Source organism: Chionomys nivalis, chromosome 22 (assembly GCF_950005125.1).
Source record: "Chionomys nivalis chromosome 22, mChiNiv1.1, whole genome shotgun sequence".
NCBI classification, from domain to species: Eukaryota; Metazoa; Chordata; class Mammalia; order Rodentia; family Cricetidae; genus Chionomys; species Chionomys nivalis.
In genome coordinates, this window is record NC_080107.1 from 13153549 (window position 1) to 13270730 (window position 117182).

The following is a 117182-nucleotide window of genomic DNA, read 5'->3' on the forward strand; positions in this document are numbered from 1 at the left end:
CATCACACGCCACTTTAAGATCTGTCAAGAAACGGCAGAAAGCACTGTCTGCAAAAACAATACTGTTGCACACTGTGTACACATGTGCAGTACTGCATTGACTACTGTAACTACACACATGTGCAGTACTGCAATGACTACTGTACACTGTCCACATGTGCAATACTGCAGTGACTACTGTACACTACACACGTGTGCAGTGACTACTGTACACTATACACGTGTACAGTACTGCAGTGACTACTGTAACTACACACGTGTGCAGTACTGCAATGACTACTGTACACTACACATGTGTGCAGTACTGCAGTGACTACTGCACACTATACACGTGTGCAGTACTGCAGTGACTACTGCACACTACACACGTGTGCAGTACTGCAGTGACTACTGTACACTATACACGTGTGCAGTACTGCAGTGACTACTGTACACTACACACATGTGCAGTACTGCAGTGACTACTGCACACTATACGTGTATGCAGTGACTTCAATGACTCTACTGTACTATACACATGTGCAGTATTGCACACTCTACACAGTGACTGGCCATTGAGAGTACTGAAAACAAGACTAGAGGCCGCTCTTAGGCCCCGCAGGAGACTCACTGTCACAAAGGCATCTTGTGTAGAGAAGTAAGGAATTCCCAGTGGATCCAGATGAGCTGGCAAAGGCAGGAAAGTGACTGATTTGTCCTCAGCAAAGCAAACTGTAAAACGCTACTGGGCAATGCATTATTTTTCCAGTGTTAACTGTTAATGTCCTTGAGGAAACAGTAAAATAGCCTACAATTAAAATGACAGATTTTAATGTTCTGTAATTTATTACATTGATTCAGACTGCTTCAACCCAGTTGGCTCAAACTTAAACAGTCTTCACCACAAATACAGTGACTTATTTATCTTTATTGAAAATACAAAGAAAAAAATTCAATAAATTTCAAACCAGTCCGCATCTCCTCACACCTTGAGTTTATTGAGCATGTTACCTTTTGCATGCATAAAGGCTTTACAGTGGCAATCCTCATGCGAATCCCAGTTTGCACTGTGCTTCTCTGAGCACAGACACATCACACTTCTACAGTCTTCCACGTAGTGATTCTCATGGCTCTACACGCCATCATTGCATTAGCACACTTTCTTTAACATAGGTTTCTTCACATTGTTGCTACTCGTTATAATGCAGACATAAACATTCTCATGCATTTATATTTTCATCATTCTCTAGTTCAAAAATAATGGGAGCTCACAGGGCAGAGAACACTCACTTCCATTGTGTGTGTGTGTGTGTGTGTACGTGCATACATGTGGCACACACAGCACGCATGTGCAAGGCAGAGGACAGCTTTCGGGAGTCCATGCTCTCCTTCCACAGTGGGTTCTGAGAATTAGATGCAGGTCTCGGGCCTGCGGAGTGAGCACTCTGACCCACCGAGTCATCTCACTAGCCCCGTATGGTCACTTTTGTGACTCTTTATTAAAAAAAAAAAGTACCATATAGCAACTCCAAACGGTTGTATCTATTTAAAATGCTATCTGACATAAGTATTAAATAGTCTTCTTAAAAGTTTTTTTTTTAAATCAGAAGTAGTTTTATTTAAAGTAAAAAATAAGTATTATCTCTTAAAGAAAAAAACAATAAACCCAACATGCCGTGGGGCAGATGATCCCACAGCTCACTCAGGTTTGGGTGAAGTAGTGCTCCTCTCCCCTTAAGTTATGGCACATGTGGAGGTGCCGATAGGCACACAGAGGAAGCTGGAAAGGGGGATATCTGGTCCAGAGGTCACCCAGGGCTCATCTGGCTTCAAAGGTTGAGGGGCTCTTGATCTAGACAGATCTGTGTCTCAAGGTGCCAGTGTATACGGGCCAGGAAGCTCTAGTCACAGACGGGTTCAGAGAGTAAAGTCACAAAATCTGGTCAGGACAATGATGGCTAATGAAGGCAAACTTCTCGTCAGTGCATTTTCTACTGCATCCCCACTGTTCTACATGCTTTCTGGCTGTGGGACCCAACTTTATAAGCAGACATTTAACTATAAAGAGGATTTTCCAGCATGCTTAAGCCAGACGCCTAAACTAGCAATTTACACCTAAGCTAAAAACTAAATACGGCCGTTAGCATCAGCAAATATTTGACTATTTTCTCTCAGTTTACAACTCTTTTAAATTGCGTTGTAAACTCTTTGAACAATCTTTTGTACAGTGTTTAGTAAAGCTCCGATAGTAAATAGAATACTAGCAATAAGTTATATACACCGCAAAGGGAAAAGACGGTAAGTAAATCCACATTCTGAGGAATTCTAAAGGGAAACATTTTAAAGTGTTGGTTTTGTAGAGGTAGAGAAGGTTCCCTCTTTACATTCCAAATTCCTGCCAGCTGGAGACCTGTACTATACACAGGTACCTCATAGGCTTTTAAAGACATGTTCTTACTGTACAAGCTGATCTCGAACTTGCCTCGTCAGACCAGGCTGGCCCTGATATCCTCAGGGATCCGCCTGTCCCTGCTTCCCAAGTGCTGGGACTAAAGGCTTGCACCACCACACCAGCTATATGGTAGGTTCTTAACAGACATTCCTAACACGGCATGGATGATTCTGACTTATACCCAGTGTTGATGCTACCAGGAAGAGAAGATTCATTACAAAGGTGTCCCACCTTTACCGAGTGTCAGATACCCCAGAGATTCTAGGAGGGGTTAGCTCTCTTAATTGAACTGTATACACACATACATAACATTTATCTTACGTTATTCCCATACATCACTGGGTCTGGGAATCGTGCAGGGTTAGAATTAAAAATTTCCAATGCCCTAGCATGTGCCAAACCGTAGTAACAAGGCACCCCAAACTCTGCACTCCTTTTACTGTGCCCCAAGTGATGACCTGGTCAGGCCCACGGACTCAATCAGACATTATACACACAAACACACCCATGAGACCGCATAGCACTGGGGAGATTGCCCACTATTTCCCACTTATTAAGATCTGGGTCATATTTCTCAATGCTCTGGAGATACGTCCCCTTCGAGTAGGAGTACCCGCCGGTGACATAGATGCATCCGTTCATGATGACGGCCCCGCACTCCATCCTCCTCTCCATCATGGGCGCCGTCTCTCGCCACTCGTTTTGTTCTGGGTCATAGCACTCTGTAATGGTGGTCTGCCCACCAACTAAATAGAGCTTGTTTTCAAACGGAACTGAGCACAATCCGTATTCTTTTTGAAAGAAAAAAAAAAAAGAAGAAAAGAGCAAAATTTTAATTCTGATAACAAAAGGGCTATCATACTTTGGGTATAATAACTCTGCAATTTAGAACACAAGAATAGGGACATGATGACATTTTGATTCTGTCACCCTCTGTTGTACACTGAGGCTTAAAATTCAACCCCTGACAACTGACTCAGATGCTTGTTCCCACTGCTGGGCCATTAGCCTCCGGGGAATAATCACCACTGATGCTGATTCCTAAGATGGCTCTGCATGATGACAAGAAGCCTACCCCCCACACCACCGTCTTTCTGGGAACTGTCCAGCATATGGGACTCTTCGTTGACATCCATCATCACTCTTGACAGCTGTCAGCTTTCTAGATGACAGCAGCAGAGTCCCCCTGACAGGACACAATACTAGGTAACTGGTGTACGTTTCCCAAGATTTCTGCAATGCTGCGACCAAGGACAGACCTCCTGAAGAGTCAGCTGCCCCTTGCTTCAGAGGATGGCCAGGCTAGCTTCCCTCACACTGCAGTCTAGCCAGAGGCACAGGTGAGAAAAGCAGACGTCCAAGCACTGGGGTTCATGACTATCATACTCGGCCATCACGAAAGACGGCCCCCAGCAGAAGGTTGCTGTGGGGATCTGGGCCTTGTGGGACCTACCTCACCTAGACCACCACAGAGTTTTCATTTCTTTTCTCTCCTTCTGCTGGCTCTTCTAAGTACCATAACATGAGGCAGGCCAGGGGCAGGAAAAACAACACACAAGTGCTTCAATCTGGGATGTGAGCAGAATTGGAAGCACCATGGTGAGGTGGAAGGCATAAGCCTCAGCTAACCAAGGCAGCTACTCCCTGGCTTTCATCGCTGCTGCCAGGAGGGAATAACTGTCACGCTGCCAGAACTTACCACTTTTTTTTTAAAAGGCCCCGAACCACGATTTTTGTTTGGAATCTTCTGAATTTTAAATTTTGGTAACAAGCCAATCAAAAGTAGCTTAAGCACTGTGGCAGCCAAAAACATCATACTGTGCAAGGTGCTAATTAGTATCTTTAAAAATTATCTCATCAGGAAAAGTTTAATATAAATGAAAACTTTGCAACTACAACTGTACATTTCTATTGACTTATACTATATTGGGGGGCTGAATTTCAATTTCATGTGCCTTCTAACACTAGGCTTAAGTAATATTGCCTTTTAGACTCTTTTTCAAGTATCTACTAAACCCTATGCAACTCACTGACTTTATGGGACACTTATTCTTTTATTTTTTTTTATTTTTTATTTTTTTTTTGGTTTTTCGAGACAGGGTTTCTCTGTGGCTGTGGAGCCTGTCCTAGAACTAGCTCTGTAGACCAGGCTGGTCTCGAACTCACAGAGATCCGCCTGCCTCTGCCTCCCAAGTGCTGGGATTAAAGGCGTGCGCCACCACCGCCCGGCCTTATTCTTTTATTTTTTTAAATTAATTTTTACTTTGTGTCTATGTGTGCTTGCATATATATGTACATATGTGGACCTTGTGCATGGCTGGAGCCCATGGTCCTCTGCAAGGGCAGCAAGCACTCTTAGCCCCTGAGCCAGCTCTCCAGCCCTAGGACACTTATTTTTAAAGTGATCCCTGTTTGGTTGGAAGCATCACCCCAGCTCCCTAACACCCCTTTACACAAAAAGTCTGGATTGTTTGCCTGCGGGCTTCACCCCAACTCCATTTCAAGCCCCACTCCCCTGGGAGTTGCCTTAATCCAAACCCCACCTCCGAGAAAGCCCAGCAAACGGTAACCCCTCCCCAGGGAAGGTCAAGACCCCTCCCACAGGCTACTTAAACTGCCCCCAGAGAATGACCACATGGTCTCCCCCCCTCTTTCCTTCCCTCTTCATGTTTTCCCGGGGCCACCTGGGAGCATTGCATTCAACATGGGCATCTTTTATTTGGTTTAATTTGGTATAATTGGAATTATTTGTGTCAGTGGAGAGGCTTATCTTAAGAAAAACTTTACAATCCCCATTTCATGCACATTAAATATATTAATGTAAACAACTGTTTTCTAATTGTTTTGTTGTTGTTCAGTCTAGTTTTTTCTAAATTGGTGGGGGTTCGTTTTATTTTGTTATTTTCAAGACAGGGTTTCTTTTTGTAGCTCTTGACTGTTTCTGAACTCTCTCTTGACCAGGCTAGGCTGGAACTCAGAGATTCACCAACTTTAGCCTCCTGAGTGCTGGGATTAAAGGTTTGCACCAACGCTGCCTTTTTTTCTAAATTGTAAATCTGATTTTTCAAATATTGAGTTTCGGAAGGATAAGTGTGACCACAAAATAAACAGATTAATATGGGACTCCGGATTTAACATGGTGTTTAAAACGGGGCAACGATGGAGAACATGGGCCCTAGGCAGGCTACGTGGGCTAAACCTTATTTCTAACAAACATTAGATGGCTGACTTTGAGTAATGTATCTAACGTCACCACTTCAAACACCTGTTAAACCAGTTAGCAACAGTACCACCCTAACTTACAGGATTCCTATAAGGTTTAAATATGGCAGTGTGCTGGGAAGATGGCTCAGGGGGTGAAATGCTGGCCATGTGTGGTGGTCTGAAAGAAAATGGCCCCCAAAGGGAGTGGCACTATTAGGAGGAAGTGTGTCACCGTGGGGATGGGCTTTGATGTGTCTTTTGCTCAAGCTTCCCTCTGTGGGACTGACAGTTGACTTCCTGTTGCCTGCAAGATGTAGGACTCTCAGCTTCAGCACCACATCTGCCTGCACATCACCATGCTCCCTGCTATGGTAATGGCCTGACCCTCTGAAACTGTAAGTGAGCCACCCTAATTAAATGTTTTCCTTATAAGACTTGCTGTGGTCATGGTGTCTCTTCACAGCAATAAAAACCCTAACTAAGACACCATGTATGAGGACCAGAGTTCAGAACTCTAGAATCCCAAATACAATCCCTAAACCTTAACCCTGCAGGGGGCAGAGAGAAGGGGATCCCCAGCATAAGCTAGACTAAGCTAAATCGTGAGCTCTGGGTTCACTGGGAGACCCTACCTCGACATATAGTGGAGAGCAGCCACAGAGACAATATCCATCTTAGGCCTTCACACGCAAGTTCAGTGTGCTTGTGCAAAGTGTGGACACACATACCCCACACACGAGCATGTACACTACACACAGTGTGGACACACATACCCCACATACAACCATGTACACCACACACAGTGTGGACACACATACCCCACACATGACCATGTACACCACACACAGTGTGGACACACATGCCCCACATGTGAGCATGTACTCCACACACATACCCCACACACGACCATGTACACCACACACAGTGTGGACACACATACCCCACACATGAGCATGTACACTACACACAGTGTGGACACACATACCCCACACATGAGCATGTACTCCACACATATACCCCACACACGAGCATGTACACCACACCACACCCAGCAAATAAATAAATATATAGTGCTATGGTTTGAATATAGGCAGTGTCCCCCAAAGGACTATACATAAAGACAGTCCCTAGGACATTGATATTGGGAGGTGCTACGGATTATAAAAAGTGGGGCTTTATGGGGGTTCCTGAAGAGTACTGTTTGACTCTGGCTACCCCTCTCTCTGAGGTAACTACCTACTTTAACACGCTCTCATCAGAGACCAGACCAAAGTGGCACCCAGTCTTGGAAAAGAACCTCACACTGTGAACTAAACAAACCTTTTCTAACTAAGTTAGTTGCCCCAGGCATTTCATTGCAATACTGTAAAGTTGACAAATATAAACAGATTAATACACGGGAAATTATTGAAATAGCGTGCCTAGTCAATCCGAGTAAACATTAGCCATTGCTCAGAATGCCCTACTATTATTACTTTCCATTATGACTTCGTTATTCACAACAGAAAGTGATGGAGTATTATCTAGACTAGACAATATGTCTGGACTACTAAGACCAATGTCAGAGCCAGGGCAGCCTGCAGCTGAAGTCTCCTGTTGTGTGAAGATGTCAGCATCCACAGAAGCAGCACCAGACGCACGAGAGGTACGGAGCAGCTACGTGGGTTGACAGCAGGAAAAGCTGCTCCACTAAGCTGAAGCTGGTTACTCAGTGATCACATCACAGATGATGGAATTGAGACTGGCTGAGTGCGGATCCTGGGCCACCGTTTTCAAAATGTGATTGTGGAAAAGTTTTCTAAGTTACCCATTTCCAAATATGAGAATCAATGATAAGCAATACCTATGCACACAGTTTCAGTGAGAATGGAAGATAGTGATGCATATGAAGGGTTTAGACACTCCCTAACCTACATAGTGTGCACTCAGTGGTGTTAGCTACTGCTGTTAGTCACAGGTATCTCAAGCGTGCAGATTTTAATTTCCCTCTACAGTGACTCCTGGAGAGCCTGATGCTCTGCAGAAAAAAGTGGTTCAAAATAGTAAGGTGACGTGATATGAGTTCCTCCAAATGCAAACTCTTAAACACATGGCATAACTGTGACAGTCTGAAATACTCTCTTTTCCACAGTGGGGGTGAGCCAGGGCCTAACCCATGCTAACCGCAAGCTCTTATCCCTGGACTCTACTCCTGAAATAGGTTAAGAATAAAGACAGCAAAAAGGAGCCAAGGACCTAGCTCGGTGGATAAAGCGCTTGACATCCAAGTGTGAGGCCCTGAGTTCAGACCTCCAGTGCTCATGTCAAATGCTGGGCTTAATGAGGTGTGCCTAAAATCCCAGCAAGGGAACGTGGAGACAGGACAACCGTAGGGACTTGCTAGACAGCCAGTCCAGCCAAGCAGGTAAGCTCCAGGTTCAGAGAGCAACCCTGTCTCAAAAGATAAGGTGGTGAGACAACCAACCAATACACCTGAGGCCTTCTTCTAGCCTACACGCAGACACACACATACACACACACGCACACTCACACACACACATACTCACATCACAGAAGCAAGGCATCTCCTTTGATAGACAATACTTTCCTATATGACTGTTAAGGAAGCACACAGACAGGGCTCTGCATACCTAGGAGCATGTGTTTGATAGTCTCGGAATGCAGAACGAGCATGCTTCTAAAAGAGAAGAAACACTTGCCCAACTTTAACCTCTATGCACTGTCCCGGCAATCCTAAAGACCAGAGTTATATACTTGAAAAAGGATTCTTATTACCTGGGTGTGGGCTAGCGGTAATGAGGCTCCATTCATTGATGTCTGAATTGTAGCTCTGCACCTTGTCATAGGTGCAGCTTCCTCGGTAGCCACAGTGGCCGCCAATGACATAGATAACTTCATGCAGGACACAGGCAGTAGCATTTCCCACACCTGTATGTCAATTAAAACCACATCTTAGATTGTTCATGCTTTTCTGAAATGAATACCAACCTTTTGTTATTGTCCTTGTTATTAGGGAAGATAAATGCAAAAGCACCGTGTTAGGTGCGAGGGGTAAAAGTGAAAAAGGAAGGCTTCTTGGGCTCTCTCGGGAGTACAAACAATTAGAACATAGTGAGAGCAGGGGGAAACACCGTAAAGAGAGAGATGCTAGCATTATTTGTCAAATCAAAGAGACATTGCTTTGGACTGGAGAAATCACAGCACGGGGGATGTGATTTGCCCTGGGCCTGGTGGTTAGGACTCCGGCCAGCAGAGGAAGGCGAAGCTGCTGTGCGCAGAGCAAAGCCCCACAAAGGCATATCAGGCAATGCCCAGTAGGCGGGCACAACAGGAGTCAGCACACAAGAATTTAGGATAAAACGTAAGTTGACGCTACGTCTGGGCTACATTCGGCAGGGCATTTCAGGTTTATAAACAGAGGCAGGAAGAGACTGAAAAGGAAGGACTCAGAAAGATGCAGGTACCAGCTCACATAAGGACTAGCAGGTGCTTTGGGTGTGAAGGGAAGGGCAGGGGTGAGAGATGGGTCAAGCGGATAGGCTTCAATGACAAGACAAACCAGGCTGATTCTGAGTCCTGAACTGGGAAAACTGGGAGACTCTGAAGCCACAGAAAAATGAGAAGGCGAAACAGGTTGGGCCAGGCAAGAAGGGAGGCTCATTTTCCTTGACAACATGCAGCATGCAGTTTTAAGTCTTTCAACCAACTTTGATTAACACTGTTAATGTTGATCTCTACTTCAGAGGAACAGTGGGTTTACAAGCAAGGTAGTTATGAAAAAGAAAGACCCGGGGGTCCCAAAGAAGCCAATTTCTGCTCTGTATATCCCTAAATGCCCCCCCAAAGGAAATGAAACCGAAATTTGACTCTACTCAAATCCAGTTTACCTAACCAGAAAAGGTGTTACTTAACTTCAGAATGCAAGTAAAACCAACTGAGAAAACATAATATTATTATTCTTTCTTTTTTTTTTTTTTTTTTTTTTTTTTTTTTTTTTTTTTTCGAGACAGGGTTTCTCTGTGGTTTTGGAGCCTGTCCTGGAACTAGCTCTTGTAGACCAGGCTGGTCTCGAACTCACAGAGATCCGCCTGCCTCTGCCTCCCGAGTGCTGGGATTAAAGGCATGCGCCACCGTCGCCCGGCTAATATTATTCTTTCTACTGGAAAATGGGAAAGTAAATTTTTGGCAATAGCCCACCCATCAGAATAGGTCAAACAAAGTTGTAGGAGCTGAAGCTGAGTGCTACCTTTCCCTGGGTCACCTAGGCAGAAACCAAGTTTTCAAATGGAAGTCAGTACACCTCTGCTCCTGTCTGTGGCTCACACTCGTAATCCCGGCAGCTGCGAGGCGGAGGCCAGAAAACGGTGGATTTGAGGACAGCCTGGGCTACATAGCAAGACACTGTATCAGAAAATAAAAGAACGAATCTCTTGAATCTCTATGATTTCAAAAGTCAGCTGGCATTTGGAGAAGGATGGCGGAGTATGGAGATTTCCCACACCAATAAGGGTAAAAGCATGGGGCTTTCCTTCCCAACAGCTACACAGGGCTAGTACCCCACCCCACCTTCAGCAAGCAGTTTCAAATATAATAACACTTCAGATTTTCAACAGAGTAACAAATTTCCATCCTCAAAGATATATTATCTACAAAACCTGTGATTTGCTCCCATTGAGAAATAAAAACAGTAATACCTGCAGGTTTACAACTGCTGCTATGGACTTGAACCTGGCTTGTTTCTTCTGTGGCAGAGGAGTCTGAATGACCAGGATCAGCCTCTCAATCAGTAAACCCTAGGTACATTCAGGTAAAGCCAAAACCTAGATAGGGGCAGGCTCTCTGCTATTTTCTCCCCCCGGCCCCCACACACATGCGGCTGCCTGTGAAAAGCAGGGCCAGTACCAAGGCTTCCCGAGTGCAGCCCTCCGCTCCCAGTGGGCTGTATGTACACGGACCTTCAGCGTTCTCAAGAACCCCAGCTAGCTGATGCTGCTCTCCCTGTCAGACAGATGGCAAACCTGGGCAGAGGGGCCGAATCACTTGCCCAAGTTTGGCAGAGAAAGTCAGAGCTGGGACCCAGGCAGTTTGACTTCAGAGGCAGTGTGTGATCACAAGGCCATCTGCCTCCAAGCTTCCGGCTTGTCATCCAAGAATCACATCAGTTCAATTTCTGGTTCGGGTCACATTCCCACACCCTCACCAGTGTTAAAAAAGCAACAGAAAGGCCTGGGAAGAAACATTCGGGACAAAATGACACCAGCTAGTTAAGAATCTACCAGCTGATTTTTTTTGTTTGTTTTGTTTCTTTTTAAGACCTTTCCCCCAGCCCTGGAGGGAAGAGGAGCTAGGCTAACTAATCTCAAAAATACAGTGTTTATCAGGCAGACCCTGGGATTCAGTGTGCTTGGCTCTGTGGCCACAGGAAGTAAGAGAACTTCGTCTCTGTCCTTTATTTGGAAAGAAGCCTGCATCCCAAAAGCAGGTCGTGTGTCTCTGGTTCTCAGGAGAACGTACAATGTTACATTCTGAAGGGATTAGCCTTACAAAGTTTTAGTAAGAGACCTCATAGATCAGTATATTCTAAGAGAGAAAAGCTGGCTATTGAAAAGTGGGTGGATGCCAGATGTGGCGGTGCACACCTTTAATCCCAGCACTTGGGATTAAATTCAGAGGCAGGATCTATGAATCTGAGGCCAGCCTGGTGTATATAGCAAGTTCCAGGCCAGCCATGGCTACATAGTGAGACCTTGTCTCAAAGAATAAGATAAAATAAAAACAAAGCAGAATTGAAAAACCATGAATTAACAAAACTAGTCAGGTCAGTCTGAACTGGATATAAATTAGGACTGGGGTAAAATCTAGAAGGATGATGCAAGGTGGAGTGTGAATTATACTATTTCCTTACTCACACTAAAACGCTTTACGCCATTTCATTAAAAAAATTTTAAAGACGGTGTCTTACATAGGCCAGGCTGGCCTTGAACTCAGTACCTCGGACTTTCGATTGTCTTGTCTCTGTTTCCTGAGTGCTGGGACCACCAGGCCAGTTTAAGTGGTACTGGGGATGAAACCCAGACTCAGCGCGTGGAAGGCAGGCACTCTACTGACAGTTTTTGGTGCAGTTTTCCTTAAGTCCAGACAAGCTGGGGACTGTTTTTACCCAGACAATGCTGGGCCGAATTGCTTGTGTAATCTCCTGCTGTAGATTGCTGCGTTCTTCCTAAGATTGCTTCCCAAGGAGAGCAGATGGCGGCCTGACCTTGAGCGTGTAAAACCCCAGGACCGGTGAAAGCTACGCTTACCTTTAATCATGTTTGCGATAGGAAGCCACTTCTCTTTCAGCGGATCATAGAACTCGGCTTCTTCTGCGGGAGCCCCTTTTCTGTAACCACCTAGAGCATAGACGCAGCCCCCCAGGGTGACTGCGCAGTGATAATACCTGGCATTGAGCATGGGCAAGCCTTCGGTCCACTCGTCACCCTCGCTGTTATAGATCCACACTGTGTCAAGAGCGTCTATGTTGTCTGTCCTGTACCCTCCAGTTACATAAATGTTGGGTCCTAAGCATGTGACACCGTAACTCTCCCTGGTATAATCTGGTATTTCTGCTCCCTGAATCCAAACATTTGTCAGAGGATCCCATATGTGAACCTCTGATAACGGATGCCAGTAATAGCCTCCAATGATATACATGGTGGCTGTGGACCTCTGGGAAATCTCTCTATGCATGGGGTTCAAGGCATTGTAGATGAGGGAGCGTATCTTATTTTCAGTTAGCAGGCAGCTTCTCTGAAGGCCTAAAGCTGTCTTTAGGTACACTGGGTCTACATCTATGTTGATGTAGCTTAGCAGATTGCACAGGCATTCGATTCGATTCTCTACGTCATGAGCGGTCCACTTAATGACCGGCTCTATGACAGCTTCTTCCTTCCAGACGTTGAGATTCTTTCTGGACAAGATAAAGAGAAACTTTTCAAGGCTGATTTCCAGAAATTCTTCTTGATGCCACACTTCCTTAAACCGCGAGCACAGGATTCTTCGGGATTCCTTCTCTAGTTCCGAACACACGTGAAATTCTGCAAAGGAGTGCATCCCGATACAGTTATCAATATCCAGGTGCCTAACCAAGAACTGCTCGCAAGCCTTCTTGACCGACAGGAACTGCAGCAGATCGGCTGCTTCGAGAAGGCTTTGTACATTTCTTTTCGTTATTTCAATTTGGGAAGTATAGGCATAATTTACAAGGCCTTCCAAGATGTCATGGTGGATGCCAAACAGTTTGATCTTACTTTTAAATTTTTCTTTCATGTCAGCTGTGAACATGGCCTTAAAATAATTGCTGCAGGCAGCTAAAACGACTCGGTGACAGTGGAAGATTATGCCGGAAGCGCACTGAAGGGTGATATCAGTAAATAATCCATCCAAATAAAATGTTCTGAATGCGTCCAGAAAATCGACCGGATGCGCTGAATCCTTGAAAAGATAAATGTAATCTTCTTGTCCTTTCAGAGCCATGGCTGCAATAGATATAAAAAAAAAAAAACGTTTTCAGTCTTGTGTGATACGGCTAATAGTTAAATATTCCAATCATCAGACATTGATGACATCAGGCGTATTCCAAAACCAGACTGAATCCAGTCACCCAAACACCATATGCAAAATGTGCTGAACTATTTATACGATGGTCTATTTCAATTCAAGATAGCTCGGAGCCCTAAATGAGGCCCCTGGATTTTTCAGTTGTCCATTTGCTAAGAGAGCCTTACTGCCCCCGGTCGCCTAATATCTGCAATCTGTCCCAGTCTGGCAGTTCCTCAGAGTTCACACTCCGCAGGCCAAGTGTCCGAGGGGGTCACCCCGCCGCAGCTCGGCCCCAACCCAGCGCTTCTCTCTCCGTTTCAAAGCACACCGAGATGCCATCAAGATGGAGAGGCTCCCAGAAAAGGGATCCCTGCGCCCCGCCGCTGGCTGACAGCAGAAGAGCCGCTCGGCCCCGAGCCCGGCTCTTCAGCCCGCGCTAGCCTGGGCCCGGGCCGCGTTCCCGCCGGGAGAGCACCCTGCCCCGGGGCCCCGCGCGAAGGTTCGACTCCGAGGCGTCGCGCGTCACCGTTGGCCGCTCCCCGCGGCCTCGTCCAGGCCGGGAGCGCAGGTGTGGACGACCTCCCCATCCCCGGGACCCACGCGCCCGCCCTCCCACCCGGCCTCGCACGGCCATTGTCTGCGCTCCGCTGCGCGCGGGCTCGGGGGCGGCCTGGTCTCCCGCGCGGCCCGCTCGTCCCTCCGTCCGGCCCCTCCCGGGCTGCTCGGCTCCGACCTACCTCGCCGGCGGCAGGGGAGAAGCGGACCTGGGCTAGCGGCCGGCGGGGGTGGGGGCGCCTCCCGACCCACTGACCATCTTTGGAAACGCGCGGCGGGGCGCGGCGGAGGCCGCCTGCTAGTGCAGCTCCAGCCCACAAGGTGCTCCCGCTTCGGTGGCCCGCGGCTCCCCGCCTCCGCCCGCAGCCCCCCGCAGCCCCCCGCAGCTCCCGCGCCGGCTCGCGCAGCAGGTGGGCCGCGTCCACGGGTCAGCCCCGCTCGGCTCGCGCGCTCACGCCCATTGCACCGCCCGCTCCAGGATAAACCCCGAGTCCCCAGTTGACGCCGGAGGGGAGTGGGCACGGGTACCTTCTCTTTCCCCGGAGACCTCCTGCCAGCCCAGGCCCGAGGGGGAGAGAGCGCCCAGAGAAGGCGGCAAAACTAAGGTCTGGGATTAGGGCTGCCTTCAAATGCCACAAGTAGTCGCTTTCGCACAAACTCCATGCTGCCTCCAACAGAGAGCGCAGGAAGGAGCCTTGGGGCTGCTTAGCACACCAGGAGTTAACCTGGAAGCTTCCAGGAAAAGTGGGGGTAGCCTGGGTCAAGGCTTGAGTCCAGGCACTAAGATTCAAGCGGCTGTAAGGGGCAACCGCCAGCCTTCTGGTGATGTCCATTGTGCTACACTCGAAAGTCCACTTTCTTATAGCAACAAAAGCTAAGAATCACATGCTTTTTTTTTTATCAGCAAGATTTTGAAGAATTTAGCAGCACCTCATAAAGCTGGGAACTGGTAATCGGGTTTGAAAGATGGCCCACGGCTGTCACCCTGGAAGGTCAGGGTGAACTAAGAGAACTGAGAGAACGCGAGAACTAAGGTGGTTCTTAGAGTATTGCAAGAGTCTACAGACACATAATGGCCATACCTTACATGATGGGAGAACTCTGAACACATAAGCGCAGAAAACCGAGCCACAGCCTCTGCTGAAATTGCACAGAACAGCCAGGAAGCCAACTTCTGTTTCTACCCCCACTTCCACTTCTGGACCAACCCGGGAAATATAAATATGTCAAAACGGATCACAGGCATTTGTAGCCCACCCCCGGCTTTCCCAGCCAACTCCCTCCAATCAGATTTCTAGGGTGGCAGAGGTGGAGGCAGCTCTTGCCCCGCCTCCTTGCTTCTTCCTCTCCTTTTTCTTCTATTTTTATACACCCTTCTCATGTCCCTGCCTGCTTTGAGCCTCTGGGAGGGACAAGTGATGATTATTGACCCCCTTGCCAAGCAAGCTCTGGACAAATGCATGCTTGTTCTCCTTTGAGTGCTTTTAGTTTAATTCCACATCCTAGTGTTGATGGCGGGTACTGGCTGTGTAGGACCTCACAACCTCCACTCCAGATTTCGGAAATCTTCATTCTGTTGAAGAGCACCACGTGATGTTTAGAAAAAATAAATTGGCCAGAGTCAGGCCAACGATTTAATACCACAGTAAGAAAGCAAAGGAGGCTTTGATTGGGGGCCTAAAGTTCACTGTCACTTACCTAACACAGCCTCGAGCAAGCACGTGCACACACTTGAAGGGGTGGGGCATATAATTTTTTTTTTTTTAATCTACTTACCTTTGCAGTGATCTCTCTGGTTTTTGTCTGTGGTTTTGCCCTGTTGGGAAATGAACCCGTAGTCTCTTCGATAAAGCACCAAGTGAAGAGTAACTACTCTTGTAATATGCCCCAGGGTCTATGTTTCTCTATGCAACAGACAGCCTTGGCTGTCCTGGAACTCGCTCTGTAGACCAGGCTAGCCTCTAATTCACAGAGATCCACCTGCCTCTGCCTCCCAAGTGCTGGGACCAAAGGCGTGCACCACCACCACCTGGCTGAGAAATAATTAAAATTTTTTTTGTGTTTGTGTGTGTGTGTGTACATCACGTGTGTGCAGAACCTACAGAAACCAGGAGACATTGTTGGATCCCCTATCACCAGAGTTACAGGGACCATGAGCTGTCATGAGAATACTGAGAACCAAACCCTGATCCTCTGCAATTGCAACCAGTTCACTAACCCATGAACCATCTCTCCAGCATCCCACAGAAATAAATCATAAGAAAATGCGCATTAATAGATTCTAAACCTAACTGGTAGAATCATAACAGTATATGATAGATAACTTTTGAGTAGAGAGGGTCACTATTTATGCAAATTTTTGCAGATTGTTAAAGTAGAATTTTTGCCTCCAAGCTATCGGCGATGCCACACGCCTCTCATCCGAGCAGAGTAGGCTAATGCGAGAGGATCCTGAGTTTGAGGCCACCCTACAGAAAACAAAAAGACCCTGCCTCAAAACAAAACAAAACTTTTGCCTATTGTGTCTAATGCTCCCTAGTCCTGAATTATTGCTTTAAAATATGTTGCCTGAGACTAGGGATAAAGCCCAATGGCTAAAGTGTTTGCTGCACAAACATGAACACTCAAGTTCAACCCTCACAACCCCCTTAAACAGCTGGGCACAGAGGCCTGTGCTTGTAATTCCAGCACTCAGAATGCAGAGATAGATGGACTCCTAGGGCTCATGGACAAGGCAGTGCAACCTAAGCCAGGAGCTTCAGGCCCCAGTGGGAGACATAGTCTCAAAAATCAAGGTATAGAGTTCCTAAGTAACGATGCCAGGGGTTGACCTCTGGCATCTACACACACACATCACGTGTTAATCAGCCTCACCTTGCCAAGAGAAGCACACAGACCCTGGGGCATATTGCAAGAGCAGTTATTCTTCATCTGATGCTTTATCAAAGAGACTACAGGTTCATTTCCCAGCAGGGAAAGACCACACCAAACAAAAACCAAAGAGACCCCTGCAAAGGTGAGCAGATCTGAAACATTCCAGAACTGTGAGTAGCTTCCATAAAGAAAACAATGTCAGGAAACAGACCACCCAGGATTCCAAGTCCTAATGAAATATGGGCCCAATCAGAGATGAGACTAAAGGATTCTCAGCAGATATAGAACTTGGCGTGTAGTTGACAATGAGCCCACATCATATTTCACCTTTCAAAGAGCTCCTGGCTTCTAAACATCATTATTTTTACTTCATTAAAACATCACTAAGTAAAGTCCTTCCATTAAATGCTAGATATACTAATTGTGGTATCCTTATCAGCATGAGTAGGTGGTAGGCAAAGAGAAATTTTTATAGACTTCATTTACATATCAGTCGTTACTGATAAAAAGGGTAGGTTTAATTTTATAAGGCTGATGCATACATGTATATTTATTGTACACTAGTTCCAGCTCAAACTACCCAAGGAAAGTTCAAAGTGCACGCTTTATACAGTCCGCAGAGGTGTGTCTATCTGGCTGTCCCCGGGAGCTGACATGTCTCGGCAAGTTCTCTGGAAGTTGTAGTGATATTTCATTTGTGTTTTAATAACTAAAGCTTGCCTGAAGGTCAGTGCAAAGCAGCAACACTAGTCAGCCACACAGGCCAGGCAGCGGGTGCACACACATTTAATCCCAGAGCCACACTAGTTAGCCTTAGAGGCAGGACGGTGGTGATGCACGCCTTTAATCCCAGCACTAGAGAGGAATATAAGGCGGGATGAGAGTCTTTCAGTCTGAAGATTTCAAAGAGGTAAGAGCTATTTAGTGCCTTGGCTGCTTTGCTTTTCTGACCTTCAGGTTGAACCCCAATGTCTGTCTCTGGGTTTTTATTATTCGTGCTACAGGAATTCTTCCTATAAAATAAGGACGTGATCCAGGCAGTGGTGGCACACTTCTTTAATCCCAGCATTTGGGAGGCAGAGTGAATCTCTTGATCAGAGGTCAGCCTGGTCTACAGTGAGTTGTAGAACAACCAAGGCTACACAGAGAAATCCTGTCTTGAGAAACCAAAATAAACTAAAAGGTGAACATTATGGGGTTGAAAAGATGGCCCCAGTACAATGTTTGTGGCACAAGCATCATGCCCTGAGTTCAGATTCTCAGCATGAAGAACCAGGCACAGCCAAGCACGGTGGCACACACCTTTAATGCCAGCAGTGAGCAAAGGTGGGAGATGGCAGGAGGATCTCAGTGAGTTCAAGACCACCTGATCTTCATAGCATGTTCAAGAAGAGCAGGGCTCTGTAGAGAGACCCTGTCTCATAAAAATAAAACAAACAAAAACAAAATAATGGGCACAAGGCCAGCACTGGAGAGGCAAAGATAGCCTAGCCAAATTGGGGAACTCTAGGTCCACGGAGACCTGGTTTCAAAAATAGGGCGGAGAGCAATTACAGACACCTGATATCAGCCGTCAGTCTCCACACACGGGCCAGTCAGGTGCACATTCCTACATACCTGCAATGACCCCCACCGCCAAAGACATTCTAATGACAAATATTTTTGCAAGTCAGAAGGTGTGGTGTTTTATCTTTGGTTGTTAACTCTCCAAAGCCTAGAATCAGATGGGAAGGGAGGTTTTTTGTTTTGTTTTGTTTTGTTTTGTTTTTCGAGACAGGGTTTCTCTGTGGTTTTGGAGCCTGTCCTGGAACTCCCTTTGTAGACCAGGCTAGCCTTGAACTCACAGAGATCCACCTGCCTCTGCCTCCCGAGTGCTGGGATTAAAGGCGTGGGCCACCACCGCCCGGCTGAGGTTTTTTGTTTTTGTCTTGTTTGCTTTTGAATGTTTGAGGTAGGGTCTCACTAGATCAGGTTGGCCTGGAACTCACAGAGATCCGCCTGCCTCAGCCTCCTGAGTGCTGGGATTAAAGGCGTGCGTCACTATGCCTAGTTCCGTGTAATTATTTTTATTTCAATGAATAATATGATGAAACACTACTTAGTATTATACAGTACCCATATGTATGTCAGTCCTCTTTAGTCAAACTTAAAATTCTCTATAGGGAGCTGGAAAGATGACTCAGCAGCACTGGCTGCTCTTCCAAAAGACTTGGGTTCAGTTCCCAACACCCATATGGTGACTTACAATCATTCATAACTCCATTTCCAGGGAATATGATGCCCATTTCTGAACTCTCTGGGTACCAGTGTACACACAGTACACTTACATACATGTAGGCAAAAACACTCATACACAAAAGAACTAAAATAAATCTTTTTTAAAAAAAATCCTCTGCAAGGCCTTCATCTTCATGAGATATCTGACACTCAGACTCTGGTATTGTTTGGTAGGTATCCCAGAAGTATTTGGTAAATGACACCCAAAACTGTGCAATAGAATATTATCTGGATTTAAACATGCAAGGAACCATCAATAATTTTCTCGGGGAATAGACTTTTGTATTGATTTGCTTGTAATCCCAACACTGAGGGCAAGAAAATCTTGAGTTCCAGGTTAGCCTGGATGACAAATTAAGAACCTGTTTCAAAATTTTTAAACATGTGTAGGGTTGGGGAGATGGCTCAGTAGATAAGTCATCTTACCTACTGCAAGCAGACAGAGTGCCTGAGTTCAAATCCCCAGCACCCACGTAAAGCTAGGCAAGGCTGCAGGCTCCTATAATGCCAACATAGGGTTGGGAAGGCAGGCACATCCCAATAGCTCATTGGCCAGCCAGCCTAGCTCAAACAGCAAGCTTTCAGTTCATTGAGGGACTGTCTCAAGGCAACAAGGCAGACTATGGTGAAGCAGAAGACTCATACCATGTTCTGACTTCTGCATGGGTTCATGTGTGCCCCATATATTCATGTGCATGCACCACACATACAAGAAACCCCCCATACACACTCACACAGTGTATGTTCATATTGAATTTAGGATAAAATGTTGTTTGAAACTGGTTAAAAAGAATGTGACTTTCATACTGTGACAAAATCCAGAATATGAGCTATCAAGATGCCTCAGCCATCAGAGGCCCTTGCCACCATTCCTGATGGCCAGTTAAAGCCCCAAGACTCACAGTGCGGAAAGAGACAACCAACTCCTCAAGCCATTCTCTGACCCCCCTCCCCCCCACACTGTGACATGAACACACACAAATATATAAATAATTATGAATGTTTAAAAATGCCGGACTATGGCTGTAGGGTATTAGAAAAAGGTAAACGAAAGCCAGGTGATGAAAGCCAGGTGGCAGCGGCAGCACGTGCCTTTAATCCCAGCACTCGGGAGGCAGAGGCAGGGGATCTCTGTGAGTTTGAGCAGCTTGATCTACATAGCAGGTTCCAGGACAACCAGGGCTACACAGAAAAAACCTTTAAAAAAAAAAAAAAAAAAAGAAAAGAAAAGAAAAAGAAAAAAGAAAGAAAAGAGAAGAAAGGAAGGAAGAAAAGAAAGTGAACAAGCAAGGTTTTTTTCTGCATTGGTTATAAAACCCTATGTAGCAACCAGTATTCAGTTTTATAAATATTTTTGATAGCTGCTTACATATACAGTTGAAAACCTGTCACTTAAAAGTAAAAGAGAAACTAACGTTTTTTTTTTTCTTCTTCTAAGTAACATTTTCCATAAACAATGAGAGTCTCCAAGAATTTCTGTTAGGAAAACATGATTTGTTTCCATATGAACCATCATCACACAGACATCACTCTGCATAACATAAACAAGAATAGATTTAGCTCTTGGCTCCGAATAAATTATCCCATAAACCCTCACAAAGCACATCTGAAAATGTCCACAGCGGAGCTAGCACAGCCGCGAGGGCGGATTAAATATGGGTAGGAGAGTTTGCTCGGTTCATCCCTCTGCGGCTGCATGTCCTCTCGTTTTATTAGTACATGAAGGACTCCTTCTCCCATGCTCCGAAAGACAGTCTGTCCCGTGCTGAGTAGGGAAGTCACTCTCGACTCCAGACCTGCTCACACCATCAACAGAAAATGCTGGACCCATCCAATGGCTCCCTGCAGGTAGCTTACTGCTCTCACTCTTACCTTGAAACAGTGTATGAGATGTTAGAGGGAAACCTCTAGCTATCCGCTAGAGCTGCTTTCAACAGGGAGATAAAAATTTACATACTGTAAAAATAATGAATATGTGGGTGGAACAGAAATAGTATTGGGAAAAGTACACCAGAGGTATAATTATAGCTCGCAATACAAATGGCCTTTAAAGGTATAGTTTTGATTTTATTTATTTATTAATTAATTTATTTATTTATTATTATTAAATTGGGTTAAGGGGCTGGAGAGATGGCTCAGCAGTTAAGGGTGCTAGTTTCTCTTCCAGAACATTCAGGTTGAATCCCCAATATCTACATGATGGTTCACAACTGCATGTAAATCCAGTTCCAATGTATCGGATATCTCACCTGGCCTCTGAGGGCACTAGACATGCGCAAAGAGAAATCACACATAAGTACTAAAAAATAATAATAAAAAACCCTGGGTATAGGGATGCATGCCTGTAATCTTAGCACTCAGGAGGCAGAAGCAGGTGGATCAGAAGTTCAAGATCATTTTCTGTCATAGCCAGGTGGTGGTGGCACATGCCTTTAGTCCCAGCCCTTGGGAGGCAGAGGCAGAAAGATTTTTGTGAAGCCAGTCTTGTCTACAGATTGAGTTCCAAGACAGCCAGGGATACACAGAGAAACCCTATCTCAAAACAAATAAACAAACAAAAATACCTCTGTCATAAGAAGTAGGTGACTAAACTACGTGGTGATTGCCTCATCACTACAATGTGGTAGGATATTATTTTAAGGTGTGCTACTTTTGTTTATGCTGTGAAACATTTGTTTATTTTTTTTATTTATTTTTTTTATTTTATTTTTTTATTTTTATTTTTTTAAAATATTTATTTATTTATTATGTATACAATATTCTGTCTGTGTGTATGCCTGCAGGCCAGAAGAGGACACCAGACCTCATTACAGATGGTTGTGAGCCACCATGTGGTTGCTGGGAATTGAACTCGGGACCTTTGGAAGAGCAGACAATGCTCTTAACCGCTGAGCCATCTCTCCAGCCCGAAACATTTGTTTAATGAGGTAAAGATGTATCACCTTTATTTATGCTGCATTTGTTTGACTCTGTGAACCTATGATTCTTTACCTGTCTAAAACACCTGATGGTCTAATAAATATAATAATGTCTAATAAAGAGCTGAACGGCCAGCAGCAAGGCAGGAGAAAGGCTAGGTGGGGCTGGCAGGCAGAGAGTAAATATAGAAGGAGAACTCTGGAGGAATGGGGAGGAGTAAGAACACAGAAAGGAGGATGGCAGGGGCCAACCACTCAGTCACCCAGCCAGCCATGGAGAAAGAGGGAAAGTAAGATATACAGAAGAGAAGGAAAAGGCCCAGAGGCAAAATGTAGATGGGAGAAGTTAAGAAAAGCTGGTGAGAAACAAGCCAAGCTAAGGCCAGGCATTTATAAGTAATAGTTAAGCCTCTGTGTGTGATTTATTTGGGAACTGGGTGGTGCCCCCCCCAAGGAGTAAAAAAAAAAATAAGCCAAAAGACCAAAGACCTAAGAGTAAAAAAAAGTAAAACAATCGCCGGGCGGTGGTGGCGCACGCCTTTAATCCCAGCACTCGGGAGGCAGAGGCAGGTGGATCTCTGGGAGTTCGAGGCCAACCTGGTCTACAAGAGCTAGTTCCAGGACAGGCTCCAAAGCTACAGAGAAACCCTGTCTCGAAAAACCAAAAAAAAAAAAAAAAAAAAAAAAAAAAAAAAAGGAAAACAATCAACATCAGAACTATGTCTCAATTTATTTATTTTTAAATTTTTACTTTGTATATATAGGTTTGTCTTTGTATTCAGCTTCTCTTGGAAAATGAAAGGATTTAGGTCTGTGGAAGAAGAGGCTGTAGTTGAGATACCCAGTGTGGGTACCAGGAACCCAACTCATGTTATATTCAAGAGTATCAAGCCTTCTCTCCAACCCCCAAATATTAAATACTCACGTGAAGACTGCCATATTATGGCAAAGATATAGACAGTGTGATAAGGAATTTTGTTGTTATTGTTTTTTGAGACAGGGTTTCCTTGTGTAGCCTTGGCTATCCTGGAACTCATTCTGTAGACCAGGCTGGCCTCGAACTCACAGAGATCCACATGCCTCTGCCTCCCAAGTGCTGGAATTAAAGACCTGTGCCACCACTGCCCAGCTAAAATTTTTCTTAATGTATAAATATTATTTCAAAATTTGTAAGATTAATATGTAAATGTATTCAAACTTCTTGTGATATTAATGGTCATATAGAGTACTAACTGATTCTAGGTTTCATCTAGCTTCCTGTGCATGATTTCAGGTTTGAGTCTGAATCAGGTAACTAGGAATTAAATTTGTGTACCCTGGATGTATTTAATAGATTGTGGTTCTTTAATCTCTCTGAGATCTACTGCTTATGATATTTAAAATGTTTAAGTTTTCTCAAGTGAACTGTGACCATTACTAACAGCAACCTTTGGCGTCTCCGAAAGGATGATGAAGCCCCACAACGATTTCACTTGGATTGTGGTAAAGCCTTTATGTCGACAAACACCACCCAGAGATCAACTTTGGACTACAAACTGCTCAGGACATTTTCAAGATGGTTAACTGAGATGTCCAGCCTCACAGACCACTCCAACCAGGACTTCAGGTAAGACCTGCACTTTCCCATCACACCGAGACTGGACAACAGCCAGCTCTTCCAGGCTTGACCATTATCTCAATTTTCTACAGATCAGTGCAAAATGAAACAGATAATGAACTGGAGTGCTGGGATTAAAGGCGTGCGCCACCATCGCCCGGCTGATAATGAATTGGAGAATAAAAGTACAATAGCCACAAAAAAGCAATGAAACCAACAACTGGTTCCCTGGAAAGATAAACAAGGCAACAAACCCTTAACTAAACTAACCATAAGACAGAGAAGGCCTATATCAATAAAATTAGAGATGACAAGACTGGAAAAATGGCTCAGCTATTTAGGATGCATCCCGCTCTTCCAAAGGCCCAAGGTTCAGCTCCAGGGGACCTGGCGCCCTCTTTGGCTTCTTTGGCATCTGTACTCACATTGCACACATTCACACAAACAACACATTCACAAGATAAATCCTCAAAGGAATTCAAAATTAGAGTTGAAAAGGGAGACCTTTCAACAGAGATCAATGAAATCTAGAGGCTTCTTCAAAAACATTTTTACATCTTTTTATTCTTCTAGAGGCTTTTTCAAAAACACTTTTACATCTTTTTATTCTAATTGAAAATATATAAAAGAAATATATAAATTTCTAGACACTTATGTCTGATCAAACTTAAATTAAGAGGATATAAACTAAATAGACCTATAATGAAAAATGAGCCTGAGGCAATAATACAGTATCTCCCAACCAAGGATTCCTGTGCGACCCTTAAAGAACCAACAGTGTCTCTCAAACTATTCCATAAAATAAAAAGGGAAGGTGTGCTACCAACTCAGTCTAAAAATCCAGTATTAGCCTCGTAATAACTGTTCAATTCCCTGCAACCACATAGTTGTTCACACTATCTGATGGGATCTGATGCCCTCTTCTGACATAAAGTCCAAAGAACACTCATATACATAAATCTTTTTTTAAAAATTACATAATGGGCTGGTTAGATGGCTCAGCAGTTAAGGACACTTGTCACCAATGGTGATGGCCTGAGTTCAATCCCTGGGACCCACAGGGTGGAACAAGAACCAACTCCCATAGGCTGTCTTCTGACCTCCAAAACATGCACCATGGCATACCTCAACCCACACAAATAAATAAAACCTAAAGTACTGCACCCCTATTTTAAAAATAGATTTTAGAGGATATTATATACATTTGAAAACCTTTTATTCTTTTTTAAAAGATTTATTTATTATGTATACAGTGTTCTGCCTGCTTGTATGCCTGCAGGCCAGAGGAAGGTACCAGATCTCATTACAGATGGTTGTGAGCCACCATGTGGTTGTTGAAAATTAAACTCAGGACCTTCGGAAGAGCAGTCAGTGCTCTTAACCTCTGAGCCATCTCTCCAGCCCCCAAAAGCCTTTTATTCTTATGTGAATAAAGTATCCATCTTTTCTTGCCAGGGGTGGGGGGTGAGGAGAAAATAAGCTGGTATTTCTTGCATTTCAAGGACTCTTCAATGGCATCTTTAACACACGACAGTTTATGTGGTTTCCTCTCTTGCTTTCACAGACGCCTAAAAATGCTCCTAGTTTGTCATCAATCCTAATTAGGTGATCTTTATGCTCAGCACAAAGCTCCTCCACCGACTGGACACACATTGGCTCGTCACAACTGCATTCAAGCATGCACATGCCTAAGGCCTTGGCAGCTCTGTGTAATTCCCATGCTGAGCCACCTTGGATGGGGGGTGAGGACATGAGTCAAAGAATCTCAAGCTAAGTCCAAAAGATTTTAATTATATTTTTTTATTATAAGGGGCAAACTCACGGAACAGGAACGAGAAATCCAACCTCTGGTGTGTAATGCGGGAATGAGAGCGCGAGCGAGTGAGCGAGCGAGCAGTGGGTTATGGGTGAACACACACGTCTCTATGACCTGCTCAGCAGAGCATGAGTGCATCAGGCTGTGTTCAACATTTCTAACTACTGGGTATATTTTTTAAATAAATGAGCAAAATAAGGCCACCTTTTCCAGGAATAAGTTAAAAAAATACAATTCACTAACCACCCTTAGACTAGACCATGAGTCCCATCTACCTCAGTTATGACTTCTTCCACCTTTTCCTGGGCACACGCCACCTGGAATGAATGCTGTATTTGTAGTTAGGGAAGGCACTGACTCATTTTTGGCTAATGGTATTTGAAACAGAACTGCTTGGTACAACTGGAAACTATCCTTAAACAAAGGGTTACAACCCCAGTGCCCTGGTTCTCGCTGGCCAGAATGTTTGCTGTTAGGGCACTGACTGGAGCCAAAAGCTGAGGTTGGTCAAGCAACAAAGCCCTTAAATATCACCAGAATTCCTTAAAGAGGAGACCCTCTCATTCCTACAGGTACTAATATTAGGGGGTTAGCTTTATGTTAGTCAGCCCAATCTTAACTAATACACGTTTCAATGGTTGGCACATTACTCCTTTATTAGAAACTGTAAATGAGAAATTATTTCAACACCTGAAGACCAAACTACAACAGAAGATTCCATAGGCTCAAGATTTTGAGACATTCTGGCAAGAGTCCTATGTAGAGTATACCCTTTCCGTGGCATGGCAACATCATTTTTCCTTAAAAAGGTCACTGGACAGACATCATTTCCACCATCTCCTATATAAATGATCCGTGCATATCTCACTCCCTTCTCTAACTGTTTATCTATAAATTCTACCAAAACTGCATTTTTGCAAAGGTTCTTTGGACACCGATTGCAAGAATGAGCATGGCAATTCTTCACTGTGAGACGACCACTGTTATCAAAAGCTGCTGGATTAGTAAACACGTTATCAAAGACATCATGAAAGTCAGCAGCTTCTAAAACCCAATCTATAAAGACTGAGTTTGAATCTGAAATAATGATGCAATCAAATTTATCCTTATTCATCCTTAGAAAGCTGAAAAGCTCCACCATCCCTGAAGTGAAAGGCATGGATATCACTGTTCTTCTCATTTCATCCTCTTTCACCCCTTCATCTCCGAGATACTTAAAGACTCTGCCCATAAATTCTGTCCAGAACCCCTTCTGGTAAGAATCTTGCAGTTCCACGGGAAGCTTTTTGTCTGGAGCACACTGTACAATCCGGGTGTCACTATTGTCATCTATGATTGTATTGTCGAAGTCAAACACCAGCAAAACTTTCATGGTTCCAGTAACAGATTTGGGTTACCCTGCAGAAGAAGAAATATTATCCCTAACCATACTGTGTTTACGTATCCATTACACTTATTTAGGATCAGAAGTTAACCTGCTAAGAGCTAGGTGTGGTAGTACATGCTGTCATCTCAGCACTTTGGAGGCTGTTTTAGGACTACCATTTATTTTCCTAAGGTAAGTGCCACACTCACTTTATTAGCTTATAATATTTGTAATAATCCTCATATCAAGTAACAGGCCATAATATGTTATGAATATTCTATATACTAACAAAAATTCTGAACAAATTTAAGTCCATGTAACTTTATAAAGTATAAAATAATTTTTAAATGGCTTTCAGATTGAACTCAGTGTCAGAGTTTGACTAAATGATTGGTTAATGCTACACCTGAAATTCTAAAGCAGTTATCTGAAATATGGAAGTCAACTCAATTCTCCAAAATTAGTTTGACTTCTGTTAAAGGTTTTGATACATTTATTTGCATTTTCTTTAAATCATTTAGTCTTGAGGTACCAAATGTTAACTTGAGTAAACACACCACATATGACAGGACAGATGTTTTTGTTTTCATTAGAATGGAAATGATTAACTTATAAATCTCCAAAAGAAATGGAAATACTAAGTTTCATAATAACAGTTATTATGGGTGAAAACAATCACACTAAACAAATAGTAATCATAGAGAATTCCAAGAAAAAGATAAAATTGGTACATGTAAACAAACAAAAAAGAGACGAAATATTTTTGAAAGGTCACTCAAACATCTCATCTAGTTTTAATACCCTACTATGTACAATTGCTGTCACTCTCATCTTAAACATCTATAAAGCAATTATTAAAGAGGTGGAATTGTGGGCTCTGGTCAGCGTGGCTCCAGTTTTATGTTTTTGAGTACAGTATTCTAGCTCTGGTTGGTGGCAATGCCTTTAGCCTTGGCAGACAGAGGCAGGATTGTCTTTATAAGCCTGGTTCACATAGCCAGTTTCAGGACCCCAAAAACAAAATCAAACACAATTAATTAAATACAACAGTTTAATGCATAAGAAATAAGATAGTAAAGCTATTTATTAATTTATTTCTTTGAGACAGGATCTCACCATGTAGCCTTGACTTGCCAAGAATTCTCTATGTAGAAGTCTGCTTGGAACTAATAGCGATTCACCTGCCTCTTAAGTACTGGGATTAAGCATGTGCCACCATATCTATTCATTGCTTTAAAATAAACACCAAGTAGGTAATTTGTGTTTGTTTTGTGTGTCCCTGGCTGTCTTGGTAGAGGAGGTTGGCCTTGAACTCCACCGGCCTCTGCTCTCTTAACTCTTAGAAGAGCATGAGTGAAACACACATTCAAGGTTGATATAAGAGTACTTTTTCTCAATTTTAGAATTTCCCATCTTTTAAATATATTTTTTATTAAAATGACTTACCTAAGATGGCACTTGCAGTCCAATTAATCTTATTTCAGCACAGAGCTTAGGTCATTAAAATCTTTAATTTGCCAGCTGTGTTTATGCATTACTCCACTTCTATGTGCAGATAAATTGCTCTGATGTACAGTGAAGGAATGGAGACTTCTTAACTCCTAAAATTAATAAAGTATTTTAAAAGCTTAAATTTCACACTTCCTAATTGACTCCCTTTTCCTCATATCAGAAAAACATGTACTGGCAATGAAGAAACAAAATTTGATCATACACATAAATTTGAAATAAATACAAAAAAGAGACTATCATAAGGAAATATTTGTTAATAAAATCACAAGTGTTAAGTCAATTGAATTTCATCATTTCAGGTTTTCTTGTTAAAAGGGAAACACATACTTTATTATCAATAAATATAGAGATACTAGTAACATACTGAAAATAAAAATCTACAAAAATTAGGGAGGTGCACAGACTGACTTTTAACAATGTGAATTTACGTGGAAACTCTTTTATTAATATCTGAAACACAGACCAGGCACAGTTGCTCATACCAGTAATCCCCGTGTTCAGGAGCTGGAGCAGGCATTAAGTCGCATGCTGGAGCCCAGTTTAAGTGACAATGTGAAGAGGCCAGCGAGATGACGCAGGTGGTCAAACACTTGCTGACAAGCCTGACAAGCCAAGTGTGACCCCTGCAAGCCACTCTTGAAGGAGACAAACCCACAGTGGGCAGAGAGGATTCCTAACGGCTGTCCTCTGACCACAGTACTGCTGTGTTCCCTTGGCACACGCACATAAAGTTTTGTTAAAAAAAAAAAAACCCACCAAAACTGGGCAGTGTGATGCACACCTTTAATCCCCGCACTCAGGAGGCAGAGACAGGCGAATCTCTGTGAGTTCAAGGCCAGCCTGGTCTACAAAACAAGTTCCAGGATAGCCAGGGTTGCTATACAAAGAAACCCTGTTTCAAAAAAAAAAACAAAACCAAACCAAACAAACCAACCACCCTACTCTCGGTACTGGACATATCACTGGTTAGAGTGTATACTGCTCTGGCAGAGGACCTAAATTCAGCTCTCAGGCCCCCTGTCTGGTGGTGCAACTTCAGTTCTAGGGACTTTAACGCCTCACAACTGCACGGTATCCACACACACTAAATAAACAGGCAAACAAATAAAAAATAGCTGGAGAGGAGGCTCAGCTGTGAAGGCCCAAATCTGAGTGGCTAACCATCACCTGCAACTCCAGCTCCAGAGAGGTCTCACAGCTCTGGCCTCTTCAGGCTCCCTCACTCGTGTGCACACACCCTCCCACATACACATGTCCAAACACACACATGATTAACTATAATAAACACAGCTTATGTGAGAACGGCAGGGTCTTAACAAGTGGTTCAATGGTTAGTTTTCCTTGTGACCTTGTGTTAAAAATGTCTACATATTAATTTAAATTCTGCTTCCAATTAGGATGCAAATGCTACCTTCTTTCAATTTACCACAACAAAACTCAGGGCAATGAGGCGGAAACCAAGTAACCAACTCTAGATCAGCTTGTATGTAAAGACTGTAGGCTGGAGGAGCAACTAGGAGTTTAAAGTCAAATATCAGACCTTTTCAAATTATAAAATGACTGACATTTTATGAAGTCCAGCAATTGCAACTAATTTAGTTAAAGTACTGAGGGTTGGACAGACGTGGCCTACACTGCTTCTGTCTTCTCTGTAATGTACTCCATGCCCCACAGCTTCAAGGATGCCCTGACAGGGAACAACATTCAAAGGCATGCATGCTGTCACTCATCCTGTCCTATAACGCAACACACATCACATTCACGTGACTTCTTGCCAACTCTGCATCACCCTGTGGGGACAGGGGCTCAGAAAAATTGAGGCACAATCTGCTGAGGATGCAGCTCCCGCTGTAATTCATTGATCCCTCACTAGGCGTCGCGGGTCTCATGCACAACTATGCAAGCTGCTGCTTGCCTGTAATAAAGCCCCGACCTTTGGAATTCTCGTCACGCTTTAAGCTATGCTTCCAAATCACTCGTATGCACACGAAGTTCTAGTACTCTTTCCGTACTTACCAGCATTATTACAGTGGAATATCTGACAGAAAACCTGAAGCGAGACAGCACAACTGTGTGTTAGAACTTTCATTATTGAAAATCTTGTTTTCATTGTGAGGGGCAGCAAATGTTGCTTAATTGATAGTCCAACTACTTAGGAATGAAATCATTTGTACATCGGTGGGTCAGAAAAGCCTCTTTAGAGATCCATTGCCAGCCTACTTTAACTTATTTTGGTGTCATGAGAGACTGGTTCCCAGGCACACTAATTATAATTTACCAAGCAGTTTAATAGCTATTAAAGGTCTTAACGTGAATGTCCTGGGGACAACATTCACGCTTTAATAGTCCTACGTAATAGCAATAGAGAGGGTCTCATCTAGTCCTGGTCAGGCCGAACAAACCAAATAATTTAAAAATGGTTTTTATGTCCCTTAATCCTCGGGGGTTCTGTGGTCAAGCGGGTTCTGTTCTTCACCTCAGCCCGCGAGGAGCAGTGCGGGAGCTTGCACCGAGCCTTGGCCTCGACTCGCACACCGGCCGTCTCCCCACTAGTACAGCGGTGCGGAAGGGGACACCGGCCTGGCGGAACCGAGGGCTCCTCACTGACCCAGGCCCGGGTCGCAGCCGGCAGCCAACATCCGTTCCAGCATCCGCCGGTTGGTCCTCGAGCCAGACGGAAACGCGGGATCACGGGCGCCTATCCAACCCCGCGGCTCTGCACCGCGCAGGCGCCGCGCCTTACCCGCCGCTCTGCACCGCGCAGGCGCACTTCCCGCGCTTCGATTTCCCCCGCACCGCCACTGACTGGGCGCCTTCCTGGTTCCGTGATGGCAACAACGTCACTTCCGGCGTGGTTGCTAAACAACCAAACGGTTTGGCAACAGTTCCTCTGCTGAAGTTGGCGTGGCGACAGTCTCCTCACGGAGCTCAGCTAGTTAAGAGATGCAGGTGCGCTTTGGGCGGCGCTCCGGACGGACGAAGGGGAGCACAGGTGAGCTGCCGTGGCCCCTTCCGGAGCTGGGATTGTTTCTCGAACCCCGATCTAGGGTGACAAGTGAGGGCTTCGGTTGCCTTTTGAAATGGGCTTTGCCAAGTCGAAAGCATTCCCAGCAAGTATCCTTGGAAGTTAGTCAGTTATGGCCTTCGGATGAATGAGTGGAATGAGGACTGAAACGTGCGTAGTAGAAAATTCACAGGAATGGGGGTAGAAAAAGCAGAAAGTTAGACGCCCTCCCAACCCCCAAACTGCCCGGCACGTCCGATACAAGAGTCTGGGGGTTCTTAAGCTTTGTTATTCGTTGAGTAAATTTTGGAATGCCGTTTGGAAATGTTATTGGCTTATTAAAGTCTCCATTCTGTTGCAGACCTGCAGAGTAGCTCAAGAAACTACCTCTTTCCACTCTAAAGTTAAAACCCACCCCAAGTCAAATGCTTTGGTAGTGTAAAAAGTATGGTACGTAAAGTAAGGTGACATAAGATTTGATTTTGTCATACATGTGGGCAAGTAGGATTCTTTAGAAAAAAATCTTTTATCAAGTCCAACCACAAGGGAGGCAGAGGCAGGCGGATCTCTGTGAGTTCGAGACCAGCCAGGACAGGCTCCAAAACCACAGAGAAACCCTGTCTCGAAAATCAAAAAAAAAAAAAAAAAAAAAAAGTCCAACCACAAAAGTTTAATTGTTGTCATGGTAACTGTTATGGTAGATTCTTGGAAATTGGAACCTTCTTCACGTTTTGCCTGAGCTCAGTAGCAGTGGCGCCGCCCCCACTCCAGAGGACCTGAGTGACTACCTGTTCAGTGAGAACATTACATATCTTACCCAAGTTTACACATGAAGGAAACCACCAAAGATTCCATCAATTTCCTCTGATTTTATAAAGCCTTGTGTTTTTCCCCTTAGCCATTCTTAAGACACACGTGTGAGGCAGTTTCCAGACACCACTCCACTACAGACATAGCTGAGAAAAAAAGCACGTGAACTCTTCCTGGACAAACGTTTAACCTACTGTTTAATGTGACAGGAATGAAGAACTCTGAAAAAGAAGAAATTCCCTATCCACCTCTCCTGCCTAGCAAGGTAGATCTCCAGCAGGTCACCATAATCCCACATGCCGAGTGGGAAAGGATTCGGGATAGCCTCGGCAGGCTGACGAGAGAAGCGGCGGCCCTTCGTGCGGAAAGAACAGCAAAGAAGAAGATGCATGTCCAGTCCCAGGAACTGGTAAAACACTGGACCAATACATACGCAGTAAGTATCAGCCCCCTAGAAGACGCATGCTTTGAACACTACCTGTGGCTTCTTAGTAGTGTCTTGTGCCTTTTTTGAATCATTTGATGTTCAAACTTCATAAATACAATGGCACATGGTTTCAAGATTTTTAAGTAACATACTGTAAATGACACAATTAAGGTAAATGTTTTGTTAAAATTTGGTACATTTATGCCTCTAAAACCATCATTACAGTTAGCATAATGAACATATTCATTGCCTAAATTCATTTCCACATCCTGTTTAAATCCTTGCCACTCCTCATAAATTATAGGTCACCACTCATCTACTATTTATTATTAGAGATTTTACTCCACAGAATCTAAGACTTCGTTATGCTGTTAAATATACTCTTTGTATTGCTGAGTAGTAGTATAGTGTTTGATATAGCAAGTTTATTTATCTGGTCACTTGCTGGCATGGAACCAACCAAATGCTGACATCTGGGTGTCTCCATCTTTTGACTGTTATAGTTGCTGTGAACATTCATACAAGTCTATTTATGGACATATGCTCCAACTTCTCTTGAGTAAATATCTTGATATAGATATCTATATGAGAATTCATATGATCACTGTATATGTAACTTTGTAGCTTTCTTTTGTTTTGCTTTGGTTTTTCAAGACCTGTAGCTCTGGCTATTATGGAACTTGCTTTATAGACCAGGCTGGCCTTGAACTCACAGAGATCCACCTGCCTCTGCCTTCCAAGGGCTGGGATTAAAGGCGTGCACCACCACCGCCCAGCTTTGTGTGTGTAATTTTGTGAGGGGGAAACAGGGTGCCTGGAGAGATGGCTCAGCAGTAAAGAGTGCGTACAGCTCTTCCAGGGGACTTGTGTTCAGTTTTCAGGACTAACCTTGAGCCGCTCACAATCACCTGTAACATGAACTCCAGGGGATCTTTGACTATGCAGTGAGCTTAAAGCTAGCCTGAACTCCGTGATACCATCTCAAAGAATATATATTTGAAAATATTTCCTTTCAGTATATATGTTGAATTGTCATTTACTTACCTTGTCTTTTAAAAGACAGAATATTCTTTTGCTTTTTGAGGTTTTTTTTTTATATACTGTCCAGGTTGACCTCAAATATTCTTCTGCCTGGCTTCTGTCTCCAGACTAGTCAGAGTTATAAGCATGCACCACCATGATTGGCTAATAGAAAAGTTTTTAATCTTAGTGAAGTCTTAGGATTGGAGAGATTCATTATAGATCCCATTAATGGTTTTGGATTTCAAATCATGTAAATGGCTGTCCACCTAAAAAATTAAATTAAAAATTAATTCAGGGGTGGAGAGATGGCTAAATAGCGGTTTGAGTCCCCGCGCACACAGTGGTTCACAGTGTTCTGTAACTATAGTCCCAGAGCATCTAGCCATCTCTTCTGACCTCCTCGGGTACTAGGCAAGCATGTGATGCACAGACGTACATTCAGATAAAACACCCATGTACACAAAACAAAGAAATAAATTCAAAGTGTAAGCTCATGTTACTAATGAATTATGCCAACACAAAAATTCATAATGAAATTCAAGTGATCTTATATCGATAGTAACTTTTTGGTCAATCAAATTGATACATAAAAGCAAAATACTGTTTTTGGTTTAGAGTAACCACAAAGCCTGAGTTTGATCTCCAACACTATTTAAAAAAAGAGAGAGAGAGCCAGGCCATGGTGGGGCATACCTTTAATCCCAGCACTTGGGAGGCAGAAGCAGGCGGATCTCTGTGAGTTAGAGGCCAGCCTGGTCCCAGGACAGGTACCAAAAGCTACAGAGAGACCCTGTCTTGAAAAAACAAAAACAAAACGAGAGAGAGAAAGAGAGAGAGAGACTGATTGATTATTTTGTCTTTTCACAGGGAATGAAAGAACAGAAACTTAAAGCCAAGCAAAAACGTGACGAAGAGATTGAGGCTGAAAGACAAATTCTTGATTTGGAGGAAGAAATATACAAACAAGGAGAACGGAAGAAGGCCATTGAAAACGCAAAGCAGTATCAATTTTACCAGACAGAAAGAGTGAAAAGCTTTCATGTACTGTCCAGCTTCTCTCCTATTTATAAATATGTATATTTAGCATGCATAGTTAACAGTTTTCTCTAATTACTAAATACATTTTTTTTAAAATAGTGCAATTTTTTTGTAGTCAGGACTTCTTCTCAGTAGAGTTATGAAGGAGCGCGATGCCCAAATTCAGTTTAAAAAGAATTCAGTCAAATCTGACAAGAAATGGGAAGAACAGGTGAGACTCAACGTGGAAAAAGCTATTAAAGAAGAGCAAGAGAAAGAAGAAAAACAGCGCAGAGAAAGATATGCCCTTGCTGAAGACCATCTGAAGCAGTATGTATACGTGAGCTTTTACGTGTCTTTCTCATAATGGGTATAGCTTTTCCCCTGGTTTTGAAATTAATGTGTGCTGAAATACATGGTAGAAAAAAATACAAAGAAAAAGATTAAAACTAACGACTAGAGTCAAGTATGGTGATAAATCCTGTAACCATAGCAGTTAGGAGGCTGCAGCAGGAGAATCAAGAATTGGAAGCCAGTCTGGTTTATGTAACGAAGACCATTGAGATGCCCAGTGGGTAAAAGCATCTGCCACACAAGCCTGACATGTGAGTTCAGTCCTGGGAAGAAAAGAACTAACTCCACAAAGTTTTCTGACATTCACAAGTATACAGCTCCACACACATCATGCAGGCACACACTCTTATTTACATGTACCCACTACATTTCTCTTAAAAAGACAAAATGAGAGACTGGATAGATGACTCAGTGGTCAAGAGCACTAACCACTCTTCCAGAGGTCCTGGGTTTGAGTTCCAGCACCCAAATGTTGGCACACAACCATCCAATTCCAGGCGATTTGACACCCTTTTCTGGCCTTTTCAAACACTACATAGATGTAGTGCACAGACATACATGAAGACAAAATACCCATACATACAAATCAAATTAAATTTTAAAAAAAGACAGAAAAACAAGGCAGTGGTGGCATACACCTTTGATCCCAGCACAGATAGGCAGAGATAAACGGATCTCAGTGAGTTCAAGCTCAGCCTGGTCTACAGAGTGATTTCCAGGACAGGCAGAACTGTTACACAGAAACCCTGTATCAAAAAAGACAGAAAATAAAGAGAGCTCAGTGGTAGAGTGCTTGCCCAGCATGCAAGAGATCCTAGGTTCAATTCTCAGCACTGTAAATAAAGAAAAAACAAGACCTTAACTAATTCTGACATTCCTAACATATTAATTAGTTTATTTTAAAAATATGATGCTCATTTGCTAGTCATTATTCTAATCATGAAATATAAGGTACATTATTTTTTCTTTAGAAGTTCCTAATCTGGGAGAGTAAGGTACAGAATGTAAACAAATTAGGGTATGATAAATACTTTGGAAAATGTATGTAGAAAGGTGTCTGTAAACACAATAGACACCTGATTTAGTCTAGAGTAGGTTGGCAGGAGAGGTGGCTTCCACTTTAACCCTGGACATTGAGCAGAGTAAGCCATGAAGAGTGAGGTAGACTTCGAACAGATGAGACAGGATGGGAAACAGCCCATAAGTGAGGAGAACCGGGTGGTTTGGGGAGCTTGTGTAGGTACAATGGCTATAGTACAGAGGACTAAGGGAACATTGCAAAGATAAAGTTATAGCCGGGCGGTGGTGGCGCACACCTTTATTCCCAGCATTTGGGAGGCAGAGGCAGGTGGATCTCTGTGAGTTTGAGGCCAGCCTGGTCTACAAGAGCTAGTTCCAGGACAGCCAGAGCTACACAGAGAAACCCTTTCTTGAAAAAACAAACAAACAAAAAGCGATAATAAAAATAAGCAAAAATGAAAAACCCTTCTGACCCCATGCCTAGAAAAGTAAGACATAGAGCAGCATTGTAAGCAGTGTCTGGGCACCAGACCTGGGCAGGCTAATCTGTGGCGCTGCGGCCAGCTTGAGAGTGTATCTTGTACTAGCATGTTTAATTTCTTGGTTAAAATCTCTATTTGGGGATTTGTGTCGCCACTATCTGCACTGGAGCCCATGAACTTTCCCAAATTTCTTACTCAGCTACCTGTCCTGTCTAAAGACAAGGAGCACTTGCTTCTGCTGTCTGGCTTCTTTTCTTCCCAACAGTCGGGTTTGGAGCCAGACAGTACGGGCAGTCCTGGGTTGCTCAGATTGTCTTTGCCACTGCCATTTCGTGTTCTTTTCCAGAAGAGAATTCAATGTCCTCTCACCCCCAGCTTCGAACCTGATTCTTCTCTCTGAAATGTGACCTACTTGTCTGTCTGCTCTTACTTACATTTACGTTTTTTTGCTTTAGAATAAAGCAACATGAAGAGGAAGAAGAAAAAAGGAAAAAAAATGAAGAAAAAGATGCTGAGGAGATAAAGCGGCAGAATTTGCTTTATGAAATAGAAATGAAAAAGAAACTAAGCAAGAAACAGGAAGAGATCAATGAAAGCAGGAAACTGTTCTTTGTAAGTTGAAGATACCATAATGGATCAGTTATACAGTCAGATGCCTGACTTAGGAACAAGTCTCCAGTGAGCTGTGTTCCTGAGCGACCCCATGCTAAGAGTGATCATGTTCAGTACAGTTCTGTGCGGATGTGATTTCATGCAGGAAAGAAAATAAGACGTATTTGAAATGAGTTTCCTTAAAACAAAAGCTGTGAGGAACGAATGGGGGTGATGTATGTTTGATTTCTGTTGTAATTCTTATGGATGTAATTTATTTGATTTCATGTTTTTATACTTTAGCATTTTAAAAAAGTTTTATGTGTGTGGGTGTATGTCTGTGCACCACATGTGTGTTGTGCCTGCAGAGGTAAGAAGAGGGAGTTGGGCCCACTTCTCCATGTGGGTGCTGGACCCACCAGGGTCCTCTGCAAGAGCAGCTACTGCTTTTAACCATCTCGCCAGCCCCAATGTTTTTTTAATTTTTAAGTAATACATATACAAAGTCAACACATTAAACTCTTAGAGGCAAACGTTATTAGATTTAACTTTTTTGTTTGTTGCTCAAAGGTATTATGTATTATTTTATTTTGTCATTATTTGTATTACATTGACTTATATGTGTGTATTTGCCTGTGTGTGTGTTAATGGTGCATGGGTACAGCACAGGGGTGACTTTTGGGAGTCAGTTCTCTCCTACCATATGAGTCCTCAGGACTCAGACTGTAAGGCTCAGGTGCCCTGCCTTCTTGAGCCATCTTGCCAGTCCCTATATTTAGTTTTTATATTAGGTCTGATTTGTTAGTGTCAGCCATTCTCTGCCCCTTGTCCTGGCCGTGGAGCATTTGGCTCTCGTCCTTTGTAATGCATTTCCATCTCCTGCTCAGTAGTTAATCACACTTACGTCATTATCAGGATTGTGTAATTATTTGCCTCTGCAGATCCAAGCTATATACCACAATGGCTCTAGTTCTCTCATTACATGAATTTTCATTTTGTTTTAAGACAGAGTCCCCTATGCAACCCTGTTTGGCCTCAAATTTATGATTCTCCTGCCTTAGTCCTCTCCCTCTATCACACAGATTACAGGTATGCATCACCATGCTTACTTTTACAAATGCTTACTTTAATGCCTTGATTTGTTTAGTGACTATATTTTTAAATATTTTAAAATTTTATTTTAATTACTTTTTTTCTATGTAACCAATAAATTTGCCAAATGTTTACTGATGCTAATTTTCAATATTTGACTAAAGAGTAAACAGTCACCTGTGTTGTTTTTCTTAGAACTTATCCACAGAGACCCCCCATCTCCTCTCCTTCAGGGCCTGCCTGCTGCCTGGCTGTCCTGGGCTTTCCTGGCCACTCTGTGGGCACGGCTTTTACTCCCGACTCTGATGTCTTCTGTTTCCTGTTTACTCTCTCTTGCTGAAGACTATCCTCAAGCATCTTCCTAAAGAAGGGTGCTGGGGAAGCCAGTGACCTTTTAATTATTTAGCTAAGTTCTAAAGTTTCACATCACTGAGATTACAATTTACTTAACCATTTCTGCATTATTGACTACTTATAGATTGTTTCCAATACTTTTGTGTTATTTTATTGTAAATAAACTTGATATAAAGTGTGTGGACATAAACATCTATTCAAGCTTCTGGTTATGGGGATAAATTTTCAGGAGAGGAATGACTGGGTGAGAAGCCGTGACCATTTGACAGGCTCTCGGTGGATGTGTTGGAAGGCGCGCTGTGACAAGCCACGTTGTTTCTTTCCTTCAGGATCATATGCATGACAAAAACATCATCCGAGCTGTAGAGCAGCAGCAGCAGGAGGAGGAGGAGGAGAAGATCAGAAAGTTTATCAAAGCCAAGAAACGCCTCATACAGATGAGGCAGGACAAGGAAGCTGAAACCAACAGGTAGGATTTAAAAACACTTTTTTGGATTTCTTTACCTTATGAATATGAATGTTTTGCCTGCACACTACATCCATGTGTGTGCCTGTTGCGTTCCTTGGAACTGAGGTTGTGGATTGTGGTGAGCCATCACATGGGTGCTAGGAATCTAACCCTCCTCAGGAGCAATACGTGTTCTTAACTGAGCTGTCTGCCCAGCCCCATAGGTAGGATTTTAACATAACATGATTACTAAAGTGCTATCTGAGATTGGTTTTCTTTGGGAATTGAAGTCTCATAGATGACTAGGGTGTTTAGTGACATGATAGTTTCAGTTTGGGGCATGAGAGTTAATCTGTACCCATGGAATGTTCCAGAACTCTTTGAGGTAGACTATTGAAAACACTGATATCCTCTAGAAGAAATGCTGAGCTGGAGGAGGCTCTAGGAGATGTTGGGCTATACATTTCCTTTTCTCATTGCTGTAGCTGAACACCCGACAAAAGACAGCCGCATGGAGGAAGAGTTCATGCTGACTCACAGTTTAGGATATAAATAGCCTATTATGGCAGAAAGTCATGGTGGCCAGATCTGCTCATGGCTGTGGAGGCAGAAGGATGAGGCTGTTTGTTCACATCCACATGGCCCAGAAAGCAGAGAGAGCTGATTGCTGGTGCAGGGCTCAGTTCATTTTCTCTCTTCCTCTTCATCTAGTCCAGTACCCCAGCCCATGAGGGCTTTCCTCTCTCAATCCCATCTGGAAATGACACACAGATGAGCCCAAATATGTGCCTCACCAGTGTCCTGTCTGTCTGTCTGTCTGTCTTCCTTTCTTCTTCCTTCCCTCCCTCCCTTCCTCCCTGTCCTTCCTTTTCTTGTTTTTTTTTTTTTAATTTTTTAAAATTTTTTTGAGACAAGATCTTTCTACATAGCCCCAACTGTCCTGGATTCTACTTTGTAGATCAGGCTGGCCGCCAACTCACAGAGATCTTCCTGCCTCTGCCTACCAAGTGCTGAGATTAAAGGTGTGCGCCACCATAGCCCAGAACTCTTAGATCTTTAGTAAGTATCACATTTCCATTGAGAATTTTCAAGATCACCTCAGTTAAAAATTGTATCTTCTAGAATAAAACCCAAAAATACAAAGTGGAAATAAAGAAAAACTGTACACTTTGTTAGTCAGCTTTCCAGTATTGTAGACACTCCTGCAGCATCAGCCCAAAGAGAGGAAAGTTTTATTTGGATCCCAGAGTTGGAGGCTTCTGTTCATAGGCAGTTAGCCTTATTGCTTTTGAAACTACAGCCGAGCAGTACACCAGGAAGGCAGTGCATCCCGGGGCCAGCTGAACACCTCCCGTCAGTCAGTGTAGTAGGGGCTGCGGGCCTCTTCCCACAGCCCGGCTCATGGTTGCCTGGCTAGCTTATGCCCCAAAATAACGACACACAAACTCTATTCTTTTAAACACTGCTTGGCCCATTTCTGTTCATGTATGTAGCACCCCAGGTGCGCTTACCGGGAAGATTCTAGCCTACGTCCATCCTGGGTTGGAGTTTCATCGCATCTGCTCTGGAGAGGAGAGCATGGCGTCTGTCTCTGAGAGGAGCTGCCTTGCATCTGAGCTCACTTCCTCTTCCTCCCAGCATTCTATTCTGTCTACTCCACCCACCTAAGGGGGTAGCCTATCAAATGGGCCAAGGCAGTTTGTTTATTGACAAATGACCTTCCTCCATCATTTCCCTTTTTTCTGTTTAAACAAAAAAAAAAAAGGAAGGCTTTAACTTTAACATAGCAAAATTACATATAACAAAACAGTTATTAAGTAAAAATTACAATATTTACATCTATTTTATCTTTATCATAACTAAGGAAAACTATAACTATAACTATCTATCTATTATTCAACTCCATCAAAGACTCCAGAAGAATACAATATTACCTAAGCAAACAAAAAGTAAGCAACTTCTAAACTCTAGAAATGACAGAGACATCTCACTGCCTGGACAGTCACCCAAAGTTCCTCTGTACCATTGGGGCATCCATTTTCGGCCTAAAGGTCCATAGTATCCAGAGACGTTTCCATGAAGCAGGAAATTTAAAGGCAGTTCAGTCACTATCTGCTGTGTCCTGCAGAATGTCTCACAGACTCTTTCATGAATCAGGAACCCCGAAAGATCATCTCACCTTTAGGCAAGTTCAGCAGTCCTCTCTCTGCGGGTTCTTTGTGTCCAGTTTATAAAATAGTCCAGGCAAGAGCAGTTTCTTGCCCAAATGGCTATCAAACTCCATTAGGATCCTCTTCGATGCCCATCTTCTTCTTGAAGTAGATTGGTGCTGCCAGGAGCAGAGTGTCTCATTGTCATGAAAAACCCTAAGTTATTAAAACATTTAAAATACCATATTCTCTAGCCTTTGAAAGATATGATGAATGCCTATCTGAAATATATGCATGCACATCTAGAAAATCTAACTAACATGACTACAAACTTGACTATTATTGATAATTATCCATTAACAACCTATAGACATTACATTTTTAAGTGAACTACACAATCACAATACCTTAATCAATATCAGAAATATACATATAATAAAATTGACCTTAAATTAATATCAGTAAACCAAGATTCATACCAATGCAAATTATTCACATCTATATCATCTCCCCCTTTAAATGTAAAAGAACATTTATAAACAATATATGGGAACATGGGCGCAGTTTTTTCTCTCCAAACTGCTTTCTGCTGAATGGGGGCGCTGTTATTCGGGTCTTTTATGGGATAACCTGTCTGCTAGGTTCATCTCAGTTGGCAGTTGAGCGAAGCAATTTTTTAAGGGTGTTCACAGCAACCCTTCAGGAGGGTGTGGTCTATCATACCATATTGGAATAGAAAAAATCGACAGGGTCTCATCCTCTGTGAAAACAAAAGAAGAAACTCCTTTCCAAAGCATCATGTCCTTAGATTCAAATTTTAAAGTCAAGGTATTTTGAAAATATCTATTTTGGATTAGTTTAGCAGCATTTATAAACAAAAATCTTTTAGCAGATGTTGCTCTTTCCTCAGCATTCAAACAATTCAAAGAGAGCATAATAGCATATAGTATCAAGATTTTCTGTGTACTTTCCATCTTTGTGCGGCTTTATTTTAACTCTATTTTGTTTATTTTTACTTTTGTTTTATATTTTCTGTATATCTTTGTCCTGGAATAACTCTTTAGACCAGGCTGTCCTTGAACTCTCAGAGATCTGTCCGTCTCTGCCTCCCAGGCATTGGGATTAAAGGCGTGTGCTACCACACCTTGAAGTCACAGAGGTCAATCTCCCTCTGTCTCCTAAGTGTTGGGATTAAAGGTGTGTACTACCACACCCAACTACTCTCTTTTTTCCTTATTTTACTTTTAAGAACTTTATCGTTTAGCCTGCATATATTTTAAACACACTGTAAATCATTTAAAGTTTTATTTGTCTTTGAATCTCTCTTTACTGTATATCTCTCTTTTTCTAACCAAATGAGTCTTTAATTTACCAAGCAATATCAGTAGGATGAAAGCCGTGGCTTTGACGGCTGGATTTAGCCATTTCTTAGCTTTTCAGCCTCATGGCTGAGGTACCGGCTGTAGCCATGTTTATCACAATTCTGTGGCATTTCAAGGTCCTTGTCAGCAAACAAACTACAACACTCAAATGCTCTCTCTGTAGCTGACCTCCTGCCTCAAAGAGTCAGAGTTTGCCCTGGCAGGATGGCCCACAAAGCCGGCATTTTAAAACAGCACAACTTTTTTCCTGCTACGGCTGAAAACCGAAAAGTATGCCTTCAGCTTTTCACCAACACCGTTTTAAGTATTTCGTGGCAGGACCTCTTAAATGAGCTGTAAGGTTTCACAGCTGAAGCTGAGTCAGGAAGCCTCTCTTAGATGAGAGCACTTGCTTGCCTCTAGCAAGCAGAGCAGACCCGAGAAATTGCTGCTACCAAGAAAACACGCTTTACTCTATTCTTTCCCAAGCTTTCTCAGGCTTTTTGTGGATGCAGTTATCCACGTGGGCGCCATCTGTAGTAGGGGCTGCGGGCCTCTTCCCACAGCCCGGCTCATGGTTTCCTGGCTAGCTTATGCCCCAAAATAACGACACACAAACTCTATTCTTTTAAACACTGCTTGGCCCATTTCTGTTCATGTATGTAGCACCCCAGGTGCGCTTACCGGGAAGATTCTAGCCTACGTCCATCCTGGGTTGGAGTTTCATCGCATCTGCTCTGGAGAGGAGAGCATGGCGTCTGTCTCTGAGAGGAGCTGCCTTGCATCTGAGCTCACTTCCTCTTCCTCCCAGCATTCTATTCTGTCTACTCCACCCACCTAAGGGGGTAGCCTATCAAATGGGCCAAGGCAGTTTGTTTATTGACAAATGACCTTCCTCCATCAAGTCAGGAAACTGGTGCTGTCATTGAGATGAGCTGACAAAGGTGGAGTATAATGGAAAAACGTGTGTTCCTAGAGATGTGCCCCTGGGGCTAAAGCTTTTGCTAACCCCTCCTTTTTCTGTTTTTTAATTCTTAAAATGAGGTTATTCATTTATTTTACGTGTGAGTGCTTTGCCTGCATGTCTGCCTACGTACCACATATGTACTTGGTTCCTGCAGAGGTCAGAAGCCAGGGATGGTTGTGAGCCACATGTGGGACCTCTGCAAGAGCAAGAAGCACTCGGCTACTGAGCCGTCTTTTCACGCGCCCCTGCTCTTTCTTTATGCTTCTTCCCGGCTGCCATTCTAGTCCCTCCATGAGCTGGCACCTCTGAAAAGACGGGCTGAAGTCAACGATTCGTCCTTTCAAGTTCCTCCATCAGGCATACTGTTATAGCAGCGAGAAGACTCCTTCTCAGGGCCTGGGCTGCCACCTTCCACGTGTGTTTACACGCGTGTCTCTTTTCCACTTCAGACTCTACTTTCTTTCACCCATTCACAGTATCGTCTTCATAATTCCTCATACAAAGCTTCACAGCCTCTCAATAAATTAGTGAACTTGTCATAACTAATTAAAATATTTCTGTTTAAGTCTCCTTCCCTCAGTCCTCTAATAAAATGCACTTACCGTATATGATGTACCAGACACATACTTGGCCCTGGACTAGAAAGAGAATTATCTAGCCCTGACCTTAGAAACTTCACAGGGCCAGGGACATATAAACAGATGAAATCAGCATGTCTATGATTTGGCTCTGGGTGGGATGTAGTGGTAGTGTGAGTTGTTTAGTACTTGGCTAACATGTTAGTTATTTCCCAGGTTTTATTTAAAGAAAGGGGTTTTATAGTGTAAATCCCAGTGCTAGAGCAAGCAGATTAGTCCAACAAAGTATTCCAAAATCTGTTCTGGGCCTCACAAGCTTTTGGTGGTACAGCCAACCCCAGTGCTGTGGAGGGATTAAGTAGATTCTGAAGGATCGCTAGCCAGGCGGTCTAGGCAAAATGTTGAGCTTAAATTCAGAAAAGAGATCTATTCCCCCCGCCAAAAACAAGCTAGGCATGACAATGCACACCTTTCAACCCAGCTCTTGGGAAACAGGTAGGAAAAGTCTCTGTAAATTTGAGGCCAGCCTAGTCCACAGCAGTTCCAGACTAGCCAGGGCTGCATAGTGAAACCTTGTCTCAAAAAATAAAAATGCTGGGGCTAGAGAAATGGCTCAGCAGTTAAAAGCACTGGCTGCTCTTCCAGAATTCCTAAGTTCAATTTCCAGCATCCACATGGTGGTTCACAATCATCTCTATTGGGATCTGATGCCCTCTTCTGGCATAAAGGTGTTTATGTAGATAGAGCACTCATATATATAACAAATACATCTTTAAAAAAATAAAATAAAAATGCTGAGAGCTACAGGGAAGACACTGCAAAAATCATCCTCTGGTCTCCACTGTACCTACCCATACACTCATGACCACAGGCATGCATGCACAAATATATGCTACTTTGTAGTTATAAGATTAATTTCCTTATTTAGCTCAATATTAAAACTTTAAAATTAATTTCTACACACACAAATCTATATAGAGCTACAGACTACCTTTTAGTTTTGTAGATGACTACTATATAACACCTCAGATTCCCTACTGAGAGTATTTTAGCTCCGTTACAGAGCTGTTCTGGATGAACTGGCAAATGTGGTTCTTCTGTTATAGGCTGATGGAAGAGCGGAGAGAAAGAATAAATAACTTCCTAAGTGAACTAATGAAAGAGAAACTTGATACTGAAGATTTGATTATTGCTAGAGATATTGCTGAAGCTGAGGCTGAACTGGAGAGAAGAGAAAAAGAAAAATATGAAAAAAATCAAGCAGAGCTGAAATCAATTGCAGATCATAGAACCTCTGTGGTAAACAATTCGGTTCCAGTGCATAGTGTTGAGACTTCCCTGCTGTGGCTACTATCTCTTTGCCTCTCTCAAAACAAGCAGAGATTTGAGAGACAGTTTGCAAATTGTATTCCTACGTTCTTGAAACATTTTTTTATTTATAAGCTTTATTTAAAAAAAAAACCCTTGCAGATAAACAGATCCTACACTGAAGTTAACTAGATGCAAAATCCATACATCCTGATGAATTTCTATACATTTGTCATGACCATCAGGAGAAGATATGTAGCTCTATATTGGAGTTTACACTTTGACACTGAATTGATTTGTATGCTCTTATCCTCCACGATGGCAGAGTTAGCACTGAATGAACAGTTGGCTTTGTATTTTCTTCATGACTCATTAATTGCACCCAGTCCTTCCTTGTCTCCTGTTTAGCTTTTCTTGTTCTCTTTCCTATATGACACAAATGTACATTTATTTATACATATACAAATATTCTTTGCTGTGTTCGCATATAGGGAAAATGTGAAGCTTTATTTCTTCGGAGATTGTGTAGCCTCACCTGAAGTTCTACATTCTAAGTACTTCCAATTTCTCACAAATATTCAGGTTATAGTTGTCTTAGAATACATACAGCATATTTTCATCATCCACTCATCTGTTGATGGAAATTAGGTTAAGTCCAATTTGTTTTAAAGATTTATTTATTATGTATACAGTGTCTACATGTATGCCTGCAGGCCAGAAGAGGGCACCAGATCTCACTACAGATGACTGGGAGCCACCATGTGGTTGCTGGGAATTGAACTCAGGACCTCTGGAAAAGCAGCCAGTGCTCTGAACTGCTGAGCCATCTTTCCAGCCCTCTAATTTTTTGCTATAGTGAATAAAACAGCTCTAAACATCAGGGTTTAATATTTCTGTGGTATGGTATGGAGTTTTCTAGATATTTGCCCATAAGTGAAATAGCTGGGTCATATTGTAGTTTTATTTTTACATTTTTGACAAATTTCCAAACAGATTCCCACAGTGACTGTATTCATTTGCACCCTTACCAACAACGAAGAAGGGTTCCTTTCTCTCCACATCCTCTCCAGCATTTATTGATGATGGCCATTTTGACTGAAGTGAAGTAGTATCTTGAAGCCATTTTAATTTGCATTTTCCTGATAGCTAGTGATATTGTAACCCTTTCTTTCTTTCTTTCTTTCTTTCTTTCTTTCTTTCTTTCTTCTCTCTCTCTCTCTCTCTCTCTCTCTCTCTCTCTCTCTCTCTCTCTCCCTCCCTCCCTCCCTCCCTCCCTCCCTCCCTCCCTCCCTTCCTTCCTTTCTTTCTTTCATTTTTTTGTTTTTTGAGAGTGGGTTTTTCTGGAGCTTTGGAGCCTGTCCTGAACTAGCTCTTGTAGATCAGGCTGGCCTCGAACTCACAGAGATCTGCCTGCCTCTGCCTCCCGAATGCTGGGATTAAAGGCGTGTGCCACCACCGTCCAGCGGACATTAGAATTTTGATAGGTATTACTTTAAATCTTTAAGGTTTATTTTTGCAGGATAATTATTTTCACAACATTAATTCTAAAAATCCGAGTGTCTTCTGTGGCTCCCTTTCAATGTCATAAAGCTTCTGTTGTGGAGGTCTATTACTTTTTAGCTAGATGTGTTCCTAAATACCTATTTTTTGGAGTTATTTTAAATGGAATATATTTTCCAGTTTCTTTCTCTGAGAGCTATGAAGGCTATTCTTTACATTGATTTTGTATTCTGCAACTTTACTGTGTTTACTAGGTCCAAACATTTTCTAATAGACTCAATAGGATCTTTTAAATAATCATGTCATCTGCTAATAGGGATAATTTGACTTTTTCCTTTCCTATTTTTATGCCTTTTATGCCTTTGTCTTGTCTGATTGCTACAGCTGAGATTCTAAGCACTGTGTCAAATAAGAGAGGGGAGAATGGATATCCTTGTCTCATTCCTGATCTCAGAGGAAATTCTCTCCATTTGTTTCCAATTGGCCATTGGTTTGTTGTAGATAGCCTTTATTATTTTGAGGTATGTTCTTTCTAGTCCTGAAGTTTCCAGGACTTTTATCATGAAGACATGGTGGAATTTGTCAGATGCCTTTTCACCATCAATTGAAATAGCTATGTAGTTTCTGTCCTTAAGTTTACTTATATGGAGCCTTTAATCCCAGCAGGTGGATCTCTCTGATTTCAAGGCCAGCCAGGTCTACAAGAGCTAGTTCCAGGACAGGCTTCGAAGTCCAGAGAAACCCTGTCTCAAAAACAAAACAAAAAGAAATGTTTATTTATATGGTACATTACATTTATTGATTTATATATATTGAATCAACCTTGCTTTTCTGGGATGAAGCCCATTTGGTCATAGTATACAATGTTCTTAATATGGTTCTGAATTGTCTCTACCTCGATCCATCGCCAGATGAAGGTTCTAAGGTGATATGCAAGATATTCATCAGTATAGGATAGGGTCATTTCAGGTTCCCTCTCCTTAGTTGCCCAAGGTACCAGCTGGGGACATATTCCTGGACACCTGCGAACCCCTCAAGAGTCAAGTCTCTTGCCAACCCTAAGATGGCTCCCTTAGATAGGATATATACTTCGCTGCTCCCGTATCCATCCTTCCTATATCCCAACCATCCCAATCCTCCGAGCTCCTCCCATCCTCCCCTTCTCATATTTCTCATCCCATTTCCCCTTTGCCCCATGCCACCTCACCCGCAAGTTCCCAGTTTTTGCCCTGGAATCTTGTCTACTTCCCCCTCTCCATGCGGATGACTATATGATTTTCTTTGGGTTCACTTTCTTATTTAGCTTCTATAGGATCACACATTATATGCTTAATGTCTTTTATTTTATGGTTAGAAACCGATTATGAGTGATGGATCGAGGTAGAGACAGAGTCTCAATTTGGAGCAACGGTCTGAGCTCTTAAGGTCCAAATGAGGAGCAGAAGGAGGGAGAACATGAGCAAAAAATCAGGACCACGAGGGATGCACCCACCCACTGTGACAGTGGAACTGATTTATTGGGAGCCCACCAAGGCCAGCTGGTCTGGGACTGAATAAGCATGGGTTGATTCCGGACTCTCTGAGCATGGCGGTCAATGAAGACTGATGAGAAGCCAAGGACAATGGCACTAGGTTTCGATCCTAATACATGAACTGGCTTTGTGGGAGCTTAGCCTGTTTGGACGCTCACCTTTCTGGACGTAGATAGAAGGACCTTGGTCTTCCCGCAGGGCAGGGAATTTGGACTGCTCTTCAGTAACGAGAGGGAGGGGGAATGGAGTGGGGGGAGGAGAAGAGGAGTGGGGATAGGGGGAGGGAAGTGGGGGGAGGGCAATATTTGGGAGGAGGGGAGGGAAATGGGAAATGGGGAGCAGGTGGAAATTTTAATTAAAAAAGAATAAAAATAAATAAATAAGTAAAAAAAATATGGTTCTGAATTTTTTTTTAAATATTTATTTATTATGTATACAATATTATTTCTGCATGTATGCCTGAAGGCCAGAAGAGGGCGCCAGACCTCATTACAGATGGTTGTGAGCCACCATGTGGTTGCTGGGAATTGAACTCAGGACCTTTGGAAGAGCAGGGAATGCTCTTAACCGCTGAGCCATCTCTCCAGCCCTGGTTCTGAATTTTGTAAGTTGAGGATTTTTGCATCTATGGTCATCAAAGAAATTGATCTTAAGTTTTCTCTCTTTTATAGTGTCTTTACCTTGTTGCAGTATCAGATTAACATTCGCTTTGCAGAATTAATTTGATAGGATAACTTCACTTTCTATTTTGTGAAACAAGATGAATTGGTCTGAGGTCATCATTGAAAATTTGATAGAATCAGCAGTGAATCCATCTGGTTGTAGACTTTTCTTTGAGGGGAAGGTTTTAATAACAGCTTCAATTTCATTGCTTGTAATTGGCCTATTTAAGTTATATCTTCAGGACTTAATTTTGGTATATGATATGCATTTAGAATTTCTTCTGGGTTATCCAGTTTTTCAAAGTGTAAGTTTTCATACTAGTTTCCCTCCCTCTCTCTCTCTGTCACTCTTTCCTTCCTTCCTTCCTTCCTTCCTTCCTTCCTTCCTTCCTTCCTTCCTTCTTTTTTTTTAGAGATAGGGTTTCTCTGTGTATGTTTGTCCTAGAACTCACTCTTTAGACCAGGCTGGCCTCGAATTTACAGAGATCCTCCTCTCTTTGCCTCCCGAGTAGGGGATTAAAGGCATGCACCACCACTGCCCAGCGGACTTTTATGTTTTAATGCTTGTTTTATGAGATTAGGGCTTCCAATATTTGGTACACAACAGTTTACAATTGTTGTCTCTTCTTGATGAATTGTTCCTTTTATGTTGTATCCCATTTTAGCTCCTCTAAGTAGTTTTTGTTTAAATCTTACCTGGTGTTATATAAGGATGGCTAAGCCTGCTTATTTACATTTCGTTTGCTTGGTAATTTGTTTTTCATCCTTTGATATTAAGTTTTAGTGTATTTTTTTAACTAAATGTGATTCTTGGAGACAACATATAGTTTGTTCTTGTTTTTATAATCCAGTCCATTAGTCTGAGTATTTTTAGTGATGAGCTGAGGCTTAAGATTTATCATAGAAAGGCTTGTTGTTTTGTATAAATGTTGGGTGACATTCTATTTTGCTGAGTTGCTGGTGGTTTTCTTTCTCCTATATTAACTCTGAGGGTTTACTCAACTGCTGTGTTGGACGTGTTGTTTCTTTCCCTAGTCTGGTTCATCTGTGGTCAGGCTCTTTCATCTTTTCTCCTGTGAGGCGCTCTACTGAGAACTTTCTGTAGTGCTGCCTTGGTTGTCATGAATTGCCTTCATTTCTGTTTGTCTTAAAATACCTTTATCTGGCTCTCATAGTTCCTGATGAAGAGTTTGGAGTAAGACTGGTATTTCTACCTTCCTGTGAGTTGGTGTTTTTCTCATCCTGCTTTTAGGAATATTTCTATGCTTTGTATTTTTGACATCCTGACTATAATACATCATGGAGTTTCTTCTCTGGTCATGTGTAAGTGGAGTGCCATATGCCTTCTTTTTGGATGCCTCCTCCTTTCTGTAAATCTGGAAAGTTTTCTGCTATGATTTTATTAATTAATCCATCTATTCCATTTGGTTCTTAACCTCTGCTCCTTCTACATCATGTATTTCTGTACTCCAAGATCTTGCTTTTCTTGTTCTTTCTTCCTGCTCCTGCTCTTTCAATCCTCCTTCCATGCAGAGTTTCACTATTGAGCCCAGGCTCCTCTTGAAATCATCATCTTCCTGCCTCAGTGTCCCTATTTTACTGCTGGGGTTATAGACATTATAGACATGCACTACCATATGCAATGTGAATGTTGTCTTTAACCAGAGATTGGTCTATATGACTCTCCTTACATTTTCATTAAGTATATCTCTCATATTCAAGAGAATAAAACAAAGCAACTCTGCCACACACAGTTTCCTGGCCTACGTTGCTCCTGGCTCTTTGCTTGAAGCATTCTGAGTTAATTTCTTTTTAATGAGAACTGTTGGCTAAAACTGATTACATTTTTTCCTTTGTCATTAAACATATAGATGAAAAATAAAGAAGAAGAAGAAAGGCAAAGACAAATAGAGTCTAAAGAACAGTTGCTGGCTGTCTTGAAGGCAGACAAGATTTTCCAGGATCTTGAAAAGGAGAAAAAGCTCAAAACCAGCAAAAAGCAACGAGAAATTCAAGATGCTCACGTTCAGCAAATGGTAACTATTCCTACTTTTACAGGAATTTTAAAAGTAAATATGTAATAGAGACTTCACTTTGGTTTTCTTTAAGTGGTTTCCTTTTATTGGAGAGGAAGAAGTGATCAATGTGGTGTCACAATAAAGCTATATTAAAAATGTGAAGTTAGTTTTAGAATCTCCACTCTGTAGTCCTTTTCTGTGATGGTTTAGGAATCGATCTAACTGGGGCAATAGGAATGAAGAAACAGACATTCATACAGAATAGAAAGGATCGGGGGCATGACCTCTGATGAAGATACACCAGCACCAGCCTGGAAACTCAGCAAGTTTATTTCACACAGCTGAACCAGGAGGCAGGGTTATTATGTACAGCTGAATAGAGTCAGGTTTAGTTCATCTCAGTAGGAGGTCTCTGTAGGGAAGCAGTCTCAGGCTGTAAACATGCAGGAGGAGGAAGCTGTGGTGGACATTTTCTGAACATGCGTCAACATGTGCACCTGGACCAGGGGAAGGCTTGGCTGCTCCATGAGGTATTTAGTCCTTGACATGTCTGCGCTCATGTGAGCAATAAACATTCACTCAGGACTTAATCTATGCCCCACAGGTCTCATTCTAGGTTTTTTTGTTTGTTTTATGTATACATTTTATAACCGCCTTTAGTACTGATTATATTTATTAAATACTAAAAAAAAAAAAAAGTGCAGATCGTGGGACAGGCCCTAATGCTCATTGCTTCAGTTTTCTCTCACCGTTACTTTCTTATGACATATTCCAAACAGTCTGCCTCTAGCTAGATTTCCAAACATGATTTTCCCATCTTTGCAGCAATATGCCAGAGACCATGTTGATTGGGATCTTGCAGTCTTCAATTTTGATACAAGGGAATATTAGAGATTTAAATGATTAGAGAATCTGATGTCTAATTATCTCTGTGTAGAATCTTAGAATCTTTTCCAAATAGGTAGTCCTCTTTTCCATCCCTACTGGCAACATGTATGAGTGCAAGTCACTGCATCCTTCCCAGGCCTTGGCCTTGGCGTCTTGGAATGTTAACTGCTCTGATGGAGCAGCTTGACGTGTCTGCAGTGCACTGCTTTTCATACCCTTGCCAGACATTCATCTGACTTCTTTTGCAATGTGTCTATTCAAACCTATTAACCATGATTTTGTTTTCTTTCTGTATATGCAGATAAGTAAGTGTGTGTGTGTGTGTACATTCATGTGATGATCAGAGACAAGCCTTGGGTTTTGCTCCAGAGCCCTTCACATTATTTGACTCAAGGGTTTCTCACTGGGATCTGGGATCCACCAGTTTGGCTAGGCTGACTACCAAGTCCCAAAGACCTGCCTCACTTTACTGTCCCACAGTTTTAACTTCTGACTTCCAGTCTTACTGAATACTATTTTTTAAGACTAGATATTTTTGTCATCAATTCAACAAACAGAATTTAAATCTTACTTTTAGAACCCAGTAATCATGTGCCTTTCCCTCATAATTTCAACTAGTAGAAATGATTAGATCTTATGTTGAAGTTATAGATCATCAAGATACTTTCATGGATATTAAATATATAAACATATGCAGAAAAACAACTTATATTTAGAAATTCAGCATTTATTAAATGCTACAACTAAAAAGTAAAATCTGTCAATCAAAATTTCACAGAAAATCCATTAAAAACATCATAACATTATAAGATGAAGACTTTCTAAAGTATTTGGGAGACTGCCTGTAGTACTTCCTCAGTTCTGAATAAATTTTCATAGATTAATGTCACTCATTGTTCTAACTCCACATTCCTGGGAAATAGAATGTAATCAGTTGCATAAAACTTGGGTATTATTCCCTGCTGGCTTAGTTTCATATTGACTGACAGGAACAATAATTATTTTTATGCCTTTTAACCTACTGGATACCACATATGTAAATTATTGAAAGAAAATTGTAAATTTAGTTGCCTGATTTTTATCTAAATTTTATGCTTGTAATGGTTTTGCTTTGTTGACTGTATGAATTTAACATGTTTGATTGATCCATATTTTGAGTATATTCTTAGCATAGAAGAATTCATGAGTTATTAACATAGTTGTAAAATACTGAGTTTATAAAATTACAACTACATCTTAATATTATATGGATTTTTGGAAAACTGATGTTTTCACCAATATTAAAATGTATTTTTCTTCCCAATAGGCCATAAATAAATTTAATGCAAAACAATCAAAAGATGAAGAATTAGATTACTGGAGACTTACTGAAGCCCTTGCAGCTGAGAAGGAGAAAGAATTTCAGAATTATGCCAGAGAAGTAATTAACTCTGAATCTGAATCAACAAAGAAATACACTTACCCTCTGGTAAGAGCTGTACAGGAAGGCGTGGGAGGTGGCCGTGGACCACCCTTCGTAGGCAGGGGTGGGATACGACCAAGTTATCAGGCAAACGATGCCACTGGTGTCCAGCTCCCTTTTTATAACTCTCAAGGATCAAAGTATAATGATTTTCAGAAGTCGAAGAGGAGGCTGGGTTTTACGTGGTAAAGAAGTTTATTTTTATGATTGATAAAATTTATTGTAGCAAGTATAAGCTACAAATATAATGGAATTTTGATAATAAAGCACTCATCTCTATAAAATGTGTTGCCTGATTTGATTCTTTGCAGTATTTCCACTAAGAACACATATGATCCAGCATCTGTGCATGTGTGTGTACAGATTCCAGGGACAACCTTCCATGTTGTTTCTTTCATTGCACCCAATGTTTTTAGAAGTCTGCGTCTCTCACCGGCCTGAAACTCAACAAGCAGGCTCAGTTAGTCCCATGTCCACCTCCTCAGCACTGGGCTTACAAGTGTGTGCCATCACACTGGAGTTTTCCTTAATGTGGGCTCTAGGGATCAGAGTCAGGACTCATTGTATTCAGTGAGCTACCTCAGCCACACAATGTCAACCTCATTTAGAACACGTTCATTAGGAATGAAAACTGTCTACAACCAAGTGTAAAGTGCATCTGCAGGATTGTAAAACTATGACCTTGTACACACTGAGCAGCACCTCCCCATGTCTCCTGCATACAGCCTCTGCTTTGTCTGTCATCCCAGCACTTGGAAGGCAGAAGCAAGTGGATCTCTTGTAGGTTCAAGGTCAGCCTTATCTACATGGTGAAATACTGTTTCAAAAAATTAACTAAAAATAGTTTTACAACCCTGCTATCACTGACAGGTGGGTGGGGGCAAGCAGATGGGAGTGTTTACCAACCATGTATGAAGCCTGGGCTCAATCCCTAGCAGCACAGAAACTGTGATAGGTTCATTTTTAATTTGTTGGCTACATACTGACTCTGAGGCCTGTCTGGAATAAAAACAAAACCCAACATGACACAACAAAAAACAGACACAGAAAAAATTGCATGGTTTCTTACACTGGGAAATTTGAAGTAATTAAAGAGCAAATGGTAGGGGCTGGAGAGATGATTCAGTGGTTAAAAGCACTGACTGCTCTTCTAAAGGACTCAAGTTCAATTCCCAGCACCCACATAGCAACTTATAACTGTAACTCCAATTCCACCAATTCCAGGGGAGCTGTCATCCTCACAGACATACGTGTAGGCAAAACAATGTACATAATAAACAAATCTTAAAAAAAGGTATAATTTTAAGATAGTAATACAAATCCAAAGTTTGTATTAAAACTTGCTAAAAGTTAAACTGAACCATTATGCTTAAACATCTGAGCTAGAATTTAGACTTGGAAATCACCACTGCTCACTAAATCCTATTTTTTGTTTACATTTTGGGAAAGTACTGTGTGCCTAAGACACCTGCAGGGATCAGCTCTCTCCTTGCACCATGTGGATCCCAGAAATTCAGCTCAAATTACCAGGTTTGGCAGCAATCACCTTTACTCACTGCGCCATCTTAAAACCCTGAAATTCTCAGGGTCTCAGTATTCAGCCCTGGCCAGCCTCAAATTCAGACATCCAGTTGCTTCTGCCTCCCAAGTGCTGGACTTAAAAGTGTGAGCCACTGCTGGGTGGTGGTGGCGCACGCCTTTAATCCCAGCACTTGGGAGGCAGAGGCAGGCAGATCTCTGTGAGTTCGAGGCCAGCCTGGTCTACAAGAGCTAGTTCCAGGACAGGCTCCAAAGCCACAGAGAAACCCTGTCTTGAAAAACCAAAAAAAAAAAAAAAAAAAAAAAGTGTGAGCCACTGTGTCCAATAAATTCTTTTTTTTTTTGTTTGTTTTGTTTTTTTTTGTTTTTCGAGACAGGGTTTCTCTGTAGCTTTGGAGCCTGTCCTGGAACTCCCTTTGTAGACCAGGCTGGCCTCGAACTCACAGAGATCCGCTTGCCTCTGCCTCCCAAGTGCTGGGATTAAAGGCGTGCGCCACCACCGCCCGGCTGTCCAATAAATTCTTAAAGATCCATTTTGCCAATTACCTGTTTTTCTCAAAATACAAATGACTTTGCATTTCTATTATATAGTATTTTATAGGCTGATTGTCATTTCATTTTTAATAAGAAACTAACAATTAAAAAATACGATTCTGAATTGTTTTATTATAGTATACTTTATTTAATACAATGTTAACTATAAAAGTTAATACAGTTTTGAAGTTTAAATTTTGTAAAATGCAGTTTGCAGGAAACAGTCCAACATTTACTAGACTAATGCTAAGAGAAGCAGCATTTGTAAACTAATTTTACAATCGAGGAAACAAGTTTTCTAAATTCCATTAAAAAAATATACATCACAGTGACTTTGGAGCTAGGAAAAGAAGTTCATTAACTTAATTATGCTTTCCCCTTCCAGACTTACGATCCCATAGAAATACCCAATTTATTTATCAATCTTTCAAAAATACTATAAACACACGGGGCATGTGGGGGAGTCAGAGAATACAGAGCATGTGCTTTTAGTGACATGGAATTGTCTAAAAAGAGAAATAAAAGCAAACAGAAACAAACCAATACCTTTACACCCTCTGGCACTGGGGGAAAAATGAAGTGAACAGAGCCCTCAACACTTCCCTCTGTGGCCTGGACAGCCTTCTTGTTTTTAGTGTTATTTGTTGTTTGTCACATAGCAGGCGAATCCCTTCAAGGCAGCTGAGAACCCCACTGCAGGCAGTGATGGCAATCAGCACTTGCCATATACTTTATTTTATAAAACAAGAATTAGTTAAAAAAAATTTAACAATGAAAGTTTATCAAACTACACAGTTTGCCAACTGTAAATGCATAAATCATACAAGGAATACTTACAGTGAATAGAAACAAAAGACACAAAAACGCTCATTTAGTTCTTTATATCAATCAAGTCTAAGTCCCTTCTGGGGAAAGAGAAACCCAACCCATTTCTACAGAGACCTGTTGTAAAAAGTTCTGTGATTAAAACTACCACCATGTGGAACAGATACGACCAATCACGATCATACCAACTGCTCAAAATACACACTAGAAAGTTAATGAGACTCATCAGTTAATACTATTACCCCAAATGCCAGAAACCCAGCATGTTCCTATCCATAACATGAAGCAGTCTTTCGTGTTTAGCTTAACACCTTCCACTAGGAAACAAGAAGCAAAGGCCACCTGCAGAGCCAGTGAGCATCTGGACCACATTGGGGCAAAGAGCTGACGGATTAATTCTTGACACATTCTAAAGGTTCCAATTAAGTGATTTAAAAGAAACTAGTTCTAAGTCAATGTTTTAAAACAACCAGTAGCTTCCTTCCTGACACAAATCTATTATGGGTATCTGGAGACATTCTGATCCATCTCGTCCATTGGCACTACCCATTGAGAACCAGCTATGATGCAAAACCTATCTTTACTTTCACTTACAATCTCTTTGTAGTGTTCATTTCTGTAGTAGACAGTTTACCCAGAAAAATAATTCAAACAATAATCATTGAAGTCTTACATAGTGAAACAATTTCCTCAGCTTTGGAATCAAGCAATAAAAACAAGTTAAACTACTTTTAAAAGGTATAAAGACAAAATTACAAATTAACTGTAAATTCAAATTAGGAATAGGAAATAGTTTTGGGAAAATAATGTATAAGAAAGAACTAAAAATCTACTAGCACAACTACTAAAACAAGGGCTTGCGCTTTGTGCAATCAGATTAACTGTGAATCTTGAGGTACAATTAATGATAGTTAAGTAGTTTTCTAAACGCTCTTTATATTCTGAAAATAAAGTCTAGATGATTGTCTTCTCAACTCATATCTGTTCTATTGGAAAAAAAGAAAAACAAAAAAACAACTAACAAAGCAGGGGTGGGTGAGCCCATAAATAAATGCTCCGCACGGAGCCATTCTTTTTTTTCTTTTTTGCTCCTTGATCTCTCTCATTCCTTCGGAGCAATTCTTTTGATAACCCAAACAGCATGTTACAGACATTACTAATTTTCTCCCATGTCTTTTTTTTTTTTTTCTTTTTTCTTTTTGTTTTTTGTTTTTTGGTTTTTTGAGACAGGGTTTCTCTGTGGCTTTGGAGCCTGTCCTGGAACTAGCTCTGTAGACCAGGCTGGTCTCGTTTTGTTTTGTAAGAACTGGAAAGTCCTTCTTAAAGATTAGATAGTTTGGGATGTATTTTAAAACACAACTGACTGAATTTAAGACATAATTAACTCATTTTCAGATATGTAACATACATATATATACTAATTCTTTCCATCAGGAGAAACAATTTGTAAAGATGCCACCATGGGTATTTATTTCAGAATATTCCAAAGAGCTTCAAAATCACCACACCCTTCACTCTATACCAGCTACACTGCCAGTATCTTACTGGAATAACAATGGGAAGTATATTAGGCATCGCTTTATTCAGTACAAATAGCATTGAGTAGCTACTGGGTTTACCAAGAAGCTACCTTGGAAGAGTTGACACTATACTGACAAATATTAAAGTACAAAACTTTCTAAAGACTACTATTAATTGGAGTTTTGAAATACTTTTCAAATGAGGCAGGTTTTGTGTTTGCCGGATGTTCAATGTTTTATTTAGAAGAATATTACAGAATAAAAGGCCACACATCACAAAAAATAGCAAAATACAACACACAAAATTCTGAATGGACTTTGGATATGTTGTTTATCTCTGTAAGGTATCATATTTTGCAACTTTCTACTCTACTCTATATGGCAATGTTATACATGCCAAGTTAAAATTATGTTAACAGTAAAGTGGTCTAAAGCCATCTGAACAGAAAGAAACCAGAGTCACAAACATGCTGCAGCCTATCGTGGTACATACACAGAAAGATGCATCTTCTTGACATTTCATAGTCACAGCTATGAGAATTAGAGAAGTTAGTCCAAGTTTAAGAAAACCCAAACCATGCAGAATTAACACTCAATGTGATATAGGCTAGTAGCCAAAATAGTGAAATCTTATTTCCAATACTAATGCTTTTTAGAATCAGTCTAGCTTAAGTACCTACACAAGTAGTATGTTTTAATGAGAAATGTATTTTTTAAATTGTTAGAAAAAGGTAATAACATGTTCTTAAAAAGCAACAATTTCAGTTCTTCACACCAAAAGTAACAAGAATTAAAAACATAGTCTGATCTTTCAAGGTATAATTTCTGTCAAATGCTGTATAACAGCAACTCAAGCTCAACCAGCACCTAAACAGAAAACAGCATTCATCTCATTTTGATAGCTCAGAGACATGGACAGTACTAAGGAACACGCTACAGTTGGAATTGTAAAGTATAAGGTATAAAGCACAAGGAAAGTAAGTAAATACAGTTACAAATAACTGTAAAATCAAGTGATGATTCACAATCCCATAAAGATCCTGCTTCTGTGTAATTGAAAGAACTTGCTGTAAGCCTATTATAAATGCAAAACAAAAACTATATAAAACTTCTTCTAGTGGTTTCTCAAGGGATTTTTATTAAAAAGCAAACTTGTCTAACAATGTACTGCAACCAACAGATAAGCTTGTTTCCAAATGGTTGATTAAGCAAAGTAGGCTGCTATTGACTAATTGTTGCAACAGAAAAATGAATACATAAAATAGTTTAACATAGCACACAATATTACACCAAAGTGGTTTGTTTTCATTTCAAGTTTATTAAAACTTTGCAGTACAAATTATCCAGGTAGCAGATTATCAAAAGATCATCAACTCAATGAAGTTCACTTAAAAAAAAAAAGGGGGGGGGAGACAAACATAAAAACAACCCCAAAACAATAAGAACAACAACAAAAAAGAGATATTAACAGTTAAGTCTCGAAAACTTAAAATTTGAGATAGGGCGGAAATAAGTGTACACAACTCACTCATCCACTTTTGTCTTCATCTGTTCCGGGGCTTGACTCATGATCACACTTTTTATTTTTGTCATGTACATGGTCATTTTCTTGACCCTTTGATTTTTGGTTTTCTTTTTCAACTGGAGATCTGGTCTTCTCGTCCTCCTGACTTTTCAACTCATTGTCCTGACTGCTCTGTTTTGGTTTCGACACTACTGGACTTTGATCTCTATCCGCCTTTTTTTCCCTGTTATTACTTGAGCTATTATGATCACGGTTTTTAGAGTACATTCTTTTTTCACCCTCAGAATTTTCTTTTCTGTGTGAACTTTTACTTTCTTGACCTCTGTATTTTTCTTTGTTTCGGCTTTGACTTTCTTCTCTTTCTGAGCTCCGGGAATCCCTCCTTCTCCTCCTCCTGTCTTTACTTCTCGATCGTCCTGGAGTTCTTCGATCCCGACTCCGTGACCTTCCTCTTCTCCTATACTCCTGTTCTCTGTACCTGTGGTACTCCTTGCTTCTGCTGCGATCTCTGTCATGGCTTCTAGAGCGCACTCTTCTGCTCCTGTCCCTGCTTCTGCTTCGCTCCCTTGTTCTACTGTTGTAACTGTGTTTACTTTTAGTTAGGTCGCGTTCTCTACTCCTAGACTGTGCACGTCTATCCTTTTCTTTACTTTTGCTATGATCATGCTCATTGCTTTTTGATTCTACCTGTTTAGAATTCTCCTTGCTTCTACTCCTTTCCTGATCTTTCCCTTTAGAATCCAACTGTTTTTCTTTTTCTTTAACAGTCTCATGATCCCTATCTTTACTTCTTGACCTCATCCTCTTGTCTTCGTGTCTGTTATGCTTTGATTCTCTTTCCTTACTCTTGGATCTCTCTTTGCTCTTACTCCTACTTTTTGATTTGCCTCTTTTCTTCACTTTGTTTTTATTATATTTATCATCTTTTTCTGAATTTCTTCTGATCTCTCTCTCTTTGCTTTCAGATTTATGGTCTTTAACTTTCTTTTCCTTTTCTATTTTTCTGTTTGGACTCTCAGACATGTGTCTGTGATCAGTTACTTTTTTCTCTTTTACTCTAACTGGGCTCCTCTGATTTTCTTTTACTTCATTTAACTCGCTCCTAAAAAGTAAAGGAAGAAAAGATATTTGGAAATATTAGGAAAAAGCAGTATAATTATAAACTACAATGCTACTGTGCTTTCTGTACGGTATAGAGAAAAGTGTTCCCAATAAAGTATTTGTACAGAAAAATAAAAAAAAAATCAATCATTTGAAATAACATTTAAATCTTACTTATCCCCTTTGATCCATCTTTCACCACTCGACACCCTCATTCTTTGAGCTCTCTGCATTTCTTGTCTCCAATGTGGAGGAGTCTCACTTCGTCTGAAACGATCCCTTGATCTGGATCTGGAAGGAGTTCGATAACGCTTAAGAAAATAAAAGGGGAAAAAAAGACCATATAAAAATTTAAGCGATACCATAGCTAAGATACATACTTATTTCTAGGTTGAAATAAAATGAATGAGGTTTCTCTGCTTTCTGAAATTGTTAAAATTATGAATGAGGCAGTGGTGGCCCACACCTTTAATCCTAGCACTTGGGAGGCAGAGGCAGACAGATCTCTGTGAGTTTGAGGCCAGCCTGGTATACAGATTGAGTTCCAGGACAAGTCAGGACTGTTTCACAGAGAAACCCTGTCTCGAAAAACAAAAACAAAACAAATTAGGAATGCCTAAGAATGTGTGCTTAGTATACATCAGACTCTACAATCCAATCCTGAGCATAATCAACTGTCTCAGCTTTCAGGCAGAAAACAGGCCTGAAATAGTCTTACCATAAATTCTAAGTCAGAAACATTACCACATCTTGCTAGCAACAGTCCCACTCATCTAGTGCTTGAATACTTGGTATAATTACTACAAATTCCCAAGTTCCTATTCGAATGTTACTTTCGAAGGCAAATATCATGAGAAGTAGAATAAACACAAAAATCCCCTTTTTACAACCAACATTTACTCAGTTCTTTCAATGGCTAACCACATTACCAAAGAAATAACAGTGATCCAAGATATAGCAGATTTTGACCTCTGGGAACTTATAGAGTAACAGGAACAAATTAATGGATACATACATTAAACTACAACAGAATGATTATAGAAGGAGAAATGGTGCTTAAATAATCGAAGAGAGACCTGACACAGTTATAGGAATGTGATCATGTAAAATAATAAAACCTGAAAATGAAGGAATAAGTTTTTGCTAAGTTATCTAGTATGAAGATGAAACAACACATGGAAGATTATAAAAAACCTCTATACTAAAAGTTCTGGGACAGAAACAAACAGCATTATTTTAGAAATGATTACAAGACAGGTGAAGTACGGCTAAAGAGAACAATTCCAAGAGAAAGTAAACCTAGATCATACTGATAAAGTAAACAAGGGTCGATTCTGTGAGGACTCAGCCTGTGGTTGACTAGTTTTTATTTATCCCAAAGTCAATACTACATCAGTAACAGACTTGCCCAATGCTCAAAGTGCTAGAAGAGATTAAACTTAAGGCCTTCTGCATACTAGGCAAATACGCTACCACTGGAGCTACACCACAGCCCAGATGTGCACTTTCTGACTACCCTGACCTGATTAAATACACCATATGCCTTTTCCACTTCTGCCTCCTCATGATCATCCGGTAGGATTACTCAGAAACCAAAAAACACGCTTTTTGATTGAACTACTTTCTTTCTTTTTTTCTGAGACAGGGTATCTCTGTAGCTTTGGGGCCTGTCCTGGAACTAGCTCTTATAGACCAGGCTGGTCTTGAACTCAAGAGATCCACCTGCCACTGCCTCTAGCACTGGGACTAAAGGCTTGTGCCACCACAGCCTGGCTGATTTAATTACTTTTATAGCTTATACTTGTGATGAGTATTTTGTAGTTCTAATTTCTAAAAAAACTAATATTGATGAATATAATTCACATGAACAAAAGTACTTTAGGATCTGCAATCATTTAAGGTTTAAGTTTAAACCAGTACTGATGAATAAAACAAAAACAAAACCCTACCAAATACAAGTTTGAAAGCCATTTATATTTGAGACAGCATTATGAGTAAAGTTTTATAGAAGTGCATGCATGCAAGAGTAGTGAGGGAAAGAAATTACAGGTGCTGGCATAAAAAGTTATATAAAATACAAAAAGAAAGGAGAAAGACAATGATTTTTGGCTTTAGGGTGAAACAGGCAAACAGGTGGTGGTCCTAGTCACTGTGAACAACAGCCTAAAGAGACACAAGATCTGAAGAGTAAATGCTTATGCTGAGATTTCTTGATGGTAAGTTTGAGGTGCTTGTTAGCCAAATAGACCTTTGGTGCCAAGAACAGATGGGACTATGAATTATCTGCCACCCATGAGACTAAAGAGCTTGTCCAAGAAGTGCATTTTAAAATGAGCTAGAGCCTTGACACTAATTTATAAAGGTCATGCACATGTAGTTCAAATTTAAGATAGATTGGCTTGAGAGATAGGAAAAGACAAGAGTAAAACATTATGGAGAGAATATTAGAAGGTGAGATTAAGTAATGGACTTTGTAAATTGAACCAACCAGACAAGAGGTGCTGTTTTCAACAGACTACAAAAGCGAGGGGGAGGAGGGACTGGGTAAGAAGGAAAGACTTAAGATATAAAGTATAGCCAAGTTTCTAAAAAAAGTTTTGAGGGGGTTGGAGAGATGGCTCAGAGGTTAAGAGCATTGCCTGCTCTTCCAAATGTCCTGAGTTCAATTCCCAGCAACCACATGGTGGCTCACAGCCATGTGTAATGAGTTCTGGTGCCCTCTTCTGGCCAGCAGGTATACACACAGACAGAATATTGTATACATAATAAATAAATATTTAAAAAAATGTTTTGAAGGAAGTTATTTAAATTCCAATGGGAAAATTTATAGTTAAAAAAGGCAGAAATACAATGATCAATTTTTAGTGAGAGAAAGAAAGGAGGAAGGAAACAAAGAAAAATGCAAGAATCAATTTTTACTTGTGAGAGAGAGAGGAAGGAAGGAAAGATGGAGGGAGGGAAGGAGAAAGGAAGAAAGGAGAAGGGAAGAAAGAAATGCAACGATCAATTTTTAGTTTTTGGCAAGAATAGACATTTGGTAATTCTTACCCGAATTACCAAATGTCAAAAAGACCCTTAATGTTCTGATTTCATTTTAATGTTATGCATTTCTGAGACAGGGTCTCATGCTGCATCCCAAGTTGGCTTGGAATTCACTATGCAGAGCAGACTGGCCTCAAACACATAGTAGTCTTCCTGCCTTAGTTTTCTAAGGTATAAGCCATCACACCCATCTCAATCCCGTTTTAAAATATGTATATTTATAATTTTCTTTCAATTTAGAAGTACCAAGATATAAAAGTTACTGTAAGAAAAAGATATAATTCAAAACATGCATTTCTTCTATAGTTTTAGTAACTTAAATAGTTAAATGGCACTTAACTGTATTTTTAAAACATTCAATTCCTTTTCCCTTGTCGTGCTAGAGATCTGAAACTCAGCGCTGTAAACATGTTCTGCAAGCACTCTAGCACTGAACACTCTAAATTCTAAGACAGGTAAATGCAGTATTATTAACATTTTTGACAAAGAATCACCTACCCTTGGTCCTCTTCCTTTAATTTTCCTGCCAGACCTAGTAACTAAGAATCGTCGCTGGTATGAAGCAGGCTGGGAGTTAGGTGGATTACTAGAAGCAAGCAAAGGGAAATATATTACTTTTATAAAGAGGAAATCCTGAAAATATAGCTTTACTGATCTAAATGAATATATTTAATTTATAACTGAAAATGCTATCAGATCCCAGTAAGCATTACCACCCTGAACGTTAATGTTCTTGGAAACAAACAATTATTAGTAAAGTGAAACCGATTTGATAGTGCTAAGGAAACTAATATATAGTACCACAGAGGGGTTCCAAAAGAGAGAGAGAGAAAGTAAAACTATCTTATTCCAAAATGCTTTAAAATCTCCTATGAGCAGCTGTGCATTAGTAAGATAACTTTGGAGAAATTAAACAACGTACATTAGGCAGAGACAAGTTGGTCTGAATTGGCCAAATATTACAGTTCTGTGAAACTGAACTGATTTTAAATTAGACATAAAATTAGCTCATTATAATATCCATGTAAGTGATACTTGAAAGATTGAACTTTAGTCATTCAAATAGTTCTTCTTTAATCTTTGTTTCCTTAAAATCACTCAGCACTCGGGAGGCAGAGGCAGGCAGATCTCTGAGTTCAAGGGCAGCCTGCTTTACAGAGTAAGTTTCAGGACAGTCAGGACTGTTACATAGAGAAAACCTGTCTTGAAAAACCAAAACAAACAAAAATTCTCTTCCTAACTAATAAAAAAATAACTCAATCAAAATTATCTCAGCTTCCAAACTTTTATTTTTGTATACTATGAAAAGCATGGCATATTTTTGTACCATACTTGGAATTTTGTTATTTTAAAATTGTATTACTCATCATGATTAAGAGAGATTTCAATTTTTTTTAATTTTTACATGTAATTATTTAAATGACTTATAAACAACAATAGAATTGGTAACAATAAGAGATTTATGTAGAAAATATTCAAAATATCTGAACTTCCCAACGAAAGTATAAAGTCAGTATAAATTACAGTATAAAGTCAGTATAAAGTCAGGTTAGAAAAATAAGACTTTCCCCTTTAGACAGATTTATAAAACAAGGTTAATTTTTCTTTTTCAGTGTGTGTGTTTGTCAATGCATGTGCATATAAATTCAGTTGCACCCATTTGTGTGGGTAGGTCTGAGGTCAACCTTGGGTCATTCCCTAGGAGATATTCAACTTGTTTTTTGAAACAGGGTCTCTAATTGACCAGTAGTTTAGCAGGTATGCTAAGCTGATTGGTAAGCAAAACCCAAGGGTTCATCCACCTTTACCTCCCCAGAACTGAGATCAAGCATGCTTCTGTAACCAGGTTATTGCAGAGGCGTCAGTAACGACACTAAGGTTCTCATGCTTGTACGACTTGCAGGAGTCAATTCTCTCTTTAAACCTGGAAGGCCCAGGGAAAAACACACTCACAACCACTCTCCTTCTCTCTGTTCCTTCCTTTTCCTTGTCAACAGCTTCAGGAAAGTCTTTACAGAAAACTTGTATGGTACTATATAACAATACTATAAAATAGACACATTCACATACCACTCTCTTTCCCTTTCTCTCTCTCTGTTTTTTCTTTCCTTGTCATCAGCTTTAGGAGGACTTTTTCTCATTAGGAATCTATTTTCTGGTATAGGAGGGATCTCTTCTGGACGGACGGTAGACTGGGGCTGTGCATCAAGATTTTCCGCTTCACTTTCACTAGATGGGCTTAACAGGTAAAATCAAAGTAAGTTACATTTGGCTATTATGAACCTGTCTAAAATTTCCAGCTGTTAGCATTCTTCTCTTTTTAAATTACATTTTCAGTTAGTGTGTGTATAAGCATGCATGCCATGGTACCCATGTGGAGCTGAAAACAACCTGCAGGAGTCAGTTCTCCCTTTCACTCTGTGAGTCCAGGATAAAGTCAGGTCAACAGGCTTGGTGGCAAATGCCTTTACATGCTGAGCCATCTCATCAGTCCAGCAGTTCTTTAATATCAAAATATGTATATCTGCCCCTTTTAAAGATGTGATCATGTGGCAAAAATAAATAAAATTCTTCCTCATTCCTCAACAAATCAACCAGCCAACTCAACTAAACAAAAAAACCCATTTGCTATCAAACTCTTATCTTTCTAAAAGAAAGATCTAAACTATGGGACCCTGTAGGCAATATATTCTGATAGATTTAAAATACAGGGTAGGGGCTGGCGATGTGGTTCAGTGGTGGAAAGCACTGGCGGCTCTTCCAGAAGGCACAGATTCAATAGGCAGTACCCACATGGCAGCTCATAACCATCTGTAACTCTAGTTCCAGGGGATCTGATCCCCTCTTCTGACATTCATGGGCACAGCATGCAAACACCTACAGACAAACAAATAACAAAATTTTTTATATAAAATAATACAGGCTAAAGAAATCAGTCACTTTAGAGATAAGAGGTATAATTAAGTTTTAATATAAACACATTTCAAAAAAAAGCAGAAAATAAAATAGTGACTGAATCATCTGCCTCAATCTATATGCACTGCTATCAGGGCAGAGAGATAAAAAAGGACTGTATATGTACTGCTACACAATAAGGGGCATAATCACTGGTTTACTGTAATTCAAAACTGTCTCACAAATCTCTTCAAAATAAAAAATCCAAACCCAGAGTACATCGTGCACCTGCAACTATCGCTACTTGGGAGGATGTAGTGTAACAGTTTCCTCTGAGATTCAAACACTCCATCCTGCAGGAGGCTCCTTAAGCAGGAAAGTAACCACCAACTCAAAATAGCTTCAGGAAGTCTCTGAAACTGACAAGATTGACTGAGCCCTCCCTGCATGAGTAAGCAGAGCCTTGATGCAAAGAAGACTCTGAAAAAAGACAAGCTACAAAAGATTCTCAGACCATACCAGGTGCCAGAAGCAGCAAAAACTGGCCGAGAGGCCGGGAAGAGGTTTTCATCAACTGAGGCACCTGGAAAGGGCACTCTCCATCGCTGAGCTGCCTGCAGGCTGTGCAGTGTGCTTCACATTCCCAGCTTTGTGAGCTGTCACCTATGCTGGGGTGGGTTTTGGTGATATGGCTGTCTGAGTAATTTCTGCTTCTGTAAGTAACCTCAATACCACTCACTAGTTCACCAAGTTGGACTCGGGTGGTCTCCAGACTTTGGTCTGTTGTGGGCTCCCTATCTGGGGTGATAAAGGTATGTGCAGGCGTGTGTGTTGTGGGCTCCCTATCTGGGGTGATTAAAGGTATGTGCAGGCGTGTGTGTTGTGGGCTCCCTATCTGGGGTGATTAAAGGTATGTGCAGGCGTGTGTGTTGTATCTCCCCAGGAAAAGTTCTTTCACACAACAGTGGAGGGGGTAAAAGGACTATGAATTTGACGCCAGACTAAAATAAAAAATAAAAGCCCTGTAACAAAAAAACAAAAGCTTCATTCCACTGGGAGAACATAAAATTAACTGAGAGCTTTTGTTGCATGATTTCATGATACTGGTATAAAATCTATTTTAATGCTCTTATATAAATTAGCCTAAAAATCTTTATAGACAATATTAGCATTGTAAAGACCTCTTCTTGCTTTTCTTTCGCTTCTTCTTTTCCTTCTTATGTTTTCGGGAGTTTTTCCTATGTTTCTTTTTTCTTTTTCGGGATTTTTCTTCAGAAGCGCTTTCAGAATCTGAAGAATCTGAGGAGGACTGAGAATCACTTGAGCTATCTGAATCACTGGATGACGACGACGATGACTTGTGCCTTTTCTTTTCTTCTTTCTTAACTTTAAAAACAAAAAGATTCCACCGAATAATTTTTAGGCACACTTACTTAAAAAAACGAAAAAACAAAAACAAAAAGTTTTCTACAGATTTTTATTAAGGCCAGTAGTAGGTTGTTTTGTTCATCCAGTCTTCTCAACTCAGTCAGGACTCAGTGTTAGAATACAGATTTTCAGATTCATGAGCCAAAATTCTATTAAGCCAAAGTACTTCTGAAAATAAAAAAGCTCCAAAGTCAAAACCAAGTTAATTTTAAGAAACATTTGAATAAAAAATTTTAAACAGAGTAACTAACACCTAAGAACCCCCAGTTTCTAATGTTATTGTTTTCCACTTCTATTTTTGAGACTGGAGGTAGTACCAGAAAAACATCGGAAGGGACTTTCATTGGCACTGGGCTTAAACATCCATGACTGAAAATTCCTCAAATAAATAGAAACATAGCTTTAACTGAAGCACAATCCCATAACCAGAAATAATTTATCAATAATAAATATGTTTTAAAAGTCTCTACAAAAAAGTCTCAAGTTGAAATTTTAATTTGATTAGGGAATATTTTTGAGACACTAGGTAGTCCTGGCTGTCCTGGAACTCACTATGTATATCAGGCTGGCCTCAATCACAGAAATCTACCCACCATCTCTACCTCTGTACTGGGATTAAAGGTGTGTGCCATTACACCTGGCTAGGTAATCAATTTTTTGAAACTTATTTTGTTATCATCATCACGTGCTATATGTGTGTGCCACGGTGAGAGGACCATTTTGTGGAGTTCCAGGTTCAGGTAGATTCAGGGACTGAACTCAGGTCACCAGGCTTATATGGCAAGCATCTTTACCCGCTAAGACATCTTGTCAGCTCAGGAAATGATTTCTTTGTTCAAGACAGGGGCTCTCTGTGGCTGTCCTGTCCTGGAACTAGCTCTTGTAGGCCTCGAACTCACAGAGATCTGCCTGCCTCTGCCTCCCAAGTGCTGGGATTAAAGGCATGTACTACCACTGTCCGGCAGGAAATAATTTTTTTAAAAGTTTCTGAAAACTTGGATGTTTTAAAGAACATATTAGCATAAGTAAAGCTTTGTTAACATAAGTTATCATATATACTGCATATGAACTTTTCAATAGGTACAATATGACCCATTTAAAGCTGTGCTAATTCAGACTCGGATGTGTTGTGGAATATTTAAATATGTAAAGATGTGTTACATTTATTTTTGCTACACTTAAATTAACGATATAAGGATGTGTTACATTTAATTAGAAATTTAATTAGAAAAGATGTGCTATTTCACCTACCTGTGTAAGGCACTTGATTAGTCTAATAAAAAGCTGAATGGCCAATAGGTAGGCAGAAGAGGGATAGGCAGTGCTGGCAGGCAGAGAGAATATATAGGAGGAAAAAAGTCTAGACTTAGAAAGAATGAGAGGAGAGAGGAGAAAAGGGGGGGGGAGATAAAGAGGGAGATGCACAGGGCTAACCAGGCAGCTGACAGCCAGCAGACACAGAGTAGGAAGTACAGAAAGGTTAAAAAAACAAACAAACAGCCAGAGGCAAAAGGTAGATAAAGAGAAATAGGTTAACTTAAGTTAAAAGAGCTAGCCAGAAACAGCCTAAGTTAGGTCGAGGATTCAAAGGCAATAATAAGTCTTTGTGTCATGATTTGGGATCTGGTTGGCAACCTAAAACAAAAACCCTGGTACAAGGATGAATTTGAAAATACATACTCAGGCCAGAAATGGGTCAAACACATACATAAGGGGGAATTTCAGTAAATTAGCAAACATTAAATACTTAAATCCATTAGTACACTGTGGTATTGATAAATTAAAATACAAATAAATCATTCAGCCTTTCCAATATGATTTCTATAGATGAACAAAGGGATGCTGCTCTTTATCAGAACAGCTCCAGGAGTGACTAAGGAACTATTGTTTTTTTGTTTTTTTTTTTTTTGGTTTTTCGAGACAGGGTTTCTCTGTGGTTTTGGAGCCTGTCCTGGAACTAGCTCTTGTAGACCAGGCTGGTCTCGAACTCACAGAGATCCGCCTGCCTCTGCCTCCCAAGTGCTGGGATTAAAGGCGTGCGCCACCACCGCCCGACAGGAACTATTGTTAAGAGTATCTTTTGGCAGCTCCTAATGAGGCACTGGATGAACACTAATTGCAGAGCAGGGAGAAATCAACCCTGTGTGACTTCTAGTTTCATAAAAAAAACAACAAAAATAAACCTGGGGGTGGGAGGATATGACACAAAACAAAGCTGAATCAATCAGTTTTCTAGGTTGACACAGAAACACAAAACCACGTAAAGTACACTTATAAGAAATATTACATGAAAAATTGAGAGCTCCTGCCCTCAAATGAGCCTACACCTCAACTTCCCTAGTAACTGAGACTACAGTTATGCCTGCCACAAACTAACAACAAAAAAAATCCAGTCTTTACAAACAATCTCAATGTTCAAACCTTATTTGAGTCCAGATTCAAAAAAACAACAAAATTATTATTGATTCAACAGATCTGAATGAACATTGCCAAGTTTAGATAAATAGGAGTAAGTGTGTAAATCATGGCACTAGAGCTATCTTTATAAAGAGTCACTTCTTAGGAGAAAAAGCAAAAATTATCTGTTAATAAAATGTACATCTGGAATTTGCTTCAAATAGGAAAACAGTTGAGAGTAACGACTCATACATATCTATGAGTTTGAGTCTAGCCTGGCCATACAGCCAAATCCTGCCTTAAAAGTACAGGTTAGTCATCCTTTCATGATAAAGGTCTTGAGAAAGCAGGGATACAAGGAACATACCTAAACATAATAAAAGCAATATACAGCAAGCCATCAGCCAACATCAAACTAAATGGGGAGAAACTCCCAGCGATCCCACTGAAATCAAGAATAAGACAAGGTTGTTCACTCTCTCCATATCTATTCAATATAGTTCTTGAGGTCCTAGCTAGAGCAGTAAGACACCAAAAGGAGATCATGGGGATACAAATCGGAAAAGAAGTCAAACTCTGTTTGCTGATGATATGATAAGTTTACATAAATGACCACAAAAATTCTACCAAGGAACTACAACTCATAAACACTTTCAGTAATGTAGCAGGATACAAGATTAACTCAAAAAAATCAATAGACTTACTATACACAGATGAGAAAAGGGCTGGGAACGAAATCAGAGAAACACTACCCTTCACAATAGCCACAAATAGCATAAAATATCTCAGAGTAACTCTAACCAAACAAGTGGAAGACTTATATGACAAGAACTTTAAATCTTTGAAGAAAGAAATTGAAGAAGACACCAGAAAGATCTCCCATGCTCTTGGGTAGGCAGAATTAACATAGTCAAAATGGCAATCTTACCAAAAGCAATCTACAGGTTCAATGCAATACCCATCAAAATCTCAGCGAAATTCTTCATAGACCTCGAAAAAACAATACTCAATTTCATATGGAAAAGCAAGATTTCCTGAGTAAATTGGGAGCATGGGGACCTTGGGATAGGGTTGAAGGGGAAAGGGGAGAGGCAGGGAGGGGAGCAGAGAGAAATGTAGAGCTCAATAAATATCAATAAAAAAAAAAAAGAAAACCACATGAGGGGAAAAAAAGAGGCAGAACAAGGATAGGAAGAGAACAAATTTGAGGCCATTCTGACTGCAGAGTGAGTCCTCGTCTCAAAAAACAGAAGCAAAACATGGCCAAAGGAAAATATCAACACTCAAACTTTCATTGGTGATATATCAAAAAAGAAAACAAAAGTGGTGATTGAGTTTTACTTAGACTAAATTGTTAAGAAATAAAAAATAAATAATAACACTGAAAAATACCAGGAGTTTGCTCAAAAAAATACCAGGAGTTTTTGCTCATGAAATTAGCAGAAGTAGTATAGCTTATACTTTTTGTATGTGCCTATAAAGGTATTCAGTCAAGTAAAGTTCACTTAGTATGCAGACAAGATTATGCATAAGCAAAATTTCCTAAAACATCACATGCACTAGAACAAATGCACATTTTCAAAACAAGCATTCTAGCAGATGTGACCTATATTAGAATGTGAAACAGAGGTTGAACGGGGCGTGTTGATGCTTATCTTTAAACCTATCACTTGTGTGTGTAAATCTCTGTGAATTACAGGCCAGCCAGGGTTACACAGAGAGATCTAACATTACCCCCCACACACACACCCAAAGAGGTTGAAGAAAGTAATTATCTGCAGAGCACATACTAAATGATAAACATTGTGCAAAATTCTTTCCAACTATAATTTACTTACTGTATACTGTGGTTATGGTACCTTGTATATGGCTTCTGAGGAACCATAACTGAAGTTGTGGTGACATAGACACATATGTGCAGGAACACACATACACAAAATTAGAAAAAAAAGTAACAGCACAAAATATAACTAATCCCACAAAACCTTCATGCTTTATATACACTTCATTAAGAATTTTATGCCAAAAAAAAAAAAAAAAAAAAAAAAAAAAAAAGAATTTTATGCCAAAGATTTAGAATCTTTCTGCTTATTTGAACAAGAATTCCCTAAAACATGGACCTGCTCTTACCTTTAGACTTCGGGATCAGTTCCCCACAACTGAGTATCCGCACCTCAGCAAACGGCTTGCTAGCAGCGTCTGTCTTCTGGTTTTCAATCTCTCTGACAACTTCTTGACCAGAGATCACTTGCCCAAAAACAACATGATGCCTAGAGTGTTAAGTAAAGATGTCTAAATAAAACCTTCTTACTTTAATAGCAACAAAGTTGTTGTGAAATATTAAAATATGTTGTAAAATATTAAAAAAAACTTTACCCATCTAAATGAGGAGTTGGTTTTGTTGTTCTTTCGGAAGTCATCAGATATAAGAATAAAAAACAAAAAGACAAAGTTAGCATCTCTAAAAAGAAAAACAGTGCATGGAAACAAGAAATTGTGTTACCTTTACACAGCAGAACCTCATGAGTGCAAAGAATTTTTTACACAATTAAAAAAAAAACACTTGTTCTGAATATAAAAGCAGTGACTACTTATTATTGACCTGCATGTAGTTAACATTTGGTATTATTTCTATCCACCCGTATTTCTTAAATGTAACTGGGTTTCTTAAATATTCCTGATTGTATGATGTTCTACTGTATTGATATTACCAAAATTTACCAGATCATTCTACTAGCTTATGGGTTTAACAGTGCTTTTCACCCTAACATTTAACAGTTAAAGTGGAGGGTATTAGAGGACTTAAGGTGGGAACAGTTACTGTTTGTGGCCCTGAAATGTATTTGTTGAACCAGTATAGAAACAGTCCACTTAAGTCTCATACATTTAAAAATTAACTGCCAATATTTAACTGTGGATCCTTTTGCATGAAAACCCAAGTTCCAGGGCTCTCGGAGTAATCTAAAAATCATGGCACCTAGCACACAGTAAGTGACTAGTGCTCAGTGTTCCTGCTTAGAGTCCATGTTCAAACAAGTTTACTTATGGAACTTGCCTTCACCAGGCAATCTGTGATATAAAGAAAAATTCTGTGTTGAAGAAAAGTAGTGTTCAAACAGGTCAAGTCCAAATAAGAACATGATGGTACATGTACTGAGGGAAGCTAAGATGGACGATAACTTGAACCCAGAAGTTCAAAGAGCCTTGAGCATGAGATTCTTTCAAACCAAACTCACCTAAAACTAAAGCATTTTTTGTTCAATGAAATTTTTGCAAGCACTGCCCTCAACTCCTTTTTATTCCCAAAGTCAAACTTAAAATGATGTATTTAGAAGCCTGGTACATGGTTATGTACCAGAGACGTGGTACAAAATCTCTCACAACTAGAGAAAGTCCTTGGTGTACAGCATGAGTTTGATCCCTAGCACCGACACAAAAAGCTGGGTATAGCTGGGTGGTAGTGGCACACACCTTTAGTTCTAGCACCTGGGGGGCAGAGAGAGGCTGAATTCTGTGAGTTTGAGGCCAGGCTGGTCTACAGAGTGAGTTCCAGGACAGTAGGGCTACACAGAGAAACCCTGTCTTAAAAGACAAAACAAAACAAAAACCCCCAAACAACAAAACAAAACAAATGAAAGCCAGGTACAGTGGTGGATGGTGCCCAAGTTAGAAGGATACCCAAGTTTGTCCTCTGACAGGAGAAATGCCGTTAAGCCACCTCTCCTACTTTCTTGGCGAGCTCTACCATCTGAGATCTTTTTTTTTTAATTTATTATTTATTATGTATACAATATTCGGTCTGTGTGTATGCTTGCAGGCCAGAAGAGGACACCAGACCTCATTACAGATGGTTGTGAGCCACCATGTGGTTGCTGGGAATTGAACTCAGGACCTCTGGAAGAACAGGCAACGCTCTTAACCACTGAGCCATCTCTCCAGCACCCCCATCTGAGATCTTTAGTAACTGGTTCTACCATCCCCTTTAGTAATTCTTTGTTTCCCCTCTCTTACAATCTTTCTCTTATAATGGCAATGGGTAAGGTTAGAAGGGATATTTTAGACCTTAAATACTTACATGAAGAACTGTGAGCCATTTGTATCCTTCCCTCTGTTGGCCATTGATAAGAGAAATTCTTTGTTGTGTTTAACAGCAAAACTTTCATCTAAAGAAAAGAAAAATTTTCAGTTATGTTAGAAGCATAAGCTCCAAAACACTTATTTTAGAGGCTGGCAAGATGGCTCAGTGGTTAAGAAGTTTGTTGTACAAACATGAGGACCCAACTTCAGATCCCAGGACCCAACCATGTATAAGACTAAACTGACTACTGAACACCTGTAACCTCAGTGCTGTGGGAGGGAGTAATAGAACTGCTGGGCTTGCTAGCTGATAGTTTAGCCTGAGGCTAAGTTACAGACCCTGTCTAAAGGAATAAGGCAGATTGACAGAGCCCTGATGTCTTTCTCTATTCTGTACACATGTGCAAATTTCCTATTTGCTACACTTGTACACATACATCACACCAAAAAAAAATTCATTTTTTCACTCCTGTTCATAACAGAAATGTTCCTGTTTGTTTATTTAAGACAAGGTCTTGTTATTTAAGCCAATTTGGTCTTCAAATCCTTCCTCAGCCTCCCCAGTGCTGGTATTACAACCACTGCTACCATGTCTGGCTGGAAGTGCTCATTACTGTCAAACACAACACAAACAACAGAGTAGGTTACGAAGGAAGAACGAACCAATTATGAACCCAATTTTTTCCTCTATATATTTTTAGATTTAACACTAATTTTTCCTCCCTGGCATAAAGGATGAACTCAGCATCCCATACATGCTAATCAAGCACACTATCACCGACACTAAAGTACATAAAATTTCTATGCCTTGCTTGCCTATCATGCACAAGGCCTGGGATTTGATCCCAGCATTGCACTAAAAATAAACAGCAATACAGTAAGAGAGTCCAGATAGGATTCCTTTACAGTTTATCCATTTCATTGTGAGCATGAATAAACATCAGTCTAGACTTAATTTCACCTTCACCATAGCATTATTTACTTTAATGGAAAGAACTTGTCTTCCAATCCTTGATTAGAGAATGCAAAAAAGTAAGCGAAATTTGAGACAATATTCTCCTGAGCCAGGCGGTGGTGGCGCACGCCTTTAATTCCAGCACTTGGGAGGCAGAGGCAGGCGGATCTCTGTGAGTTTGAGACCAGCCTGGTCTACAAGAGCTAGTTCCAGGACAGGCTCCAAAACCACAGAGAAACCCTGTCTCAAAAAACAAAAAAACAACAACAAAAAAAAGAGAATATTCTCCTGAATACCAAAAGTGAAGCATAAAACCCATTAAGTTATTTCTACTTATCTGCCTTTAGTTGTATGAAAACTCAAGGTCCAGACCTACTGTAAGTTATAATGAGTGAAAAATACTAAAAACAATTTAGTGCTCATCCAGAGGACCCAGGTTCAATTTCCAGCACTCATATGGCAGCTCACAACTGTCTGTTACAGGGGAATCTGACAACTTCACATCAAATCACATAAAATAAAAGTTAAATAAAAAAGAAAAACAATTTATTATTGATTGATTTTCGAGACAGGGTTTCTCCGTAGCTTTTTTTGATTCCTGTCCTGGAACTAGCTCTTGTAGACCAGGCTGGCCTTGAACTCACAGAGATCTACCTGCCTCTGCCTCCCAAGTGCTGGGATTAAAGGCATGCGCCACCACCACCCGGCAAGAAAAACAATTTAGATGTAAAAATTTTACCTTCAAAGAATCCTCCATAAATAGATTCTCCTCCTCTTCCATTCCCTAGAAATGAAAAGAAAAAAAAATCACTCTTAGATCTCAGGATAGTAAATTCAGCCAAACACTTCTCATCAATTCTGAATCAATAACACTCAAAGGACTATAACAAATTATAAGACATCAATATAATGCCAATAACAAGATTGGAAACTGCCTTTCTCCTATGATACTACAGTAAGAATGCGACAAGTCGCCAGGCTGTGGTGGCGACACCTTCAGTGAGTTCCAGGACTCCTAAAGAGAAACCCTGCCCCCCCCCCCCAAAAGCCAGGTGGTGGTAGTGTATGTCTTTAATTCCAGCATTCAGGAGACAGAGGTAGGAGGATCTCTGTGAATTAGGAGGCCAGTCTGGTCTACAAGAGCTAGTTTCCAGGACAAGCTCTAAAGCTACAGAGAAACCCTGTCTCGAAAACTGGGAAAAAAAAGGGGTAGGGTGGGGTGGTGGTGCTGAAGAGAAATCTCTGGTGGTTAAGAGCTCTGGGTTCAATCCCCAGCACCCACATGGCAGTTTACAACTGCCTTTCTAACACCAGTTCCAGGGGATCTGACACCCTCACAAAGACATGCAGGAAAAAACAACAATGCACATAAATAAAAATTAAAAAAAAAAAAAAAGGTATGTTCTTTAAAACAAACCAAAACTAACAAGCCTATTAAGATTCATGGGAAAAGACCAGTGAGATGGCTCAGGGTAAAGGTGCTTGTCACCAATCTGACAGTCAGAGTTCAATCTGTGGGACCCACATGGTGGAAGGAGAAACTTTACCCTGCAAACTGTTTTCTAACTCCACATACCATAGCACACCAGCACCCACAATAAATAAATGTTAAAAAAAATCTATGGGGAAAAGATCTGTCAAGTGAGTATACAAGTCTCTTAATAAAATGACACTTTTTCATAGTGTCCTTAAAAATAATATTGTTTTCCCAGGTGATTGTAGTGCACATCAGCACACAGGAGGCAGAGGTAGGCAGATCTCCATGAGTTCAAGGCCAGCCTAGTCTACAGAGCTAGTTTCAGGACAGGCTCCAAAGCTACAGAGAAACATAGATAAAATTGAAAAAAAAAAAAAAAAAAAAACTAGAGAGAGTACTTCAAGCTGTGCAAAAGTCAAATCCATATGACAGATTTAGAGACTATACTGTTTGTTTTGTGTTCAGAAGCAAGCCCGTGAAATTAATTCATGCACAGATACAACTGGTCACGAGGCACAGCTGAGCGGCACCTAACTAGCATAGACAAGGCCCTGGGCTTACTCCCTAGCACTGGAGTAAAAGGGGAAATTCCCTTCTCTGTTTTCATCTTTTCTATATTTCTGTGAGTATTCCTACGTACTTCACCAAAGACTTCAATGGAGTAAGAAGAAAACCAAACTAAAACTTCCATATGGAGCTGAAAAAATGGCTTAGCAGTTAAAAGCATACTGTTCTCACAGAATCCCTGAGTTCAGTTCCCGGCTCCCACGTCAGGCAGCTCACAATAGTCTAATAACTTCAACTCTAGAGGATCTGACACCTTTGGTCTCTTCAGGCACTTGCACTCAGGTGCACATGCCACCTGTACAAACACAGTTAAAAACTAGTAAAGAAGTCATAAAAATAAAGATCCTTTATGGGCTGCAAGGCTGCTTAGTGGAAAAAGGGCGCTCACACTTCCAAGTACGACAACCTGAGCTCGGTTCCTAGAACCCGCATAGTGGAGAGGACAGACTCTTAATATAAATTGTTTTCTAATTTCCATGTCCTGTTCAACATGCACGACAAAAAACACCCAAAACCTTTATGTTAACTAAAACATAAGTATGTCTTCTCTTCTGTGGGACTCAAAGTCTCACCTTCACTGAAGTCACCACCCTGAACCATGAAATCCTTGACAACTCTGTGAAAGAGACAGCTCTTATAATGTAATGGCTTCTGAGTTGATTTCCCTGTCCCCTTTTCACCTGGAGAAAGAAACAATCATAGGTCAACGAGAAGAAAAGACTGAAGTACTACAAAAGCCTCTATTTTTCTGGAGAACACAGAAATCAATCACAAATAAATCCTATTACAGCTAATATTTATTTTTTAATTGGTTAATTAACTTGGATTTTTGAACCCAAGTCTCAGTATGTAACTCAAGCTGGCATTACACTCATAACACCCATCTCAGCTTCCCAAAGGCTGGGTCTACAGGAGTACAAATCACACCTTGCATATGGCCCAGACTGGCCTTGAATTCATGCTCTTGACTCAGCCTGGGTTCTGGCATTTTATGTATTCATCCACATGCAGGTCTCACAGCTAATATTTCTAGGAATTATTAGGGCAATTGAAAATGAAAACAAACCTGTACAAAGACAACGAAAATTCTCACACGTTTTGGGACATACATCAGAAAATAATTCAAAGACAACTCTTCCAGCTGAAAAAGAAGGTAATTGGTTTAAATGTCTTGATTACAATTTTAAAGACTAGTATGAAAATGTTAATTAAAAACACTAATATTCTTACCAGGTTGATTATTAATGGCAATGTCAAAAAAACATCGAGGACGCTGGACCTTTATTCCCATGGTTCCAACACTTCAGTCTGTAAGTGTATATGATACAGTTTCAGGCAAGCAGACTAAAATAGCAAAGATTTTCCATTAATATATAAAAGTCAATTCTACTGCACATAAGTTACAAATGTTATTTGAATTTATTTTCCATTTGTTTCCATTGGGTAACTCATGACTTTTAGAGATTAGACTGTACTTTGAGGAAAATAAAAGACTTTAAAAGATTAAATTAATTACTGGGCAGGAGTCGTGCTAATCTCTATTATTCCAATTTTAGTAAATGTGCTCCTGAAGAGAGCATAGTCATTATAATATAATAAATGTCTTTTTTTTTTAATTTTTCAAGACAGGGTTTCTCTGTAGCTTTGGAGCCTGTCCTGTAACTCTGTAGACCAAGCTGCCCTCAAACTCACAGGTATCCACCTGCCTCTGCCTCCTGAGTGCTGGGATTAAAGGCATGCGTCACTACCACCAGCCATCATTATAATAAAATAAATCTCTATTTTACCAACCAAAGCCAGAGTGCCACCCCATAGAGAAAACTGTAATTAAGTATGTATAACTAGTGAACAGAATATGAACATTGCCTTTAGGTTGGGGGAAACAAACAATAAAAAACAAAACCCACCAAGGACAATTGAGCCAATCCTTTTGCTCCTAGGAAACAAAAAATGAGAGCTCTAATTAAAATGTGAGCTATTAAGGAAAAATATTCAAATTTCCCAACAAAACCAAAATAAATCATCTATGAAGAAAAGGAAGAGGTTTTTGTTTCTTTTTTTTTTAAAAGATTTATTTATTCTTTTTTAAATATTTATTTATTATGTATACAATGGTCTATCTGTATGTATGCCAAAGGCCAGAAGAGGGCACCAGACCTTATTACAGATGGTTGTGAGCCACCATGTGGTTGCTGGGAATTGAACTCAGGACCTTTGGAAGAGCAGGAAATGCTCTTAACCACTGAGCCATCTCTCCAGCCCGAGGTTTTTGTTTCTGAGGCAAAATCTTACTCTGTAGCTCTGGCTAACTTGGTACTCACTGTGTAACGCAGGCTGGCCTCAAATTTGAGGCACTCCACCTGCCTCAGAATCCCCAGTGCTGGGATGACAGGTGTGTACCACTACACCTGATCTGGAAGGGTAGTATTTCAATGACACTAATATATGGTAGAGAGAATTCTGACCAAAAGCACATTAAATTTTACATGAGGCAACTTGTGATCAAGAGGAACAAACAGCCTATGACAGGCACATACTAATGTGTGAGATACCATGTAGATAGCTTTATCTACATAGCAGGAACCTTTTACTTGACATTCTTCTTGTAAACCATTGATTTTAAGGACTTAAAATGTCCAATTATAATACTTGGTATGGAATGACACAGTAAGGTGAAGAGCAGATGTTATTCAGCAAGTACTGAATAACAGCCAAGCTAACAGACCAAACACTTTAGTCAAAAAAGACTAAAACACTTTTGTTCTTATTTAAATTATCACAACTAGATTTCTAAGGTGCCTCAGCAAACAATCTATGAGAATTCATTGTAAGCAGAGCCCTGAAAGGTCTGCATTCTTTACTATGAAAAGATTCTTCCTTTTTGTCTTTTTTTTTTTTTTTTTTTTTTTGGTGCTGGGTACATGCAACCTAGGGCCTCACACACAGCACTTGTATTCTATCACTGAGTTATACCTCTGCATACCTTGGCTGAAATTTTTAATTGAGACAATAGTAGGTTTACATCTATTACAGAAAATAACTGAAGGATGGGCATGCATGGTGGCACAACCCTTTAGTCCAAACATCGGGGGACTAAAGTCAGGATAACATAGTGATAGTCTTTTTACTATCCCTTAATTCCAGCACTCAGGAGGAAAAGGCACATGGATCTCTGTGAGTTTAGGGCTAGCCTAGTCTACATGGTTTTGCAAGACACCCAAAGCTACATAATGAGACCCTGTCTCAAAATAAGACAAAAACACTTAATGAACAATGGTGACACAAAAGATGGCTTATATACTATGTCTCTAAAGTTATTAAATGGAGTTGAGAGATGGTACAGTGGTTAAGAGCTTTTGAAGAGAATGGGCGTTTGAATTCCAGAATTCATATGGTGGCTCCCGACCATCTGTTAACTCCAGTTCAAGGGGACCTAATGCCCTCTGTGACCTCTACAGACACTGCACACACATGGTGAACACACATATATGTAGGCAAAACACCCACACATATAAAATAATGTTTAAAATAAATAAAATTACTAAGACGCTGTTACTAATCATCACTAAAGACTTAACAATTGCTAGTCATAAATAGGATGTTTCCTCTACATTTATGACTCTCAAATATCACTTAATAATACCTAAAGTCTGAAACAGCAAGACAAATATTTAATCAACATCTCAGTTTTTCGAGAAAAAGATTACTAAGATAGAAATTTTAAAGAAAAATTGAGTCCAGAAAAATTTCAAAAAATTGTTCATTCAATCCTGTGCTCCCAGCACTCCAGAGGGTTTTCTGTCTAAAACAAATAGCAAGATCCATTTCAAGAGGGAAAAATTAGTCACCAATTGTCTTAGAATATGATCAAATCTTTTGTGAATATATATTTGTCACAAATTTGCTTAGCCTGAATGAATTATAGCTAATATCATAAACCCACTGGGACAGTGTCCCATTTTGTACAGCAGTCAGTATATACTGCTCCATCAGATGGAATGCATGTTCTAGTTTCACCTTGTTTCTGTTATTGCTTATGAACTGTAACCATTTATCATATACTTGATGTTATAAACTCACTTTGCCTACCTGACTTCCACAGAAATTTGAGTGACACTGAATTTATTTTCTTATTAGAGATTTTTTTTTTTAAGGCAGGGTCTCCCAATGAAGCTCAGGCTAAACTTCAACTTTCAATCCTCCTGCTTCTACCTCCTGAGTACGGTGATTACAAGAGTGCACCATGAGACCTGGCATGGAAATACTTTTAAAATAAGAAGTAAAGTCAGTAAGCTCACACACAACACAAAACCTAGTTATACAAATACATGCAAAGTCCTAACTATAACTGTTACCATTTGTATTACTTTACTTTCCATGCAAATGATTAAAATATTATTTAAAGTGTTTATTAATCATTTTGCATGTCACCAATAAATAATATTTATAAAACAAAATGCTAAACTTCCTCAAATATATTTCAGAAACATCACTGAGTGGCCACAAATTCAGTTTGCAGTTTCATATGTAAACAGATTTCCATATTCACCCTAATGGGTCTTTAACCCTAAAGTACCAATTATTAGCCAGTATTTTAATTAGGTGATAAGTAATGTAGTGACTTTATCACATTCAAAGAGTTATCTGAAGTTTCAGAGTCAGCATTACATTGAGTCTCACTCTTAAAGAAAAAGACAGTGTTTTTTTAAAATGATTAAGATGTCAACCAAGTCTTTCTTTGCACCTTCTCATTCTTCTGGTTATGTTTCTTAAGATTCAATTTGGCGGGGCTGGAGAGATGGCTCAGTAGCTAAGAGCACCAGGTGCTCTTCCAGAAGACCTGGGGTTCAATCCCCAGCACCCACACGGCAGCTGACAACTGCCTGTAACTCTAGTTCCAGGGGATCTGGCATCCTCACACAAACATACATGCAAGCAAAACACCAATGCACATTTAAAAAAAAAAAAAAAAGATTCTGTTCAACCACAGTACTCCGGGACTCACTCTTCAAGTTGAATGGTCCTTCTTCAGTGAAAATTATAAACTCATCTATAAATTCCACTAAATCAAAATCTTTTTGTTTTTTGGACTGGTTTCATAAAAATTTTTCTTAAAAATTTTGAGACACAATCTCCCAAAGTTGTCAAAGATGGCCTGGAATACACTCTTTGGCCTATGCAAGCCACAAACTCAGAATCTTCCTGACTCAGTTTTTCAAGTACTTGAAATTGTATGTGCCACAAGTCCCTGCTAAAACTTTTTCTTCTACACAAAGCACAATGCCTGGGCCAGGAACTTCATCATCAAATAGAAAGAATGTTAGTTAATGCAAATATGCCTGAAAGCACTTGTGTTCTGTTGTTAGCTTTTATTTTTATTTTTTGTTTTCATTTTTAAAATATAATTTAATTTTATGTGCATTAGTGTGAGGGTATAAGATTCCCTGTAACTGAGTTACAGACAGGTGTGAGCCATGTGGGTGCTGGGAATGTTTAAACCCGGGTCCTCTGGAAAGACAGCCAGTGCTCTTAACCACTGAGCCATCTCTCTAGCCTTTTGTTTTTATTTTTTAAAGATCGTTTTATGTAACCTGGGCTGGCATCTAATTTACTGTGTAGCTTGAGAATGACATTAAACTCTTGATCCTCCTGCCTCCACCTCTTAACTGCTGGAATGACAAGTGTGTACCAAAACACCCAGACAGAGCTTTTGTTTTCTATAGCCTGCACTGCTCTCTCCTTACACATGTGCTTCTCACAAGAGATACTGCTATTACTGACTCTCCCAGGGTCCACCAGTAATAATCTTATCAGTCTGTACCGCTAATGGAATTGAGTCTGCTCCCTACATCTTCCTATTAGGATGCTCTCTGTTAAAGTGCTTTGTTGTTGTTTTACCATTTCTTTCCTTTTTCACTTCTTCAGCTCAAAACCTGATAACAAGAAAAATAATATGTTCTTATCAGCTAGGCTTATTTTTTAAAATTTATTATTTCTTGTTGTTTTGAGACAGGGTCTCTTTATGCAGCTCTGACTATCCTGCACACCCTGCATCTGCTATGTTTGTTGACAACTAACAACTTTCTTATAGGACTCAGGTAAGTTAATTAAAACTATTTCAGATCTTTAAGACTGTCTTTTATATATGCACTTTTTAAAAATTATGACACTTTATAAACCAAAAAGAAAAACAACACACTACTTCATTCACAATGACAATATAATTGTGGAAGTGCAACCACTCTTTGTCACCATGTTCTGTAAGCCCTTAATGGCATAAAACATTGCATTTACAAGCAGTACACTTAAAACTACTATCTCCTTTTTTTTGACATTCTAAAAGAGAAATATGTTAAATGTGGTGGGTGGGATACACGAAAATGAAATGTCATTCATGGAAAAGTTCTGGATATCAATGTAATGACCTAGAAATTTTTAATTTTTACAGTAAAATTTAAAATAAATAACTCAATAAAAAAACTGAACAACTTTTTAACTGTAGCACCTTTAAAAACTTTATCTTGTTTAATCTATAGAGTATAAATTATGGTATTTGTGAAAAATATGTGGGATAATAGTCTTGTACACTGCAAAGATTTGTCACTCGTATTGGTTTAATAAAACGTTGATTGTCCAGTAGCCAGGCAGGAGTATAGGCAGGGCAACCAGACTAAGAGAATTCTGGGAAGAGGAAAGGCAGAGACACAGACACCAGACAGATGCAAAGGAAGCAAGGGGAGAATGCTTTACTGAGAAAAGGTAGCAAGCTACATGGCTAAACACAGACAAGAATTATGGGTGAATTTAAGTCATAAGAGTTAGCTAGTAATAAGCCTGAGCAATAGGCCAAATAGTTTATAATTAATATAAGCCTCTGTGTGTTTACTTGGGACTGAACGGCTGCAGGACCGGGTGGATTCTGTCTATAGGGACTGGTGAGTTGACTCAGCCATTATGGGCACTTGTTGCTCTTATGGAGGACTAGGTTCAATTCCCAGCACCCACATGGTGGTTGATCCAGGGGATCTGTAGTGCCAGGTAATCTGACATACTCTTCTGGGGCACCAGGCACACATGTAGTACACATGTATACATGCAGGTAAAACACTCAGTGCACATAAAAATTATGTGCATATAAAAAAGAAAATTATGTGCATATAAACATAAAGTCAATACTCTAATTACTGATTAGTGCCACGTTGTAAACAAGTTTTCAGAAACATTAACATCTAGTAATGAGTACCATTATTTTGTGTTTTCCACATTACTTTGACATTTTTACTGCATTTATTTATTTAGCAGGGGGAGTGTGTGTGTGTGCACATGTGTGTAGATCAGAGGACAACTTAAGGGAATTGGTTTTTCTCCTTCTACTATGTAGGTCCCAGGGATAGAACTAAGGTCCTTAGACTTGGAGGTTTTTACCTGAACCATTTTCAGTCTTCTAAATTACTTCTAGGATTACTTTCAAGGAGGACTAAGTTTTGAATACAAAGAGAAGGGACCCTTTGGTACAGTTTTGATATTTTAAAAAAAATTAATTTTTTGAGAATTCTATACATAAGTATTGTATTTAAAAGTTTCTATCTCTCCCTCTCCATGTCTTCCCACAATTTCTCTTAAACCATAACTTCTGTATTATTGTTACACACATACACACACCCCACTGAGTGCGTTCAGCGTCACTCATACGTGCATATGTTTTAGGACTATTTGGGGCTCATCTCTGAGGACAACTTACTCTCCCTCTCTCAGCCGTCATCTTTGTCTAGGGTTAGTCTTCCCCATCCATACTGGCATATCAGTTGGTGCTGCTATTATGCAGATCTTACTCAGATAGTAATACTGGAGATTTCTTGTTGTTTCTTGCATTAATCTTTCCTATCAGGTCTAGAAGACACTATCTTGAAGTTTAGTTATTAACTGTCCTCCAAAGACCAAATGTTAAAGGTTTGGTTGCCAGCCTTTAGGATTACTGGGAGATGGTGGATCTTTTAGAAGACTGGGACTAACGGAATATAGTTGGGTAACTGGAAGGGAGCCCCTGGAGGTAGTATTGGGACAGCCCCTCCACCCTCTGCTTCCTGGACTCCAAGAGGAAGACGTTTTGCTCTACTGTGTATTCCCCACCATGTATTGCCTTGTCACAAGCCCAAAAACAATCGGTTAGCCATGGACTGAAGCCTCCACAACTGAGTAAAAATATATCTCTTTCTTTAAAAAGATACCTGCAAGGGAATTATGCTGGCTTCTTTAGCTCCCTCTTGAAGTATTCACATGGATCAAATAATAAGTGAAAATTAACTGAAAACATTTGCATACATTTATGAATGTATGCACTGCTGATGAATTAAGTAAAACAAGTCAACAACTTGTCAGGAAAGATACCTATGCTCTTCCAAATAGTACTGTTCTCTTTAATGTCTTTGCTATACTCAAACCACTGGCAGTTAAAACACAACACTTAAACAGGCATCTGTAAACTGGGGGCTTAGTGTGTGGCCAGTGATCCAGCCTTTGCCTCACAGATGGTCTTGGATCCGTACACACAAACACAAGGACAAGGGCTAGGAATACAGTTCAGTGTGGTAGAGTATGTGCCAACAATGCCACCAATCCAAAACAAAGCACGAAATTTTCCCTATCAGTAAAACACAAAGTTCTAATTAAAGTAGCTTTCTCTGAATATTTAAGTACAAAATACTGCCTGAAAATCTCAAGGTCCAAATTTTGGCTTACAGGAAGAAAAACCGTTTTTGCAGAAGCCACATTCACCCCAACCCACCTAGGGAGCAAGCGCGACAATCAATTCAAATAAGCATTAAAGCAACTGTTGAGCCATTAAACAGGAACATAAACTCTTCAGAAATAATTACACCCACGTATTAAAATTAAAGAGTGGGGTCCCTCAATCCCTAAGAAAATGATTTGTTTGTCTGAGGTAAGAGTCTCATCAAGTTGTTCAGGCTGGCCTTGAACGATGACCCCTTTCTTGAGTGTGGAATTATGGGCGTTTTGAAGCTCTATCTCAGAAGTTAAACTTTTAGGTTTGTTTAAAAAAAAAAAAAAAAAAAAAAAAAACTATAGAAGCAGCAACCATTCTAAGTATCTGTGCAATTTCTGGATTTGATGGCAGTCTTTTAAAACTTGTAAGACGCTTACTCTTCCAGTAACTCTTACAAAAGGGCAACTACTCGTCAGCATTCTTTACACAATGTGAGTAACACAAACACAAGCATGTTTTTTTATCCTTTCCGGTCTTAGCTTCTGAAAGTTCATATGAAACTTCCGTATTTCCAAAACATTCTATTATTTTTTTTTAAACGCACGGGTGACCAAACACAAACAAAAAGGGATCCTCGCAGTGCACCGAATGCGCCTCTTACTAAGGGGGGAAAGCTAGCGGCGTGCACAAGGTCGTGCTTGTCAGGTTCCCCAAAACGATCAGACACGGCCGGCGGCTAACGTTGACTCTCTTCGACAACAGAGTAAAAACAGCAGGGCCCAAAGCAGGACGTTTCTCCGAAAGGCGAAGGGGCTCAGAAACCATCTTCTAAGCGGAACGCTCCTCCCCAAAGGCCCGGCCGCAGCCAGCTGCTCGGGAACGTGGGAAAACTTCTAGAGAGTCAAGGCTAAGAGCCCGCGCTTGAGTTTTAGGAAAATCCTTAACATCAGGGGCCTGTGTCACTTAGGCACGCACGACCGTCGCTGTCCCTACCGGAGGAGAAGGTCGGAGGACGGCAGCTCGCTGTCGATTTTATTCCCGGGGACTCTGGCTCTGCGCCCGTCCCTCCCTAACCCTAACCTGACAGGCCCTCGCGCGGCGCCTCCCCGTCCCCCACGCAGATGTCCCACCTACCGTAGCGCAGCAGCGCTCGGTCTCCCGGTGGAGAAGCAGCATCCAAAACGCACCTAGCTCCCGGGAGCCGAGGCCGCCGTCGCTGCCGCCATATTACAGCCTGTGCGGCAAAATGCGTCAGGGAGGAGGTGTGCGCCGGGCGGGGAGGGCGGGGGCTGGAGAGGAAGAGCGCTTTCCTGCGCCCCAGGGCTCGACTGCCAGCCCTCCCGGTCGCCACGGGACCACAGGCCGTGCCGCTGTCCCCGGGGCCACCCCTAGGCACCCCCACAGCCCGGAGACCTCGACGGAAAGACGGTTACCTCGGCCCGGCCGCCCGCACGCCACGGCTCCGCCCCTCGCCCTGGGCCCTTCCCGCTCTCGTACCCGGGGACCGCCGCGAGTGACGCCACGCCGACGGACGCCTTCGCGCCTCTCACCTGCACCGCCACCGACGTCTCGTCTCCCGGCCCGGCCCCCGTAAAGCGCTTCAAATCTACCGCCGTCAGGAAAGGCGCTAAAGCCCACTAACCGCCTCCCTCCCCCACGGCCCAGTCCAGGCGTGGAGGGAAAGCGTCGCGCCGGAAGTGCGTCAGGGGTGGGTTGAAGGCGTCTCCCGGCGTTCCCTGCCTTTCGTCACCATCTCCTTGAGAGTGTAGGCTCTTTAAGTCTTTTTAAATACATGCCTGACAGGTAGCATAAGGTTCTCTGCGAGTTGGTTGGGTAAGTATGTCTCCGTCAGACTGTCACAGCGCTCTCGAAATGAAGCACTTCACTTTATAAACCTTGGCATGCGCTGTCAGGTTATTTAGAAAGACGGTCTGCCTTCCAGGAGCTTCCGATTTTCACTTTCACCAAATGCTCAAAAGCCAGTAATAAAAAAAAGAGCTACTTTCGGGGCGTGGTAGCGCACGCTTTTTTAATCCCAGCTCTCGGGGAATTGTATTTTCTGAGACAGAGTCTTACTGTAGAGCCATGGCTAGCCTGGAACTCTATGTAGACCAAACTGACTTCAAACTCACAGAGATTCGCCTGTCTCAGCCTCTAATCCCAGATTCTGGGATTATAGATGTACGGCACCACGCCAGGTCCTTTTTTTTGTATATATATGTTTGTGCCTGTCTGTATATGTACTGTGTGTGTAGCTGCCTGCAGAGAGGTCAGAAGAGGGTATCAAATAACCCTGGAAATGGAATTAAAAGTGGTTATGAGCTACCCAATATGGTGCTCCTTCAAGAGCCGTAAGTGTTCTTAATAACTAAGCCATCTCGCCAGCCCTTGACCATTTGATTTAGTTCTCAATGATGGAATTAAGAATCAAAGCGGCGTGCTGGTTCAGGCCTTAAAACATTTTTTCTTGCCGGGCGGTGGTGGCACATTCCTTTAATCCCAGCACATGAGAGGCAGGCGGATCTCTGCGAGTTCGAGGCCAGCCTGGTCTACAAGCGCTAGTTCCAGGACAGGCTCTAAAACTACAGCGAAGTCCTGTCTTGAAAAACAAAACAAACAAACACATTACCGCTTATTTTCATCTGCCATCTGTAATCCAATGCATCATATTCTAATCATCCAACGACATGGACCTGGCAGATGTTAGAATAACATGATGGAAGGAATTCAGATTCCTGACTAATTAAAAGACGCCTTTCAACAGACCCATTCACCTAAAATCTTACTTTGTAACAGAAATATATATAGTATATATATTTATATCCATATATATATATATATATATATCCTTAGTATATATACCATAGTACTAGGACAAAAAAGAAGAAAGAAATTCCAGTGGAAAAAAATAAGTCTAGGAAGCTGGGAAATGGTGATGCACGCCTTTAATTCCAGAATTTGGGAGGCAGAGGTCTACGGAGTGAGTTCTAAGACTGCCAGGCTGTTACACAGAGAAACGCTGTCTTGAAAAAAACAAACAAAAAGATGTGTTCTCTACTAGATTGAGAGCAAGAGCATGTCAGGATCCCAGAAGCTTATTCCATATCCTTTCCCACTAATTCCACCACCGCACCCCCTGTTGTGTGACAGAACTTTTCCTGGGGAGATGCAACACACATGCCTACTCACCCCAGATAGGGAGCCCACAACAGACTGGAGACCACCAGAGTCCAACTTGGTGAAACAATGAGTGTTACTAGGGTTGTTTACAGGAGCAGAATTTACCCAAAGGCAGCTATATCACCGAAGCCCACCCCAGCATGAGTGACAGCTCCCAAAAGCTGGGAATGTGAAACATACTGCCCAGCCTGCAGGCTGCTCAACAGTTGGGAGAGTGTCCTTTCCAGGTGCCTTGGTTGGTTTAAACCTCTTCCAGGCAGCTTGACTGGTCTCTGCATCTTCAAAAGCAGGCAGCTAGTCTGGTCTCAGAGAGACTTGACTGAAAGTCCCCAAGTCGTTTTTTGCAGCTTGACTTCCCTTCCTGTTTGAGGCAATCTCCTCTTTTATTGCTGACTCTGGCAGCAAGGGGGCTTAGTGAATCTGATCAGTTTCAGGAACTTCCTGAAGCTATTTTGAGTTAGTTCCTCTCCTGTTAAGGAATTTTCTGTTCAGAATGGGATGTTTAAATCTTGGGAGGAAACTGTTGCCCTGCTTCTGTCCCCGCTCGGGGCTTGTCCTGCAGCCCTGGTCGATCACTTATGTGGTGAACTATTAAAGTCTTTGAAACCTATACATGCTGTCTCTCTCCTTCTTTGCAGCACACAATGGATCAGGTGTAACACCCACATGGCAGCTCACAACTGTCTGAAGATCCAGTTGCAGGGGATCTGACACCTTCACACCAATGCACATAAAATAAAGTTTTATATATATATATATATATATATATATATATATATATATATATATATCTTGGGGGCTGGAGAGATAGCTCAGCAAACTGGAGCTCCTGCTGTGCAACCCTGAGGTCCAGAGTTCAGACTTCCTGGGTAACCCTGTAAGCCCAGCTCTGAGTAGGGTATAGAGACAGGAAGTTGCTGGGACTCACTACTGGCTTCCAGCCTAACTGAGAAAATACAAGCTCCAAATACAAACTTACACACATAGACATAGGCACACACAAATAAAAAAACATTTTTTCCCTTTGTTTTTTGAGATAGGGTCTCTCTGTGTAACAGCCCTGGCTGTCCTAGAACCAACACAATTCACGTACGCAATTGTAACCCCATTCTTCTGTGAGGCTTGCCACCCTCTACCACATAAGAAAGCCATTGTGAAAGTCCCCCCCCACACACACAAGAACTCACCACCCTCAGATGGCCCAGCCTCAGATGCTCATCTTATCATCCATAACGGAGAGCGTGCAACTGCTCCTCTCAAACACATCCTTGGTTCTTTCAGACCCTGCCTAGGCTCCTAGAGTGTTGTTCCTTTTCCTGGGGAGATATGGAGAAATGTCTATCCATTTCAGTGAGGACATTGATGACAGAGCAAAGGAACAGTTCCACTCACGTCTATCTTAGTGAACCCATGAGTTTGCTGGGTTACATAAAGGATAACGAGTGGCTGAGGGGCAGCTGCATCACCAAGCAACTCCCTCAGCCTAGGTGACAACTTGCAAAAGCAGCTTTGGGGCAGCTCAGTGGTCTCCTCTCCCCCAGTAAATGTTTAGCTCGTCTAACCTCACAGAGGGGTCCTGTAAGCTTCACAGCTCTCTTACCAATCTTTGCAATTTTTAAAAGATGTATTTGAAGTCAAGCAGTGATGGCACATGCTTTTAATCCCAGCACTTGGTAGGCAGAGGCAGGCATCGGATCCCTGTGAGTTTGAGACCAGCCTGGACTACAGTTCTAGACGTAGAGAAACCCTGTCTTGAAAAACCACACACACACACACACATACACAATCCAAGGAATTTGCATGGGACAAGAAGCAAGCCTGTGGCAGATCTGAATGATTTAGACTAGCATATATGTTAGGTTTGTGAAGCGCTAAAGCATTCAGGAGAGAATGAGGGGAAAGTTGGGGAGTGGGTGGAAAGCAGTTGGGAACTGTCTGAATCACTTAAAAGCAAATGTGGCAGAATTGGTTTTAGCTGGAGTTCCTAGGGGAAAGAAGTGACAAGAAGCCAAATTCAGTGCTTCTGAGCAGTAGGAAGATAACCAAGACTGTGAGGGTTGTCCAAGAGATCCCGAACATTACAGGCTATTCTGCCCCATTTGGCTGCCCCTGAGAGGTGGAAGGTAAGTGTCTGTTGTTGACTTACTTTTGCTTCAGACAAAGGGCTCAGAGGCCCCTGACCTGAAAACCTCTTTTCTGGGGGCTAGCTTCCATGGTACCAAAAGACTCCATGCCAGCTTCCAAAGGCAGGAAGGAAGCAAACACATCCTACCCACCTATGATGCCTATGAGCCACAAGAAGTTGGTGTAGCAACGACAAGCTTATCTTGGGGGTGTCCAACGGCTCTCTAATCGGACTTAAGACCCACCAGGTGCCTGTACAGGTCAGAAGAGGGCATCGGATTCCCTGGAACCAGAGTGACAAGTGGTTATAAGGGGCCATGTGAATGCTGGGAATTGAGCCCTGATCCTCTGGAAGAACAGCCCATGATCTTAACTGCTGAACCTTCTCTCCAGCACCCATAAGCCTTTGGAAAAAAAATAAAACAAACAGATTTATACAACATTTCATAGTATGTAATTCTGTTTCATTCTTTCAAAAATATATACATATGTTGGCCAAGGAATGTTGTGAAATTACCAGTATTAAATTTGCCGGGCGGTGGTGGCGCACGCCTTTAATCCCAGCACTCAGGAGGCAGAGGCAGGCGGATCTCTGGGAGTTCGAGACCAAGTTCCAGGACAGACTCCAAAGCTACAGAGAAACCCTGTTTCGAAAAACCATAAAATAAATAAATTTGCTTAACCACCGGGTAGAGGTAATCAAAGTAGTTATTAATTTTTAAGCGTTTAAAAAGGTAAAACATGTATTTTGCACATAAGGAAAATGTTTGATGAACATGTAAAGCTATGTATATACATCTGTATATGTGTGTCCATGGGGTCAAAGGACAAACTGAAAGACTTGGCTCCCTTCTTACATGTAGGTCCCTGGTAGGGAACTCACATCATCAGCCTTGGTACCAAGCGCATTTACCTCTTAGGCCCTCTAGAATCATCAAAAAAAAAATATTTTGTTGTGTAAATTACAAATCTGTCAGTGCTTCAGAAACTGGGGAACATCGTCGTAGAGATGCACTTAAGGGACCCGTGTTTCCTCCAATCACTAAGAACGCCTCAGTCAGTGAGAATGAAACTACCAAGCCCAGAATTCTCTGTGCACATAGATCCGCCTGTGCCTCTCGCGGTGCCCTTTGGGACATGTAGTTTAAACTTCTGTGGTGCATGCCGCCTTGGGGCTGAGTTTCTTCCGCTCTGGGACACTGTTAAAGAAAGGTGTCTCACCAGGAAAGGCTAAACACCCCAGGACGCGATTGGTGAGCCAGAGACGCCAGCCTCCTCCTGCTGCTGTCGGGACCTTGGATGATCCCTGTCTTCTGAGCCGTTGGGAGCAGCCCGGTCGGGTCCGTGGAGGGCGTGGGGAAGGACTCGCGGGTTTGTCAGCGGCTCTGCATTCCGCACCCGGCATGGTTCCGCCCGGGACGCGCGGTTTAGTTTAGCAGTCGCGGTCTCCTTGCGGGTTTGGGTCTCCAGAGGAGACCGAGGCAGGTCGAGCCCATTGGCGTCTGGTGCTGGCCACCTAAGCTCAGGGTCAGCTCTCCTACGGGCCAGGTGCACGGGTTACCTGTCACTTGTGAACCGTGTGCCTCTCACGCCTGCTCACCGCAAAGCCAACCTGTCACACTCCCCAGGCCTCTCCTACAGTTAAATGGTTTCCTCAAGGTCACCTTTTTGTAGTCGTGGATCGGCTACACGGTGAGACCCTATCTCCACAAACAAGCAAGCAAATACCCTAAAACAAACAAAAAACGATTTCGGTTTTTTGTTTTTTGTCTTTCCTTCTGCCGCGTTTGTGGTCAGAATTGAACCTTTTAATAATTGGGGGCCGGAAGAAACCCGTTTTTCCTGGATGTTTCATTTTGGATCAAATCTAGCTGGTTCAGACCAAGAACAAAGTCTGTAGTCCAAACAAAAAAAGGAAAATCCTTGTTGCTTGAAGTTTGACATTCGGGGGGTAATTTGATATTAATGAAATGAGTAACCAAGGTAAACCAGTTGTTTTGCAGATTCTATTGGAATGGATTTAGAGCCATCAGGATGGGAATAAAACACATTAGTGAAAGGCAGTTTTTATGCCATCACACAATAGCTGACTTCTAGCTGCAGATGGACCAAAGAAAACCTGTGCTAACAAAGGAACAGAAGCCTGTACTTTGGAGACCCATCCGTTATAAATATGTTCTGTCTCAGAGGCCTCTCTCTACTCTCTCGGAGAGCAGTTCAGTTCCGCCCCTTCAGTTGTGAGCCATTAATTATTCAAATGCAGAACTGTACAGATGAAGAACAAGTATTTGATCTTATCGAAAGAAGCCCGGCCATGCTTTCGGAGCCGCAAGTGGGTTGTGCGTTTAATATGCTCTGGCAGTTTCAGAAGCAGAAGACTAACTTGGAAAAAAACATTGAGTTTGTTAGAAACCATCCCCAGTTTCTTACTCTTTGCAACGCAACAGCGAATCACATCCAAGCAATGGGTGATGACACCCTCGTGGATGTGCTGTACAGCATGAGACAGTAAGTTGCTTTTCAGTGTATGAAAACAATTCTAGTTCATATCTTAATTTCCTAAGAATCTCTTTTAAGTGGAAAAACCATTCTTCCAGAGGACAGTTTTTCTTATACTGTAGGATCTTAAGAATATATGAAGAATATATATATTTTTTTGGTACCAGTTAGTGATATAGTTTAGAAAGCCAGGAAAGTACAAATGGCTGGCTTTCTATATGTGTGATTGGTTGATTGTGGGATAGTGGAGAAACGTGGTTGGCTAATGGCAATGAGGATATAACAGGTAAGTAGGTTAAGTCAGATTAATGTCTGCTAACAAGCCAGCAGTTACTGAGGTTCTATTTTTATTGATCCATTTGCAGTCTCTTGGCTTTCATAATTAAAAATTGCTTTGCTTTGTTTTTATTGAGGTTTGGTGTTGAATCCCATCACCCTCTGGTTGAAGCACTGGTTACAGAAGCGTGGAAAAGGCTGGAAAGGCGAGTACTCTGGGCTTATCATGTAAGATCAGGGTTATCTGGGGGGGGGGTTATCAAATGAAATAGAGGAAAAGAATGAAGTTTCATAGGGAAAGGATGCACTGGGCCTGGGGATGTAGCTGACTTGATAGAATGTGTGAGCGCATACACGAGACTGAGGACTCCATCCCCAGCGCCACAGCAAACCAGCCGGGTTAGGGCACTGTAGAGGTGGAGGCTTGTCTTAGTTAGGGCTCCCGTTGCTCTGAAGAGACGCGGTGACCCTGGTAACTCTTACAAAGGGAGACATTTAATTGGGAGTGACATACAGTTTCAGAGGTGTAGTCCATTATTATCATAGGAGACCCACACCCACAGTGACACACTTCCTCCAATAAGGTCACCCCTACTCCAACAGAGCCATACCTCCTAATAGTGCCACTCTCTACAGGGGCCTGTAGCACAAATAATAGAAACCCAGAGACAGGTATTAGGATTCAAGATGAAGATCAGAAAAGTAAAGTGGTCAGCCACAGGTTCTTACCTCTACCTCAAACCAAAGTGGGAGATCCTGCCTCCACGAATCCTCAGGCTGAGACTGAGTATGAGACCTGTCTCTCCCGGTTTTATATTCCTCTGTAGTGCTAGGATTAAAGGTGTGCACCACCACTGCCTGGCCTCTATGGCTAACTAGTGTGGCTGCTGGGATTAAAGGCGTGTGCAGCCACTGCATGGCCTGTATGGCTGACTAGTGTGGCTGCTTTGCACTCTGATCTTCAGGTAAGCTTTAGTTATTGAAACACTAAGTAATATACCGCTATAAACGCCATTTTCTTTCATACCACCGCAAGGCTGAGGATCAGAAATTCAAAATCATCCTTGTCTTCACAGCATGTTTGAGGCCAACCTGAGCTACATGAAACCCTGTCTCAAAAGAAAAGAAAAAAAAGTTTGAAATTCAATTCATTTGAGGATTTTTAATTGTGTAAAAAACATTCTTTATTTAATAAAGAAAGGGAACTGTAACACCCGATTCTGTGTTACCCTCTCGGAACAGTCTGCATGCTACTGTACCGTACGCGAGCCGGCAAGGGCTTGGAGATTGAAAGAACACACCTGGGTCATTCCAAAAGAGATCAGCCAAATGTCGTTTATTCAACTTTAGGGAAATCCTTATATACCTAGCTGCTGCACAAGGATTTCCTCTCAGGCAGCTGGGAAATTGCCATACCCAAGATGGAGTAAACAATGCCCTACAGCTAATCACCAGGAGAGGCAGAGGGAGCACAGGAACAAACAGAATGTCTTAGCTGGCTGACCAGAGACTGTCCTCAAGATGAACCCCAGGAGCAGAGATAGACCCGGGCCCTACAGGGAACTATTTCGCTGTTCCCTGTTTCATTCAGAGCAGGCCTCAGTATGCTTTTCCATAGACGTGTTAATCAGAACGTAAGTGAGGCAGAGTCACAGGTAGTCACTAGTTGCTTTTACTCTTGAAGAGTTCTGCTTTAGAAACAGAAGATTCTGACTGACTCCAGAAAACAAACAAGCAAATGAATAAACTTAAATTTGGGGGCTTGGGAGATGGCCTGGCAGTAGATTCCTAGCACCCATCTGGCAGCTCACAGTCATCTGTCACTCCAGTTCCAGAGAGTCTCCTCTGGCCTCCAGGCCACAGGTGCAACACATGGTATGCAGACATACACTCAGACAAAACACCCATGCATGTTAAATAAAAGCAGCAACAACAACAATAGCAACAAAACACCCCTAGATTGCAAGGGCTACGAAAGGAGATAAAGGAAGACACGAGTTTGGTGGACTGGGGGGGCTGTGTGACACTTGAGCATCTCTGGTTTTCCTGCTACTCCATTTCTGTGAGACGGCAGTGACCGCAGGTTACAGTCGGCTTCAGAGCTTCTGGAAGAGTTAGTTTTACACCAGTTACTGTTTTTCTTAGATGGCACCTTTCAGTCTTAGCTTGCTTCGTGTTGCTGTCAATCAATTTTGACTTCACCCAAGAGAAGGATAGAAAAGAAAGTAAGCTTCAGGTCCTCTGCTGTTGACGGTGTTGTCGCAAACGCCCTGTCCAAGCTGGACAGCTGTGTTTTCATGTGACCGTAATTGATCGTCATCAAGAGGAATGTGAACTCTGTTCAGGATTTTCTTGTGAATAGACAGCACACTCTGCAAGTATGTGTGGGAAGTCCTCCGTGTATGAGAGCCGAGGCAGTAACCAGTTTAGGAAGTCTTCTGCACTTTCTCCCTAGGAATCTGTGGTAGCCAAAGCCACTGCTGGTAGGTTAAGGCAGATGGAAGTCAAGAGAAGAAAACACAAAGTAGGAGAGAGATGGAGGATTCTGAAACCCCAAGGACCAGCAAGGTGCTCTGTGATTGAAGATGCCTGTCCCTAAGCCTGGTTGAGAAACTGGACTGGAGAGATGTCTCAGAGGTTAAGAGCACTGACTGCTCTTCCAAAGGTCCTGAGTTCAATTCCCAGCAACCACATGGTGGCTCCCAACCATCTGTAATGAAATTTGGTGTCCTCTTCTGGCCTGCAGCCAGACATGCAGACAGAACACTATATATAATAAATAAAAAAATAATAATCGGAGAAACAGTATCATGTTAGGCAGTTCATGCTTGGAATCCCTGCACTGGGAAGGTCTGAGGCAAGAGGATTTCTATGCGTTCTAGGCCAACCTGAGCCACCATTGCCCGACTAGAAATAAATTCTTATAGTACATACCCGTGTATCTAGTTCTTATTGTGTTTTGAGGCGTCTTCCGTAATATATGATTCGGTGAGTCTCTATATATTTTCGGGTTTTTAATTTTTTGAGACAGGGTTTCTCTGTGTAACAAGAGAAGCCTGGCTGTCCTGGAATTTACTTTGTAGACCAGGATGACCTTGAACTCATAGAAATCTGCCTGCCATTGCCTCCTGAATGCTGGGGTTAAAGGTATTTGCTACTATCATTCAGCTCCGTGGTTTCTTCTTTTTATTGCTCTGTTATGTTGTTCAGTGGCTATGTGGGATTTAGCCATAATACTGGAAATTTTGACTCTTACGTGTTGTGCTGCTATGAACTTCCTTAGGTTAAAAATAGATTTTTTGGTTTTTTTTATTTTTAAAAATTACATGTATATGTATGTGTCCAGTGGGGGGATGTGTGTACTCGTGTGCGGGTGCCTGCAGAGGCCAGGGGAGGGTGCTGAATGCTGGTGCTATCCCTAGCTGCAAGCCACCTGATGGGAGTGGTAGACAGCCCATTGGGGTCCTCTGGAAGAGCAGTATATACTCTTAACCACTGAGCCGTCTGTCTAGCCCCAACCCTGATGCTTTTAATAAATAAAACAAACAATAGTAACAAATTAAGATGGAGTGACTGGGAAGGTAGCTCAGTGGTAGTGTGCTAGCAAGGATAGTGTGTTCAAGCCCTGTTAGATCTCCAGGACTAACAAAAAAGAGAAGAAAGGGAGAGGAAAGCATTGAACTGTGCAGCGGTGAATTTTTGTCTTGCCAGTCACTTGAAATTAGATCGTTTTTCCTATCTAGAGATTTTTACTCATTTGCTAATATGCAAATGAGTCAACATTCCATGTTACCTCAAAAAGTTAGTAAGTGAAACTCCAATTGAGTGATTCTCTTTTAAATCTTTCTGCAGTGCTGGACTTCAAAAGTCTCATCATTTGGTACTTTTGTGTAATAATAAATAATCAGCTCACCTTTGAAAAATTTGATGGATTTTGGTTTTTTTGTTTGTTTTTGTTTGAGACAGGGGCTGTCCAGGACCTTGCTCTGTAGACCAGGCTGGCCCAGAACTCAGAGAGATCTGACTGCCTCTGCCTCCCATGCGTTGGGATTAAAGGTGTGCACCTAGCTTGACATTACTTGTTTTTTGTTTAGTTTTGTTTTTAGTGTTGAGGATCAAACCCAGAACCAGGGCCTGGCATGTGCTGGGCACGCAACCAGCCGCTGACTTGCTGCCCAGCCCTTGAAAAACCTTCATCTTATTTTATAACTACATCATGTGTTCTAATTGATACTAATGATCTAATGTGAATTTCTTTTAACAGGTTTGATACTAATGTGCTCTCAATATTTTCTACTTGCCTGGCCGATCAGCATTTGTATTTCAGTCCGTTAATGGGGAAAATAGCTGATATTGTAAACAGGAACTTGGAAACCATACAGGACTTAAGGTACATTTATTTGGGGCCTGTGGGGGTGGGAGGATGCTGGGCTTTGGGTACAGATAGAGATGTGTCAGGCATCACTATAACTGCATCTCTCGTGAGCTCGTCATCCTCATCTACACAACAGCGCCGGCAATGCTGCTTGGTACTGTGGAGATCTCTGAGGAGCTAAGGTTTTTAACTTACCGAGTTGGCCTGCCGTGTCCGCAGCCAGATGTCACATTTTGACGTGTGGCAGCAGAAAACGTAGGATTGCCAGGCCAGAGCCACACGATGCCAGAAAAAAGTAAAGTAAACGAAACAATTTATGGCATGAAGCTGTATGCTTGCCAACTTCTTTCTATATCTAGTCATTTAATTTAGAACTGGTCATTTTTGCTAGGAGTATAAAAATCTATGTATCTTCTTTTCTCCTTCAGGGCCTTGTCTGTCTTGATGGTCAGCATTTCTTCTATAATATCCCACTGTTTCCAAGAAAGACTCGTGAACAAAACAGAACTGCTTTTTGACGGTGTCGACTCTTCCAAGGTCAACAGTGCTAGACGGATATTACTGTTCCTCCGCAATGTCAAGTGCAGTTATTACCCGCTCCTGGAACGGTGCAACAAAGTGTTTATAAGCAGTATGAGCAGTCTTGACTTGGAGGCCGTCTGTAAAGTCTTCAGCCTGTATCAGTCCCTGCAATTCCACAGTTTTGAGTTTATTGAAGTGGCTCGAAGGAGGCTAGTCGAGATGATCCCCTGGTCATCTGGCCACCCCGCAAGTTTTGTCAGATTGTTTGCTGCGTTGGGACCGGTGGCAGGGCCTGAAATAAGGAAACAGTAAGTTTAACTTAAAAATGTTCTATTTTCATGTTGGATTCTTCACGCTTAGCTCTCCTCGGAGCTCGGAAACTCACCAGAATCACCCCGCTCGGCTATGGAAGGGAAATAATCTGTTACAGTCTGTTCCTTCAGATCATTGGTATCCTCCACAGTGGACTAGACAGACGATGAGGGGCCCCGCCTAAGTATTTTCATTAGCCCTTCCTGGGTCTGCACAGAGGCGTGAGACTCCTGTTTAGGCTGCGGTAGTCCAAACACTGGGTTCTCTATCCCGTTACCTTCATCCCGCTCACGTGATGTCAAAATTCCCAGGTTGCTTCTGGTCATGGTGTTTTATCACGGGAATAAAAAAACCCAACTAAGACAATGTTAATGATAATTATGTGTTACAGATATTTATTCCAATTCCAGAACAAATAATTCTGTTATTAAAAATGATTTTACACACACACAAAAAAAAAGAATGGTGGTAATTAAAAAAAATAAGAAAGCACACTCTTCGTTGGGTACAATGGTGCCTGGCTGTGATCCCAGCCTTGGAGGGAGTAGAGTGAGTTTGAGGCCACTCTGGGTTACACAGGGAGTCTCAGCCTCGCCCGAACTGCGACTCCTCCCCTCAGAACACTCAGATGCAGGAACAGGTGTACCTACGCTTGAGTGAGTTTGGTCTGGCTCATCTTTTTTAAGAAGTTCTGATTTCATAGACTATTGATATAGATATAAATATCTGGAATGGTTAGTTGGATTTTTTGTTATTTTGTTGTATGAAAGGGTCTTTCATATATTAGATGAGCTCTTATCTATTTACTTTTTATTTGGAGACAATCTCACTCAGTTTCTCAGGTGAGTCTTGAACACATTCTGTATCAGCCCCTCACACTGCTGAATTATGGGTCAGTACCTGGAATTTGGTTAGATATGATATATATAGGAATATTCATGATATTTTGGTTAGATCTTGCTCCATTTAAAATATTTAGATATTGCTAGGAGATATGTAAATATTAAATTAACACGCAAATATCATTTGGTTATCTCTTCCTAGACTATGAGGCTAAAGTTATGCAATAATAACTCTAATCCTTAATCAGCGTAACTATATGGAATATTCACAATTATAGAGGTCTTTTTAAAATATTTATTTAAAATTATTTGTATACGTGTGTGTGCATGAGTGTGCGTGTGTGCATGTTTACGTATGAGTGCAGGTGCCCTGGGAGTCCTGTAGAATGTTGGAGTCCTTGGAGCTGCAGTTTCAGGTGGTTGTAAACCACCTGAAATGGATGCTGGAAACCAAACTCAGGTCTTCTGCAAGAGTAGTACACATTCTTACCTGCTGAGCCATTTCTTAAGCCCAGGAATTCATAGTAATCTGTAGATGCGCGGTGAAGAGCTTTCTTTAAGCAGGGTTTCCAAGAACTGTAGATCTGTAGTTTTTCTGTTACCCAAAAACTGTTCATTAAAACAAATTGAAAGCCAGTTTTCCAACATTAAAAACCTGTATTTTTGTTTCTAGGCTTAAATCAACTATGCTGTTGATGTCAGAGGAGCTGACCGGCCAGCAAGTGCTGACAGTGTTGATAGCCATGGAAGATATGGAGAGCAGAAATGCACACTTGATTAAAAAGTAGTCTTTCCTGAAGTTCATGGTGCTAAGTTTAGTTGTCACTCATAAGTATCTGCTTTTTTCCTGACAATTACTTGTGTCTAATTGCTTTGAAGTAATAAAGAATGAACATTGTTTATGTTCCCAAATGTTTGTGACTTCAGGACAGAGATGGGGTTCTTTACAGAGGTTTTCGTTTCCTTTCCTGCTACTGCTAGACCAAAGCAGAGCATCGTAGTGCATGCATAGTAGTGCATGCATTGTAGTGCATGCATCGTAGTGCATGCGTAGAGCAAGGGCTGTGCTTTTTCCAGAACACTTGGCTTCCATAAGGACTTGTCTCACTGTTGCCTCTAACTTATTGGTAGTGTGAGGTTTAAGAAGGAAAAAAAAAAGCCATTCAAATTGCATATGCTTAATTTTTCTTTATTATATGTTCCTTTAGTTAAGGTTCTACTGTCTCATTTCTCATTATGTTTCCCTTTTTCTCCTTTTCTTTCAATTATTTTTAGCTCATCCCCCTGAGGGCCAGAAGGTTATGGGAGAAAATGAGATTAGTTTTGTTAATTGCTAGTAATTTGTGATAAAAACTATTCTTGGCAACAGGATGTGGAATTTGATGTCTGCTCCATGAGCTTTATTTCTGTTTTTCTGTTTTGTAATTTGGGAAGTAAAGCTATGCCCTTCTTTAGAAAAATATTCTGTAAAAAAATGTATTTCTGAGTATTTGTCCTGCATGCATGTATTTGTACCATGTATCTGGTGCTTGCAGACTCCAGGAGAGTTTGTTGGGTTCCCTGGAACTGGAGTTACAGATCATTGTGAACCATCATATGGGTGCTGGGTCCTCAACCCAAGTTCTCTGGAAGAGCAGCCAGTGCTCCTAACTGCTGAGTGACCTTTCCAGCCCCTAAAGCCATGCTTTTCTCCCCCTTTCAAATTCACACTTCATGACTACCCCTTTAGTTCTGTTTCTGTCAGCATCTGGAGACAGTTCTGTCAGAACAGAAGAGGAGGCATTTTTTACTGATCCTCCACAAAGCAGTGTGTGTGTGGCCTGAAGTCTGTCTAGTCATTGTTCCATAAACAAGTGAATGACTGGGCTATAATAACGTTCTTTTTAGGATTGCTTCAGTGCTGTATAAACATTTGGATACCTATAAATCGATAGAGCTACTGAAGATAACACAAGCCTTGAGTTGTCTGCATTTCCAAAATAAGGAGCTTTTCATGAAACTTCGAGAATTAATTCTCAGGTAAGATTTAAGTATTTAAAGAATAAAATATTCCATTAGTATTTCATTTAGAAATCTATCCTTGGGCTGGAGAGATGGCTCAGTGGTTAAGAGCATTGCCTGCTCTTCCAAAGGTCCTGAGTTCAGTTCCCAGCAACCACATGGTGGCTCACAACCATCTGTAATGAGGTCTGGTGCCCTCTTCTGGCCTGCAGGCATACACAAAGACAGAACATTGTATGCATATAAATAAATAAATATAAAAAAAAAAAAAGAAATCTATCCTTGTTTGCTTTATAGTGTATAAAATAGCTAGAATTTTCTAGACAAACCTTAATGGCTTATTATTGTTGTTCTGAGACCTGGGCTGTATCTACTGTGCCGTACTATTGTGTGCCCCTCATGTGATCCCAGTACCACTAAACAACTAGGCAAACATATACACAGTTTTCCCTTTACCTTAATAACTGAAAATGACTGTATTTTCTCTGGTTATGTAACATGTGTTCTCAGTTTTCCATTGATTTGGTTGAGCTAAAATGAAGTATTACTAATTTTACTTTAAGTTTACTAATAATGAATAACCAGTGCACTGTGGCTAGCATGGACTAGTAAGATTTTATTTCCCAAGCAATCAGTGGGGTTTGTGGGTGTCTTAAAATGGCCAGTCCTTAATTTGTTGTTTAAGAATTACTGTCCTCACAGATTTAGAAAATGGGGAGTAGAGAGTGAGGTCAGGTGTCTGTCTGTCTGCTTGTGAGCATGTGTCTGTCTGCCGGTGTTTTAAGACTGCATTTCTGGTATTCATAACTAAGAAGGGAATTGGTATTTTTGAGGGTTGTCCTGTGCCAGGGCCTATTCAACATCGCAGCAGCTCCTGGTGGCCATGCAGACACTGAGCTCAGATTCTTGCACAGCCGTAGCAGCAGCAGTGGCGGCGGCAGTACCAGGCTCTCTTCTGATGCTGACCTTTTTCCCATTGATGGTGGTTTTCTTTTGCATGAAGTGTGGAGCATGGCTGTCACCTTCGCCTTTCCTTAGTGACCCCTAATGATCTGTCCCCTGTGAATTAATTTTAAATGAACCTGACTTTCTAAGGCCACCTCACCTTTTTAACAATTATATAACAATATTTTAATTCACATATTTTGTGTGTTTTTTGGTTGTTGCTGGCGTGTTGGTTATATTCTTTCTCCTTTTTTCCCCTTTTCCTTTACGTAACAGTCATTTGGAAGCTAGCGTCATGCCGAGTGAGATTTGTATTCTGGTCTCTGCTCTATCCATGCTTCCTTCCTCTCGCCTCGACCAGACAGCGCTGTCCCGCATCGAAGCCATTTTACCCCAGTGTGACTTCAAGGAGCTGAGCGATATTGTAGTGTCTCTTCTGAGGTGGATCCAGAATGATCACACATGCTTGGCAGGCCCTGCTAGACAGCAACTGAATCTCCTTCGGAAATTAGATCACTGGGGCCATCATCGATTACAGCAAAGCACCAGCTTGGATCTCCTGTGGGAGGAGCTTAAAGCTTTGAAAGGGGAATGGCTTCATGAGTCCTTGGTTGAAGAATCAGTTACTGCTTTGGAGCACTTTGTGGATGAAATCAATGGCACCAACGTTGCAAAGATCGCATCTTTTCTTTCCAAAACTAACTACCTCAGCACCGTAATACTTGATAGGATAGCTTCGGTGGTCGTCCAGCAGATTGAAAAGGTGAGATTTAAGTGTTAGACATGACTTTTACACTGTTCAGCTTCCAGAAAGCACATACATACATACATACATACATACATGGATACATAAATTATAAATACTTAAATACTTTCTAAACTTAGATGAGAGTGAAGTTCAAAATTTCAGCTCTGGCTTCTGGTTTATCAGTTTGTTCTTTTTCACTTTAAAGCCACTTTTGAGCAGGGTGTGATGGCACACTTGAGATCTCAGTGTTTGGGAGGCTGAGGCAAGAGGATTGCCAAGAGTTTAAGGTCCAAGTGGACACACAGACAGACCTTGTCTCAGACAAAAGGAGGCAGCTGCCTTGTTCCCCTCGCCATGGATTTGGAGAGAACCGTGGTTGTCCTTTGATTCCTTCAGCCCTTAAGATGAGAAGCCAGAGGGGCTTTGCTTTGTTTCATTTTTAAGAGACGGAGTCTCATTATGTAGCTCACAGTCTAGAACTCCCAGAAATTTTCCTGCCTCTGCCTCCCAAGTGCTGGGATAAAGCATGTACCACTATGTCCAGCTAAGATCGGAAGTCAGAATTTTTTAATTGGAAGGCAATATTTAAAATATTAGGCATATTTTCATGGTAGCCAATAACTGATTTTTTTTTTTTGAGACAAGGTTTCTCTGTAGCTTTGGAGCCTGTCCTGGAACTCCCTTTGTAGACCAGGCTGGCCTCGAACTCACAGAGATCCGCCTGCCTCTGCCTCCCAAGTGCTGGGATTAAAGGCGTGCGCCACCACCGCCCGGCCCAATAACTGATTTTTAATTTTCTTTTTTTTTCTCTGTAATCCTGGGTATCACTATTAAACAATTGCAGACTAGCAAGATGGCTTAGCAAACAAACATACTTGCCTTCCAACAATGCAGGTCTGATGGACCCGAGTTTGCTGCCAGAATCCTTGTGATAAACATGGAAGGGAGAGCTAACTACACAAAGCTGTCCTCTGACTTACACTTGTGGATGTGGCACGCACATTTGTGCACATCACACACACACACACACATTAGAAATCGAGGGAAGCGTGAAGACTGAGAAAATAAGGTATTTGCTGACACTCGCATTGCTAAGTTGTCATTGTATACTTGTTTCTGAAATTACGTTGGCTAAGCTGCCTTATGGATCGAATGAGAAGACCCTTTCTTACAAAATCATTGTCTGTATGTTAGGGTGAGGTCTTTATTCAGAAGCTAGTGCTTTTCACAATGAACATAAAAATGTCTAACTTGCTTAGCTTTGTGCCCGACAGGTGCTTAGATGAGTGATGTGTAAACAGGGAACAACGAAGTGGCTGTAGATCAGTGGTCACTTGCTTGGCCTTCGGTCCAGCCCTCAGTACTACCAGACAGCATAGCTCACTCCTGGGATCTCGGCAACTGACCTTGAGCTTGGGCTGTAGAGTGAGACCCTGTCTCAAAAATACCAAAGGATGAAAGTGTGTGGAAGAAAGATGCTGGTGGCTATAAATTAAGGGACTTCCTTGGCTATAGAGGGATGTTATTCTGTTCAATGCACTGATGACATGGAAGTAATTGGGGCTTCTTCCTGATCATTTCCAGTGAGGGGTGGATTCCACAGCAGGGTTTTCACCTGGCTGCTTTGCTGTTCTGTACTAACATTTTCACAGTTACTAATAGCTACAGATTTAAATAGATCATTGCAAGATGCAAAAGTGATACATTTGTAATGTCATTATAGGCATGTTAGAAAGACTTCGTCTAAAATGGTAGATTAAAATTAGTTTCGCTGAAGCCAATGCTAAATTTTTGTTTGTTCGTACAGATCCATCCCTTTTCCCTCCCCGCTGTTATTCTTCCATTCAGTGTTTTGAACTATGATCCACCTCAAAGGGATGAGTTTTTAGGAGCGTGTGTCCAGTGCCTTAATTCTTACAAAGGTAGGTAAAATGATTGGCAGTGTAACGGGTGAGTAGGTTCTTGTACGTATGACCTAAGAGCTGTTACAATGGCCTTCAGTAACCGGGTATTCATAATAGCTGGAAACTCTGTGCTACAGATGTTTAAAGCTGGGCGTGGTGGTGCATATCAGCCCTTTGGTGAGGCAGGAAGGTTGCTTGTTTGAGACCAGCTTGAGCTGGGATGGACTTCTGTCTGCCTGTCTGTCCATCCACCCACCTGTCTCCCTACCTGTTGTGTCTTGAAAGAATCTGTCTCAAGAGAAGTATCCATTTCTCTGAAGCCTTTTTAGTATGAAAATGTGAGACTTGTGTAAGAATTGAGCAAGGAACACCAATATAGCCACGGCGTGGACTGGATGATGTTACTGTTTTGTTGTGCTTGCTTTATCTCTTGCTTGCTCCCCCACCCCATCTGTTTTAAAGCATGCTGTGCTGTATTACTGAAGCACACCCCTGCCCAGAATGATGAACCTCTTATATCAGCACACACTGTGAGCACACTAAGAAACTCCAGTGGTCCCTGCATACTTAAAGAGTCTGTGTTTAATGTCTTCCTAATCTGTACCCCAAATAACCACTCCAATGTTTACTTTGGTGGTTACCTGTTTCATCTCTCATAGTCTAGAGTACCACCCTCATACACTTTTACCTTAGTGTTGACATCTGGGGAGAAGCTTTCAATTTTTTCCTTTTTGTTAACAAGGTTTTCAAGAACCTATTAAAATTGAAGGGACAAATATCTGTGTAGTATATCCCCAGTCTAGCTTGAACTATAGCATTTTCCTGCATATGATGAGCCTTTGAATTATCCTCTCTATATGCTTCAGGGAAAGGGAACATTCTCCATGTAGCCACTATGCCAGCATTACAACCAGGATAACCAACAGTGCCATCTATTACCTAGACCATCATCAAACTTTCCCATTTGTTACCAATTTTTTGTTTCCCATATAGGGAGGTTATGTGTGCGTGTGTGCATACTGTGTGTGTGCACGTGCGCTCGCTTGCTCGGGTATGTGAGTGGCAGAAGACAATCTCAGGGGACTTTCAGGTACTTGACTTTCCCCGTGTGAGTGTCTTTTGTTTGTCACTCCGAGGGCTTCACTCACTGGAAAAGCACTTGCCCAGCATGGATGAGACCCAGGTTCAATTCTGGTACTGTAAGAAACAAATGAACAAACAAATAAACCCAATGGAGTGATGATTTCCCTCATTTTGAATGCAGAGTAGGTTTTTTAAAACATAGTTTTTATTTTAGATTTACTTATTTTATGGTGGGGGCATATGCCACAGTCTGGGTACCGCGTGTGTGTGTCAGTCAGAGGACAACTTGTAAGAGTCAATTGTGCCTAACTCTTTGCTTTGCTCATGATTTGATCTTTTTTGTAAAAATAAAATCAGCAAAGAAATCCAAAAGGAAAGATTATTGTTTGGTTGGTTTTGGAGACAGGCTCTCACATGAGCCTAGGCAGACCTGCAACTGTAATGTAGCCATGCTGGTCTCAAACTTGTGCAGTCCTCCTGCCTCGGCCTCCCAAGAACTAGGATTATAGCGGTGTGCTACCACACCTGTGAAGATTTTGGGTTCGTCTTTTCTGTCCTTCATTAGAATTCTTGTGTCGGTGGATCATGGTAGTTTTCCCTTCCCCTGCGTGAGAAGGCTCTCAAGTGAGGCAAATCTGGCAAAGAACATTCAACCACAGTCCCCCACTGCTAAGTGTTAGGTAAAGGATGGCAGGTGAGGTCTGAGCACCAGGTGTGTCATTTAGCCTGGTCTGGACACCCCCAGGAAGCAGCATGGATGCTGGCACTGTGCATCCTGCATTCCAGGTTAAACCCTGCCCTTCAGTTGGTTGCTAACTCTGTGGCTTGAACAGTTCTCTCCTCCGTGTCTCCCCCCGGGCTCATTTGTAAGATGGAGCTAGGACCTGGTCCTGCTGCAGACAGAGATGAGGTTAGACGAGTTAATACATAAGAAGTGTTTGCCCGGGGTTTATCCTATTCTGAGAAAGACTATTATTATTGCCAGAGACTGGGATTATTGTTACAGATCATTGTTTCTGTGTGTTGAATTCTTTCTGTTTTCAAGGCAGTTTTGAAAACCTTTAAAGTATAATAAACATAACATTCATAGTTTAAGAGTTGAATTACATCGATTGAATTGCCAAGGGGAAATACTTAAATATCAAGAAACAGTATTGCCACGGTACTCCACACACTCTATTTTATTTTATTTTATTTTGCTTTTTAAAAATTTTATTTATTTTTTTATAGTCAGGGTTTCTCTGGTAGCCCTGGCTGTCCTGGAACTCACTCTGTAGACCAGGCTGGCCTCAAACTCATAGAAATCTGCCTGCCTCTGTCTCCTGAGTGCTGGGCTTAAAGGCATGTGCCACCACTACCTGGCTTGCTTTATTTATTTATTTATTTATTTATTTATTTATTTTTGGTTTTGGTTTTTTGAGACAGCTTTGGAGCCTGTCCTAGAACTGGCTTTTGTAGACCATGTTGGCCTCGAACTCACAGAGATCCACCCGCCTTTGCCTCCCGAGTGCTGGGATTAAAGTTGTGCGCCACCACTGCCCGACTGCTTTGTTTTTTGAGACAGGGTCTCACAGTGTAGCCCTGGCTGGTCTGGAACTCAATATATAGCAAAGTTGGTCTCAGAGGTTCACCTGCCTCTGCCTCCTGAATGCTGATCAGGAAGGATCAAAGGTATATGCCACCATGCTAGGTTAACAGTACTTTTCTCTTGTTCATCTTTCTTACTCTGTCCCTCCCCCAGAATTACTGTTGACTTGTAATCATACAAATTTTGTAAGTACTATGTTGATACAATTTATTTTATTTTTTAAAATTATTTTTATTTTACGTACATTGGTGTTTTGCCTGCATGTATGTCTGTGTGAGGGTGTTGGGTCCCCTAGAACTAGATACAGATAGTTGTGAGCCTCCATGTGGGTGCTGGAAATTGAACCCGGGTCCTCTAGAAGAGCAGCCAGTGCTCTCTTAACCTTTGAGCCATCTCTCCATCCCCCTTTCTTTTTATCATAAAAAGCCTTAGCTTTATCTGAACTGCTTATCTATATGTACATGTGAAACAACTGTATGTTATAATTTTAAACTCATTTTTTAGGTAAATTGGATCCTGTTACATTAGTGTTTGTTGGTTTTTCTTTGGCCACGCTTGAATATTTTCCAGAAGATCTGCTAAAGAAAATGTTCACCATCAAGTTCTTAGCCAGATTAGATTCCCAGCTTGAAAGTATGTATCTGCATTTTACTTTTAGAATTTACTAAATGTACCTTGTACTTGTATGCAAGTATCATTTGTGTCCATACTGAAGCATTTAAAGGCTAATGATATTATTTCCTGCTAATAAAAGCATTTTATGATTAGCTGGGGGGCAGTGTAATGGTAGAATGCTTGCTTAGCATTTGTTAAGCCCTGGGTTTTATCTCCAGAACTGGGAAGGTAGGGATGTGTGTATACATATATGCAGATATACTTGTAAATATATATAATATACAATAGTATATAATACACACACACACACACACACACATTATACCCATGGTTTCAGCATTTGGGAAGCTGAGGCAAGAGGATTGAAAGTTTGAAGCCGACCAAGCCACCCAGGGCCTTGTTTTGAGATCCTGTCTTAAAAAAAATTATGAATATAATGGAAACTTTTATAAACACATAAAAAATCAGAGTTAGATTCTTTTACCAAGTAAAACCAACTTTAATGGGGAGGTGCTTTCTTTTCCTTCTTTTGTTTGGAGAGGATTGAACCCAGGACATCTTGCATGCTAACCACACACTCTACCATTAGGCAGTACTCAAGTGCTTAAAATGTTTCTTTTGTGTCTTCCTTTTGGTCCCATATAAATACTTATGTATCAAAGTATGTTTTTAAATAGATGGAGAACTTAAATTGCTTTTTAAGCTGCTGTTTTCATTGAACTATATTCTGAATGTCAAAATATTTTTGATGTCATATTTTTACTGGATTCATGGCATACCATTATATAATTGTAGTGAAACTTCTGTCATTTAAAACCAGGAACCCCCTTTTTAAAAAGGGCAGTGCTGTGGATTAACTCCAGGGCCCTGTGCATGCGCTGCAGACACTCACTATAGTTATGTCCTGGGACTCATTTCTCATTTTACAGGTTGTTTCCAATTCATTACAACTAATAAATATTACACACGACCATGGATTGGTTTCTTAGGATAAATTCTAAAATTGGAAGAAAGTCAATGAAAATTCTTTGTGGCATTTTTTTTTTAAATGTAGCAATGTAGCTTTAAAATTCACAAAGTGTAGAAATTGGTCTTTTTGTTGTTGTTGTTTTGAGACAGGGTTTCTCTGTGTAACAGCTCTAGCTGCCCTGGAACTCAATTTGTAGACCAGGCTGTCCTTGAACTCAGAGATCTGTCTGCCTCTGCTAGCTGAGTGCTAGGACTAAAGGCGTGTGCCACCACTGCCTAGCAGAAATCAGTCTTAATCATGTTACCAAATATATCAACTTAAAGATATGAAGCATTCACAAAGGAAGTGACTTTCTCATGTAAGAGCTCAAGTATCAACCAACAGTGAGGGTCATGGTGTGAAGAATTGAAGTTTCTGCTAGGTCTAGGCTATGCAAATCCATCATTAATTTGTTTTTAATTTCAGTTTTACCTTCAAGTCTAAGTGCAAGGGTCCAGTTCCGCTTTATGGAGTTAAATAGAGCCGTCTGCCTGGAATGCCCCGAGTTTCAGACCCCGTGGTTTCACGATCGCTTTTGTCAAGGACACTATAACAAAGGTTTGTTTTCTTTTGGTAAGAGAGTATAGTTAATTCCAGAACAGATTATTAGGTAATACATTGTTATCACCATTAAATCTAAATATGGTGAGAGTTTCCAGAAGGGCCTATGGCTTATTAAATAGTTTTGTAAGTGGGTTTCATTTTGCAGGAATTTCTTAACCAGGACACTGACCACCTGAGTTTAGTGTTTAGTGTTATCTCACATGGATTGTATTAGGCTCTTACCGTATCTATTTGCTTCTCGAGTGTGCCAGTGGTTGCACACCAGGCGTGTGTGCAGGTCAGTGGACAGCTTACTGAAGTCAGTGCTCTCCTTCCACCTTTATCTGGGCTCCGGGGCTCAAACTCAGCTCCTTGAGCTTGGGAAGTGAGTGAGCCCTCTTACAAAACTGCTGAGCCTCCTGGCCAGCCCTGAGACTCTGGGTAAGAAATTTTACTTTTCGATTTGTAGAATAAGGATGGCTTTTCATTTTCTTAATTTTCCTAAAGATGTTGGTGTTATGACTGGAGCACAACAGCAGATCTTTAAGATGCTAGCAGAAATCCTCGGCGGACACAGATGTGTAAAGGCTTCGACCCTTTCACCGTATTACCACACAGTGGGTAAGTCGCCGGACACCGCCAGATCCTTTCGGACCACACTCACTCGGATCGTTCTCTTCTGATTAGCTGGAACTTTAGAAAGGTTTCCAGTTGTTTGTAAAAATTTGTTTTTATTTTCCATGTGCAAGCATTTACCCACATTTGTGTAAGTGCACTAAGTGTAGCCTTAATACTTATATAGGCCGGAAGAGAGAGCCGTACCTGTGAGGCTGCACTTAGCGACAGTGATGAGTGCTGTGTTGGTGCTGGAAACCCAGCCCGGGTCCTCTGCAGTGGCCTTCAGTGTTCTTCATCCCTGAGCCCCCTCTCAAACCCCAGGTTTATAATTTCTTTTCAAATTTTGTTTTGCTTTTAAAGATGCATTTATTTATTATGTATATAATGTTCTGTCTGCATGTTTACCTGCATGCCATTATAGATGGTTGTGAGCCACCATGTGGTTGCTGGGAATTAAACTCAAGACCTCTGGAAGAGCAACCAGTGTGCTCTTAACCTCTGAGCCATCTCTCCAGCCCCCATCTTTTCAAATTTTTATTATGGAAATTTTCAAACAGACAAAAGTAGACAAAAAATACAATAATGAATTCTCAGGTTCATTCCCAGGTTCAACTTTGATAACCATCAATCAAGATTGTCATTTTCAGAAAAAAAATTAAAGTTGATCTTCACCAGCGTTAAGTAAAATCCAGATTCAGATTCATTAAACAGCCGGGCGGTGGTGGCGCACGCCTTTAATCCCAGCACTCGAGAGGCAGACGCAGGCTGATCTCTGTGAGTTCGAGACCAGCCTGGCCTACAAGAGCTAGTTCCAGGACAGGCTCCAAAACCACAGAGAAACCCTGTCTCGAAAAAAACAAAACAAAAAAAAACCAAAAACAAGATTCACTAAACACTTCTGGATCTTCAAAACATTCTGTCCTTGCTGGGTGGTGGTGGTGCACATCTTTAATCCCAGTACTCAGGAGGCTGGCCTGGTCTACAAAGCAAGTTCTAGGACATCCAGGGCTACACAGAGAAACTGTCTTGAAAAATAAAAAACAAAAACGAAAACAAACAAAAAACCCACCAAAACCCCAACAAGATCCTATCCTTCCTGGACATGGTGGCACATGCCTATAATCCCAGCTTCTTGGGAGGTTTAGGTGGAGAGCAAGACCCTGTCTCAAAAACAAAGAAAGAAAGAAAACCAAAGCACTCAGCAGGGCTTTGGAGAAAGTGTAGGCCTTTGCTGCTCCCCTCCAGCTGCACCGCTGGTTTTCCTCATTTCCTTATAAGGTAATGAGGGCTCTGCACGCACGAAACCATCACCTCCTAAAGGCTCTCCTTCTGACACGGTCATATTGATGATTAAAGTCCCATTATGTAAATTTCAGGTGAGACCATCTGTCCTATTTGCTTTCTATTGCTGTAAGGAACGCCATGATCAAAAGCAACGTGGGGAGAAAAAGGTTGATTTCATCTTACAGCTTGTTGCCTGTCATCCAGGAAAGGCAGGGCAGAAACATGGAAGCAGGAACTGAGGCAGAGTCCTCGGAGGGTGGTAGGAGGCTTTGAAACCGCAAAGTCTGTGCCCAGTGATGCACTCCATTCAACAGGGCCACTCCTCCTCAGCCTCCTAAGCCTCCTCAAGTAGTGCAACTAGGGACCATGTGTTCAAATCCTGAGAATATGGGGACATTCATTCAACCACTAAATAGAATAAAGCTGGGTGCTGGTAGTCCAGTTATGGAAGAAGCTGAGGCAGGAGGATGACTTGAGCATTGGGATTCTTAACCAGCTAAGCAATATAGCAAGAGCCTATCTCAGAAATGAAAAGGTAGAATAACTAAATTTAATATCATATAGCCTTCATAGTTGTTTCTTATATATATTTTTGATTTACTTGTTCAAATTTGGATACAAGCATTGCATTTGGTTAATTTGTCTTTTTTTCTTCTTCAGTTTTTCTCCTACCCCCCCCCCCCGTATAATTTATTGGAGAACATTCCATCACCTAGACTTCTCTGATCGAACCCCTCTGGCATAGTTTAACATGCTCATGTTGCTCTCACCTTTCTGATAAACCAGCAGTTAGAGGTCGATGCTTACTTAATTGGATTCTAGCTTTAATTTGTCTCACAGATGGCTGTTATTGCATCACATCAAAACTCATCACTCATCAGTTGGTCTGTAACGTTCTTCAGGCCAACTCATCTGTGAGACAGTTCCCTTGTGAGCGTTTGCCCTGCTGACTTTAGTCGCCATTGCCTGTCGCTCCTTGCCTAAATCTAGCATCTGCAGAGGCCAGAATAGCAGGTTTCTGCACGCACCGTTCCTTCCACATTGATGACTCCAATGTGTCTCTGAAAAGCATTTCTGTGTCAGCTTAGTTCCCGTGCATGCAGTTCATATAGGAAGGCTTGTCCTTGTTTTACAGATGTGTTGTCTTAGTACATCTTTTTTGAGACAGTCTGGCTGTATAGTTTGCTGACCCTAACTTGTCCTCCTTCTGCCTCAGCCTCCCAGTTGCTGAGATTCCAGGCATGCATCACTATGCCTGGCTTAAAGCAAAACTCTCACATATGATTTGACTTAGCTCAGTGCTAAGTGTGGCCAGCTATGTACTGTACTTAATACTTGCTTAGTATTTATTGATTTTCAAAGAAAAGTATCAATTGGACGCTATCTTACAAAATGAGTTGGATAGTCAGGGAGCTATGTTGTTCTTTTTGTTCTTTTAAATACATGTGTGAATATGTATGTCTATGTAAATATGTTTAAAATATACTTAAACTTTTGACTGCTAAAATTTACCTAATTTATACTATTGATTCTTTTTATTTTTAAAATAAGATTTTGAATGCATTTTGGATAAACGGAAAAAACCACTTCCTTATGGAAGCCACAGCCTAACTCCAGGGAAATCACCGGGAATATACTGGGAGTCAAATACTTCAAGAGTTGAATCAAGGCTTCCACCAGAATCTGAGAGGTAATTTCTATGTTAGTTTTAGGGTATTTTTTGGGTTATATCCGGCATTATATCATAGCTTCTTTATTAGGGGTTTGTTTTAGCACCTGCTACTCAAACATCCCACACTATTTGTCTCTATACTTTTGCCTGTCCTGTGCCTTCTGCCAGTGACTTTCCTTCAGCTGTCCATTGTCTGTGTAACCAAGTGGTGGCCTGGTCATCCTCAGCCAGGTGTGCATTGTTTTCTTCTTAGCACCCCATGCTTCTCCACTTGGGGGAGCACTTAGCCACCCTTTCATGTTGCTGCTGTACTCACACATCCAGTTGGACCATAGCTATGCTGCTTGACTTTATGGGTAAATTCTTTATGGAAGTCTCTACCTCATAGGTGCTTGTTGGACAAAGAAACTCATGAGTTTTACGAGATGTTTTGTTTTATAGTTTCTTTAAATGAAAATGTTTGACTTCAGTCACTAATTTCTTAAGTAGAAAAATAATTTGGAGCTGGGTGTGGCGTGTGCCTGTCGTCCCAGCACTTGGGTGGTTGAAGCAAGAGGTAGTTCAAGGCTAGCCTGTGTTAGTCACTTTTCCATTCCATGTGCAAGGCTCCTTAGACAAGGAAGAACTTATTTGGGGCTTATTGCTATCAAGGCAGGGAAGTATGGCAGCAGGCGGGCATGGCCACCGGAGCAGCTCACATCCTGAACCACAGGCAGAGACAGGGGAAGCAAGTTGGGAATGGCATGTGGCTCTTGAAACCTCAGAGTCCACCCCTTGTTACATACGTTCTCCATCAAGGCCACGCCTCCCCAAGCCTCTCCAAATGCAGCCATCAAATGGGGACTAAATATTCAAGTTTGAGAGACTGGTGACAGTCATTCATACCACCACAGTGGTGGTGATACTCTGTCTCAGAGAATGAACAAGATAATGACCTTTTGATTATACTGAGGTATAGTCATTGAGACTTTGTTAGTGTATATGAATGCATGCATTCTTTTTCCTGACAGGCTTGTGGTTTCTGGTTACTTAAATTCTCATTTTGAGTTTGGAAGTAAGCATTTTTATATTTTATAGGATTGCTTTAGAATTTTTGGATGTAAGAGCCTTTTGTTCAAACATTCCTCACTTAAAAGGAAAATCTGCTATGAAAAAACGACATCTGGAAATTTTGGGCTATCGTGTTATTCAGGTATGAAACAGTCATGTAATTCATCCTTTAAACAGGCATGGTGGAGTGGGTAGGGCCAGGCGTGTCTACGATCCCAGAGATGGGTGGTCAGCTGGAGGCTCTACCAGCCTAGCTGTGGCATCTATGGTGCCTGTTCTGTATCTAGGTGGTGTTGTCTCCATGCCCACCTTTCTTCATTTTTTTAGCACAAAACAATCAACAGCTACAAATACTGGGTGACAAATCATGTACACACTCTTAGCTCATAACCTTAGAGACCAATAAAATAATTTCTGCATTTGATAACATTTTATAAATCTCTGAAGCTATCATTAGAAAGCTTATATATCCCCTCACTAGACCAATAGGGAGATCTATTGGTGGGGAAGTCAAATTAAAAACACTCATAGTTGCTTTACAACCTGTATTTAAACGAACGGCTTACTTTGCAGGTCCCTTACTTTGACTGGAACTCTATGGCACTGTCCACACAGGATGCGAGGATGGATTACCTGAGACAACATATATTTGGGGCAGGCAAATCATGATTGAGTTTCCACTTAAAACGACCATGGCATACCACGTCTCTATTTCCTTTACTTAAGTGGTCTGACTCAATTAAACAATGCTAAGTGCAAATAGTCTGAGTTGGGAGCACACCTGATGTGTTTGGGGTTAACGAGCTCAGCTGTGGTTAGAGCAGATCAAGCGGGAAGTGGTTGGGAGTAAAAAGTCAGAGGAGACAGCAGTATAGGACCTCATGGCTTCCCCAAGTGAGACGAGAAGCCAGTGCAAAGCTTTAAGTAAGGAATGCTAATAACAGACACAGTTCGTGTTTTTAAAGTATCTTACGTAGTCCTGGCTGGTCTTAACCTTGTGGCAGTCCTCCTGCCTCTGCTTCTTGAGTGCTGGGATTACAGGTATGTGCCATCATGTCCAGCTAAGAACTCTTTTCACAAGTGAGTTAATCCCAAAGCTCTGCGGGGAGAGGTAGGAAGTCTGCTGTGGGTTCAAGGCCAGCTTGTAGGACATAGTGAGTTCCAGGCCAGCCTAGGCCATAGTGTGAGACACTGTCTCACAACATCCACCCCAACCACCCCCCCAAATAAAAAAAAAATTCATAAGGCACAATTTTAAGTGTTTCTGTTTTTCCTTCATGCATGAATGTGTTTTATTTAGATCAAATCCAAATCTACCTTTCCCTCCCCTCCCCAGCTCCTTCTGTGTCCCTCTCCCCGATCCCTGCTCTTCCTTCATATTTGTATGTGTAACCTAGTGAATTCATTTAGTGAGGTGCATGCACATGGGTGGAGAGTTGTCCTCTGTAGCCTGGCCTGGCCCCGATGAAAGACGACTTGCTCCCCTGCAACTGCTATGTGTGAGCCCCCACTATCCATGCTTGAATATTGACCAGCTTGATCTCGTGCAGGTCTTGAGTAGGCAACTCTAGCTGCTGAGAGTTCATGGTTACAAGTGCCTGTTACTCCAGAAGATACTGTCTGACTCTTACAATCTTCTTGCCACCACGTCCGGGACATCCTGAGTCTTAGGTGAGAGGGTGAGACACAAATCCATTCCTCTCACCAAGATAGGGGTCCATGGGAAGAGTTGGTGAGAGTGGGCTGCTGTTGAGACAAATCCTACATCTGTTCAGACATGTTGAATTTACGGCCCTCTTCCAGCATCTAAGCGGAGGAGTCCACTCAGGGAGTTTGGAGGTCACGGAGAGGTCTAAGCTCCAGAAAGAAATGTGGAAGTCGTCACTGGTATTTAATACCACGTGGCTCCATGAAATCACTTTAAGATGCTGTTGGAGAAGACTGGGAATGGAGGGGAGATGTGCTGACCAGAAAGAAGGGCCAGCAAAGGAGGCCCATGATGACCATCATCCACGGGGATCCTGCAGCGAGATCTCAGCTGACTGAGCAGTAGGCTGACCCACCAGAACAAATGAGTGCTGATGGAGGCAAACCCAGTTTGCAAGGCGCTGGGTGGTAGCCTTTTGTATATTGGTTGTTCTTACAGTAGATCTCCACGAAGCCATCATCCCTCTCCCTTGGTGCAAGATTCAGGAGAGTATGGATC

At 41.4% G+C, this 117182-nt stretch overlaps 5 protein-coding genes across 22 annotated transcripts; 2 read left to right on the top strand and 3 right to left on the bottom strand.

Moving 5' to 3' along the window:
- Positions 1–893: 893 nt before the first annotated feature.
- On the bottom strand, positions 894–14983 carry Klhl23 (kelch like family member 23). Of its 3 annotated transcripts, none has more exons than XM_057755616.1 (4): positions 14854–14983; positions 11938–13152; positions 8411–8563; positions 894–3222 (listed from the first exon to the last, which is right to left on the bottom strand). In XM_057755616.1, exons 2-4 carry the CDS (start codon positions 13148–13150, stop codon positions 2912–2914), a joined length of 1677 nt encoding a protein of 558 aa, XP_057611599.1. In that variant the 5' UTR covers positions 13151–13152; positions 14854–14983; the 3' UTR covers positions 894–2911. The 3 variants fall into 3 exon arrangements, with proteins under 3 accessions (XP_057611599.1, XP_057611600.1, XP_057611598.1); XM_057755617.1 differs by lacking the exon at positions 14854–14983 and adding an exon at positions 14300–14433; XM_057755615.1 differs by lacking the exon at positions 14854–14983 and adding an exon at positions 13954–14113.
- Positions 14984–24157: 9174 nt separating this feature from the next.
- Positions 24158–30903, bottom strand: Phospho2 (phosphatase, orphan 2). 3 transcript variants are annotated; one of them, XM_057754459.1, is made up of 4 exons: positions 30875–30903; positions 30148–30181; positions 28066–28220; positions 24158–26651 (listed from the first exon to the last, which is right to left on the bottom strand). In XM_057754459.1, exon 4 carries the CDS (start codon positions 26623–26625, stop codon positions 25900–25902), a length of 726 nt encoding a protein of 241 aa, XP_057610442.1. In that variant the 5' UTR covers positions 26626–26651; positions 28066–28220; positions 30148–30181; positions 30875–30903; the 3' UTR covers positions 24158–25899. The 3 variants fall into 3 exon arrangements, with proteins under 3 accessions (XP_057610442.1, XP_057610440.1, XP_057610441.1); XM_057754457.1 differs by lacking the exon at positions 30875–30903 and adding an exon at positions 30608–30862; XM_057754458.1 differs by lacking the exon at positions 30875–30903 and having other exon boundaries at positions 30148–30863.
- Positions 30904–31004: 101 nt separating this feature from the next.
- Positions 31005–53454, top strand: Cfap210 (cilia and flagella associated protein 210). 3 transcript variants are annotated; one of them, XM_057755456.1, is made up of 9 exons: positions 31005–31123; positions 32155–32381; positions 34263–34436; positions 34549–34742; positions 36724–36880; positions 38635–38774; positions 44916–45108; positions 50683–50847; positions 53024–53454. In XM_057755456.1, the coding sequence occupies exons 1-9, from the start codon at positions 31075–31077 to the stop codon at positions 53366–53368; spliced, it is 1644 nt and encodes a 547-aa protein (XP_057611439.1). In that variant the 5' UTR covers positions 31005–31074; the 3' UTR covers positions 53369–53454. The 3 variants fall into 3 exon arrangements, with proteins under 3 accessions (XP_057611439.1, XP_057611441.1, XP_057611440.1); XM_057755458.1 differs by lacking the exons at positions 44916–45108; positions 53024–53454 and having other exon boundaries at positions 50683–50795; XM_057755457.1 differs by lacking the exons at positions 44916–45108; positions 50683–50847; positions 53024–53454 and adding an exon at positions 47972–48089.
- Positions 53455–55403: 1949 nt separating this feature from the next.
- On the bottom strand, positions 55404–87482 carry Ppig (peptidylprolyl isomerase G). 11 transcript variants are annotated; one of them, XM_057754832.1, is made up of 15 exons: positions 87337–87482; positions 81151–81325; positions 78969–78997; positions 78292–78405; positions 78128–78202; positions 77634–77741; positions 75757–75801; positions 74061–74148; positions 72362–72391; positions 72116–72255; positions 67342–67546; positions 65336–65503; positions 63764–63851; positions 60398–60534; positions 55404–60224 (listed from the first exon to the last, which is right to left on the bottom strand). In XM_057754832.1, the coding sequence occupies exons 4-15, from the start codon at positions 78350–78352 to the stop codon at positions 59126–59128; spliced, it is 2244 nt and encodes a 747-aa protein (XP_057610815.1). In that variant the 5' UTR covers positions 78353–78405; positions 78969–78997; positions 81151–81325; positions 87337–87482; the 3' UTR covers positions 55404–59125. The 11 variants fall into 11 exon arrangements, with proteins under 11 accessions (XP_057610815.1, XP_057610813.1, XP_057610814.1 ...); XM_057754830.1 differs by lacking the exon at positions 87337–87482 and adding an exon at positions 86921–87208 and having other exon boundaries at positions 78292–78369; XM_057754831.1 differs by lacking the exon at positions 87337–87482 and adding an exon at positions 86921–87208.
- A 4775-nt stretch (positions 87483–92257) lies between these two features.
- Fastkd1 (FAST kinase domains 1) lies at positions 92258–116633 on the top strand. Of its 2 annotated transcripts, XM_057755332.1 has the most exons (15): positions 92321–92343; positions 93083–93598; positions 94003–94071; positions 98130–98255; positions 98669–99070; positions 100590–100700; positions 101804–101935; positions 103139–103625; positions 105418–105532; positions 108690–108818; positions 110236–110367; positions 110860–110973; positions 113806–113944; positions 115004–115118; positions 115550–116633. In XM_057755332.1, the coding sequence occupies exons 2-15, from the start codon at positions 93264–93266 to the stop codon at positions 115643–115645; spliced, it is 2502 nt and encodes an 833-aa protein (XP_057611315.1). In that variant the 5' UTR covers positions 92321–92343; positions 93083–93263; the 3' UTR covers positions 115646–116633. The 2 variants fall into 2 exon arrangements, 1 of the variants encoding a protein (XP_057611315.1); XR_009055994.1 differs by lacking the exons at positions 115004–115118; positions 115550–116633 and adding an exon at positions 111155–111291 and having other exon boundaries at positions 92258–93598; positions 113806–113881.
- The last annotated feature ends 549 nt before the right edge of the window (positions 116634–117182 follow it).

Bases quoted from the DNA above. Each gene is read 5' to 3' on its own strand.
- Fastkd1 (XM_057755332.1), top strand. From the start codon at position 93,264: ATGTTCTGTCTCAGAGGCCTCTCTCTACTCTCTCGGAGAGCAGTTCAG. The intron at 99,071-100,589 runs GTAAGTTTAACT...TTTTGTTTCTAG, and splicing joins GGGCCTGAAATAAGGAAACA to GCTTAAATCAACTATGCTGT. The intron at 108,819-110,235 runs GTATGTATCTGC...TTTTAATTTCAG, and splicing joins ATTAGATTCCCAGCTTGAAA to TTTTACCTTCAAGTCTAAGT.
- Klhl23 (XM_057755616.1), bottom strand. From the start codon at position 13,150: ATGGCTCTGAAAGGACAAGAAGATTACATTTATCTTTTCAAGGATTCA. The intron at 8,564-11,937 runs GTAAGCGTAGCT...ATTGACATACAG, and splicing joins TATCGCAAACATGATTAAAG to GTGTGGGAAATGCTACTGCC. The intron at 3,223-8,410 runs GTAATAAGAATC...TCTTTCAAAAAG, and splicing joins TACCGCTAGCCCACACCCAG to AATACGGATTGTGCTCAGTT.
- Cfap210 (XM_057755456.1), top strand. From the start codon at position 31,075: ATGCAGGTGCGCTTTGGGCGGCGCTCCGGACGGACGAAGGGGAGCACA. The intron at 38,775-44,915 runs GTAGGATTTAAA...CTTCTGTTATAG, and splicing joins AAGGAAGCTGAAACCAACAG to GCTGATGGAAGAGCGGAGAG. The intron at 50,848-53,023 runs GTAACTATTCCT...TCTTCCCAATAG, and splicing joins ATGCTCACGTTCAGCAAATG to GCCATAAATAAATTTAATGC.
- Ppig (XM_057754835.1), bottom strand. From the start codon at position 78,352: ATGGGAATAAAGGTCCAGCGTCCTCGATGTTTTTTTGACATTGCCATT. The intron at 63,852-65,335 runs GTATGTGAATGT...GCTTGCTTCTAG, and splicing joins AGAGAAAGGGAAAGAGAGTG to TAATCCACCTAACTCCCAGC. The intron at 60,535-63,763 runs GTAGGTGATTCT...TATTTTCTTAAG, and splicing joins TTAAAGGAAGAGGACCAAGG to CGTTATCGAACTCCTTCCAG.
- Phospho2 (XM_057754459.1), bottom strand. From the start codon at position 26,625: ATGAAAGTTTTGCTGGTGTTTGACTTCGACAATACAATCATAGATGAC.